Source organism: Prinia subflava, chromosome 9 (genome assembly GCF_021018805.1).
Source record: "Prinia subflava isolate CZ2003 ecotype Zambia chromosome 9, Cam_Psub_1.2, whole genome shotgun sequence".
Classification (NCBI taxonomy): Eukaryota; Metazoa; Chordata; class Aves; order Passeriformes; family Cisticolidae; genus Prinia; species Prinia subflava.
The window spans coordinates 9,793,379-9,916,511 of NC_086255.1; the positions used below are offsets into that span (position 1 = coordinate 9,793,379).

A 123,133-nucleotide genomic window follows, 5' to 3' on the forward strand; every position below is an offset into this window, starting at 1 on the left:
GTCCTCTTGAGAAGAACTCAGTGAGCAACAGCTTGTTACTGGGGTCCTGTCTCCTGGATTCTGCTGGAAAGAAATATTTTTTGCTTGATTCTTGAAAGAAATGGCACCAACACTGACCTTCAAGTATTGCTGAGCCCAGCAGGTCCCAAATGGGCCACAGGATGGGGTAAAATTTAAATTATTCTTCTCAGTTTCCTATTGACTTCCTTAAAAAGCTCCTTTATTCAATGTGAGCTTTTGGTAGATGCTCTTTAGAGGAGTGGAGATCTTCCTTTGCCCTTTGGGAAGGCAGATTTTGGAAAGAAGTAACAAACTTTCCTTAAGGCCATTGAATATAGCTGGGAAAAAGGCAGGGAATTTTGAGTAACTGAACCTTTTTTTAGATCTCTGTTTCACAAGAATTTTAGCATAAGACTACTGACCCTGTGGCTTTGCTGTGAACTGCCTCTCCTCTCACTAAAAATATGCAAAGGATGAGATGGCTGCATACTGGGAACCAGCCAGTTCCAGTGCAGCCCAGGCTCCCCGTTAGGGCTCCACCGTGACCAAGGGGAGTGGAGGGAAATGAGACAACCGTGAGACAATGCACAAGCCTTTGCTTCTAAAAAAGAAGGATCCTTTGCTTGACTTTTCTGGCTGCATTCGCCACAGGCTGTGCTATACACAGATGCCAGCACAGCCTGTCCCATACCACAGGAAGTGTCTACATGGTCAGATGCAGACAGTCATATGGTACCTCTGCCTTGCCAGAGGGCTGGGGCTGCTGGGCTCCTGCAGCCACTGAGATGCATCAGCAGGGACCATGTCAGCATCACTAAAGCCTGGGCAGGGGAATGTGACTGCAGATGTACCCTGGCCTGGTGCTGCTGGGCATTAATTCATGCCTACACTGCCCAGCTAAACTGACCTTCTGTCCATACTGGAACACAGACAATGATCTGTTAAATTATTGCTCTTTCCTTTCATAAGGTTTCCTGGCTGCTGGGTGCTGATGTTCGTAAGCACTTTAAGGAAAGCAACATTGATTTTTGCTCAGGTGGAGAATGTCAGGATGCCACGTGTCTCTTGTTTGCTTCACCAAACCTATTTCCAAGAGTCGTGGTTTTGCACACATTGCAGGCACAGCCTGCATCAATGTCCTGGGGGGAATTGTGATTCTAATTAATGACAGAGTCCTTCTAAAGGTGTCTCTATTAAGCTTGTACATAAGGGCACTCTGCTAGGAAATGTCCCTTCCCTCTCACATGGCATAAGCTGTTGCCATCTGCAAAATATATTGACAATAATGCTGAGCCTAAATTATTAAGTGTGCTACTGCTGGGCTTGTGGGGACAGCCACATGTCGTATATCCTGTCTGAAGGGCCTTGTGTGTAATGAAATTCTGCACTTGCTTTTCAGAACTGCCATGTTTTCAGATTGCTCTTGTGATTGTCAAAAATTTCAGCCTTTAAAAGAAAGCTGTGTATTTTAGATGTGAGACAAGGAAAAAAGAGGTTCTTGGGTCCTCAAATAATTAAAGATAACCCTGGAAGAGTCTGAAAATGTGATACAGTGAAAATAAGTTGCTAGCAATCAGAAGTTGTCTGTAATAATTCTTTTCACCCTACAAAATAATCGTAGTGTCTAAAAGCTGGTCTTCACCCAGAACTTACTAACATAATTATAGTGCTAAAAATACTGGTATAGCTCTGTTTGGACACGTTTGTTTCAAAGTAAGAAAATTCATATAGGGTGGAAATACATGTGTAACATGAAGTATAATTATTCTGGTAAAATTCCCTTCCCTCACCATAAAAACCTCACAACTTGTCTGGTTCATCATATGCACTGATTTTAGAAGCAATCTCTGACCTGCAGAAAAACAGAAAGAGCACATCCACCCAAAAAGGCAGGTCCCACATCCGGTGAGCTTCCCTCAGATGAGAACCAAAAAGCTGAGACTGACAGAAAAATCCACCTTTCCACAAAAGTCTGGAAGGAGGAGTTTGGTGGCCAAAGTGACTAAGTAGCAGCAATGCCTTTGGTCTAGCTCACTGTTTCCTCTCTGCTGCTACAACGTGGGAACAAAGCTGTGGGATAACTGGGGGTGGGAGAGCTACAATGGTTGGTCTGGGCAGTGCCTTTTCCTCAGAGACTGAGAATTTCATATACACAGCAGCCTGTGCCTCTCAGCCTTCTGGAGGAGTGCAGGCCAGCAGAGGTTAACAACTGACCCTAACCCTTCTGCCTGGGAGTGGGCTGAACTGAGGCAAAGGCAGCAGAAATCCCTGCTGACAACTCCAGAAGGATCACCTAGTGATAGACTTTAGCTGTAGCCTCTGAAGAACATCCCTCCCTGCTTGCCAGTCTTGCCAGCCCACTGAAAAGTGAGGATTTCATGGGGCTCCAGGATTTTCCATCCAGCCACTGGACCTGAGGGTCATCTGTGAGCAGTCCACGACCATTCCCTGCCTCAGTGCTTTGCTCAACTCAGCCTGCCATGACACAACTTTCATGGCTTTCAACCACTTCCTTTACAATGCTGCCTCATGGATAACCCCATGAGCAATGCCATTTCCTTTACTAAGCTTTTCATGCTATTTCTAGTCATGCCAAATTAGCTATTCTCCTGTCTGACTTAGCCCTTGAAGACAAACAGCTCCTAAAAGAGGCAGGTGCCAGAAAGCACTCTTATGAGTCCAGCATTAAGACACTTAATTGCTGCAGGACTTCAAATCCCAAGCAACTATTAATAGCCATGAAAGAAATGCTGTCTTTTGCCCTAGAGACTCTTCACTACTTGTTTGTAAGAGAGGGCTTTTGAAAAAAGGCAGAGCCATCATGGCCTGGATACAGACCAGAGTCAGTTCTGCTCATTGACTGCCTTCAGTTCCTCCCCCAGCCAAGTTTCTAACACAGAGAAGCAGCTGCCCAAGACTCAGAGCTCTTCAGATGTTGATTTAATCTGTGCTTAGACGTGTGTCTTCCCACAGGAACTTGGAGATGTTGGATAGATATAAAGAAGAGCTTCTGGTGGAGGTAGTTTGGATCAACCCTGCTATCTGCTCACAGCTGCTGGAAGAGAGCAGGACTGGACACAGCAAGTGAAAGAAACCTACAAAATAATGCTGGTCATAGGCCCTTTGAACAAAATGTTGTGAATTCCCAGTAGCAATCCACTGGTCACAGGTGGAGAGCCTCAAAGCAGGCTACAGACATCCACCAACTCTCAGGCAGGAAACAAATGCCCTTCATTGTGCAGCACCATGCAACCAACACATCTCCATCTGGGGATAAGCATCATGTCAGGAAAGGATGTCCGGAAGGGATGACTGGTGACAAGCAAAAAAACCTGAGATGCCTTGTAAGAACCTTCTTTAGAGGTCCTCTCCCATTTTGCATGGTTTTATAGGGCCATGAATGAATCATGTTGCTTTACGTGATGCTGTCTGATGAAGGAGCTCAAGCACTTAGAACCTGCACAGGGCCTCATTCAGTGGTTGAAACCATCACAGATAACCTGTGCAGGAGCTCAACCCAAATGCATTAAGACTTTTATCAGACAATGGAGGGCCACACAAAACATGTACAATTTTCTAACACCCTCAGAACAGAGGTGTTTTCACAGTTAGTGCAGCTTTGCATAGCTTCAGTTGACAAGAAAACCTTAGAAGTGCTCTTCTCATAAAAGCAACCACAGAAGAGGTATTTCCCATTTCAGTTCTCAGTCTGCAAGCAACATAGAGCTCAGACTTTGCTTATGAGACAGCCTGGATATCAAGAATGAGGTAAATGTACTAGTTCCCCTAACTCATGCCTCCCAGCTCTTCAAAGAAAGCAGCCGTCTGACTAAAGACATTTTGCTAACACTTCTCATGCAGAAGCAAAGCAGAGCCATTCCCCACCAGGTAAGCCTCTAATGGACTTGCTTTGCAGATTTACTGACAGACCCCCCACCTCCACAGACACCTTGAATGATCCTGCACTTCATCAGTGCCTTGTGCCAAATAGAAGGGCTTGGAGGATACAGCAAATAGCAGAGCTTGCCTTTCCGCCCTGCATGGGATACTCGTGAAGTCATGTCTGCACTGGAAAAGTCTCGGCTGTGTTTTTTTCACCCTCAAACCATCCTTTGACTTGATCCTAAGCAGCCCCATTCCTGCCAGGACACAAGTGTGTCCCAGCGCCACCTAGCCAATATGCCTTAAAAACCACACAGCAGCACCTGGACAGCAAATCCCAGTGCCGAAGTTATCGATGAAAACACAACCCCTCACCACGGAACCCAGCACCCACAGCTGCATCACCAGCTCTGGGCCCAACCTACACCTTGGCTAACAAAGTTTGCTAAAGGCCTCTTGAATTAAGTTGAACGTGATATTCAGCACCATTCAGAGACTGAGTTTCCGTGTCTTTGTTACCAAAAGCAAAAGATAGCAAGGGAACTGTTGTGGCTTCAACTAATTTTTGTTTCAGGTTTTGTATTTCCTTTGAAAGAAAAGCAAGAAGTGAAACCTTAGGGTGACAGTGCAGTGTAAATTTCCAGACAGATCAAATCAGATGAAAACCAGTCTCCGTTTTGCTCCATAACGTGGCCTGACCTACCTCAAAGCTGGACCTTACTGAGAGGGAAGAATTTGCAATTAACTCCAAGCAGGAAACCCAGAAAGAACCCAAAAGCAGGATGGCTGTAACAGAGGAGGAAGGAGAACCAGCACTAACACAAGCTAGCAGATTTCATTAGAGGTTTGTTTCCATCATCAGTTCAAGCCACTTTGAGTCTGCTTCCTCCCTGCCATAGACTGCCATCAGCCCTCTTGTGTGGGTACTGATCATCACAGGGTTAGGTGCAATGCCAAACTGGCCTGCTGATCCAGCTGAAAACCAAAATCCTGGAAAGGAAAAGTCTTGGGACAGGCAGAAATCTAATCTTTCTCCCCATTCTAAGTGTCAGCACCAAGAACAGAGGTGGTAGGAAGATGTAGCCAGATGCTCAGGGGAGGACAGGACTGCTGATTTGGCTACAGTGCAAACATAAAGCATAAATCCACACTCCAGAAATCTAGAGAATCCACTTTAATTTGGAACAGCTTGCTAGAGTACATGCTCAGCATCCCCACCGAGCATGCTCACCTCCGAGCTGAACTTTCGTGTGAAACTGAAGATGATGAAGAAGAAACCAGAAACTGAACTACAGTAGCAACCTAATAGCACCACCTGCAAGGTGACAGGTTTGAATGCTGACCTGTTTTACTGAAAGTTCATTCTGCATCTGTCAGACATAATAATAGAAACAGATATTTGCTTCATCAGCTGCAAACCAACCTGCTTTGCATGTATTGAGGGTCCTTAGCATTGATACGATACAATAAAAATAAATTCCAAGGTAGAGTAGTTTACTTATATTAACTGAGCCAATACTATTTCTGGATTAATTACATAGGTAGTTATACATTAAAAGATGAGAATCAGTACACTGCACAATTCCTTCTGGCCTAATGTAGGTACAGGCCATTAAATTTTAGTGGAGGAAGCTGTGTGACAGCAGATTTTCCTTTTTAGCAAATGCTATGCTGGATATCTGTGCATGCAATTCTGTAAAGCTGGGCTGATGTGAAGCATTGAACATCCCAGTAAAGAGTTTCTAAGATTATGATTTGTGAATGTTTAATTGTAGAGAATGTGGGAGTGGCAGCCCTATTCCACTCATCTGAGCAACATCAAATAATCTCAAGAGTGTTCTGCACTTCTGAAAAGAATATCAGCCTCAAGTTGGTCCACGTTGGTTCACTGGCCATGGAAGACTGTAGCTTAAATACGCACGTTGAAATGAGACATCCTTCCCAAATGAACACTTCCCTTTTTTAGCAGGGAAAGCTGCAAGGGAAACAACATAAACCAGAAAGAAATACTGCAAACATCAATTTAGAGACTTAAGCTTGATGCCCTCTACCTGTGGGTTTCCCTGTGCAGCAGCATAAGCACCAGTTGAACGTGGGATGTCCTTTCAGCAAATATCTCAGCCCTGAGGGGATGTATCTCCCAGTAGAGAGGAGCCTTTCAGACATCTTCCCCCAGTGCCCAAACACAGATGCCAGGCAGTGCAAAGGGCACAGGCGGTTCCTGGCAGTGTGGAAACAGCTCTCAAAGGCCAAGTCATGGGAGAGTGACTTGAAATGTCTGGATTTGCTTGTCCCTGGGGCCACAATTTCCTCACTGCGGCATGCAGACAAGGCTGATTTTTCCAAACCTCTCTCTGGAGAGACAAGGTAACAGTTCAACTTTCACCCGTTGTCTGAGTCATCCCATCTAGAAGATCCACTGGACTGGCAAAAAGCAAAGGCATGTTATTTACATGGGTTATAACCCATCATACATTTAAGAATCTGGCCTTTTGATTTGTAAATAAGCTTTATTTTACTTTGTCAGGTTTTTAGTCCAAACTGGAATCTGTGCTTTCACAAACACCAGAAAAGCAAAAGGCTAAAATCATCAGTCCAGGCCCATCTCCAAGTCAGAATTTGGTGAAGAAACCACTTACAGGACCCAGTATTTCCATCTTTTTTCAGATCTTAAAGCTGATAACAACCTTCCACAAAGTTACAACTTTGATACAACTGCTCAGTGGGCACAAAGAAGGTGACAGTGGGTTTGCAGATCTTTGTTTCACTCTTGCATCACCTGTGCCTGCATTAACCATGGCAGAGTTGGACTCTTCTGTGGATTTTCAAACAGAAAACAAAGATATATAGCTGAGGAATGTGCTTTAAAAGAAACCCAAAGAAACCCACAAAAAGGAACAAACCCAGAAGTTACTGAGTTCAGCACCAGGATGAACTTCTCTAGAAAAACATGTTTCAAGTCTAAACAGCAGCAGTTAATTTCTGTATTATAAACCAGAGGAATGGGAACACAAATGGGATTGATTCTGAGAGTGTTCCAAGTTTGTGCCACTGGAGGAGAAGGTGATGTGCTGTATCCCTGGTTCTGCCAGGAATATTGAGTCAATCTGGTCTGCAATACTGTGAGAGCCTGGAAATCTCTCCTGGTCACCCTTAGTTATCAGGCTGCCTAAATCAACAATTCAGGTAGCAAAATGACAAATGAAGGAGTGATTTGTCACACCATGAACCAGGCAGAAATTTATATAAGAAGCACTTATTTACATGTTGGTTATATCAGAGCAAGTCTGTTAGGGCCAGTTATTCACAAGTTATTGAGAAGATGACTGAGCTGATGCAGAGAGGGGCTGATATTTAGGTAGATTCTCTCTGTTTATCAAAAGACACACAGAAGAGCTGCCCTGGCAGCAGCCTCTTCTATATAATAACATCACAGTGACAGGAAATGCATGCTGTTTTCTGGCATTGAATTTCTAATTCTGGCATCTTGCTTCCCTCAAACAATTTTTGTCCTGTATGTCCTGCACTAAAGCATTATTATTTTTTGAAAGCCTGGTTTGTAGCTTTTTGTGCTATAGTCAGGAAGGTTTTTGGCTTTGTAAAGAGTAGCACATCATTGCTTCATCAATGGGAAATATCAAGAAATTTCTTTTGAAGCAGAGAGGAATTATGGAGGGAGACAGGGAAGAAATATGTCTGTAGCTTGTTATGGGTTTGCTGGACATACTCTGTTTTCGTCAGTAGCTGTACAGACCTTATATAATATTTTTGGACAATGGCCAGCTCAGCCCCACGGAACTGTTTTGATCAATGTTTTTGGAAAGCAGGAAATGAATTGAATATATCTGATATCTGTGGGTAATGGATCAAACCCCAAAGATTATGCAGTCAAAGCTGCAGGTCGCATCTATGGCTTCTAAACACTATCCTTGAGAAAGGGATTTTATCAGCAATACTTCCCTGGCTATGTGAGGCAAAAATGAAGACTAAGAATCCCAAAAGTACCCAGGGCACTCCTATACAGGGAGATTATTTTATGCAATAGCAGTCCCCCAGTGCTACTGGTGGAGTCCCATCTGTACCTAGCACAGAGGTGCAGTTTGCAGAGCAGGAAGGAAATAAGCTGTGTTATATAAAGAAATTCCTCTTAGAACAGCAGCATAGTCACAAGCAGTTTTGTAACTCTCCTGTGAAAAACAAAACAGAAGTAATCACACACTTGATCAACACAGTTACACCAGTACCACAACACCCTGACACCTAAAACAGGACACCAGGCTGGGTCAGATGAGCACCTGTGATTTGACATGCCAAATAAAGCATTTGGAAATTACTGGATAGCAGGAATCCTGAGCTGGCCACCAGGAACAAAAGTATCCCTGCATTACATAATACCTATGACATTATTATGGTGTACATATTTACCTGAGGGTAAAAGGGAATTAATTCTATTGTGAAATATTTTTCCTGCTTCAGAATTACCACGGTTTCAGTAAATGCTGGAAGGCCACTGGAGATGTCCCTGTTGATGCCCTACTCTATTAAAGCTGCTCTGGTGCAGTAATTGACTGTCACTGTGATTACGCCCTTTGCTTGTCCATTCAGGCAAACTAAGCACATGGCACTGTAATTTTGGGCTTGCTGAGCAGATGACTGGTTTGAATAGCCTGAAGTCAGTCTCACAACTACAGCATCAATATCAAATTATATTATTCCAACGATTCCAGGATACACCTAAAGCAACCAGCTGCTTTCTTGGATAGTCCCCTTCGACTGTACCTTCAGCTCACTCCAGTGCACTTGCCGTTGTTCCAGCTCCCATTTTGAAGCCACGGTGGGACATGTGTGCAGGGTGCAGCGTCATCAGAGACTTCTGAGTCCCCAAAAGTACCAGTTGACATCAGGAAGGTGAAAGGAAGTGGTGAGAAGTCATTACTCCTGGTGGCATTAAACTGTGAGATTGCATCATGTGAACAAGAACAGCCTCATAAACCCCTCTGTGCCTGCCTGGGGATTTTTGATTTCAATTTTTGATTATGAGCTGTGGCCAGATTTAGTTTCAACCTATGACATTCCTTTGTCATATTTGTTCCCATCTGTGTTCTTGGTTCATCCTAAATTAGCCCGTGGCCCAACCTAGACTGTAACAGTCAAGGACTCAATTACAACTTGTGTTGCAATCAGATCTGGGAACGAATTATTTCCGTTTTGTGGTGTTGATGGGAACTGTGCCCATGAAAACTTGAACCCAGAGAAAGCCAGATGGTCACATCAACTCCCTTAATGGGAGAGAGGAGCAGTGCTGGCAGAGCTGCTTTTGCACTGTTGTGGTGGACTATTATGAGAGCAAATTTCTTTCTCTGTCCTTTAACCCAATCTCACATACCCTTTTTTGGAGGGTGGCACATCTGGCTCTCAAACTTATTGTTTCTCGGACTGACAGTTGGCAGAGGTTGGTGGGTGATTTTCATGACAAAAGATCTTTTGTTTGCCACTCCTTTCCAGTGAGTAGATGAGAAGCAAAGACACACAGCAATATTCAATGAACACAGTACAGCTTTCCAGGGATATTTTCTTTTCGAGCCTTTCCTGTAATAAAAATAGCTCCTCCACTGAAGTCTACACATTTCTGGAGAATTTTTATGTCTATCTATATATATAGATACATATACACTATTGGTGTTACTCCTCCAGAATAAACATAGATATTTTAGCCTATCTGCTGGGAAGATTTTTCTGTTTTAGCAGCCTCCCCAAGAGAATCTCAAAAATGAACTGAACAGATTGAACTCAAGTCTCAACCTCAGATTCCCCTAACCAGTCTAAGGAAATTCAGCTCAGGTCTGAATCCTATAAATGTGAACCAGCTTCCTCATACTGCTCTGAAATAAGGAATGACTGGCTGCATTATATAAAAGATTATTTCAGCCTTGCACAGAGATCTACTTGCCCAAGGTCACAAGAATATTCTGGCAGAGGCAAGAATAAAACCTTGATTTCTTGTCTCCCAATCTGCCCCTTAGGCAACAAAAACCAAACAAGTACCCTTGGGAAGGAGATATGCAAGCACCATGCCAAATTGGGAAGAGGAGGGGAAAAGAATTTGACATTGTGACAGGACAAATATTCTCTTCCTCATGGGAACATGTATCACTAAGGCCCCTTCCAGCGGATGCTGGAGCTCAAAGAAAAGGCTGATCTTTGTTCTTGTACCTCAGAAGCACTGGGAACCCATAGACAAGCAGTATAACCAGAGCACCAACTTTTCCCATCCCTTTCCTGTCATCCCAGGAGAGTTCACATCCTACACCAATCATACCACTCACTCCAGATGGTTTTCAAATACATATCAGTAAATATTTAAGGTGTGTTTTTCCTTTTTAGCAAATGCTTTTCTTTATGGCTTAAAGAAATGCCCATGAATGAAAGGATGAGGGAGGAAGTGAAGAGTCAGGGAAGTGTGTGATTTTTCTCCTGTACCTCACTTCCCAAATCACTTAAAGACTTTAACTGTGAAACCATTCTTCGGCACATACAAACACATTAAATCAAAGCTCATTTCCATACGTTAGATGCCAAGCAGTGCTCCTCTGGATGTGTCAGTCCACTGACCCCAGCAGCTGGCCCCAGGTTCTCCCACCATCTCTGGCTGGTGCATTGCCCTAACTCTGCCTCCTTCCTTTCAGTGCTGTCCCCTGGCTGGAGCTAAAGAGCTGGCTGTCTTCCTGAGAAAGGCCAGACACACAGGAGAGGGGCGTCCCAGCTTTGACACCCTGGAACACGTGCTGTCCCTACAGCACACCCACCTCTGTGCCTCTGTCACAACCAGCCATCCACCAGTCCATGAATCCCACTACGCAGCGGGCTCTTGTGTGGCAGCACGCTGACTCCACTGCCATCACAGTCTGCAATATTTACATTTTTCTACCTCCCTCTGAGAAAACCTCCACAAAATGACCATGTAGCACCTGGCTGCTGAGAGGAAGAGCAGGTGGCAAACCTTCATAATGCTGTACTCACTCAGAAGCACAGTTTGACAGAGGGCTGGTGGGGTCTGGTTTTCTAAGTTTTCTAAGTCTTTTGAATTTGGAAGGGGCTAAGGGCAGGCAGTGGGAGGAAACAAATGTCGAAATGTGGAAAAGGCAAATGAACTCTAAGACACCACGCTGTCAGGAAGGTAAACAGAATTGGCTTGCCTGGATTACCACCGTTGCAGCAATGCCTCAGGACTGGTCCTGGGCCAGCCCAGGCTCCTCCACACGATGCAAACACAGAACAAAGTCCATTCTTATGCAAAGAACTTAGCACAGGATACACCAGCACCAGAGTACCACCAAAGCCACTCACCTCCAGCCACTCTCAGTCCAATGACTCCTTCAGGTTAGGGAAAAAAATCTGTAAAAGCCTGTTGGGATCATTGGAAAAGACCCAGAGCCCCTCCTACATGACATCTGTAAGAAAAAATAGGTTATATTGCATTGGCCCCTGAGGATAAGTCCTCATAATAAAGCCTGGGCCTGCTTAACTTAGCAGGCATTAATACTGACAAGAGTTCAGGGTTCATCAGTCAAGCTAATTTGTTCAACATTACCCTGCTGTTTCTTATCTGGGATAATCTTTCCTGCTGGAGGAGGGTAGCTGCAGGCTAATGTATTTGGTCCCCCTTTGCATGAACTAGTTTTTTCTTTCAGCCAGTGTTCCTGCTCTGTTATAGCATTTCTGTTTAAAAGTGACCACAAAGAGGAAAAAAATACATATAGGTGTCCTTTTTCTTTCTGTTTCACCATGTGCCAAATAGATAAAGAAGGATTATTCATTACAATCTTTACAGTTTCAGTGGCAGTGCTAGAGGACTGATAACATGAGGAGGTGAAAGAAAGGATTTAGGAACAAATCAGTTTTGAAAAGCCTCTGTGAAACTTGTTTTTGAGAACCTTGATTTTAATTTATTTTCCCAATACACACGTGGGAGAAACAGTTGTGTAGGAGATATGCCTGACTCTCATCAGGAGCTGAGAAAACTTTTACTCATAGGTTCACTTGTGAAATTGCCCAGCAAAAACAACTGCCTGAAACCTTGCAAAAACACAGAATGTGCAATCCTAGAAGGAATCTGAAAATAACTCTTCTCTTCACAAAGAGTTCAATGAAGGCAGGATAAATTGTGAGCACTTTAGCAGGGAACCATCAATGAAATGAAGCAGGGGAAGGGCTGAGAGAGCATGTGTTCACGGAAGCATATGGTTACCAATTTGCTGGACATATGTTGTATTCCCCACAGGGCACGGGAGGACTTTTGGATTAAAGGGTGTAAATCATTGGTTATCACCATAGAATTAAGTTCTATTCTAAATGTACAGAAGCTAAATATATACCTTTTTCTCCCCAGAGATTTCTTTCCCTAATCACAGCTCAAAAAAAGTCTACCAATCACACTGTACAGCGCTTTTAAGAAAGAAAATGAAAATAGCTGTTCACACAGAATTTCCTCCCTTCATTATAATACTTTTGGGGGGGCAGGAGGGGCAGAAAAGGGCAGAGAGAAAGTAGAAAGACAGAAAAATATCTTGGGAAATTTTATCTCATAATTTCCAGATGAAGCCATTGATCACAGATGTGCTTTTACACCACAGCAGCACCTAATTATTTTTCAGGACTGTTGCAATACATGTTGAGGAATCTCTGAATAACAGAACCATATGGTAACATTGTCAGAAGGAGAAAAAAGAACCCAGTAGGCTGGGGGGAGGGCGAAGGCATTAAATGTGCTGGCTGTAAATAGAAAACAATTTGTCAGACAAAGAATGAGGAAAAAGCAGGCATGTGAATTGTTGAAGATAAAAATTTTCTCCACATTCTCTGGAGAAGATTCCAAGAGCCTCATTCTTCATTGTTCCCAGAACATCTGTCCTGTGAGACTGAGTACAGAGCTGTCACAAAACTTTTGGAGGACTGTGGAGAGCTTGGACAGTAGATGAATATGAAGGCAGGAGACCTGGACGTGACATGTAGTTCTGGATGTGCCATCAGTTATGTGAGGTGTTCCTCTGAAAGCTTCTCCTGGTGTCCTGAAAGGTGTTGAAGTAGCTACAGAAATACAAGAGGCCTTGCCATGGAGCCTTTTGCTTGAGGCCATCTCCAGCTTCACAACCATACCAACACAGACTTGAGGCACCACACTCTTTGCTGAAGAAGCTAAGCCAGGAACCACTGAGGGTTTGGCTCTCACAGGCACACAGAAAGAGCTCCTTATAGGCCCAAGAATATCCACTTTTTCACAGGGCACCTCAGAGGGAAGTAGGTATCTATGTAAGGGATCACACGAGGAATGGGTAGTCTGATATGTCTATGATGGTGTCAACTCCATTTTACCCACTGTAGTTACAGCTCACCCAGAGCCCTGGACCTTCTTATGCTCTGCACTTGCAGATGGACTGTGAAATATCCTAAAATCCCAAACCAGTATGCAAAATCCTCAAAATCCTCCTGGTCAAAATGCTCACTTAGAAAGAAGAGAGCTGCCTGAGGTGTACCCATGCCCAGTAAGTAGTAGGAGCATGCTGGAACATGACAACAACTGATCTCCTTTCCCCTGACTTAATCTACAGCCTCCTGCAGTGTGGGCAGGTCAGAGCTCACCCTCAAACACAGCTTGGGCTCTAATCTGCCTCACCAGATGGACAAGAACACACAGGCCAACGGGGTATGTGCACTGGCACAAGGACTCCTGGCCTCAGCTTTCTAGCATCTGGAGCTAGGGTGAGTTTCCAGGATAAGGCAGCACATGGGCAGGAGGAGGCTTTTTCCACCACACAGCCTGAGTGGAGTGTCTCCAAACGCTGCTCATCCCAACGGGTGTCTCCAGTGCAGGAAACCCTTCCATCTGAATCAAGCCATCAGAAGGTGCCTGGGGCTGTGCACGGTGGTGAAAGGAACCTCTCCTGAAAAAAAGGATGCCACTGCAATGATCACAATGTCCCCAGCATGAGGCAGGGATAGCTGTAATGTGCAAAGTGCTTTTTATTCATTAACCTTCACTGAAGCTGTGTTCTGGAGTGAATCTCTCAAAAAAAACTTCAGGGCCACTTCTTTCTTGTCCTCAGCAAGATGCAATTTCCTTTCTCCTCCTGGAGAGTACATTTAATCATCCTGCAAGGGACTGACAAGTTTAATTGGCCCAATGAACTAATTTTAGAGCTTCATTCCTGACTTCAGATTCACTTCAAATACACTTTGAGAACAAGAAACAGAAATGTTATCAATTTTGGGATCAGATTTTTCCAAGGGCCCAGAAATCTTCACCACAGCTATATTCTTTTGCATATATAAATAACTAAAGTCACAAATTATAATTGTAAATTATCTGCCTAATGTGCAGAAAGCACCAGGTAGCCAGATCTCCTGAGAGCTTTCACTGCAACCACAGCTGACTGAAGGAACAAAATTGGAAATCCCATGCACAGGCCCATAATGTCACTGAAGGATTGCAAAGGGGAAGGAAGTATGGAGACCTGTGTTCCTCCCCTCAAAAAACACCGAGCCTAAAGAACCTGAAGGAAAGCCAAGAGAAGTAACTACCTAGCCTTTGATGAAACCAAAAACCAGTGTATTCAAAATAACTATAGATGATATTAAGATATGTTGCCATCATGCTTGCTTAAATAAGAGTTTCAAAGAAATAGGAATTAACTCTTAATGCAATTTTTTTTTTTTTATTTGTGCTAACTATTAAGGAGCTAGTGTGGGCACACATAATCTCCCTGCACACCAGGAAACTCTCTACAGGCTGGTTTATTCTGCTAAGACTCAGTTTACTGCTGACAATAAAAACAATGTAATGTTTTGTATTGATCTGTCACTAATTCTGGCTCGCATAAACCCTTCTGGGTTGTCTCAGGTGCTGACTGAGGAAGGGAGTGACCATGTGTTAGGTCTAGATTCAAGTGTTTTTTCTGATCAAGACCAAGACCTACCACTCTTCCAAACATTTTCCAATTTGACATTCTTGCTGCTTTTGCTTAATCTCCTTGTCCCATCTGGCTCTTTTTAGCACTTATAATTTTCAAGATTTCTCTTTTGCACAATATGAATTTTGCATTATTTTCTTCTCAGAATTAAAACCTCATAAAGCCTAAACTCAATATTAATTCTGCCCTCATTTTTAATCCTCTAAAATCAATTTGTACTGTATTTCTTCAATGGTGCTTGTCACAAAAAACTCTCATATGTTGCCATGACCAACTTTTAAGCATTTTGTTAACCTTTTTTTGCTCCTGGTAGAAGAGGAATATTTTAAACTTCCAAGCCTGGCACTAGACTAACCCTGGCACACTGCTCAGGGGCCAAGGCATTGCACAGGAAATATGTTCCCTATAGACATTCCTAGATGACAGAGTGGAAGTTGCATATGACAGACAAAACTGTTTTCTTAGTGATTCATACAAGATTTGCATGCACAACAGACACCCAACATAACAATAATTACATGTCTAAATCCTTAACAAACCACACTGCTCTGCTGGGAAAAACTTCACAGATGCACTTATCAGAAAAAGCTTCAAGTGATAGTTTCTTCTGCTGCTGTGCTTGTACATCTGAACACAAACACTGCTTTTAGGCTAAGAGTAGAGTTTTAGTTTTCATGGCTCATGTCACCACTACTTAACACTTATTCTTTTATTAGTGAATCACAGCAAGTGCCAAAGAAGAGGATATTTCTGTAGATGCCCATGGGAACAAGACTCAGAACATCCTATAAAAGAAATTAAATACATGAATAAAGACTTGTTGCTCTAGACACAATGGGGCAAAACCCCAACAGCGTAGGCTGTAGGTGAAAAAATTCCTTGGGTACTTTTTCTTATTTATGCTTGCAGAGATAGCCCTGTTCTCTGAATAGCCAATATACACAAAATTGCTTTCAGCATAGCACCTTAGATAAAATAGAAGGCTTTCTGGTTGGACAGCAGTTGGTCAGAGGAAGCTGCCTTAATGATGACATGAATTTGAAAGCACACATTTCTTGTCATCATGAAGGTGACAACTGATTTCAGTAATTCAGCCTGTGATTTATTAGCTGCCTTGGCCTATACCTGCTATCAAAACCTTCTGGGCAAGAATAGGCTCCATGGACCTAGGGCTGGAGACTTGTACACACTCTGAGGGTGCCAGGCTTGGACTGTAATCACACCTGAGCCCACTCTCGTCTAGTTCCTTTTGTGACCCAGGAGGAAAATTTGAGGCTTGACTGTTAAAAATGGCCACATAAAGGATGGATGTATTTTCAGACTCTGCCATAACACGAGGTGTAACACGGGTATGCAGCAACAGATCAAGTTTCCAGCTCGTCAGCATGGCTGAGCATACTTTCAGTGTCTTCTTTGTACCCTGACAGAGACTAACACAGCATGAAGCAAGGTAACATGATTGCAGAGCTTGAGAGGTATTAAACCAAACACATTGCAATGAAATTTGCATCACTCTAACTGCTTTCTTTTCCTTTTCCTGAGAAAAGCACAGATGGGGAGAAATGTGGTACTTAAAACCAGAAAAGGCCTTAAAAGCAATTAATGGGAATCCTTTGGTCCAGTAACTTGAAAGCTTGCCTTTACTTAAGAAAGTTGCCAGCAATGCCAGTAAGCAGGGAGGAGAACAGAGAGGACCTCGATGCTAACCAGGACATTCCCTGTGCTGACAATGTGGCACTGCCACGGTTCAGAGGAGAAACCCCCAGATGACTCAAGGAGACAAGCAACATGTATTCATTGTAACCTTAATTTTCTGCCCTTTATGCCAAATCTGAATCCACTCTGGTTTTATGATATATATTTCTGGTTTAAGTTACTTCAGTTTTCTCACTAGACCTTTTGCTGAGAAGTTCCCAATTCCTTCAACTTTAGTATCATAATGATACAGTCTTCCTGAAAGAAAGAAACCAACGAAAGACAGAAAGGACAGAAAGAAGAAATAGAATAAAAACATCTTGCATAGCAGTACTACCAAGATGTACTTCAAAACCACACAGTTTTAGGTTTGTTCCTAAACCCCTACACCTAAACAGAGCTATGATTAGCCAAAACAAAGCTTGTGTAGCATTATTAATGACAATAACAGGTAAAATTACAATCAAGTTTCCATTGATTTCACAGTACTGCAGCTCCATTACATGGGTGTCTTACTAAAAAAAAACAAAAAAACCAACCTTAGATATCTATTCATAATTATTTTTTCCATAGAATTACTTTCGTGGGATGCCCATAAAATTATAAATAAGTAACACAATGTGATATTACTACTGCCTTGCTTTCACCAAAAAGGGGCCTGCATTGTCTGTTGAGACATGGAAAATATCAGATTTTGAAAGAAGCAGATCTTCTCATTTTTGTCTCTTTACGAAGTGATTTTCTAACTTAAGCTAACTTAACATCTTTCTACTTCTTACTTTTTAGTGAATTAAATTTTTTAATTCTTGACTGGACATGTCTTTTTTTAAAGTTTCATTTCAACCTACTTTTATACCCCTGATACTTCTGACGCTTTTCACAGTGTAAAAAATATATCTTTTTTTTTGTCATTCAGAACATTTTCCGAATATTCATATTGTTCATCCACCTCTTTCAGCATTGACTCATCTCTGTGATGTCCACTGTTATCTCTCCTGTCATTTTTAATTCATGCTTTACAGTATTATGACGCATTTTTGCTTCTGCACTGATGGGCAGATACGGCTCAAAAGAGAGAAGTGATAGGAAAAAAAAGGACTTTCCTGACTATCTCATGTCAGCTGGTTATTCCACAATGACACATTTTTCATTAGAATCCTCACCAGCACAGAAGGAAACCTCTATTCCCTCAAAACAACAGCCTTTCTTGAACTACATGTCATTAATCACAATTTGTTAATTCCTATATTCCCACTCAGTGCTGTTCTATGCACGTATTTGCACTTGTGTAACTAGAGGTTAAAGATGAGCCATTTCTCTAGGAGATGACTATCAAATGTAAGCTTTAAAAAGATGCTTATACGTCAGGAATAAGTCCTACTGATGTAGGGACCTCTATTCTCATTTAACTGCTCCACTTAGCAGATGGCCCATGACATGCAGACATGCCCATATTTAGAGTCTCGTTGGCACAGACCAGGCACAAAGGTGTGACACACACCACCTCTGGCCCTGGAGCCCCCTGTGACAGTCACCAAGGGTGGCTGAACCCCCTCAGAGATGGAGGATTTAAAGGCAATTGACCTAATCAAAGAACACAACAAATAGGTACACTGACATGTTTAACAGAACCTATTACGCCTGTCATTGTCCTTGGTATTTTCATGGGGTTTGGCAGAAATCACATTAATGCCCATACTTGTGTGGCGTTATCACAAGCCAGACCAACCCAATAAGCTCTGCTTTAAGGAACAGGAATGCACTAACACAGAGGGTTTCTTCACATGAAAAAGATGAGTAGATAACAGGTGGTACTTAACAGCCCAAATGAGTAGTGAAAGAGTAGGATGTGATAAAAAGGCGTTATTTAGGGAGACAGAAAAGAGCCAAATCAAATCATTGGCAGCAGCAATCTGAGGACAGATAGCCCGCCCAGGAAATAACAATGGGAAAACAACATTTTATCTTGTCACCTCCTGTTGTCCTGCAATCACCTTATGGCCTCATCTCACTTCCATCAGCAGTGGCCCATGCAGCTATTACCACTGCTCCCAGCTCAGCACCCTGCGCCCTGATTTCCCACTTCAGTGCAACAAGTACTTCATGCTCTGATCACAACTCCTGTGTTGTTCCCACCAATGGAGAGGTCTTTCACAGTTCTCCTGGAAATCACATCTGTGAAAGATATCCTGAGTATTACACCCACAGGTGTAACATTAGAATAATTCCTGATAAAAACTAAGTGAATCATGGTGACCTAGAAAGAAGGCTGGAGGTCATCACCCTCACTTCTTACTGGCCTACAACACTGAGAAGATAAGTTATTGCATACTAACTTCGTATGTGGCTCTTCCTGTGAACCACAGCAGTAGCAGGCTCCCAAATCTAGGGACAACAACGGAGAGAAAAACCAGCACCATCTAGTCCACTCTCATGTAGGCTGCAGAGCCCTGTGAGGACAGGTCTGTGACGGGGGAAGCTTCTGACCTCCTGTCTCACACAGCTTGTGGTCAGTGAGCATCACCTCACAGCTGCGCTCTCCTCAGCTTGAGCTGAGGTTTCAGCCACATATTTGTGTTTTCGCCAGGACTGGGGAACTGTTTGCTGTTTTGGAAATTTGAGGACAAGGAAAGCAGCAGGCTCTGCAGACTGGTCAGCAATACTGATTCACACACCCAGACAACTGGACTGATCCAAGACAGACCATGTCTGGGAAGGGGAGAGCTGCAGGGAATCAGGTTTGCTCAGCAGCAGGTGATGTAATGTCTCTGGAAAGCAAGATGAGCAGAGAGCTCCAATGCATCCTCGCTCTGTCACAAGAACTGAGGATGGAGAATATTCACACAAACGTGAGAAAAAGCAGAACAGAGGGAGGAAGGAACAAGCAGACGGGGAGGAGGAGGTGCTGAAAACCGGCAGGGAACAGCTCTTTCTGGGAGAGAGTAGAAAGGATTTTGCAATGAGGAAAGCTGTCGCCAGTTATTTTTGTACAGATTTAAAAGTTCACCGAACCCAGCTCTGGAAGTTGCATGTTGTGTTTTTGGCTGGCAATATCAACATACCATATGGAGGACCCTCAGCGTGAGCTTTACAATATTGTTTGGATTCGATATTGACGTATTTTCATTACTGAACCTGCCTTGAACTGTATGTTCTTTTCTTTTGATGTACTACAGATGAAACAAACACATAAATCAAAGAAGAAAAACTAAACACAACAAAAGAAATGCACAGGGAAATACCTATATTTTGAATTAGACCTGAAATTCATTGACTTTAGTATCCTGTCTTTAACACATCTACCAGACATGGTAGATTCTAGACAAGAAGAGGCAAGACACACTATACTTCTGTGGGTACCATGGATGCTGTCTCTCCATCTCTTTGTCCCATTATATTGGACTACTTCCCTGTTTTAGGGATTTGCTAAACTAAAGATGTAAAGGAAGGGAACAGTCTAAATATACTCCTTACATTTACTAGTGTTATAAGAAATGTAGGGCAAATAGGCAAATGAGGACAAGCTCTCACACTATATGCTCCAAGAAGATTCCTAGTACAAAATAATCTGGAACAAAAAATTGCAATGGATGAAAGCATAGAGGCTGAAGGGACAATAACATACAGGATACTGAAGAACCAGAGATTCCAGAAACATGGGAGCTGCATTCTCTTTATAGTTTCCCTCCCTGTAAAGATATTCCACTGCTGAAATTGTGCTTTCTATACTTTGAAAATTCCAGGGCTTTTGTCACTCCTGAGTACTGATCACAGCTACCAAAGGCAAGATGGTCAGTTAATTAAATCCATGCAGCTGCCCCGGTCACAACATTTGCTACTGAAGCCTGGGGACCCCCTAAAGTGAGGAGAACCCCCATGGCCTTTAAGGCTGTCCAGCTAATACCTGAATGGAGCTGCTGAGAAAGAGCTGGAAAAGTCCGAGGGTGGGGTGCAAGTCTCCAGCCATGAGAATCACTGTAGAGAGGGGAGGATGGCTTACTATGCAGACCTGGCATCCTGTAATGATATCAATTAACTACATGGGCCTTGGGCGTGTGGAATAGGAGAACCACAAGCAGTACCCTCTGAGCTGCACAGAGGTGCTGCAAGAATGCAAGGAAAGTCTAAGGGAGGCTGTCTTCCTGAAGCCAAACCCAGCATGTGGGTGCCTAAAACCTGTTTGGGACCTTGTTTGATTGTGGTATATTTTGTTTTGTTTTTAAAGAAGTATTAAGATTGTAAACTTTTTAGAACATTGTTGACTACAATGTTGACTACATTGCTGCTGTCCTTAACACCGTGTGCTGGATAGGGTTGCTTATTGTTACTGTAATAAGAAATCCAATATCTGACAGTATCCAGCAAACACCCTGGGCTGGATTTGAACCCAAGAGCTGTGCAGTGCAAGATTTTGCATTTTCCGAGTCCCTCTTCAGTGAGTCACAAGCCGTGGCTAATACTTTTTGCTACAATACACACATGTTAATAAAACTGTATCTTCCTATTGCTAATTACCACCAACCATGAAAGGAAGCAGTAGTAAAAAACTTTCCTACACATCTGTTCCTCCTCCTTACAGCCCATACTGCACCAAACCATGTTTTTGCATTTTAGGAGACTGCTTGCCTGAAATGTAAATGAAGACATATAGATCATCTGTTGACAGTAACATATCACAGTAATTTCAGTGAGGCTTTAGTGACAATTTCACTGCCAACATGGCTATTTTTGATATGAAGTTAAAACAGAAGAAAGATGATGGTAAGATGGCCAGAAAACCTGCATGGGATAAAAAAGAAACACTGTAGTATTCTTTACGAGACAAAAGATACATAAATGTAAGAAAAACTGTGCTCTAGAGAATCTCTCTCTTTTCCTTTCCCGGAACTCCAGATGAGGAAGTTACAGCTACATGACTGCAGCACTGTGTGATACCAATCTGTAGCCAGTGTGGGTTGTACTAGGCAAGAGCCCTGCTAGACCTGATTCTGCTCCAAAACCTCTCTTGAGCATCTCTCTGACAGAGACGTCTCTACTCCCTTCCCTTGGCATCTCTGTCTGACTTTTAGCTGTTTTACAGGCTACAGAGTATACCCCTCTTCCAGGGAGCTGCAGGAGCCAGGCAACACAACTTCAAATTGCTGCTTGATTCAACTCATGAGTTTCTACTACTGGTTATGGCCTCGGGTTTGCATTTATTAAAATCTGGTGATGTGGGTTGCCCAACGCTCTGCTGCAGAACCAGGGACACAAGAATTTTCTTCACTGGCCTCCTGTCATCATAACTTGCAGAAAACATTGTGTTTGAAAAGATTTACAAAGAAGTGCAGATAGCAATGGGAGTTTTTCCATTAGGGTTAGAACCAAAGGCTCCCTGCAGAAACAGTTTGCTCATTACACCAAACACTGGCAAAGAAACTCAAGAAACCACTGGCCAGTGTAGAACCTGGTGTCTGGTCTCCCCGTAAATATTCAGTGGCTGAAAAAGCTGATTGGATTAGATATTTTCCTGTACAAGTGGGAAAAAACAAAGGGAAAAGGCATAGACTTATTTTTAATCCACACTGAAGGTCACAATTAAAAACTGAAGCTACACCTTGGTGGGAGGAACAAGAGAAAAACCTGCCCTTGATAATATCACTGATCTCATGTACTTAAATAAGTTGGTGGCACTGATATTGCATTAGCTTGCCTACTTGCTACCCTTGCAGTCCTTCACACTCCACTAATTTCAAGACATTTTTCCACCTCTGCTTGTGCTGAGGTGAAGTTGGAACAGTGGGAAAAGAGAATAAAAACCCTGCTGCTGAAAACTCAACACTACCACTGTGCCCTCATTTCTACTTGTAAGATCATTGGTGCAACACTAACCCAGCTCTGTCACCTCATAATCTTTATGGTATTTATTACCACAAGCACTGCTGAGGCAGGAAGCAGCCATATCATCCCCACTACAGGGCAGACTGAACATCCGAGGGATCAGATAATTTTCCCAAAGACCCAAAACAACTTAGGTCTGGCAAACCAAAGCACAGAGCTGTGCCTCCTTCCAACTGGTTCAGCTGAACTCTGTGTTTCTCTTTTCTCCAATGCTGTCAGAATAGTCATCAGTTAACTTCCAGTTTTAAAAGAAATTAAAAGAAACAATTATTTGAACAAAGAAAAATTTTATCTAGCTGGAATCACAGCTGAGAACATTATAAGTCATTCTATAATCAACTTTCTCCTTGAATTTCATTAAATAATTGGTTAAAGTTCTTAAAAATGGGCCATAGTCCAAGTCCTATTAACAGATTAGCGCTGTTAGCAAAATTCTTTAATGTCATCACATGAGGGAGATTATAAAGCACTGATGAAATGATGTAGATTAATAGGATATAGCAAATAATACTCATCTACTCTGACCCCATTGCAGTAGCTCCGTTGTTTTTTACAAAGCTCTCGCTCAAACAAAGACAGCTGGACAACATTGTTGACACTGAGCACATGTGCATAATTTTGTCAATTAACTTAAGACACTAAATGTAAAATAAAATAGTATGTTTGGGAAATAGCTATGATGAACCACAAAGAGTTTCAGTATAAAATAAACAGCAATCTGACAGGACAGAAAAGTCTGACCCATATCACAACTTCATGTACTTCCTTTACAAGGAACAAGGGAAGATGTGTAAATCAGACAAATAGAAAAATTCTACCAATAGCCTCATGTTGTCCCATTTATAAGGCAGATGAGTATCAAGAGAGTAAAATCAGCCTTGCAAAACTGACTTCATAATTTTTAGATTTGTGGATTTCAGTTATATTTTTGAATTCTTTTCCCCATCGCTGACCTTCTGGTGAGAAATGAAATACTGATCTTTAGGAGAAACAGCCAGGTCAATCCTCCTGCAATTTTCCAAACCCACTCACCACATGGAAGGATGGTTCCATGGTTAAGTCAACTCAGAGTCAGAGTCTGTTCCCAGCTTTCTCTGTGACCGTGGGTGGCTAAAAGCTATAAATCATGCCTCTGATAAAAGAGAGGCTGGAGAGGAATTTCACTCGTCAGCGCATGCAAATATGCTGGAAATGAGAGCATTAGCATATGACAAAGTCTCCATGTGCAAGCTGTCTGCATGCTTTGGAGGTGTAATTACCACCGCATTTGGGTTCAAGACATAACATTTATACCCAATCTCAGCCACTCCCCATACTCAGGTATGTTATTGCAAAGGCACTCAGTGTGTGCAATAGAATACAATCGAATTGTTCTGCCACAATCAGTCCTAAAGATTTTTTAAAGAAAAAAAAGTTACTCGTGTGAAAAGAGCAGCAAATGGAGGAACCAGCTTAGCAGACAAGTCACCACTGCCTATAGCCTGCAACATCCATTACAAACACAGGAGGCCAGAGGCTGTGGAGCATAGATTGCTTCAGCTGTACTTTTACCTGTATTGCCTACAGGCATTTCATTTTCCCATATCTCACCTATTTACCTATTTATATTGTGTCCCAAAAACAAAGCCCCAAAAGAATGTCTGAGCTGGTGGCAAGCTCAGCTATCTACCAAGCTGAAGTTTAAATAAAATCAGAGATTCTCCTATAACAAATAAATTCAGGTAGACTAAGCCTTAAGACCAGCCAGCAGCTGACAGGGACAGAAAACTCTCCTTTCACTGCCTCCGTTTCTGCAGCAGGTCTCTGGAGATACAGCTCTGCTCCAGTCCACCCAGAGTTCATTAGGCAGACAGTGCATGATGCAACACATGTAGGTGTGTGTGGGAAGCAAACTTCATCATTTCACAAAGCATTTTGCAAATGCTTTTCTAAGCACATGTGGTATAGTTTTCCTCAGCTGTTTAAACCTTTGCACTCAGGGCTCTGCTCACCAGAATACTTCAAGGTAGATGAAAAAATATTAATTATAGCTTCATAAATATCTCTGTGAAGAAAGTTAAGTGAATTCTGTGCAAGCAGAAGGATCCAAAACTGACTTACATCTCTATGAGCTCAATTCTTCGGTTTACTTACAAAGCAGTCCAAGGAAAACACAAGGCCAATTTTACTCCTACTCAATACACGTCAACCTGAGGAACTTTCCAGGAACTGCAGGAAAGAATGCACCCATTCACTCGATTCTGTCCTAAAACTACCAGCTACCAGGGATATAGCTAGGAATGGAGAAGAAAAATAAAACCTCTATATGAGGCAGCCCCATGCTTGTTACTGGAGTGATAAAGGCCACTGAGTTATTTTAGATGATCTTTATAGGAACCAACACACACACACACAAAATAATAATAATAATAATAATAATAACAACAACAACAACAACAACAACAATAATAATAATTATATATATATATATATATATCCCAAACCAGGAGGCATTCAAACGCAAGCTTTCTAATAGGGAAAGGATAAATCTGTCTACCCTGCCCTTAGATGATTCCTTCGAGAGGTGAAAAAGAGCACAAAGGAAATTTACAGTGGTGCTAGAACCATATGACCATTTACATTATAGGAGTGCTTCAGTTTCCAGATACATTAAAAGAGAAGTGACATTTATAATCCTTTTGAAAACAGAAATAAAGAAAAGCCATGAAGAGATCAGTTGTTTTCCCTGCCTTCCTTCCTCTCTTGCCTCTCCATAACTCATATACCCTCCAGGAAGAAAGATTTGACTCTTCTTTGACTTTTCAGAACAGCTGGTCTGTCTCTAACAAGTGAAGTACCCAGAAGAGGAGGTTTTGGAGTGATTGAGCTGCTGAAGAGACACGGCTGACCTCAGGGCATCACCTCCCCTCTACTGGAGAAACCCAACCCTTCCTAAATGCCAAAGTTGAGACATTTCCTCACAGCAATTCCGGGAAATCTCTGTTTGTGAGATATATATTGCTAATACTTATCATTTCTCAAATCCCACTCTGTCTTTCATTTAAGGAATGCAGGGACAATCCAGCCACTGCTTTTTCAACCATTACTTTCAACTGTTGTGAGCCTTATCCACAGGGAGCTATGATTTCAGGTAGAAATTTTAGAGTTGTTTCTAAACAAGCAGTGTCTTCTGACTTCTTTGGAAATCTTTCATTTCTTAGTTTTTTAAGCAGTGTTAGGTTTCCCCTTGGCAAAGAGAATCGATAATTTCAGATCAGAAAAAGAACTGCTGCATTTCAAAGCAGATTAATAAAAAAAGCTTTCACGTTAAGTGTTGCCATGTGTGGGGGGAGTCCCACCATTCTGCACAGCCTAGAAGAATTTCATAGTTAATAGAGAGAGTAATACTGATAGCAGGCTATCTGCATCATTGTTCTACATCACATACCTAGTTCTTACATCACCAGTAGTGCAAACGGAGAGCTACAGTCAGGGCGAGCAGAGGGACATCGTGTTCTTTAAGGGTCACTGATGGTATTTAAAATGTCAGCAAAATGCCGAAAACGTTTTTTAAGCACCTCAGTTCAAATTGCAAACACAAAGCACTACAGGAATTGCACATTCCTCAAGTCATTTCCAAAGCACTGGCCTCGACAAAGACCAGGGGAGCAAACGCTGCTAATGAATGAGCAGATGGTCTTTGAATGATGCCCCACACTCCGTGTCAAAGGTGGCACAGGGTCTGCAGCAATGCTTGTCAGAAACATTCAGCAGCCTGAATGACAAAGAGGAAAGTTTTAATTATTATTGACAGCAACCCATTTTTTAAGAGCTCCTAAGTTTCTTGAAATTGTACCCAAAAGCCTACAGATTGTCCAGAGAAGTCACCCTTTGAAATGCTTCATCTTGAAGCTCCCAACCATAAACCTGCCTCTACTGTCCTTGCATCCATGTGGACAACTTGGACAGCATTGCATCAAGTCATTGAACATTATATTCAGCTCCTATCAGAGACAGTTTGAAGTGGCAAATTCCTTCAAGTAGATCTTCATTCTGCTACAAACTGGCAGCAATTGAGATGCTGGATGTGATCCCTGTCTCCTATTTCCAGCAGATGTGTGAAAAATCTAGCTTGAGAGAGTCAAGCAGTGCCAGTCTTTAGTTCAAGCATGTATTGCCATAACATACCATGAAATTATCATCTAGCAACGACTTAATCTGTGACCTGAGAAGGAACCCCCTGCCCAAGAGGGGAGAGCAACACTGTCCAACCAAAGGCTGTCCCTCACAAACCAAGTGTAACTAGCCAGAGGTGTGTTGCTACTGTTAATAACTATAAGGAATCCCAGGCAGAGACACCTTCCCTGGCAGGCTGCTGTTTGGGCTTGAAAAACTGTTTCAGAATAAATAAAACAAAACCAGAAGCCATCATATTAGCTGATTTTTTCACCTCCTACTCAAGCACTCCACAGAGATCCACTCCAGACTCTCAAAAGTAAGCAGTTACTCTCAATCAGAGATATCTGGCATGGAGGGAGTGACTTAGTGCATTCCTATGGGTGGGTGTGTATTTTTATACTGATTCAGATAATGGAACAGGCTTGCTGAGTGGGAGAGAACTATTCATTTCCAAGACTACCTCCCATCCCCCCTTCGACTCCATTTCTTGGTTTTTAACATACTCCCACTGCTTTATGACTGGTGCATTACACATAATCAGCTCCTGAGGTGACTGCTCCTGGCTAATAGCAGAGAATTGTTCACATTCCAATGTTGGGAGAGCTAATTTCCTTTTCTTTCTTCCCTTCCCTTCCCTTCCCTTCCCTTCCCTTCCCTTCCCTTCCCTTCCCTTCCCTTCCCTTCCCTTCCCTTCCCTTCCCTTCCCTTCCCTTCCCTTCCCTTCCCTTCCCTTCCCTTCCCTTCCCTTCCCTTCCCTTCCCTTCCCTTCCCTTCCCTTCCCTTCCCTTCCCTTCCCTTCCCTTCCCTTCCCTTCCCTTCCCTTCCCTTCCCCTTTTATATTGTATATAACAACTTATAAAATGTATATTACACTGCACTGCACCAAACTCACGTTTTTTGTCCCACCTGCCCTCAAAGCACATGATTTAGAAAACTGAGAATGTCAAGAACAAAGAAACCACAGGATGCTGTGCTGCAGAGGGATCTGGCCACAGCTTGTGCCTAGTTGGGCACAGCTGGTCTCAGAAGGTGCCAGACTGGTGACCAGTCATCTCAGCCAAAACCAGGATGGCAAAAGAACTGATGTCTGACTTCAGGGTGACATTTCTCACCTCTCTGGCCAGAAGCTTCAAGCCAATATCCTGGGCTGATGACTGGTCTGGGCATGCACAAAATGCTCCCCATTCTGCCAAGCCAGCATTTGTACTTCTGGTCCCTTTCACTTGCTGTCAGAGGATAAATGAGTCAAGAAAAAGCCTGCACAGGCAAGGCAGGACAGTCCCAGGCACATTTCAGGCATACTGATAGTACAGGCAGCTAATTCCAAATGACAGCCAAGACCCCCCCTTTCCACTTCCAGTTACCTGAAACTCCTTACTCCTATCTTGAGTTCATTAAACTGTGTGTAAAATGAGGTTGTATCTCTACAGCCCTGCAAGAATCTGATGGTGTTTGTACGCTACTCTTTAGTCCTTTATAGCTTTTTACACAGCTATTTATTTATTGATACGTTATTTTTGTAATCTTGTCAGTACATTTCAGGAAAAGAAACACAAGGGAAATGTTAATGTCATTCCCTGGTAAGGCACTCCCCTGCTACGCAAAGTAGACCAATTAAGTCATGTTATCAGTTATGCCATGTTATCACTGTCAGCTTCACAGCACAGAGGTGCTTTCCTAGAAGACAATTTACTAGACCTTTTTTTAACTCAAAGGTTTGTCTTTTGAGCATGCATTTTCCCGAGAAGAACTAGAGAGGTATTTACCCCAGATTGTTGCTGACAGAATTAGTGAAACACTTTCTAGCTTTATCTGTGCTAGACAGGTGGCTCTGTGGCTGTCTGTGGCATCAAGGAGAGATGTTTTCAGGGGCTCTACTGGCAGCACCCTGCAGCAAGAGAGCCTGCAATGTAACAGGGCTGGGGGTTTTAGTACAGAATACCTTTCTTACCAAAGGGCACCTCCCTTGCCTGCACAATGTTGCCTCCTGTACCTGAACTGCATTAAGAGCAAATAAATTAGAGTGGCACATCCAGATCTCAGCATTCACTACAGGGAAACCTTGAGAGCAAATTTTTCATGATGGGATACATAATAACATCTTCAAATACATTATCACTAGTAGTAGACAGCTGGAAGTCAAACAGCAGCTACAAACCCCTTTGAGATCTGACAGAGGCACCTTACAAATGGGTATTGTTCAACACCTGTTATCATTTCTACCACTTTATTTTCTCCTCCATTATGAATCACGCTGGTTTCCCTGACATAATGCATACCCCAAGCAGGTAAGGTAGCTGGCCAAAGAAAGCAAATACCTCTGTATGATTCCACAGTGAGGGTAATTAGTCATATCCCTGTTCTTATCATTTAAAACAATTCAGAAGTAGGGGCCTACCTGCCTTGAATGTTTATTTAGATTAAGATAGATAAGATTTAAAGACAATAGTAATCTTTGAACAATTTGGTGTTATTAACTAGAATAGAGGCAGGACTGCTGTGATTTATCTTCTTCAAAGATTTGCCTCGTAAAATAAAAGAAGTTTAGATGAAGGAGGTACCATGTCTCTAGAATAACAAATTATTATTAAATATTAAACCACTAAATTATCATGGAATGTTATGCAGATAAATCCTCAGATATTTTGAAAAACCACAACTCTTTACAATGAAGAAAGAGAGGATCAGTTATTTCTGAGGTAGCATGTCAAAACAAATATGCAGGAGCAGAAGAGGAAGGAAATGCAATGGAGAAGGAAAAAAGCTTTTAAATTGGGCTATGTATAAGAAAACAAAAATTACTCACTTCTCACAACATAACTATGCTGAGATTTTCAGTTATATAAATTTAGGCTTCAAATCCAGAGTCAGACTTGCATTCGTATCACAACAGAGTCACTCAGCTAACTGAAGCAGACACACTGAACTCTACAACTGAAGAACTTACACCTTTGCCTATTAAAAACAGACACGGTCTTCCTTTTTTTTTTTTTTTTATTAACACTTTGCTCTTCTTAGAAATATTGCCAGTTTTAAAATGGCATAGTATAGGTGTTATAACACAAAAAACTAAATTGTCTTTTTGGACAATAACCAACCTGCAACCTGAAAACAAAAGTCACCTTCTGTGACAGCCTGGTTCATTTTAAGTTTAAAACTCATTTTATCACTTTGTGGAACTTCCCAAGAGTAAAGTTGAAGCCTATCTCATGAACTGTGGTCATGAGAAAAGCCACTGCTAAAGTACTATGATGTTTGAAAACTGAACACTGGTTTTAGTGTGAAAGATTGAGAAATAATCCCCATTGCACAAGTATTCCTGGAACTCTTGAAGCCTGAAAGTTACTTATTTGTGAAAGGCTTATGAACATTGAATGCACTAACCAAACTGGTATTTTGTAACTCACTTCAAGAAGTTCTGACCACAGTGGTTGCTACAATGATCTCATATTATTATGTATTTAAAACGAAGGGAATTTAAATGAAAATTGCAACCCAATTGTGTATCTCACCACTGATTAACCAGCACGTTGTCTCTTAAGCCACTATTAATAAGCAAAGAGTAGGTCTTTGTCATCCTAGCAGATGAGAGCACTTTTCCATTAAAGAGTCACTTGCCCATAAATCAGAGCTTATCAAAAGCAGCATTTGATGTGCGTAAGCAGAGGAGTAAGAGAGGAACTGGCGGAGCGAGCAGCCGGCAGAGTGAGCACGCACAGCGCGCTATACGTTGGACCAAATGTGCGCATCACAGACATTCAGCACAGCTAATGACATCTTTTCTTGCCAGGCTCAAGATCCCATTAACTGGTGAATCACTCTGCCATCTGCAAAAAGCCAGTCCTTCCTCCTCCATCCCCTCACTCAGGACAAGCACAGGGGAAGCTTGAAAACAACTTTCAGCTCTCTTTAATTGTCCTTGTGAGCAGTTTCAGAGTCTCCCTCGGTGATGTAACAGGTGATAGCTCCACCTCTCTCAATGGACTTTATTACAGAGCAATGTAACATGCAGAGACCAACAGGTTTCCAAGCTGCACATACAACAGCATTCAAAATGTCAACCAAAACTGACACCTTTGATGCAGCTGCACAGACAAGTAGATTGTTTTGTGTTTACTACCATAAAGCAAAGCACATTCATTACAGAGCCAGGATTGAAGGAATACAAAATACTACAAGTTGGGAGACTAAATGATAAAATAGAATCTAGCTCCCTGCTAAGCCTCTAGCCATCTTGCAGTTTCCAGAGATCCCAGGAGTCTCCTGGCAGGTCAGACAAAGGCTTTACGTGGTGCCTTGGTGCTCAGATGTCACACAAACACCCGGACAGAACTCAAAGAAGGAACTCACATCACCTGCCTATCTTGAGCTGCCAGTTGATAACCACATGCAAGGAACTGCTTCTCTTCCTTGTTCCAAGGAAGCCAATTAGTCACTCATTGGGATAGCCAGACCTGGGACTGTTACAGTAGAGAGTTACTGGTTCAAAAGTTACTGTGCATGTGGTTCCCCCAAAATTTCCTTTGTAGCAGTCCAGTTCCCACACAATTCCCACTGGAGCTGGCATGGCTGTTTGGACACCCACGCTGGCAACTAGACTGGATGCACTGGGTGGTTTTTGCTTCCAGATGTAAAAAAAAAGGCGTTTTTTGCTGTGCATCATTGGGAACCCGGCAGGAAAGCTGGTCAACGTGACTTCAGCAACACTGCTGTAAAAAGCAAAACCACAGACAAATGATCCACTGTGTCTAGGAAGTTGTTTGATGATTTTATTTTTTTAAAGGTAGTTTTCAAAATATTGAAAGCTGTAATTCAAACTGCATTACATAGTATCTCCTCCATCATATTTTTTTAAACACTCATCTGGCTTTCTAAAAAGATCTAAAAAAGAGTGCCAATAATGGTCTTGAAATCAGATTAGGGGAAAAAAAACCCACTGACAAACTAATTCAGTCAGTGTAACTGATTGTACAGGCATTCAGAGAGATTCTGCCAGACTTAAAAACAACAGCCCACAACACTGAAACCTGCTTCCTGCCCACACCTGGTCAAGAACAAGCGCAGAGGGAGCCACGCCAAACACCCTCCCACCCTAATCTACTATTCACATTCAGGCTCCAATTTCTATGATATAGGGGTCAGACTGGATGACTTTGAAAGATCTCTTTCAACCTGAGCTGTTCAATTCTAAGAGAAGAGCAACTTCGTGCTTAACACCTTTTTTTTCTAGCCATTTCCATGAAGTCCCATATTTAAATAAACTAGACTTGAAACAGAAGAAGGTGTAGTTCTCCCACTTCCAATGGCTTCATGCTGAACTAAACACAACACTCTTAAAATTGCTGTGAGCTGCCTTGTGAACCTGAAGGAGATCTATCTCAAGAATTACATTTGCAGATCTTGTGTTTTTGGGACTTTGTTTTTCTGTATACAGACAGCAACAAACTTAGAAGCTGCAGATACTGTTCAGCTAATGTGGAAATGCCCATGTTTCATTATGGCATGAAGCATCTAATTTTTTCACTTTGTATTGTAAAGAATGCATCCCTGGGGTTTTTGTTTTGGCTTTAAACAGAGCATCATTAAGTGATGTGCCAAGAAACCTGATTAAGACACTATTCTAACTTGTAAGTTTTTATAAAACAGGCTTCATTTGACAGCTTTAAGCAGATAACATATGAGCTTTTTTAAAAGAACATTTTAAAATCAAAGAGGTAAACCAATTCTATCCTGCAAGAAGAAAAATTATCCATTTGTTAGACTAGTTTGACACGTATTCCATCAACAAAAGAATGCAGATTGTCACAACTGTTTTAAGCGGTGATCAGGAGTGAGTTATTCAGATGTACTATCCCTTCCTCGATAAGAATTATGCAAGTTGTTTTACTACCACTAAGTATGATGGCATTGCACTGAAAGTCTCCTGATGGTTCCCCAACACCTGCAGCAGCTGGAAGCAGCAATTTTGCACCTTCCAAAAGAAAGATCCTGAGCATAGGCAGCACTGGGCTACTGTGGGCTATGCTCAGAGAAAAATGACATACTAAAACTTTACTGAACTCTCCAGGAACCTAGGGGTTCCTGGGGTTTTTTTGGGGGGGTTTCCTTCTTCTTTCTGTTTCCTTATTCTAAGATTCCACAAATAATCCATGAATAACTTTGTGGTTTAAGTTCCCTTTCTTGGCAATGCTTCCTGTGTTTCATGGAAAGTGCTGTCAGCAGCAGCTGCTCAGGCAGTTTAGATGATGCTGTTTGTGCTCTGTGATGGGATGAGCACCTCAGCACTGCATTGCATGGCAGTCACCTCTGAGGAAGCCTCTGTGCCTCTGGTGTGCCATGGACATCACCACCTCACAGGATTTCCCTTTTCTTCCCCTGCCACATCCTCTGGTACCTTCAGCTTGGATGCTGGCTCTTTTCATTTCCAGACAGTCCTCACTGTGGCCATAGTGGCAGATGGACAAATCTGGGAGAGGGAACAGACATCTCACTGGTCTCTCTGAATGTCAGTGCCTCTCTCAAATCACTATTTTATTTCCTGCACAGCAGCTCAGGTAATGCCTCAGTATTAGACTCACAGGATGCCAGAACTACAGAGGCGGAAAAGGATATGGGTAGCTGGAGGAAGTGTTAATATGACATGTTTAAAGCAGGTCTTTCTGTCATCTTGCATCAGGCAGCTGTCAGTAACCCAACAAGATTTATAATTTAAAAAGAAAAAAAAATGAAAACATGCTTTTTTGGTAAAAAAATCTGTTAGAGTCACCACACAGAGCAAACAACTTTCTGTGCAAGTGTATGTGGTGACTCTCCCTCTGGGCAAAGTTTTATTTTTCTCTTCACGATTTATCCACCACTCAAACCTCCACATCCACCCCAGCTTTCAGCTGCTGCCAGTTCACAAAGTGTTCTGTGACATGATTTTCCCAAAGTATTTTGTGACATGACTGTCACCGAGGCATCTCATGAGGCTTTATAATGCCAACTGAACTTTCCACTCTGACCAACCCTCTCCCCAGTAAACTTCATACAGGGAAAGAAATTTAAAGAAACAAAAGAGGAGTCAGTCACCTAACCTCACATTTGCAATGCGTGGCTGCAGCCTGAGCTGAATCAGAGTCGTTTGAAATTGAGTCATTTTGTCTAGTTTGCTCTAATGTGATAAGCTTGATGGGGTAGAAATTCTATATATTATTACACAGAATTATTTCAAACATGGAGCTAAGATAAAAGCAGAGTCCAGGGAGGGCTAATCTGTGCCTGTCAGCCCACACTTTAATCACATGCCGATTACTTTGTTAGTCATCTCTTCATCTATGCTCTCAACCCACTCCTGCTCCTCCTGCAGTAAACTTTAATTAACCAAAGAAACACTGGAGTTACTCACTGAGAATAGAGAAAGAGAAAAATTGAGAAGCTGAATGCTAAACGCCTCTCATCACAAGTGAGAGTGAATGAGTTTGGAGGTAGTGGAAAAGACAGCTCTTTAAACCCAAGCAGCAGGAATTCCTGTCTGTAAGCAAACATTTTGAAACAATCCAAAAGGAAGACTTCTGTACCATTGCACTATTATGTTTCTTTCCCTGGCATATGTTTAGGGTTAGCAGCTGGTCTTTTACAATGCATTAAACTGAGTAAAAGGCAAATAGAACAACACATGGATCACCTGTGTAGAGAGTTCACTAAAACCACTGCTCTTCATCTGCTATGGATTATCCTCACTCTGATGGGACAACTTAGCTGGAAGTCAAAAACAAGCAAGTCACACAATCACAATGTTTGTACTTTGGGCTGAGCCATCAGTTCTTTCTAATTTTAGAGAGCGAGCACCACCCTTACGTGGTAGGTAATCGTGCTGATTACCACAACAGTAACAGCATCTGTCATGCCACCAACAAGCAACATCTGAGGTGTTGGGTTTTTGTTGTGCTCTTATGGATAATAATTAACCATGGATGGAAAGGAAACCACCACAATAAAGGATGATCCCACTGTAGAACAACTTGAACAAGTTCTCATGCCTTGCTGAAGAGAATCCATGATAGAACTAAGGTGTTCTCCTCCTGGATCAGCATCCTTGCACCAGCACTGCACTTTCCCCACCACATCAAAGCAGGCAGCATGAGATCTGGAAGGTGATTAGTTATTCACTTGCAAACATTTCCATATCAGCTCCAGAGTGCCAAGAACCTATTACATGACCTTAGCTACCAGGTGGCATATTGCAGACACAAAACAGGCTGCTGGCTTTCCAACAGCAGCCGGTCCTGTGAGTCACAGGGAAGAGCTGTGCTTTGGACAAAAGCTGCCTATTAGCCTTGCATGCTCATGAGGGATTCTGAGCAGCATCCTGCACCCAGCATGCACCTGGCGCATTTGCATAATTTGCAGTATTAGAGTAGAAAGAGGATTATGAAAACAATGACTGAGGCAATATTCAGTTCCAAATGGATGTGCTGCTACTACCCTACCGTAGCAGTCTGCTGACAGAATGGGCTTTAGATAGATTTGTCACATCTTTTGCCTTTGGTGTCCCTTCATTCTTCTCTTAACCTCTCTATTACTCCTTTAATGACTCTCCCAGCTTCTCTTTCCTCCCACTTTTCACCATGATCTAATCAGACACTGCACCACTCTCTCCCTCTCTCCCACTCATGATGACACCTCTCTTCATGCCAGTGTCTCTGCTTCAGCCACAACAAACCATGGTCAACTACACCAGGATCCTCCTTCTGACAGCAAGTACTGACTGGCACATACATGAAAAGACAGTAAGAATCAGCCTCTTCTTCCTCCATTTGTGGAGCCATCCCACTTCTGCCCCTCACCTTGTTGTCAGTCAGCCACTGCTCTCATGCCTGATCATGTGAGGATATAAAAGATCCTAATAATTACGTTTGAGAGGAAAAGGAGCAAAGCTTTACAAGAGCTCACCATCTGGGCAGTACTTGGTATAGAGCTGTCACTTAGTGCCAAATTCACATGCCAAGTCAGATCTATCATTACAGAGATGCCTGTGCACATGGACTACATTCTCAGCTGAAGCAGTACAAATCTCAAAGAATGAATCTCTGTTTTCACACATTTTCATCTCAGGCAATGCTGTAGAAGCATTTCTAGTATAGTAGAAATGTTCTTGATCTAGCATTTCAAGATGCTATAGCTACATCCCAAACAGCAAAACAAGCTGTAGTTTACTCTTGTAAACCAAGAGTAATGAGGTACTGCTTGTCCCAGGCAGGCTGCAAAGGACATAAAGAATCTTTCTCTGTTGCCTTAAACAATCTCAATTTTGCTGCAGCAAACTGCCATCTCCCTTCCCTAATCAACCCCTCAAAGTGGCCAGTGCACTTGGCCACCTCTGTGTTTCACAGTCTAGGAAACAGAATGCCTGTTGTGCTGGCACAGGAAGCAGGCGCAGGCAGCCACGCACAAACTTGCTGACCTGGCACAGCACTCAGCTGTAACACACAACTGCCTTCCCAGGCAACTCATTGTTAGCATTTAATTGTGAACGCTGTAGGAAAGGCCAAGGGATTAGGATGGAGGTTATGGGAAGCAAAGCATGATCTGGAATGCTGTTCTGCAGTCTAGAGAGCAGTGGGGTTAAGGCAGCAGAGGCTGCCTGGCTAAATGGGGATGGCTGGAAGTAGCACCATGCAACAGCCTGTCTCCAAGCACAAGTAAGACAGGATCGCCACAGAAATCAGTTTTCACACCTACTTTCACAGCCACTATAAAAAGTATATAAATCACATCAGTAATATATCATGTAAGGATTGCATGATTGGATTCAGGGGCGGAGGTAGCAAAGGGAAAATTCATCTTGCTCATCACAGTCCTGTTCCTTCCATCTCTGAAGGATCCTTAAGTCTCTTACAAAACCCAGTTTCTACCAGGAGCTGTAACTTACCACATCACCCAGCTGAAACCCTGCTTAGGATATTAAAAAGCAAAAATACATGCTTCTCAACAGAACTCTCCAGATTATCTAGTTGATTTTTAGAAATTAACAATAATAATGCTAAAACATCCAGCAGCCTAATTATCAGTCACTTCTCATTTATATTCCCATTAAATTCACAGCTGCTTTGCAAAGAGACAGGCTGCTGTATGAAGACTGCCTTGTATGCTCTCACCCAAGCTGCTTCCATTTATTCCATTGAGAATGACGACACAAATAACTCAAATGCCTGCCTGGTATTTGGCAGGTGCCATTGGTGTATGACACACTATTCAAAAAGCAAACAGCAAGAATGACATGATGTTCTAAAGTGAAAAACCAGGGTATTTTATTCCTCTCATGGTTATAAAACTGTTAATTTTCAGGTATCCGCTGACCTTTTCACCATCCAAAGGAATTTTACTGTGAGATAAATCTGCCAGCTTACCTGTCCTGTGATGAACCATTGCTGAAGTGGGGAGCTGTGAACACTCCAGCTACTGTTGAGGGGTGGAAGGGGAAGAACTGACAAGCAAGGTGTCTGTGGGACTGGCACACTGCAGACAGGACCCCGAGGTGTCACCCTGCCATCTTCCAAAACTCACCCAGCTGGGTTCCTTGGCAGAAACACCACAAAAAGAAGAAAGGACCTGCAATTGCGTTTTCTTGGCTTTGAAACATGCTAAGTTGATTGAACACGAGTCAGCTTTGTGCAGTGAGATATTTCAGCATCTCTAAAATATATTTGCAGGTGTATTTCTAATTTGCAAGGACATTCTTATGCCAAGTACCATGTGGGTGCTTACCTGATGACACAAATCTACAGCACAAACAAGTCTGTACCATCTCAGCTAAGAAATGAAGTAATTTTGCCAGACAGAACTGGGCTGGTATCAGGCAAGATGCTATAAGGAAAAACAGAGAGGTGTTTTATACCTATGGATTACACAGAGCCTTGGTATAACTCAGTACTTTAGCTTTGGAATGATTTGTTGCCTGTAAGGTGGTCTGTCAAAACTGATACAGTTTTTACATACAAATTCCTGCTTACTGAGATGCAGGCTGGGATTCTCTCATCTGTTTCACATTTAGCAAAAGGCTCCCACTGTAAAATTTTACCTACTGCATATTCCAGATGGAATAATCCAGATGACCTAAGGACAAATAGTCCAAGTAATGAACAGACACCCTGAGATGTTTTGTTTTCCAGAATCAACTAATCATACCCTACCCAATAGCTTGATTCAGTGTTTCCAACAAAAGTGAGAAGCACAACTGAGAAGCACGAGTGAGATATTTTCAAGTAATTACATTTTCACAGCAAGCAATTTTATCACCATATAAAATGAAGTTGTTTCTATCCACTCACACTACCCATAACTAAAAAAACAGGAAAAATACAGAACATGTGAAATACTGTTTTTATAGCAGCACTCAAAGGTCAAACACAGCCTTGGTACTCAGTTGATATTTGCCATTCCTGATTTCAAGCAGCAAGAAAATGGGTTATTTGGGACATATTTGGTTTAAAGGTTCTCTTAAAAAGACTCTTCAAAGCCAGCCATATGATAGCAAACAAAACATATATCTAAAACATTGAAAATGCTCCATTTCTGAAGACATTGATTGTATTCAAGAATAAAAGTTTGTCATGAAAGAATGAGTATGGAAAAATGATGCTGGACTCCAGCAGAATACAAATACAGAAAACCTGTTTGGCAGTATCAGTTGACACGAGAGGTGACAATGCCACACTTCAAGGTTTTAAGAGTTCTAAAAAAAGCATCCTTAATACAATCAAGGCTGCTGCACTGGCAGCAATACTCCCAGTATGTTTATCTGGAGCAGAGGTTGCTACATTTTGTGCACAAAGGTCTTGGGGCAGGTGCAGTTTATAAACACCAAAACAAACCCCAAGTGCAAGATGCAGGCTTAAACAATAATTTGCAGTAAATGCTACAACTGAGCTAAAATGAGAAAGAAAATTTGTACTTTTGATATGAGGGGTTGACTTAGCCAAAAAGTCAACAAAACCACAATGAAATATAGGAAAGTATAATAAGCCTAACAGCTTTGCAGGTATTTGTGATAGGGCCTGCATGCCTTGGTTCCTGTTCTAGAGTAAATCAGATGTCAAGTTTGGATTCAGCCTAGAGTTTTGCAAGGGTTTTTTTGTGGGGTATCCAAACTATGAATAATATACTTATTTTAAGCTCTGTTTCCAAGTCCAACAAAAACCCCTGTGAGTTTAACAGTCCCTTCTAACTACCTTCAGCCAACATACACAGGTTACCAATAATATAAACATGATGAATTACATCTGGTTTCATCACCATGCAGTTCATAAACCACAAAGCAGACCAAAAACACGTTTTCACAAAACAGTTTGGAGTCAATCAGGTTCCAGAGTTTTAAGATTTTGGACTTGGAAATCAGGAGCCAAACACATGTGAATTTAAGGCAGTGTGTTTACTATCAATGATGTTTCCTCTCTTGCACGGCTATAAACATTTGGGCGGCTTATTTTTGAAGGGGTAAGGAATGGGCGATGAAATTAGGTTTAATGATTCTGTTTGCTACAAGAAAACAAGATATTTTTATTTACAGGCTTATAGCTGAGTGCTCTGGGAGCTCTCCTGATAAATGCTTCACCAGCTGAGTCACAGTGCGCACAGGATTAGTCACGGCTGAGGAAGTGTCCCAAGGTTTCATTTACAGCCGCACATTTACCTGATGTATATTAATTTCTCCTGTGAGCAGCAGCTCTCTGAAGATGTGTGCTTCAGAAGCCTTGGCTCCGTCATCGCCCCCACGTCACCACACCTCAGAGCCGAGGGCCGGAGCGCCAGCACGCACAGGGGAAGGGATGTCTGCTGGTTGTACAGGGAAGGGAGCGGAGGGCTCCCAGCCCTACCTCAGCATATGTTCTGTGGGCCTCAGCCGGCAGAGCGTGCGTCACGCACACTCCACGCTATTTTGGGCGACAATGGGTAAACAAAATGACTTAGCTGAGCGGCCCAGCGCACTCCTTTCGTTACGTGCTCCAGCAGAGAAGCCTGAGCAACCAGCAGTGCTTCTGTGCCTGTGAGCTTCTGCCCATGGTGTTCTCACTCTGCACATGGGGAGCAAGGACAAGAGGTAAATAACTTTGCCCAGGGTTTAATTGCAAATCTCCGGCAGAATAAAACCCCTACCAGTACCTCAGGCATCCAGGTTTCAAGTCACCCTTTCCACGTAATCGCTAAAAATCCTCTGCCTGAAAAATCTGACTTAGCAGAGCCTGGCTCTTCCATGAGAGCTGTAAAGAACTGTCTTCATTGGATCACCAAACAGATACGAGGCATCTCTGCTACCTCTCCTCACAAGCTTGAGCAGAGTCTAAACATGGGTTCATGCATGAGTTGGTTGCACATCCTCTGGTTTGAGAGGCTCACATGAAGCAAAAGGAAGATCAGACCTGCCCACTTGAGCAACTGTATGAAACCAGAAATGCAAGATTCCTAAATGGCTAAAGAGTATAACAGCCTATGAACCCTGAGACAGTTGTGTTTCCGCACCTTACCTCCAGTTTTTACACAGATTTTGAATTCAGACATGCAGAGCCCTTGCACTGGTGCCCAGATCCTCATGCTACCTGTGTGAATGATGCTGCTTTCCAAACAGGCTGTTCACATTCTGCCCAGGGGATGTCTACACCTTGCTGCATCTCAGAGACCTGTCCCCAGCCAGGTGAACACTACAGACACCCTTGAAGTTTCTTCAAGTGGGTCTATCTTAATGAAAAAACATTGAAAAATTTTGTAAAGTAAAAATTATTAAAACTGCACCGAAAGGCTATGTTATTACAGAATTAGCATCTAAATAAACTTATAATCACTGTTTAATACATTTTTACACAAAAGCAAAGCACAATGAAGCTGCTCCATGCTGGCTTGCATTGTTTATAGTTTTGAAGACAAATATAGAGGTCAATTTGTCTAATGAAAATAAACAGCTCCACCAGACAGTTCTGTTTCTTTCGAGGTGAATATACATTTTATCTAGTTTAGCATGTCCATTGGGTATGTGCTAAACATTGGCTCAATTTTGCATTGCTTCCTGCAGCAGAACACAAATTGTTAACTCTCACCTGTAGGTTAAACCATGCCTAGTTTCCTTCCTTCTATTATTCTGTATTCTCCTTCCTTTCTTCCTGTTTCTGTCCTAAGGATACTGACATCTACTTAGGACAAAATTTTTCTCCTTGCATTTAACAATTTCTCCAATAAACAAATTAGAACTTTTCAAAAACTTCTCAAATTAACACATTTTTGTAGAAGTTTCTTTGGGCCTTGACAGAGAGTTCTTTAATACCATGTAAATGTAAATGTATTGTCTGAAAGCTTGATGAGCTCTGAAAAAGAAGTCAATCAATATCTACCAAACACTCTGTACTAAAATTACTTGTACTGTTAATATAACTGACAACAGGACTAGTCCACAGTGATTTAAAGTTTCAAAACCAATAATGTTTCCTTGCTCGGATCTATAGAGATGCCCCAAAGAGGAGGAAGATTATTTCCCAAGTGGTTTCACTGAAAAAAAAAGAGGTATTAACATAGCTGATGTAATACTTCAGCCACTTCACGCCAAAGCTCCTGACAAGATCTCCCTCAAGGTTGGCCTTAAAATGATATCAAAGCCTAATTCTGCCTAGATTTTGTTGAACTTTGATTCTTTGTTGTTTGTTTTACATATTATCCAGATTAAACTTTTAATTTGGTTTCATGGTTTGAAAAGCATTATCATCTACCAGTAGGGAGTTTCCAGTGCAGTGGGAAATGGAATTAGGAGGGATCCACTGACTTAATTGAAGATGCCACTAAAAGCTTTGCCAGCTGCAAATATCCTCCCTTCTAACTTCAGCAGTGATCCTGGGAGGAGAGTGTGGAGTAAACTGTGCCATGTGCACTCTGCTGTAGAGGAGTGTCTGACACAGAACAGACCTGCTGAGGAACATCACACCTAGGAGTGTATTTACTGCCTTTAGACCACTAACGTTATCAGTATCATTTTAGGCTATGCAAAAATTTGATATAGTAATTGTGCTGTGCCTGCCAAAGGAAACTCCTCTGCCTTCCCCACTGCTGCAATGTATATTCAAATCACCAAAGTAACTAAAAAATGGAGAAATGTACTATGAAAACTCATCCAGATATATGCCAATATTATTTTATAAGGTGACCATTCTGATTTACCAGGCAGTTACCGTCTTCATTCTATTACAATAAAATGGAGGTGGAGACCCCAAATAAATGTCCTAAATCTAGGAATACTGACACCAGGAGTTCTAGTGAAATAAGTCTGCTTGAAAATATCTCAAAAAATGAAAAAGGCAGGAGAAAAAAAGCCCTGTTTGACTTTTGCACCATGTTTTCTCTCTGAATCTTAAGATACCAGTGTCATGACTCACTCTGGAGATTTGAAATGCTCTCTGGGCAACATGACCTTCTCATACCAGCTTTGTTCCTCATGCTAGCAAAAATTGGTCATCCATGAATACTGAATGAAAAAACTTCCTTATTAGTCATCTCTGGATCTATAAAACTAATACCGGAAAATGGTGTTTAAACAAGCCCACTGCTGCTTCAGGTACGTGGCCTTCCAACATTTCAAATCTAAATAGTTTCATCAGGTGTGGGAGGAAGGATAGAAAAGAGAAAAAAAAATTAGATACATAAGTCATCTGTCTCTAGATAAAATCTATGGGTCAGCACTCCTTTCAGCAGTTTGGATCTATATTTAGGTTTTCATGTTTATATGCCTGACTGGCAAATCCCTTGGCAATTTTGAAACTAATGCTTTAAAAAAACCCCCCAAACCCACCAAGCCTTCAAACTCAGAAGGCTGAGTTCTCAGTTTCACTTTAGCTGGTTAGCTATCCATCCTTATGTATGCTGTAAAGCACTGTGACTTCTCATACTCAAGTAAAACTACAGACCAAATTCTCCTTCTGAACACAGGAAGAACAGGTATTTATCCACACATGGTCTTGCCTGCACCTCTCCTGAAATAGTTCAGGACGTTCCTGACTGTGCATGAAACTGAAAACTCAGAGCAAAGCACATGCATCTCAATAATTCAAGTTACAGGCACATTGCCTCATTCAAAAGATAGTGCAATAGTATCAAGTCATACCCATTATAGTGGTCAGTGACAAAAAATGTCACCTTGTTCCCACGGACATTAGTTGCTTTTTTGTTTAAACTCTCTCTGCTGGTAACAGGCTCAAATTCCATTGAGCAGCATGTTGCACCCTCTCACCAAATTATGTGAGTAGGATTAACCAAGATGAGGACAAACATCCCCATAACTGCAGGGGACCTAATCAGAATCCATCATCTATCTCTGAGTCAACAAAGTACTGAGCTAAGTGCTCCTGCAGACCTAAAACTTTGGAAAGACTTCAGAGCTATAACTACACCGAAGAACTGAAACCTTCTTACATAGGAAGCATAGCACAAGCAATTAAAATCCTCATGGAAATCCTCATTCCAGCATATGAAACAGTACAACGTATTAACTACACCTTTTCCTCTTTGTAACTAAAAGATGTAGCTAGCACTGCACTTAGGCAGTGCAAGATGAAACGTGAAAGAAAAATTAAAAAAAAAGATCCAATCAAACACCTCCCACAGATTTTTAGCCAATACACAGTGAGTAAAACTTATCCCAGAGCCCAAACATGGTGTTGACATCTCTGTGTGAACAAGAATCCTGTTATATCTCGAAATTGCCTATATGTTACTATACCCTTGGCAACCTGTTATCCTGGTTTCCCATTAAGACGGATACCACAAAATGTTTCTATTAAGTTTAGCATTTACAGAAATATCCACCAGTAGCTCCGCTATTTTTTCTTTCAAATTACATATAAGTAGGAACATTGATAAAAATAGTTCTAAATGCCCATCTGATATGCTCTTATTTTATTAGGAGTCTCTGCAAAGTGCCATTTGCTGGCCAAGGATCCAGTCTGACTTCATCTGTAGACAGCTGCAATGACATGCAAGACAATTTCTCTAAGAGACATTTCAGTTTCATTTTCAGAGGAAACATCTTTAGAAGGATTTCCAATTTCTCTAAGTGTTGGATCAGCTGTAGGATGTAAGACAACACTCTCTGATTACCAAACACTCTGATTACCAGGAACAGGATGCTAAACCACATGAAAGCAGTCTCGCTGCTCAAGTAGTGACTAACATGATGTAGAAGGAATGTTTAGCAAGTTCATTCATGCAACAGGATGGGTGAATGCCATCTCTCACCGCTACGTGCACACTTCAGAAATTCTCTCACTTCAGGAAAATGTGTCTGAAAGTCTGCCAGTAGAATGAAGGATGGAAAAGTTTGGAACAGTGATGCACATATTTTATATTTTATGTAAATTGTACATGTTGTTTATATTCGTAAAAGAAATACATTGATGCATGTGAATTCTACAGCTACTATGGCATAGTTAACCTTTTTAAAGGGTCATGTACACTACAGTTAGCAAAAATAAACTTATCACAGTTTAGAAACAAAAATGTTAACTGCTGGAAACTTCTAGGTTCACAGGATGGAAGTACAATGTGGCATGATCAAGTCAGACTACAACAGTCCTTGAAACTGCTCTGATGCCAATTAATCACAATCTCTTCCCGTAGTGTTTCTGCATCAGTAGAACTCACTATTTGCCATGGACTCCTTGAATTCTATTTTAAAAAGAGAATTCATTTTCTCACTGGATATGATTTGATATTCATCAGTACTATGTGGCAGCATTTTTGAAGTGTTCATTTTTACAACATAAGGTATCTGTACTGCTCCTTGCTCTAAAGGAGGGCAAAGAAACAAGAGGCACTGAGGTCCAAAGGTGTCCACGTGACTACTTAAAATGTTGATGTTGTTAACTTCAGAAGAGGCAGAAAATAATCAAAACCCTCTTTAAAAATAAGTAATACTGTTTTGAATCTCTTCCTATTTTTGACTGCCCCCAAAACTACTCATCTTGCCTCAGTAACACTGATCAGGAGTGGTAACTCTTCCAAGCCAAAATGCTATGAACTTTCAAAACCTAGGAATGTATGACAGTTCCTAAAAGCAATCTAATCATGCTGTGGTAGCAAAGTTACCCCCAGATGAATCAGAGCTTTTGTGGTCAGTTCTCAACTACAAGTCCCATGGGGCAATTAGCTCTAAGTTTACACTCTGAGCTTTTATTCCATACACAGATTTACATCACTCACAATATGTAGATATTCCTACACAGGAGAATAAACCCAGTTCTTTACAGGGCTATTCAGTAGCCCTCTTGCAAGGCTCTCTTCCTCTTCTTTCAGCAAACGTTCCTTTAAAATTCAGCAAACAGCAATGCAGGACCCACAAACATCTGCCTATTTTTAACTGCACATTCTTGGTTACTGTAAATCCTGTGTTCTGAGCAGTGCTCACACCAGGCCTGTGCAGCTCCTGTGGGGGTGGACCACCAAAGACTGACTGCTGGCGTGGAGCTGCAGCTGTGGGACACAGCAAAGCAGCTCACCAGCACCCAGAGGCCACACAGCTCGTGGTGGGTGGCTGCTGACCAGCTGCCACGAACCCCAGCTAGTGCATGGCACACAGCTGGCAGCAACCCAGTCCTGGGGAAAACACACACAGTCATCAGTGCTCTCAGCTGCACCTCACATCCCCTTCCCTCTCTTTTCACGTGCTCATTACAAGCTGCCCTCTCCCTGTGCACACAATACTCTCCTGTATGTCTACTCTCACTGTGCAGGATTTGGGTCTCCTCCCCTCCACAGCAGCCCCACAACCCATCACAGCAGTCCATCTTGTTCCTTACTTCCCAGGGCCCTCCCCGCACACAAACCAAAATACCCCCACGCTATTCCCATATTAACCTCAAGTTCCTGCTTCCCAAACCTCCCACACTGCTGCCTTGCTGCTTCAGCTCCTCTCCTAATCCTCCCAGGCTCCCCTACCCTCTGCAATGGTCCTTGCTCCCTACTTTCCAAACTAAAACTTCCCTTATCTTCTCAACATTCCTGCCACTCAGACACCTTCTGGACGTAAGGAGTCACAATTCCTGGCACCCCAAGAAGAAGAACCAGCACATCCAGCTGCCTTCTCCTGCAGTGGCCAGGCCTGCAGGGCTGACGCTCCCTGACGCAGATGGCAGAGCCCTCAGAGAGAGACACGGAATATTGCTCCCAACAGAAGGCTCTCACGAAGCTGCAGATCCCATCTGACAGTCTGTGCTGTGTGGGCCTGACCAAAGCCCAGCAAACGGACCTGCTGCTTGTGCCAGTACAGTAAATGATCACGCTGGCAGGCTGTCATTTCCCACAGAAGCAGGCATTCTCACAAGCTGTCAGTTGTGATGGAATGGAAATCCAAGAGCTTCAAATCCCTCTGAAGTGCAGGGCATCATAAAGGATGCAAGTTTTCAGTCCATTCTTCCTAATTTTCTCCTTATCTCCACACTGCCCCACTCTGATCTTATTCTTTATTGAGTTCTGATTCACGTTTTCTCCTCAGCTTTAGTCACTGTGCCTTTTTCACCAACGGCACATCATTTCTACAGTAATTCAGAGGACAGAACATGTTTGAACTCCTGATTTCTTTGCTTAGCACCACAATTTGTACTGATTCCTGGGCTGCAAAGAGTCAAATTAACTTCAGGAATGCACACACTACCCAACTTCCCTTCCACACAAACTTCTGTGTAAGCAGGCATTGAAAAATCTGACAATTAGGCCAAAATCAGGAGAGTAAAACGGCAAAAAATGGAGACTTAAAAACACACAGAACTTCCCTGAGAAATGTTGAGCCCATGCTTTAAAATAAAGAGGCTCCTGAACTTCTCAACAGTGTGTGTATTTTAATCAAGCGCCTGGGCAAGCAGCATTTCTTTCTGTAACTTGGTTTTACAAGAGCTAAGTTCAGCCAGATTCAAATGGCCAGTGCAGAAAAAAACCCCAAAATCAAGCTGTACAAATAAATTTTGCAGAAGCAACAAAAACAAAATGCCTCAAAATGGGAAATAATTGCACAATTGCATAATTGCATCTATGGACACAGTTCTGCTGTGGTAATGACAAGTGGTAACCCTCTCCCCCGAAATAAAGCAAATTTTGCTTAGAGGCACAAGACAACTGAACAAAAAACCCTACACCTTCGGGAAAACAACCCTAAAAATGAAATATTGATACAATATTTTCTTAATCCAAATTAATATACCAATAATTTTCAAGATTGATATACTGCCCCACCAACAGGGCGATGCACCATGCAGGCAGCCTGCCAGAAAACCCTAAAAAATTCCAGTGTCTCCATTCTGGTGTCTCCATTCTGGCCTAGACTTGGGTTGCAAATTCTGTCATGAGGACAGACAGGTTTGTTTGCAAAAGCCATTTTTTTTTGCTTTGCTAGTGGCTAGGTCTCTGTGCTCAGCACAATATACCCATACAAAGTTGAAAAACAGGACATTAAATCGTTTTGACATAATAACATCTTCACAGCATTGGTTGCTGTTCAGCACTGAGATTTCTGATCCTTAAGTGCTTCAGGATTTAACTTTTAGGAATGCAGAATGTTGTGGATTTAAGTGTACTTATTCACTAAAGCACATCCATGTTTCAAAAGGCTGTATAGTCGCAGTTACCTTCAAAAACGACTTCCTACGTGTGTTCCCATTATCTAGCCATAAAAATCACGCAGCAGACTGTAAAAAAGAGGCAGAATTGTGGACCTGCAGCAGAGTTGCTTCCCGAGCAGCCAGTTGAACACGGCTGGCGATGCAGACGTCTGGCGCAGCACCACTGCCACCTCCTGGACAAGCCGAGCGTGGCTGCGGGACCCGCCCGCGCCTCTTCCAGCCGCGCATGGGTTTGCCTCAAAGGCAGGCAGCCCCTTCCTTCCCAGGCATGCCCTGCTACCCCCGGGGCTGCAAACCTCGCCCTCCCACCGGCTGAGCCACTGCCGGCTGCCCCGGGAGCTCCGCTCACCAAAGGCTCCGGTAACATCGATTTTACCCCGCTGTTCCGCAGGTACACTCAGGCCAGTCCCACAGCTTCCCACTGGGGATCACAGCTGAAAGCCCCCATGCTAATGGCTACAGAGTTTGGTAAAAACCAATTAAGTTGCCTTCTTTATTTTTTTTTTCCTGTTGCTAAGTTATATATATATATCGCTATAAGTAATGCTAATGTGCTAATATGTACGAATCCATCCAAGCAGCAAGCATTTAATGAGCCATAAAACATATATTTTTTAAAAGTGTCATCTGTAAGGCAGCAGGAAGATGTCTTCCTTACACTGTTTTTCCTCAATGGGGTTTAAAAGAGTTTCTCTAGTCAAACACAGAAAAAAGGTCTCTATTTTTGGGTGAAGGTAAATTCAGTTTTAAGGATGCGATTAATGAGAATTTTCAATTTGTAGGAATTAAAGATCAGTCACTTCAAGATCTGGCTTGTCTTCCTATAACATATATACCTTATAATGTTGGTACCTCTTTTTACATGTCTGCAGACCCTATAAATCTCCATACTTAACTATAAACTATGTGCTCTACTATATAACCATAAAACTACTTCAATCTTAACTCGCAACAAACCTTTTCTGGAAATAAAATGCCTCCTTATGCTTGCTCCTGCTGATGCAACCACAGAAGTGTTCTTCTTTTTGCTGCTGCTGCCCTTGGAGATATCTGGACAGTGCATGCCTCCTCAGTCCCTCTCTGTCACTTCAATCCTACAGATACAAAATAGATTTCTTGTTCTGAAATGTGAAGTTGAAACTGACTGTACTAATACCGATTGTAACTGACAGGTATGCTCACAAAGTCATTAGGATTGCTCTGTACTGAAAAATTTGTATGTGTTTCAACAGTTGCAGATCTGTCCACAGTGTCTTATCAGAAAAAGTCTGTTTCCTTAACTATTTCTAGTTTATTATTGCAAAAGTTGCTGTTGCTATTTTCATTGTTACACTTGGTCTCACCAATCATTCCTAAACAGTGTCCGGTAATTTCTGGATTACAATTGTGAAATCATACACCAGGATACAGAAATATGTTTCATTGCGGGTCAGGATATCCTCTGAGGACATACACCAAGTGTCACAGAACACAGCAGATGTATTTTCCTCATAATTCATAAACAAATCCAATGAGTGAAGTCAGCTTCCTGTGCAGCTCCATGTGCCTGTGACCATGAGGGACAGGATATTTGCAGGAGACACTGATCCTCCTGCTAATATGAAGAAAATTTGGGGGCACCTGCTTCATTTGCCTGGCTCACAGGCTCACACGCAAATTAATCACTGGCTTTCCACCAGAAATATGTATTTCTTCCTGTGATAGGCTTGAAGAAGTCACTGAGCTTTTCCCCTCGGTTTCATCTCCTGTTGCAGGACGAATATTGAAACTTACTCTCTTCTATAATTGTTTGGTAGTAAGTTTTGCGTGGTTCTCATGATCATGTAAGTAGCCGGAGGGTGTTGCTGCATTTGATATCGTCAGGAATAAAGATGTGAGTGAGCAAACCCCCTGGGTCCAGGCAGGATCAGGAACCCTGCAGAATTCCAGGCAGAATTGCGTGTGCTCTGACAGCACAAATTTATCATCTTTCCTTGAACTGAGAGTCACCGAAGGGTTCGGATGGGAAGGATCTTTAAAATTCCGCTCCCGGCCCACCCCGGCCCCTCAGCCGAGGCCCCGCCCCCTCGCGGGCTGTGGGCGGGGCGGCCCCGCCACGTGACCCGCGGGCCGCGTGACGCGCGGCGGGCCGGTAGCACACGTGACCGCTCTCGCGAGCGCCGGCGCGCGCCGCCAAGGCCCCGCCCCCTGGCGCCCCCCCACCCCGGCTGCGGCGGCGGAAGGAGCCGGAGCGCAGCGGCCGCGGCCTGACGGGACCCGGAGCGGAGCCCCCGGCCCGGGCACGGCCCGCCCTCCGCACCGCCGAGGTGAGACCGCCGGATGGGCCCTGCCGGCCCCGCGGGCTGGGCGCCTGCCCGCTCTCAGCGACCCGGGGCCCGGCCTGGGCCTGCCCGCGGCCTCCCCGCGGCCTCCCCGCGGCCTCCCCGCTGGCGCGGGCCCTTCCCAGGCCCGTCTCTTCTCCCGCGCTGCTCCGCCCGCCCCGAGCCGCGGGGAGCCCCGGGCGGGGCCGGTTCCGGGGCTCGGAGGGTTTCGGTGCTGAGGCTGGCGGTGTGCGGAGCGGAGGGCTCGCACCGCAGTGCGCGGGGCTTGCTGGGGACGTGCATGCGTTTTCCAGAGAGCCGCTTGCTCCAGGCCTCGCTGCTCACCCTGTGAGCTGTGCGGGCACCCCGCACACAGGCACGTGCTTGAGCCCTGTGTGCTTCAGACGTCTCTAGAGAGCAGCCGGAACTGCCCAAAAATGAAATGAGCGGGTATCTATAGTCAAATTACTGAACAAATACTCATCATTGAAACTTAATGACTGTGTTTGTAACATGTTAGTAACAGCTTTTTTTGTTGTCATTTCACCCCGCTTGGACCACAAGGCGTGATTAAAAAGCAGCAAGGCTTTTGTTTTGATGTGGGGTTTGTGTGTGTGTGTTCCTTGTAGATGTCAGAAGACCTTGCTAAGCAGTTGGCCAGCTACAAAGCTCAGCTCCAGCAAGTCGAGGCTGCCTTATCTGGCAATGCAGACAATGAAGATTTACTGAAACTGAAGAAAGACTTACAGGTGAGAACATGAGGGTAGGTGAAACGTCAGGGTCTTTTATAAGTGTCTTACCTTTCTTAAATATTTGTCCTACAACAAAAATAGACACTTGGTGGGTTAGTTACTGTCATTCCACATAGCTTGATATAGTCATGGTAGGCTTAGTTTGGAAACCCCAAAGTATGGCCTGTTTTAAAACTATTTTTTTTTGGATGAGTAAAAAAGATGTACTAATTTATACAGCAAACTCTTTTACTATAAACTTTGGCTGGAGAAGTGAAAGATATGCCAGTGCTGTCTTTACTGTGTGCTGGGTTTTATTTTTTTTTTCCCTGAAACATTTCTCAAAATCATTATTTTTTATTGCTTTTGCTAATGCTGAAGCCTGATGGTTTGGCTTACCATGATGTTCTTACTGAGTTCTCAAACAACTTGATCCAGAACCTGCTTACTCATTAAATGCATTTGCAGTGTTAAAAGCTTCGGAGTGTAGTTCTGTATTCCTTGTGCATCTGAGTCTTGATTTTGTTTCTATATAAGAAAGGAAAAGAGTTGTGTTTTTCATTTGTTACAAGATCACAGTGTATTCCTAACAGCTAAAACCCATTTCTGCTCCTTGGGATGTGGTTTAGGAACAGGAAGGCCACCAGCCTAATTTTAAATGTATTTGTGGTCCTTTAGATTCTTGTGCATATAAAGACACATTGGCATATAGCAAATCCCAGCAGTGCTGTTAAAATCTGTCATGAGAGTGCAAGATGTTGCTTCATTTCTGTTGTGGATTGCTTTAGCCATCAGGTGGAAAAATATGTAAAACTACCCAGTTCAAGGTTCAGTGACCACTGCTCTGTATGGAAATAACAGTAATAAACTGGGGCTTCAAAACCAAAACACATCTAGTGCCTCCAAACAGTGATCTTTAGAATTCCTTTTAAACTGCAAAGGCTTTGTGCCCACAAGGCACTTTATAGATCATCTGAATGTGCTCTGTTGTACACTGTTAAAAGCATGTGTATATTTTTATATTTTTAAAATGCACAGCAAAACCCATATGGGATGATATTTCCGATACCAACACGACCTCGGCTTTGATATGCAGAGATCATTGATGTGAAAGGACAACTTGCAAACTTTTTAATAAAAGCTTTCTGCACAGAATGGGGAAGATCTTTACACTTTCGTCCCCAAAAGGTTTGCTATCCGTATGTTCCACCTTGAAAATGACATAATGTTTTGCAGACTTGATATATGCCAACTAAGCAAACAGCTGTAAAAGTGGGTTTGATGCATCAGTGTCCCAACTAAACAGCTTTTTATCTCTTCAAAAAGATGGTTACAATGTAATTGAAACATCTTCTTCCTATTATAAATACTGATGCATCTTGTATGCTTGTATTATTCATGAGTAACAAGATTAAATATTAGAAGAAGTTGTTAGAAGTACTTAGCTTTTCACGTTTCGGTTCACCAAAGCGTTTCTAGGACAGTGTCTGTGCACCCAAGAACCAAATTTACCTTTTCCAGATTGATGGCAGCTGTCATCTTCTGTAACTGGAGATGAGATCTGTGGGTGTTGTGCTCTTTGTGAAGACCAGTTGGTCAGGAAAAATCTTGGCAGAGTGAGTAGTGTTCCCTGTGGGTCACACCCCCCTATCACGGGGATGTGGCACCAAGCCATGCTGTTGGACCTGTTTGGCTGTACTGAGCTGCTGTGGTAGTCCAAATCCTGCTCAGAAATTTTCTTGAAATGATCTCTTCTCTTAAAGACTTGAGAACTGTCTCATGACTTGCAATAAAATTAATGTCTCTGTCTTGTGAGCTGAACATTATGGTATGTGGATATCAGATGAAGGTTTTTACCAAAAGTTTGGTTATTTTAATAGCCTGGTGTGTAAGGGGCTTTATAAAATTTGGAGGATTCTTGCTAGACTTGTCTAAAACTATTCACATCGAAGTTCTAGCATAAGCTGTCTCTGAGGCAAGAATTAATCAGCAGTTTGGTGTTCCTGGTAGTTGCAATACCTGAAACACTTGTTTTCAGGAGTGGCTTGTGCCTGATGTGGTGTATTTGACCTACTGAGAGAGATGCTTAAGCCATGGTGCCTCCTGGATTTACAGAACACAGCTCCCTGTATGGTGAGGAATAGTTTGGGATTTTGCACCTGGGAGGGAAAATTAGGCTAATGCTGTATGTTCTCGAATTAGGTAACTTGATAATCAAAATCTGCTATACTTCAGTTGTGGTTTTAGGAAAATGGTGAGCTAAGTACGAGAAGTAATTGTGTGTTCCTGTGCTCACAGTTGCTACTGCTTGTGCGCACTGGAGTACTCATTAACCAGCAGCTGCTCCAAAGCAAAGAGCAAAACTTTTATTAACTGTTGGAAATTCAGACATTAACATGGTGCAGCAGAAACAAACAGTTAGGCCATTGATGCTGGCTGTTTGGTTTATCAGATAAAAGTGCATCTAAGTTTATGTTGTATTAACGTACTGGGGAAGTGCTTACAATCCTTTAGGTTCTTAAGGGATGATGAACAGTTCCTTAACCTCGTTTTCCTGAGTCTTTGTATGCCCACAGCTGAAGTGAGATATGAAAGAGGAAGGAGAATTGAGGCTCCACCAAGCCTCAGTTGAACATTGTCTGTGACCCTCCCTGACTTAAATGTTTACTGTTTGTTAGGAGAGTGGCAATGGTTCATGCTGAGGTGCTCAAAGAACTGAGGAATTTTTCTTCTTTAGGGGGCAAAGTTTCTTTGCATTATACTGTAAGTTTACATGGACCTTTAGGTGCTGTCGCCTTTGACTTTTAACTCTAGTGGAAAAGAGAGGTCTTGATTGCTTAGTCTTTATTGTGACATTTACAGGAAATTGGGAGAGGTTTTTGCAAGGTCCTGCCTGCAAATGAATGATGCAAAGGAACTGGGAAATTTTGTTGTTTTGTCATCTTGGATTAGCAAGGGAAGGCCTGACCTGAAATCTCAAAGTGAGAGAACTTAGAAAAAAACAAATACTTCTATCAAAATGACTTAAGGAAACCAGTTCTTTAGTGTGCACTTGGATGCTTTCTAAGGAAATGAGAGGGTTTCACAGCTTGGGGGGTGCCAGCCACCCTGACTCTGGATGCTACAGTTCAGCCAATGAGAGAAATGCTAGAATAGGCTACTTCTTAAAAATTTGAAGAGGGCATGGGTAGCTTTACATCAGTGCAGTGAGGACCATACATATTTTTATCTACAGTTGCAATTAATGAGTTTATTAAATTATTAAAAAACCAGAAGTGAGTGTAATTCATACATCAGCAACAAATATAATACAGTAACTTAAAAAAAAAAAAAAAACCAAAACCAGTAAGCTTGGGGTAAAAAATATGCTTTGTAAGAGGAATTTGAAAAATTGTTTTGTGTGGGTTTTTTGTCTTTTATAGGAAGTCATAGAGTTAACCAAAGATCTCCTCTCAACACAACCTTCGGAAACTCTTGCAAGCTCTGACAGTTCTGCATCTGCCCTGCCCAGTCACTCCTGGAAGGTTGGGGACAGGTGTATGGCCATATGGAGTGAGGATGGACAGTAAGTGTAGAAAACTTCTCTAACAGTTACATGAAATAGTTCAATGGTAAGACACTTTCATTCAGTTTGAATTGACCAGGGTGACTAAAAGCAAAAAGAAATGAGGGAATAAATGTGGTATTAAGTGTTCTCTGTGTATTAAAGGTCAGTATTTCAGGTAGCAAAGAGGTGGGGGATTATTTTATAAAAATGCCCTTTTTGTCACCTTGTAAAAGTAGGGTAGCTTTTGTAAATTACCATCTGCTGAGTAATACATGGCAGATTGAAAGAATTGGTCAGTTAGGACAGTCTTTTGTAAAGCTTTTGGGACATGTAGTTCATAATTTGTCATTGCATTCATATACATCTGTCACTGATTACTATGAAGAAAAATTCTTGCTGTATCTCAATTTGGGCCTCTAATTGGAAATTAACTTTAAATTTTTAATTGAAAATGCTGGGTTTGGCTATAAAACAACTAACTATGTAATGTAACTGTAGAATTAATCAACATTTGGATTTGGTCTGCTATATATTAGCCTGTGTAGTTCTGGTAACCCAAGCAGATCATTCTAACTCCATAAACGTTGAAATAAACATCTAGAAGTTACTTTTCATACTGCAAATGTGTTGCAGCTTTAAAAAAATAACTATTTATGCAGGACTAATATCCCAATTGTTACCACTTAGAGAGAGGCTCTATTATTTGATGAACATGCTTAACAATGTAGTAACCATGTAAAGATTTTGGTATAGCTATTGATGTCTTAAATAGAAATCTAATCTAAAAGTGAACAGTTCTTCTGTTTATTAATGAGTAAAATGTTTTTGTGTTAGAACTTAAAAATGGAATCTCTTAATCTTAGGTCACTACTGGGTCATTTTTTTGGTCTGATCCCTTGGTTACAGGATCAGAGCTTGGGGAAGAGTGTGTCAGAGTGTTCACTGAAGTGCATCTTATTGGACTTCATTGTTCTGCTTTTTTAAGAAAACCCTTCTTCTGCTGCAGCATTTCTAAAGTGAGCAGTGTTTCATAAAGAGCTAGCTAGAATTCTGGGTTTTCATGTGTTTTCACCTAACTTAGCTCAAGGTGTTGGCCCACTGAAAACGCACAAGAAATTGAGTAAATGTTAACTGGAATACTGTCTGTGAAACATTTCAGTTTTTTTCCGCTGTTTGCTCTAGATACATCCTTTTGCCCTGAAGTTAGACACAGTTATTTTAAATATTTTTGGAAATGTCACTTGTCTTTTTTTATTTTTCCCATTTTGATGTCAGTTCAACCAAAGTGTTTCATACACATAAATATGAAATGGACAGATTTCTGTGAAAATTTCCAAATTGCTGTTTTAAATCAATAAGAAAACTTCTAAGTATTAAAATGTTGAGGAGGGAATGTTTTGGAAGCTTCAGTTTTTCTTAATGCTTTGTCCTAGGGAGAAAAATGGAACCAAAGCTTTGCACTTCTGAGCTGACATTTTCTAGAACTCCTCAATGAATCCTGTGGATGCAGTAGTTTTTTTTCTATCCCATGACCTGCCAGAACTAAAACCAAAGCAGGATAGCTTGTAAGATTGGCCCCAGCATTAATCATTAGTGTGATAGCTGTGAGGTCATTGCCTGTTGAAGCTGAAGGTCAAATACAGCAGATTCCTGTCACTGTACCTGTGTCCCTTTGACCTTCAGACAACAATCTCTTGGTTTGATTTGTGTATTGCCCCTGAAAATGAAGACTGGTATCTGCAGTTTATTCACTTAGTGGCCTTAGCTGGTTGATGTAGGTGTTGAAGGGCTGAGTATTAAAGCTTTACTCACATGCTTACAGCCATGATATCTTTACAGGTGTTATGAAGCTGAGATTGAAGAAATAGATGAGGAGAATGGAACAGCTGCGGTTACCTTTGCTGGCTATGGCAATGCTGAAGTCACACCTCTGTTCAACCTGAAACCTGTGGAGGAGGGAAGGAAAGCAAAAGAGGACAGTGGCAACAAACCCATGTCCAAGTAAGGAATACAGAGAAGTCTGAATGCTGCTTTGTGGGTTGGTTGTTTTTTCTTTTTCTCACTCAGCTATAAAAATTGGTTAATGAAATAGGTGGGGGTTTGGTTTGTTCTTGTTTTAAATTTACATTTACTTAGTATCCTGCTGTGTCTAACACAGGAAGGTATTTGTAAGGGCTGAAAACTTTGTTTTTACTTTGGAAAAAGAAATGGAACCAGTCTTCAGAGTTTGTTTTAGGCAGTGATCCTTTCCCTAAAAGGTTGTTCTGAGGATGCTGCGTTGTGGCACAGATTGGCTCCTTCAGCTTCCTTTTCTTCACTGAAGTCATCTTTGTCCTTTTCCTTCCATCCCTGTCCAACAATTGGTAGCATCAGAAAAGTCTGGGCTTTTCACTCCAATGGGTTGTTTACATTTTCCAAACACAAGATGCTTCTGAAATGTAGAAGTGCTGATAGGTCCCTTTTCACCCAAAAATGAACTGCACTCAATCCCATGGGTTGTTGTGTTTGGCTTGGGCTCCCCAGGTGTGCTGGTGGTTGTTGTTATGCCAAATACATAAATAACTAAAATAATGCTTACTTTAATGGAAAGATTCAGTTTGGATTTTTAGGTTTTGGGGATTTTTTTTTTAGCTCCTGGAAATGGTAAATATTTACAAGCTTTATTTCTGTGTTTTACTTCTGGAAAACTGATTTTAGTTTGTTACAGGAAGAGACACAAACATAAAGTGTGAAGTTTGTTTTTTGTGTCCTTCTTTACAGAAAAGAGATGATAGCCCAGCAACGAGAGTATAAAAAGAAGAAAGCTTTGAAAAAAGCTCAGAGAATTAAAGAACTTGAACAGGAACGAGAGGACCAGAAAGTCAAGTGGCAACAGTTTAACAACAGAGCCTACTCTAAAAACAAAAAAGGCCAGGTTTGTTTACTTTTGTCAATATATGAGTAGCAACAGGGCATAGATTTCTGTGCAATACCTTGGGAGAAAGAAGGAGGTTGGTTTTAAAGGGATGCAACATGGGGATTTCGGTGTCTTTGGGATTCTGATGTGTGCATTTTTTTATTTTGTGCACTTCAAATGCCTGTTTTTTTTATTGGATTGTTTTGGAGGAGTGCTGCTCCTAAGATGGTGAACTTGCACTTGGGAGCTGGGAGAGCTGGGCTTGCATCAGTTGCCAGCTGGTGTTTGTTGGAGCCAAGAATCTGAGAGCCCCTCTAAACCTCCAAGTCTGGCTTCTTGCTATGTTGATGACCAGGCAGACAGTGCTTGAGGATGTGCCCTGCAGCAGCAAGTGCAGGGCAGAAAAGATAGTGAGGACATCAAGTCTCAGTCCATTTCTGTCATGGCTTGACCAAGAGCTGCCAGACATAGTGGTAGAACTTCATTCTTCCTTTTGAGCAGTTATTGGAGGTGCCCTTGTGAGAGGTGAATTTTATTCATTACTGACCTGACCTGAGATCCTCAGTACCACAATCACATCCAGTACTGAGGAGCCAGAAGTTCCCAGCCCATTGCTTCACTCAGTGACAACACATCACAGCTGAGCTGGCTGTTGGAAAGTGTGCCCATCTGTGGGACAAGAGTTGAGAATGTTGAAACACTTCAGATGGTAATGATTGCTTTTTTTTTTTTTTTTGTACAATCCAGCTAGCAGTTATTCAGAAATGGTGTTTTCTGTTTTATTTCCAGGTGAAAAGGAGTATTTTTGCTTCCCCTGAGAGTGTAACTGGCAAGGTTGGCGTTGGAACTTGTGGAATTGCAGACAAACCTATGACACAGTATCAAGATACCTCTAAATATAATGTCAGGCATCTGATGCCTCAGTAACAGGTGAAAAAGGTGGAACTTCATCTCTGCAGGGCTTTACACTTACCTTTTTATCATTATATTTTTCTAAAAGTAAATTATTTGTTGGCACATAGTGAGTAGTCCATTTTGTCACCATCACTTTGGCTTAAGCTGATTTGAGCCTTAAATCTCCAGCTATTGATTTGAACCCCCCCAGACATTAAACTTTTTGTAGCAGGTAAATGTTCATGAACTGCTGTTGCCTACTACTTTCAAAGCAGTATTTGTCTGCAGCTTTGAATTTTTCATTCATACCAGTAGTGAAGGTTTGTTTTCTTCCTTTAAAAAAAGTGGTGGTAAAAAATGGCACCTTGAGAGCCTCCCTGGTTTCTGCAGTCACGGTGCTGTCTGTGACAGGCTCGGCACTACAGAGCTGCTGCAGCTCTGGGAGAGCTTCATGTCACATGGAATTGCTGAGGAAGTTGAAATAACTCCCTTACAAATCCACTGCAGATCGATTTGTACAGCTGTAAATGAGGGCAGAACAGGGCTGATAGGATCTTTATTACTAATGATTACATATGTTCTAGAAATAATAAATTAGACTTAATTCCAGTCCAAATTTCTTGTGCTTGAAGTTAAGCAGAGGAGATGCTGTTTCTTGTTGGTTGTTTTTCTTTGTTTTATAAATACTCATCAAATTATAATAGGAAGTTAATGAAATGTAACCAGAAAACCATAGGACAAGGAACTGTACTTAAGAGTCCCCAGCCACGGCCAGGGCTCAGAGGTGGGCTGTAACTGGTTGTGCTGTGGACAGGAGCTGTCCTGTCCTATTTGTAGGTGTGTTGGTCCAGTCCCAGCAGTGGCAGCCTGTGCCTGGCCCCATCCAGGAAGGAGAACCATGGCACAGCAGATCTGAATGCCTAGATCCCCCTTAGTTAGCTGTGAGTGAAGGTTACTTGGGAGTTTCTGTCCCTACAGAACTGACTGGCCCTAGTGTCCATTGTACCTTCAGCTGTATTACAGTGCTGCTGAGCCCTTCAGTTTTCTTCAGGAATCCACGTGTAAGAGCTCCTGCTTTTTTGTACTCTCTGTGATTTGCTTTCCTCTGCTCCTTGTCTCGCACTTACGGTAGTGATGCCACCTCTGAACCCGTAATGTGTTTAAAGAAGTTAATGGGTAGCCCTGTATACAATGTAGATATTATTTTTGTAAAATCTAGGGCTGAGTTAATGGACAAGAGTACATCAGCTACTTCCCCCATTAAATAAAATGTGTGTCTTGTCCATTAACCCTGACCATTATTTCCCTGTATATTATGTTAATGTAGCTCATTTTGTAATTTGTTAACTAGATCAGGTCACGTCAGCAATTGTTGATGCACTGATTGGTGGAAATGTCCATCAGTTACCTGAGTCACAACTCAAGCTAAACTCTACAAGCAGTAGTTTAGAATCCATACATAGAAAAAGGTTCTCCCTATAATGGGAGAAGGTGATTTTTATGAATACAAAGTGTGTTAATTTCAGTTTTGTATGTTTAACTTTTATTAAATAAAGTGTTTAAAATCTGCTGGATATATTTGGTGAAGTGGAATTATTCATGGAGGGAAGATAATAGTAAACCATCAGGCCAGGGGTGAGTCCAGCAGAATCTGCTGGACAGAATGTCATATTCAAAAGTAGCTCTGAAGTACAACACACTCACTGCAAGATGAAGTAGATGTTGCTTAATTCCTCGTATTTATTGGTAGCAGGGAGGTTAAATTTTGTTTAGCATAGAAAATCTGCTTTTTAGAAAGGGAGTTTGTACTGCAGCCTGCAGCTACAAAGACATGTCCCAGCAGTGACATTAACTAGGTGACAGTTGTGCCACACTGACATGCTGAGGAAGGTCACCTGTCATCTTTCACAGGTGCCTGTGATAGAGTGTCCCTTTCACTTATCCAAAAGGAGCAGCTTGAAGTCAGAACTGACACATGCTAGAGCAGGCAGACCTGGAGTTTTCAATAAGCCTGTTCTGAACTCCACCTGTTCTTTTAATAGAGAATAGTCTGTGGAAAAGCAGCCTGAATCCATACCTGACATGCACCACATCTCTTATCTTTAATGTAATAAATACTATCAGTAGACCATCCCAGGGCTATTTATTTATTTGTTCACCAGCCTTGGAGAGCAATAGAATGAGTCATCAGAACACAATGGGTGTGTGAGCCTCACCTGCAAGGGATAATCCAGCCCAAGTTGTTTTAGATTAACCTTTCAAAAAATTTAGCAAAACTTGTACATTTCCACTGAGTAATTTACTGTCACCCCTTGTAATGGGGGTTTCTCACGAACTTTGCTGTAACTCTTCTGTTGGACAATGCAAAGAAGTGCCCAAAGAAAGTTTCAATTGGCTTTTTCCTGAAACACCTTACCTAGAATAAATGAAACAATGAGACCACTGTGTGGTGGTCTGATCGATGAAAACAGCTGAGAACAACTTATATGAACAAAAATACCACCCCCAAAAAACTGCTGTGTTGGCCACACAGCCATTCCTTATAGCACATCAGGTTCTTTTATGCTCTTGCCTCATCTGCAGGATGGGCTGGTTCATTGTAATCTGGCTTCGGAACACAGCCTTAGAAAAGTGGCTCGAGAAATTCATGTAATAAAAATAAATCTTGAGTGAACCAATGCTGGTAATTGCCAAAACACAAAAGTTCCTTATATTACAATTCTGAGTTGACCCGAAACGTGGCTGATGGTGTTTTAGTTGGTTGGGGTTTTTTTTACAATTTATTTTCCCATTTTGTTAACTGGTCTACAGAGCAAGAAGCCTGAGAACTCATGCTCTGCATTGGGCCTTTGCACACAAATTGCCTACCCCAGTGCCAGCAAATCCTGCTATAGGCAGAAGTACTTAGAAACACTGAAATGACAGGGAAAGTTACTGTAAAAGAGTTCAAATCCCCCAAGCTATAGAGATGGAAAAGATATTTTCTCAGAGAACAGATTTGTGTCTGTCAGATAAGACTACTGTGCAAAATGACCAGTATGGGCAGCATGTTTCCTCTTCCTATAGGGCCTTACTTTTATCTAGTACAGCCTCAGTCCTGTGCAAATTAAACCAGAAATTAAACCTGACTCAGATCTAGGATTGCCCCAGTCAGTTTAAGTATTTAGAAGTCTCAGCAGTAGCAAATTGAAATTCTCATGGTCATGGCAATCCATTTCTCTTTTACCTTCCCTAAAGCCAGTGAGTGCTGTGTCACTTATTTATGTAGCTGCTTGGTCTCACAGGTTTGTAAATACAAAAAAGGACTTAACCTGAGAGGACTACAATTCAATAGTGTGTTTAGAAGGCAAAACCCACAGCAAAATTCTGTGCTTCCCCTTGAGTTTCCATTCACCTGCAGCATCTGCGGCAGGGTCTTGGGAAACAACCACTCTCTTTCAACAGTTATGTGAAGAGTAAAGTTACGGAAAACATTCCTGGGCCAGGCCCAAGGAAAAGATAACTGCCTGGCAGCTGCTGCTGCTCTTTGCAGTTTGTCCAGTCTTTATCTGGGCTCTAAAAACCTTCACTTAGATGGTAAAGTAAGGAGGCACATTTGCATTGGGATGATGGTGCCACCAACCCAAGCCAGTTCTGGTCTTGAGCTGAAGGCTCTGCTACACAAAAGCACCTGCATTGTTTTGTTCTGTAAAGCAATTGCCTTTCTACACTGAACTCACCTGGCAACAGCTCCTTGGTCTGTACAGAAGTGCAAAGCCTTCCCACAGCAGGTGCTGACTGAAGAAGTCTTGCTCTCACCTAGACTGAAAGCTGCTGTTACTTCCCAAAGAGAGTTATCCATGAGGAATATGAGTGATGCTGCATTTTACACCTTACCTGTCTGAGTGACCTGCTAAAACTGCTATTTCCTAGGGCGATGGATACTAGTTTGTATAGTTATCCATCACTCTGGGATAGGAAAGAGCTTTTGTATTTCTCCATCAAGACTTCCAGGAGGAGATCCAAAACAATAAATTGTTTTGAGACATATTTATGAAAGGGGATTAAATAGAAAGAATTTCCTAACCTTAGCTGAATGGAACATTAGCAAGAGCACTGGTAGCCCAAGTTATGGCCTAGGCCTGTGTACATTTTAACTAGCAACCACAATAATAAAACCACCATAAAATGCTTTAAATTCCTTCATGGCTTATTCTGCTTTGCCGCAACATCCCTCAAGATCAAAATTAATCCTTGCTGAAGCTGTATCCTTGCTGTATTAAAATAAAGCTTCATCACATGCCTGCAGCACAGCAAGCAGTCTGCAAGCCAAGACATTGGATGGCTTGCTAAAGACCAAACTACCCAGCTCATCCCATCCCATGGCCAGGCTCACAGGGGTACTACAAACGAAGGGGCTGATTCTTTCCAGTGCGATAAAAATAAATTGGTCCCCACAGCTTTTACAGCATGGTTACTGTTGAAGATCTTTCCCAAAAGAAATGACATTTCACACCTTTGACCTGCACCAGCCAGGCCAGCAGCACTGTGTGACTCAACTGTTCAGCTCTGTATGAGCCCAAACCTCGAAGAACACATCGGCCCTTCTCAGAGGCTGCTCAGAGATCCCTGATCCTTGACATTTCTGAAGGGATCTCAGCACATGCATGTTGTGAGACAACTTTAGTTTTAGCAGCACCCCAAACAGAACCCCTCCATAAAGGAATTGAGTACCACAGCCACAATACCAATACCCACAGGCACCCTGCTCCTGCCTCTGCCTAACTAAACGGATCAGTCCTGGTGTGTTATTCCCAGGTAAAGAACCTGCCTTTCAGTGAAAGGAAAACCTTACCTGTGCAGACACCACTCTCCTGTATTCATCCTCCCAAATGTCACTCAGCTCTGTTGTTGTTTCAAGAAAATGTGACAGCACATCAGTGTTTTCTAGGTATTTTGTGCAGACTGGGGAGCAGAGGGACAGAAGGACACACTCCTCTTCCCCGAGGGTCCCACACGACAATTCAGAGATTGCATTGCTGATGCAGAGGAGTTTCAGTCACTATCAAGTCACAGAATTTCTCACTTACTGGACAATCTGTCCACAGGACAAAGCTCCAGGAAAAAAAAAATAGGACTTTATTCTGCTTTTAAATAGTTTTTCATTATTACCACCTCGCTAACCTCAGAATGAAGTCCTGTTTTTTACCATTCTCTTCAGGAAGTGAGCCTGATTTCCCTCTCAAATGATGCATGTTTGGTGTGAGAAAAAATGCAATAAGAAAAGCTTACGATCCTGGGTGGGGAGGAAACAGAATGACTATCTCCAGAGTTAGAGCACCCAATGGATCTGACTTCCACTGAAGCCAAATGTTGTATCCATTCCAACAGGGCAACACAACAAACAGGGAACAGTGAGTACAAGAGAACAAAGCAGAAAAGCAGGAGGCTGGGGCTCACAAACAGACGGTAGCAAACAAGCAAACAAACAGACAAAAGGAAAACACAACCACAAACCCCAGAAAATGATAAATCTGTCTAGTTAACCCCCTTTCTATTGACCTACAGATTTCTTGAGACAGACAGATGTGAGACCACCTTCGTCACTAACATGCTGCTAATGGAACGGACATTAAAATGACCTTCAAGTGACAACTCGCCACAGGATAACCGTGACAAATGCAGCCAGATAGTCATCTCCACCTTGTCTGCAGACACGAGATGACATTCCGTAATACACTTGTGTCAAGAGAAGGAAAATGCTGGATGCTCTTTTTAATGGGTTTGTCTGTAGCAGAGAGACCCACCGGGGATCTAATTTACAGAGGGGGGACTTGACAGAACGAGCTTATGAGGGAGCTGTGTGTGCGTGTGTGCCTAATGCATGGGAAGGCTGCCTCAGGAAAGTGCATCCAATTCTGCTTTTACAGGAAAAGTCACCATATTCTTGTAAAATTACAGCAACTTCTCTAAAAATTGGTTATCTTGAACGCTGCAACGTGAGAGACCAGACCAGCAGAGGGAGACTTGAGGAGGATGGCAGCTGTGTGAGGTGAGAAAAAGAAGAGTTCACAAAGCAGAAATAAAGCAGGGCATGACAACTTTGAAAGGCCAGAGAAATATTTCCATCACATAATAAATTATCAAAACTCTAGCTGAAATCTGCTAGGAACTGCTACAAAGAGCCCATCAGTATCAGAACAACCAACCCCAGGTCTCTGGAGTTGTTAGAAAGGCTCTTAGTTTTGTTTTCTTCCTGGACTCCCCCTGGCTGGACCCTGCTGCTGGCTGAGTGGTCAGGCAGGTGGCTGGTGATGGAAGTTCATCTCCTAGGACATTTTCCCCATTTACTTGCACTTGAGATCAGGACCTCTGTGAGACCACAACACTAGAAAAGGTAGGAGATACCAAATTGCCCCAGAGCATTACAAACACGCATTTCAAATGCATTTATTCCAGCCACAGACATGTCACTGTTTTATAGCAACTAGGAGAACACGGCCATTCCCCACCCCTTGAACTTCAGTGCTTCTCAGCTGTGGCACTGCTTTCCCAAGTGGGCATTTAACACAAACAGGAATAACAGGAAAGAGGTGGTGCTGGGACAGCTACGGAAAAGGGCTCATAAATAAATAAATCCCACTGGTATCCAACTGCTCAGCACCAGCACTGCCAGTGGTCAACACTTCCAAGGAGAATAATAATGAATAAATAAATAAGGTCTTGCTAGAGCTGAGGTTTCCTACTTTTCACCACTCTACGACTGTTCCAAGCCTTGTGTCATCCAGAGATCATCCAGAGACCCCAAACATCAATTCAAGCAGACTTCTTCTTTCAAGGCCCTTGGGCTCCATTTGTAGCCTCGAGCTTAATTCACTCTGTGGCAGACTCTGCTCCTGCCAGGTAACCTCCCAGAAAGAACAGATGGACTGAGACACTGGATTACATGCACGCAAGTGAAAACACGTTTAACAACTGCAACCAGATGCAAACCTAGTAAGCAAATTAATTTAAAAACACCCAGACTGAAGAGAAATCATTCATTACCACAGAAAAATTATTTCTCTACTCAAGCACGCGTTGTGCCTCTTACAGGGACACATTTTGGAGAGAGGGGGAAACATCAGAGTATTTAAACACAGGCAAGTTACCACAGTGAGAAGTCTACGTGAGACTCACTCAGGATGTCACCGCAGGACCCAAGGGCACAAGAAGAACAGCAGTCGGCTGAAGTGACAGGAATGACCAAGATGGAAGAACACAACTCATTTCAGATACAGAAATGTTTAATGGCGTTAAAGTGCTACTTTAATGGGGACCATATGCTAACATTTAAACACAATTCCACTGCACTGCTAAATATGGTTGTCTTTATTTTTTTACTTTATTTTACCTCTTTTTACCCAACCCTATCTAAAACAATAAAATAAAATCTAAAGGACTGAAATTAACAACCCATTCAAATCAGCAATAAGTTATGGATTTTATAAAGCATTTTTTCCTCTTTTTTTTCCTTAGTAATGAGGGGTAATTAAATTACTTAACGATATACAAAGTTTCAAACAATGCCATAGGTGAAGACTCTATTAAGGTTTTTAAAACTTGGAAAACAAAATAATCCTGGCCATTAAAAAGACAAAAATAAAAAAGCAAAGCCCTCAAAGTGCAGGTTAGAATGCTTGTCTTGGAGAAAATTAGAAAACATTCGCTATAACAGCTCTTAACAGCACCTGCACAGATAAGATGGCAAGGCCCTTGGGAACAGGACGTGCAGTCAAAACGTTACATTAACATGAGAGACGTGCTCAGCTTAACTAGGTTAACTACTGGACTGGAACTTCAAAAGTCAGCAAAGGGAATGATTCTAAAAAGAAAACTGAAGAAACCCCCACCAAACCTGGCCTCTTCCAGCTTAGCACAGCCTTCATCCATTGTGTGCATGGCAAAAAAAAAGGATCTTTGCATTTCATTGGGTCAAGTGCTTCATCAAAACAGAGATCTTTTCATGGCATAAATTCATATAAAAGACATCTAAGGTTTCATATGGACAAGCTCTAAAAAGATGCATCAGACTTGGGGTGTTTTCCCTCCCAACACATTTACAAATGTTTATCAAAAAATCGCTTCAAATAAAAAGGTCATAGTGGCTCAGTATCTGGGCATGACTGTCTGGTGTGTCACCTCTCGAGTGCTGGTTTGCCCTGCCCCCAGCTGGCCGTGTGCCCGCGGGGGTCACACATCCACCGGGACCTGCTGGCGCGGGCACAGCCCCGGCGCGACAGCCCACCCTGTGCTGGTAGGTTACAGGCGTGCACCTCTCGCTTTAGAGGTACTCACTGCTTCAATGATGTCCAACAGAAAGCTGAGTTGAATGGTGTTCTCCCCTGAACATCGCTGCCCCTCTCCCTCTGGGCACAGAATGAGACCTTAATCATTATCGTCACTGCTATTCCTAGGCTACGTAAGCCGCCGTGGACTTCCTAGTACGTTATGACAGCATTAGATTGTGATAAACTGGAGGATACAGTCCTTTTAGGACCACAAAAGCTCTTCAGAAGGGCCTATATTAGGTTGTTCAACCTGAATGCAGTGTAAGAAATTTTGACATTTCTCAGATCTCATGACAGAAATAGAGGGATGAGTCTCTAGTATCCTCTTTCAAACAATTTCAAATAAATTCAAAACAAAGTGTTTCATCACTAAGGTCTAGATCCAGGTCCCACAGAAACAAACAGATTTCATTGACTGCAAAGGGACTAGTGTTCGGCCTAACTTTTGGCCAGCAGAAACTGGGATTGGTAACATAACCAAATGAACAAATATGGGTTTCTGGGGAGGCTTCCTTTACCCAAAAAGCTTTATATACAGGTCTCTCCAGGCCTAGCTGTCAATATGTCAATTCTGAAAGAGGATACTGGCATCTAGGACCCAGTTTGATCACCCCATTGAAATCATTCACCCTGCACTGTTGTCTCACTTGGTTCTAGGAAGCAAACGAGAGCTTGACACTGGCGCTGGAGTAACCCTCATCACTCCCAATACTCTGCAAGCTGCTGTGATCATCAATGTCACTGATGCTGGTTGTGCTGATATTGTCCACTTCTCCATGGGAGAACTCTGTGCTTTCAACGTCCACTTCAATCTCTTCTAGAAAGGGAAATGAGAGAAATGCACACAGGTTAGGACCACACACCCAACTGTCCCCTTCATGCCAGCGAGCTCCTGGGACTCCCCCAATGCAGGGAATGAAGTGTCATGTGGCAGGAAGATTTTCAGTGTTCCCCCTGGAATGGGATGGGCTGTGGTCATGATTTATAAAAAGATTAAGACCAGCTTGGAGTTTTTGTAGGGATTTGGCAAAGGGGTTTTACTCCTCCACATACCAGCCACACCGTCAGCATAGCTGAGCCACCCCACACACTGAGCTTGTCCCACTACCTCTTTCTTTAGATGTCTAATACCCCAGTGTTAGAAAAAAAGAAAAAAAAGATAAAATTGAGTGCAAGAGAGAAAATGGAGCATGAAGTTAACCCTAAACATGTTAGTTGCTTGACACTATATTGCCAAAGCCAGGACCACACACAATTACAATGCATTACCATGTGAATCTGAGTTACTCTCACACATGCTCGGTGGGTTTTGGAACAGACATCTTGTTTTTAAGAAAGAGTTAAAAAGCAAAGATCTCATTAACCAGGTATCTTGGTTCCCATATTGTTCAGGAATTTTCCAAAGGATTTTTGTTTTAAACTACAGACTCACACCCAAACTATGCAGCAGCTTTTGGTCTGTCAGTAAATATCAAGCCATCTATTGTGCCTAATGTTCTCTCCACTGCAGGGATATTTTTAAAAAGGGAGTTATCTTAATTCAGTTAGCCATTCAGATATCTGTAGCCAGTTTTGACTGAGGAGATGAACTCTGTGAGAAGTTTGGGGGGGTGGGCAGGGGGGTAGCTTTGTGAAACATCAGTTCCAGTCTCATTAATATATTCTTACATTTTCCTCTTTGTGTTGCCAATAGATTCAGCAAACCAAAAATCACAAAGAGTATCTCAACTTTACCATCCCTTCCAATGCCACAGAAATCAGATCAAGTTGACAGCAACAACAATTCTTCCAGACTCAGAACTGATGCAAAATACTGAACTCTCCATATGCATGTGTGTGTATGTGCCTGTGTGTGAGCAGAATCAGCAACCTAAACATCCAAGGCCATGAGAGGAGGAGGCTGAGAGATAAGAAATGGATGGAAATGGAATCTCATTCTCTCACTTCAGAGTCCTGGCAATTCCCTGCTGGTCCAGCAACACCCACCTCGCTCCGAGTCCGAGTGATCCGAGGAAATGGTAGATCCAATGCTGTCCATTCGTATTCGCTCTATCTCCTGAGGACCCTGTAGTTGTTCCAGTCTTCTCTTTAGGAATCTTTGTTCTCGTTCCAGGTTCTCGAGCTGGTGTTGGCTTCTCCTCTCAACCTCTTCAAGTTTCTGACATGATCAAATATAACTCAATAATTAGTTTTATCCTTCTCTCCTTCCCTCCCACCTCCACTGCCCTGCCATCTGCTTTGCTTAGACCTCCCCAGTCCCAGAAGGATTCAAGCTGCAAGTGCCTCGAACCAAGATGCCTTGCAGTCTCCAAGCACAATGCCTTCTCCCCACATCTTTCCACCTCTCAGGTCCTGATAAATCCTACCCATTAGTACAAAGAGTCTCTGAGGACGGAGCCTCTCCAGGGGAAACGCTGTGAATTGCAGCAGTTTGTGGGTCATTCCACCCGGGATCCGCCAGCTGCATTACCGCCTCTGCCCACGCAGGGGCCTCAAACCCTCGAACCAATCCACTCCAGGGTTTGCTACCAGCTGCTCCAACATAAAAACGTGTCCTGGGAGTTCTGTGTTCCTTGCTGCACGGTGTAGAAGGATTTCTCAGAAACAGTTTTCTATTCAGTGAGTGATTTACATAACCTACTACAGATTTCTTTGATCACAGCTGGGAAATCTACCAGGGCACTGTTCTTTGTTTCCTACAACAAGCACATTGCATAAGGAGGAGTCATTTCAGGCTAATTCTGTCCCTTTGGCAGCACTTTTCCTCCCTCATCACCCATCTTCCCTCTCTATATCCTGACCTGCAGTGAAGTATTTCAGCCTTTCCCAGATACTGACAATGCTGCATTTTCTTTTCACATCTCACTTTGCCAAAAGTGGAGCTAGAAGAGCACTGGGCTAGCTGGAAGGTTCACACATGGAACTCCAGCAAGCCCAACCTGTCTCACACTCTTGTGGTTTGTGCTAATGCTTCAGCAGTGGAAACTCATTAGCACACCAGAAAAAGAAGCTGCATTTCCCGTCAAAATGCAGTCATTCAACAGTAGGTATGTTTTTCTTTAAAGAGATGCAGCTGTCAACAAATGACCACAATACAGAACAAGATCCTTGCTCTTCAAATCCATCATTTTTGTAGTTAAGGAGTTTATTATGGGCTCTTCCAACAATGTGGCTTGTGGCAATGATAAATGGCTAACCAAGGGGGCAAGGCTTGCTTGCTCTTTTTACTTATTTATTTATTTTTAAGCAGCGTCACATTTCCCTCAACAAAGTTAGCTCTGGGCAGCAAGGATGAGCACTTGCATCAGGGAAGGCAGCTCTTACCTTGATATGTGCTTTGGCTTTGTTGAGCAGCCCAAGCGTGGTGTGCCGGGTGCAGTCTGGTCCGAGCGGTATCAGAACTTTCAAGCGTTCTAGACACAGGCGCAGGTGAGCTCGGCTGCAAGGGGAGAACAGGAGCATGAGAGCCACGCCTTCTGCAAGGCAATGTCATTTCTTTCACTTCTGCCTCCCCACGAGGCAGTTTTCAGGCTTCCCTGTCTCCACACATCACAAGATTCCCCTCAGGTACCAGCACAGACTGCCGCTAAACTATTTACACTTCAAACATCAGCTGCTCACCAATACTTGCATTATTGCTAACCTCTGACAGACACTGTTTATTTTCTTGCTGTCTGAACTGATAATCTGACTCACCTGGATGAATGTTGTGCAGGGGCAAAGGCACATAGGAAAATGGCACAAGTATCTCATAGATTTCCACTCTCTCTGAGCTATTTGCTGTCTCCTTTGCTGAGAAGAACTTTTGTGAAAGTAGTTTTGAATGACTGCTACCCCCTGCATGCTTGTTCATTGCTAGCTCAGGGACATTTGCCATGAACTGACCTGAACACGTTCTTTTTGCACAAAATTAAGATCATCAATGAAAAAGATGGTCAACCAAAACACTGAAACAATCCCTGGTGACAATTAAAGGAGTGAGAGGGATAGTAGTTTGCAAGAACTGCATTCTTACTCCTTCCTGGGCCCAGGTCTGAAATGCTGCTAGGGGTGCAAGGTCTGTGGGAATGAGCGACCCCAAGAATTTCCCCTGGGCAGACTTCTGACCTTGGCTCACATCTACAGAGACAGGCTCCAGCACAACAGCACTGCTGGTGATATGATCCATTTTCTGCAGAATACGGCAACGTTCTGGGGTAAATGGTTCAGGCAGCAGTGGCCACACACATTGTCCTCAGGCTGCAGGGGAAAACTGTTCCCACTGTCTCCTCCTCTGGATCACGTATGCAGGGATGAACAGCAGATTTATGGAAAACTATCGAGTGTGGGTCGCTTTTTTCCCCTCCCTCTCTCTTTCCCAGACATTAATGATTTATGTCCAAAGTTGTCATCCCAATCAATAACACAATGACATCAGCTTTACCATTCACATGCAAGAAACACCAGTGCAAAAGACTCTTGAAAGCCTATCCCAGCCCCTGCTCATGCACAAAGAAACTGAATCTTAGCCTGATCCATCTCAATGCAGGGGAAGAAAAAAAAAGAAAGAAAAAAAAAGAGCATGGACAGTTCATTTCCATTTGTTTTTCAAATGCACTATTGCACCCACTTTGAAAGGGGTGGGGGAGAGGAGTCTGTAATCAGGCAATTATGTCAGTGACAAGCAAGGATGATTAAGGGTGGAAGGGTCAGGGGTTTTGCTGATGAACTGTCAGCACAGGGGAGTGTTCACTGGCCGTGCTGTAGCTGTAAGCTCCTCACAGTTTCTACCATAAATCTCTTTACGAAGGGTTCATCATTCTGTCTCAATAACAGTCACAGGGCTGCATATGACCAGCAAGAGCCTTGAAGAAAACGTGTTTTCCATTAAACATTAACAAATACAGGGGTGTGGAAAGGGAAATCATAATCCAAAAATCAAACTGAAAGAACAGTAATCATATCAATCTCATCTTTTACTTCTCAGCTTGCTCTAGGGCAAACTTCACTGCTATTAAACCCATATGGTTGACATGGGGAGATTTTTTCTACCTAAAAGCCAGTTTTCAACACAGAGCTTGGTCAGGAGTGTGCATCCACTACAGGTGTTTCCCCTGGGTCCCACAATGACCAAAAGGGCAAGCAGTGAAAAAGTATTGCTGGTTCACACTGGCACTACAGTTTGTGTCATCCCTCAGCAGACTGGACACTGACTTCCTGCACAGAAAAGAAGAGGAGCAGGATCTTGTGGTCAAAGACATTCTGGGGTTTGAAACCTGTTTTTGGATATACCACAGACTTCCTGAATGGTCACACAGGAAAGTCACTGAGTCAGAGCTGTCAGAACACAGCCATCAAGCTGCAGCACAGAGCAGCATGTGTCACTTCACAGCACAAGAACCAGCTCCAGCCACACACTTCACCTACGGATCAGTCCAAGTTAAAAACAGAGCTTGAGCAGAGCTCAGATCTGGGGGCTCCACCTAACAGCAGACTGCTACATAGCACCTGCTACAGGCAGGTACCACAGACCTAGAGGCAGCTCCCAGCCTATGGTGAAAATCGAATGATTTGTGTAACAGGAAAAAAGACAGGAAAAAATGGGGACCGACATCTAACCAGCGGCAAAGATACCATAGTCCACTCCTGAATGTGGAGAGAAATGGACAACCCATCTACAGCCTGAGACTTGGGCTGATTCTCAGCCCTGTGTTTTACCAGGAACAGGGAAGGTGCTGCACCAGGAACTGCAATTCCTGGAACCAGTGATCAGCTTTGGACAGGAGCAAGCACTGGCTGGATCGCTGAGACAGGGATCCAAAGGGTGGCACTGATCTGCCACGTCAAAGGCTGGGTTATGTGCAGACTGAACAAGATCAACCCTGTTAAGCACCTGAAAGCTACAGGCAAAGGTCCAGCCACGTAATAAAACCCCAGACTTGAAAACCTTCCCATTGTGCCCCAGGACCACGGTGGAGTGAAGAAGGTTACTGCTTGTTCCAGCTCACACAGACCATTTCCACAGAGGCCACCCCCACCCGTGGCTCTGCTGGCTGCTGGCCAAAGGCTGTGGCCTGCAGCAGGGGTGATGGCCTGTGCCAGCACACCAGGCATCAGAGGGGCCACCTGCCTGGACACGAGTGTGCTCTGAGCTGATAAGTTCACAGTGGCACACAGCAAGGCTCGGGCTGCAAGCACACTGCAGGGGCAGGCGGTGCTGGCTGAACTAAGGCAGGTTTGGAAGAGGTTTCATCAAAGCCATTACTTCTGTGCTGCTGCTGGATTTTCCCTGCTTTGCACTCCCAAGCTGAGCCACACTGGGATAGGAAAGAGCAACCAAGACTGCAAACTGTCCTGGTACATGAGCATGTTGCTTTCCTTCAGAGAGATCAAACTGAACAACTTTTACAGCTGTTACCCCTCTGCAGCATTCAACACCTTCGTTACCTTTTTATTTTTAAAATCTAACCCAATCACAGTCCCTGAGCTCTCTTAACTTCCAACAGCCCCAGTGGACCATGATGGGTTCTTAAACGGCAGAGCACACACTGCAGGTCTGACACACTGATGGGTGCATCAGAAATAAAACTCCAGAGGCCTGGGAGGAGTCACTGCTCACTGGACTGGACGTGGCACACAGGGATATGGTCTAGCTGACAAAGTGGGCATCGGTCAAAGGTTGAACTCCATGGCCTTGAAAGTTTTTTCCAACCTAAAAGATTTTGTGACTCTTTGAAAACCGTCACAGAAGACTTAGCTAAAAGACCATTTCAGAGAGAAAGCAATCACAAAGCCATTAATCTTTCTTATCAAGTCCTGGAGCTGCCCCATGGCAGCTGTGATTCTGCAGGTCAGGCCATGATGGGAGAGTCTTTTCCCCTTGTTTACCTGGACTCTGCTGCAACGTGGCTTTGACAATGCTGCAGGCTCTTGTTTTCAATGAAAATACCAGCATTGTGCAGCCTCCAGACAGAGCCAGACGGCTTTCCATGTAAACCACTGGATTATGCCAATATTTGACGCATCTGCCAATATCTAGAAAAACAACTCTAAAAGCCCATATTGTTATATAACAGAGAAACAAGGCAGGCTTGGTGCAAAGGGCTGCTGCTTCTTGCTCTCTTGATTCTGAGGAAGACAGAAAATGACAGAAGGAGAATTCCAGTTTCAGCAGAGGCCGAAGCTTTTGCATGCTAGCTGCAGGGGAGATGGGAGAAGCTGGAGCTCTTCCTCCTGCCAAAGTGGGAAAAAAACAGGTTCTCACAGCAGCATCCTGAGCACATTGTAGCTGCTTGATGTGTTGAAAAAGAAACCTGTGAAGGATTCAAAAGAAGGGGGCTCTCCACTTCTGCAAGGGATCAGCCTGGTCCCCTCTTTCCCCCTTCTGCTTGATCAGAGGGAAAACTCCTGTTTGAGATTCCCATATTGGGGGGGCATTGGGATGGCCAAAAAAGGAGAAAAACACCTGAGCGGTTTCAGAAACCCAGAGCCAAACACAAGCCCTGTCCCAAAGAGCTGAGGATCACCCTTCACCTTGTTTCACCTGGCCACTCTGGCTAGGACAGAGCCCCTCTGTTGCTTGTGCTTCCTCCCCTGTGTGGGGCCAGGAGGAGACTAGAAGCAAGTTTCTCTGGGATGTGGAGGGCAAGCAGGGCAAGGATGCCCTCTTTTCTCTGCTGGGAGCTGCAATGGGCCAGGAGACTGGAGCAGAGAAGAAGGATGAGAAAATCCAGCAGCCCCATAGCCCTGCCAGCAGATCCACAAGCTGTAGACAGCTGCAAGTGGAGGAAGGGGGTGCTGGCCCTTGAAATGGCAGCCCCAGTGCTGCTCACTGGGCACCTGCTGTTCTCCCTGCCTTCCCTTTGTGCCTGTACAAGAGCTTCTGACTGTATTTGGATTATCTGACTGTATCTGGATAATCTACTTCTACCCCCCAGCTCCCCTCCAAGGTCCTCTGTCCTGAACCTGTATCAGAGGGGAGCCTGGTTCCTGCCCTGTGCAGCCCCCCCTTGCACTTGGCTCTGCCTGGCTGCAGAGGGCTGTAATTTCACAGCCTGCTCTCCTCTCCAGCTCCCAATGACATCACCCACTCTGATTATATAAAGCACAGGGAGGAAGCCTTTATTTATGCGTGCTTTTTGCTCATAGCTTCAGCTGTCTCAGTGTACAACACACATGCAAATCCCACTGCAGGAACTGGGCTCTTTTGCCTGAATCAAAACTGCACTGCAGAAAAAGGTGTGGGTGCAAAAAAAAAAAAAAAAAAGTCTCTGTTTCCTTCCCCCACACCTCTGAATGTATTTTTGAGGAGTTTGGGTAGGAATCAACTAAGCACAACACTCTGCACCACAGCAAGCTGGGCACAAAGCCACCAGCTTCCTCCCTGCCTGGGAAGTCCCTGGAGAGCTGAGGGACCTGTGCTGGCAGCTCCAAGCCACAAAGTGGCTACACAGAGGCTGGAAATCTACCCCCTAACAATGCCAGACAGGGTCCCTGCAAGGGCCAGCCCAGGGCTGTAAGGCCACTGTTCATTTCCCTCCCTGGGCCCCGGTGGGCTCAGCCAAGCCCCTGTGCACCCCCTGGCAGGCTGGGGACCCCCACTGCTGCTCCATCCTCCTCTGCTCAGTGCTGCAGACACAAGCCATCCCTGCATGTTAACACTGCCAGAGAGACAGCAGCCTCTTTGCCAGAAGTGGTTTGGGATTTGTGCAGGGCTCTTGCCAGCTTCCACCATGGGCAGAAGTGATGGAAACTGAGAGAAGAAACTTTCTCTGCTGAGGAGCCAGGAAACGCGCGCACACAGGGCTCTGGAGCAGCAGGTTTACCAGACTCAGCACTACCCCCCTGTCAGACACTGCTGAGAGACTTTGCTGAATCAAGGCCTGAACATCTGCAAAACACAGACACACACAGATACACACACACACAAACTCTCTTCCCATCTTTAAAAGATCAAGCCTCCCTCCCAGCAGGAAATGACCAACTCGCCTCCAGTTACAGTTCAAGATGCTGAATTCTTAATTTTGTATGTTGAAAGAAGGGAGCATCTGAGGGAAAAGAAAAGCGTTTCCCAGATATTTTTGTACTTATGCCTCCAGGTCTATAGGGCTTGAATTCAACAGTGGATTTAGGCATGTGCTCAACATTAGGAATATGCTCAAGTTCCACTGAGGTTAAATCGGGCACTTGATCTCTGTGAGATGTTAAAAAAATAGAACCAAACCAAAGGAAGCACCAAAAGAGCCAGAAGAAGGGGGATCCTAACATGCAGAAGGATATTATCATATGTCTCCTCTTCCCTCAAAGCCTTTTCAAAGTCGAATCTAATTTAACCCTGAAATTAGAAACCACCAACTTTGTTTGGATTTGAGAGCCTAACAGATTGCCTAAAAAATTCAGGAGGGATCACTGGTTAAAGAAAGCAATTCCTGGAGAAACACATGTGACCCCACATCAATAATTCACTGTACGAGAATGATTTTCAGATAAAAGTAATGAGAAACACATGCAAAAACCACAGGGCAGGGAAAATACTGCTTCCTTCTAAAAGCAGTTTGCAGGTCAGAGGCTGCTTAACTCCAAGAGCCATCACAGATTTGAAGTTTTTCCTTGCTCTTGTCCCTGACCCCCAGCCCTCTCAGCGAGGTATCTGCTCCCTGCTTTACCCAGCACTTGTCTCAGGTTTTTCCAAGCCCCTGGCTGCGGGCTGGAGGAGGCAGGAGCAGGGCTGAGCCCCGCTGTCAGTGCTGCAGCACAGTTATGCAACTGCTGCGAGCCCTCCGGCCACGCAGGAACGCCGCGGTGGCGCCCGGCCAGCCTGCAATAAACACACTCACACCCGCTCACCCTGATTCCACAGGGCACCACGGACACGTGTTTCAGCAGGAAATCTGGCTCACAAATACACAGCTAAAAGTTATTGCTCTCCACCTGAGCTGTGAAATCGCCCACAACAAGCTTTGCTTTTGGATTTTAAATCAGGTCTCTCCTCATGATTATTTTCGTGCATTTGCTCCCAGCTGGAAGAGGATACTTGCTCATCTGACCCTGTTTCCAGTCAATTTCTAACGATGGTTCCCTGGTATGCAGGAGTATTTATATTCCAAATGCTAATAAAATGTGCCATGGAAATTAAATGAAAAAAAATCCTTCACCTATTTAAATTTTTAGATGTAAAGATCTACCATTTAAAATAAACAAAGAAATGAAAATTTAAGATGAACAATAAAAAGACCTGACAACATACTGTAAATAGGAATTTAAAGGAACAACAAAGTTCTACAAGCAATATTTTCAGCCTCATCTTAACCATGTCAGGTCTGTCTGCAAAAGTCAGAGATGAACATTCACCCAACTGTATTCTCAAATCAAGGGCAAAGGAAAAACAAACCGCAAATGATGAGATCTATGACCTAACAACGCTAAGAACAATAACAGAAATCATAAAAAAACCCAACCCCAAGGCAATGCAGTTTTTCAAAGTCACACAAATCAATGCACCTCTGCCTGACCAGACAGGTAAGGGTGGCACAGTGCATAAGAAAGCAGAGTCATGATTCAAGCCCATAAGTGGAAACAAAATACAAACAGCAATGTACTGATGTACCCCACAACTGCAGTGCTTTGTCCAAAGGCCACCTCAGTGACAAAACCAAAACCAGGTACCCTGGGAAAGGGAGCATCTTACCAAGCAACTGAAATACTCAGGAAAAAATGGTCGGTTTTGGGGCACACAAACCCTTCTCCCATCTGCAACAAAAGTCGCAAGCTTTAAGGTAAGCATAAAGCAAGAGTTTTACTTGAAAATGTACTGCCCACTATGTCAAGAAAATGTACTCTCCACTGTACACTTTGAAAGCGTCCATGCTACAAACCCTGACTGTCCCTGAGCCCTGTGTGGCCTTGCACTGCAGCGTGAGCATATGGCCAAGTGCACCTTACACAGAAATTACTTCTACCCCCAAACCTAGATGGGGACACTCATCACTGATGTCAACTTTGGAAGAGCTTCAGGTTCTTAGCAAACAGAGGCTGCAAGACCAACAAGCTTTGTGCCAAGTGATGTGTTGCCACCACTGGTCCATTCCAACACAGATCTTTCCAGCCTACTGCAGCAGTCTGGAGAAGACATGCTTTCTCCACCTCTCTCTGCATCACACAGCTGTCAAAATCTCTGCCTTTCCTGGGATCCTTCTGGGTGTAAAACTGAATATTGTGGAGAGGGCTCTCCTAATTATGTTATGATTTTGAAGGCAAATTAATTACTTCACAGTTTTCAAAGAAGGATGGAGGGACGTGAAATCAGGTAGCCTCCAATGCTTTGATGAAATCTGGGGGAGCTGGCTGAAAGATTTGGATTTCCTGCAGGACGGGGTCTCCTGGGCTGCACTATGGAGTGGTAACTGATGGTTTTAGCTGTATCTCCCAGTGGCTGATCAGCCTGTTCACACTGTGCAGATGTTAAGTGCAAATCACGTTGTTCAGCAGGAGCTGGCCTACGATGAGTTACTTTGGCATGTGACTTTGACACTTTGAGTTACAGGGACACGTGAGAGAGCATCCACTTCCAAAGTTCAAAGCCACAGCATTGCAGATACAGCTGTGAACAGGACACTCCTGAAAACCTGGGATTCCCGCCCTCAGAGAGAGGGGAGAGGAGTAGTAGCGGACGAGAGCAATTCTACTCCTACCTCAGGGAGTAGGCTTGCTCTCATCTGACACTGAGTCTCTATGACCTTCCTTTTCACTCTCTTCTCTGACAGCACTGTTTGCTCTGCTATCACTAGCTGCCATCCTTCAGCCTGTCTAGGCTTTGTTTCTGTCCTCTTCTCTGACCATCTCCTGGACTGGAAACCCTTTGGTAAAAGTATGCAGTTGCCAAATGCACAGACATGGAAACAGGTTCCTGTGACTGCACCCAGAATTCCTAAATCAAGTAGATCCCAAATAATTATACTAAAGCAACACTATAATTCTGAAGTGACATATCCAGGACTAACTTTATTCACAGCATAACTTCTGGGCCTTTGGGTCCTATTTGTTGCACATCTTGAGGTTTTCTTCTTTGATCTATAGGGCTAGAAGACAGACGTTTCATTTAAATGAATAAAACAGTTTCTAAAAAAAGGAGATTATCTGTAATCTCGTAACTTCCAAAACCAGAAAAGGCAATGTCAAAAACTTTAGAATACTGATGCTCAAAGTAATAGAAATTATGTCATTTTGGAAGGTGCCTCCTCCAGAATGAACTCACAGTTGCTCGGTAACATGACTGCTCATCCTTTCATAACCCCTTTGATCTTCAGAGGCACTGATGACACAGCGCTGCTCCAACTCAGTAGAAAAAGATCAAATGCAATAACCTGGGCTTCACAATGAGAAGATGACGAGAGCAGCATAGGTGGCCACCTGCCCAGCAGAGGAATGGAATCAATCAATGCCTGGCATCTTCTCTCACCCCTTCATTTTCATACAGATCTGACCTCAGTGCCCGTCCGCCACTTTCTCTTGCCTTCTCCCAGCTCCTCTATGCCATTCCGTGCATGAAATTTGGATAGTTATTAAGAGATGTCAAATACCAACAGAAGCTCTGGAGCAGATTTCTCCTTGAATTTATATATTGAGGATCTCCTCCTATCTATCTTAGACATTAGTCAGAAAGTATTTTAATCCCTGGTGAATATAATTAACTATATTTTACTGTAGCACAAAAGACAACGTTACCAGCTAAACCCCATTTAGGCTGAGCTGTGCTCATAACAACATGCTAAACCAAACAGCCACTACAGGCCACAAATGCTCTACATCACCTTCTTCTGACTTAAAAACACAGCCCAGGTGCTGCCAGTATGGTCACATGTCACATGTCATGGTCACCTCCTGCACAAGATCATTTGTCACCAACTTCTCAATGTGCTGCCAAGCGTGCAGGTATTGCAATTTCCTGCCCTGGCCATAAGATATGGTTACAATCCTGCATTTCACTATCAGGGAACATGCAAAGTGAGCTGTAAACATCAACATGTAACCCAGGCTGGTTAATTATAAAGCCCAGTCTAATAAAAACTCTATCTTTGTTAAAAGGTGGTTAAAAATAGACCTGCTCTTTAAATAGCCAGCGGTGTCCTGTGCCCTGGTTCTCACTAATACCATTGTAATTATCCTTCTAGGGATACACAGTGTGCTCACGGCCAAGCCAGTGCAGAGTCCTCCTGCATGCTGCCAACATGCCTGCAAAGCAGCTGTGCCATTCATCAGAAACCTGCCTCCTTGCAGAGGAGGCACTAACCTGCTTTGCTGCAACCTACGGATTTTCAGCTTTACTGCTAGAATTAGGTCACCAGCAAAGATAGCCAAGATTTTCCAAACTCTCCAGCTATTCTTGATTATTCTGTTCAGATTATTCTGTTTCCTGGCTAAGCACCATGCCTCTGAAATGAAAAGGTATTTTGGGCTCCTGCAAGGCTTCTGCAGTCAGACACTGAGAAGCAGGGATGCTCTCACTCCATAATCCTTAATGGCTTCTAAAACTGCCAGGCAATGGGAAAGTTCTCCAGCTCAGATCTACCAGGTCCTTCCAGCCTCTCTGGAAGAAATCAAAGATGGTGCACACCAGAAAACAGATGAATTAGCAAGGATCTGCAGAGACCCTTGAAGACCCATGCCTGCACTTGAGCCTGGCAGAACTCGAGGCGGCAGACAGATTCCCAGCAGGCAGCTGGAGAGTGGCCAGGGACTGCTCTCCTGCCTACAGTGGAAAAGCTACCCCTGGTCCACAGAGTGTCACAGCAGCAAAAGCACACACAGTACCTCAAAGCCTCTGTTTCTTTGTAATACTACTGAAAGAGACCTTGGGCTTTGGTGCATGCCAAATACAGTCAGGTTTCAAACTTGTACTTTCATTAACCAGCTGAAAGAAGCAAGCATTTGCTTTAAAGACAGACATTTGTATATCACAGAAAGAGTAAAGGATGCTATCAACTTGTTATTTGGGAAAACGTATTTCCTGTTTTTAAAATCATGAGTGGGAAATTTGTCAATATCAAGAATAGATTCTGATCTGGTACTAGAAGTTTGTCATTAACATGATTTTTAAAATTACACAGGTAAGTTATAGCTAAGAATTTTTCCATCACATACATCTATTTTCTGAAGCTTACCTCACGGAAGAAAATTCCTAATGAAAATATATTCTAAGAATGTGACCATTTGACATACTTGTTTACACAGAATCTTTTATGCCAGAAGGAAAGCATGTGCTCTTCATCTAATATCTCTTCACACTGTCAGAAAGATTTAAGGAGTCATCAAATAACTACTGTACCTTTCAGGTATAGAGGGCATACATCTGGAACAAGGGAAGCAGTGCATGTAATTTCACCTTGTAAAATTATTTTAAATTTAACCTCAAAGTTCCCAGGGAAAATGAATTACCAGCCAAGGTCATTCTTAGATGTATGTTTGGAAAAAAAAGCAGTAGGAAGGAGAACTTAAGAGATCCTAGCAGTATTTTTCCCACTGGATATAGATTTTTGCACAGAAAAACCAGCAATACTATATTTTAAGAGGCTGGGAGTTAGCTAACATTAGGTGACAAATGGTTTTAATTCAGGTTACCTATACATATTACTCAGGAGTAAAGCCTGAACAGAGCATAGCTCCCAGCACACAGCCAGCAGGTGAACCATGTCCTGATCTCACACATACAGAGGTACCAGGAAAAAACCAAGTTTTTGAAAGGAGGCACCAGAGAGTATGAAAACACACCTTGCCTCTGTTTAGCTGGTGTGATGTGCTAATATAAACTTTTTCTCAATAAAGTTCTTCCAAAGAGGAGCCAAGTTAATTGCCTAGAGAATTAAAACAATATAAACTTCAGGAGGAAAGAACAACACAAACCCTCTGCCTTGTCCTTTCCCTTTAACTGGGCACCTTCCTTTTATTTTCTTTCTCTCCTGTAGGGGTATGTGAAGGCCAAGGATGTAAGACGGCTCAAACCTCAAACAAGGAAAAAGCATGGAGCTGGCTACTTGGAAACAGCTTCCCTGAGCTGGAAGCAAGAAGAAATGCATCTGTAACACATGCAAACTGCTCCATTTGCTTCAGCTCAACTACAAAACTTCCAGTGATTTCAGCAGGGCTCAAAAAATCATTATGTTTAGCACAGGACACTTTACCTAGTGAACTTTTGATCAGCTGGAGAAGGCCATTATGACCCCTGTCTGGGTCTTCAATGCCACAAATGGATACAAATTTGATTCCCTCAAACCAAGAACAGCTGTAGTTGAGTAAACTAACATTTGTAGGAGGATTAGCTGCCTTACACTTGTTGACCCTGTATTTTTCCCAGCAGGAAAAGGGTTAGGACCCCACTTGGAACAAACCAGACACTGAAAGATTCATGTCTTGTTTTGGAAAGAAAAATTATTTCAAAAGACAAAGAAAAAGAGAGAAGAGCTGAAACACCTACTTCTCTGGTTTGATGGAAACTGGTTTCCATTTGCACTGCTATCACAGCTGTATTAAGAAAATAACCACATGAGCTTACAGAAATACCTGCAGCAGCATCACTTTACAATCACAGTCACACCCTCCTTCCTTGCTCTTTTGTAGTGCTTATGTCACTCTCAGGGCCTCATGAACTTAGGCAAGATCCACTACTGCTTCACCATCAGATTTTTTTTTTTCTATGTTGCATCCCATCCTGGGACGACTCCTTGTTGGTTTCAAAAAACACTACTGTTAAAAATCATAGCTAAAAAAACAACAAAAAAGGTTATTTTCTCCAAACACAATTCACCTAGAGAGAGCCTGTGGCGGGTTTTCTCAGCATGAGAGCCAAACTGCAAACCAGAAGGATGAACTTTTTGACTTTCCTAGTGCTGTGCTAGCCAGGAGCTGGCAGAGCTTGCAGGCACTTCCAGGAAGGGTAAAAAGCAAACTGGAGACGAGATTTCCAAAAGCAGGAAAGGGTTACATAGCAGACAAGACCTTTAGGTGAGAATCAGACCTGTCCACAAACAGCCTGCATGACCCCAGGTAAATCCTGCAGGAACTGAAGTACACAGCACTCATCCACAAAATGGAGCTAATCCTAATTCCTTCCTGGAGTACTGCACGGCTGTAGCTACTCTTGGTTTTCAGGTGCTCATGTAGCTCAGCAATGACAATGGTGTGGGAAGAGCCAAGAAACCAGGATTCTCTGGGAAGCCTATTCAGCCAGTTTTCTCTGGTAGCTAATAAGGCTCAGAGTACAACATGGCCACATTTCCCAAAATGGATCAGTAACTCCTCACTACTTCACATAGGCAGCAAAAATCTATCTGAGGTCCTCTTTAATATTCCCAAGAAATTCTCAGGATGGAATTTCAAAGGAGTTTAGTCATAATCAGGAAGACAAGATAAAGGCTGTATTGTTGACACTGCAATCAAGCAGTCATAAAACTTTTTACTTTAAAACCTTTAATTTCTGATGTCCTACTGTTAATCGCATTATGGTTTAGGCCCCATAAAAAATATACACCACAGTAGCTCAGACATCATGCTACTTTAAAAAACAAACACCTACATAAGAGACTTCCTCTTCTTTCTGTTTTTTAAATATAAAGGTTACACTGGCTCATTGGTTTTATGTGGGGGATAGGAAACACTTAACTCTGGATGCTGGGATACCCCAAGTACTACCAGAATTGCAGAGAAGATTACAAGAGCTGACAAGATTAATCGTACTTTTCACTTTAAAGAACAGGACAAAAAAACAAGAAAACCTCCTTTGAAATGAAAAAATAAAAAATCCTTTAACAACCTCATGGAATTTGCTTTCCCCGGATGGCTGAGGGAAAGCACAAACCAGTGCTGTCTGCACAGACCCAGGAGCCAGCGTGGAGGGCTGAGCTCCTCCAGGGTGCCCAATACACATACAAACCCCTTCCCATGCTGCTCCTTCCTCACCACATGTTCTCTTCGTAGAGATCATAACAACCATACAGCTCAAAGAAACTCATGACTCCAGAGAGCCTTCACATGTTTTCCTGAGGCACTAGATACAAAATTCTGCTTCTCCTCTCCTCTTGCAATCCCTTCACTGAAATGTATCCCCGTATGTGCTTTTTCCAGTGAACATCAAGCCTGTAAGCCGCTTTTCCAAGCCCAGAAAAGTTTAAAAGAGGTCACACCACAAAGAACAGGCTCTGCACATTTCCTAAAAGGGTCATGTTACATAGAATATCCATAGGAAATGAAGTGTTCCCATCCAGTTTCCCACTTTTTTTGACATTAAAGTTGCTCTTTGGGTTAGGTGAAGTGGGAAACACATGCACTGGAAAAAGTAAAGATCAATGTTTCTAGTTCCCCACATTTGGCTATCTCAGACAGAACTGCTCAGCATACTTCGAGGGTCTAACAGAGTGATTTCTGCTATGAAAGTTCACTGCTACATTCAGCCTTTGGGACTCCTCACACTCACAGAGGCACTCAGCTTTGGATGACTTTTTTTATTCCCTTGAACAATGCTGAAATAATTTTCTTCTTAGTTGGATGTTAGACAAAACTTTCTAGCAGTAACCACAGTTAATCAGGGCAATAGGCTGCACTGTTTCCCTAAGCAAACCTGCTGTCAAATGCTTTTAAGGCCATGCTAGATTGGCACCTACCAGAAAAGCTTCAGATGGAGCTTATCCTTGGGTTGAGGGCACCAAATGAGCGCTGCAGGCCCCTCTCAGCTCCCACCCCTGACAGCTTCAGCAAACTTCAGAAACCACAGAAATCTGAAGAACACAGCTTCTTGCTCTCCTTTAGGTACAGGGCCTGAGCCAGCTGCATGGGCAGCATGCTGAATCTCTGAAAACCTCTCTGAGGTTTTACCTGGGTGACAGAGTACAAGATCTGCTCCAGAGTGGCAGCTGCAGCTGGCAAAGGGCATTAGTGCCGTGTGTGTGGGAGCAGGCGGGCAAATTAAAAGAGTGGATCCTGAGGCATCTGCAAGGCACTGTTTCCATTAGCAGAATGAGACAGCTCCCTGCTGTGCACATTGGCAAGGAAAGACCAGGAGCAAAGCAAACAACAGGAGGGATTGCAGGGAAGAGGAACCCCCCACCCAAACTGCTAAAACCGGCTGCACCCCAGCAAGCTCTGCAGTCACACAGCTGCAAACTTGGAAAAGGGCAGACAGCTCTGAGGAGCGCCAGGATCCACTCTGTGAGAAACACTGGAAACAAACACAGATCAAAGGGAAACACCAAGCTGTATACACAGCTGGGGCTGTCTTCCCCTCTTAAAAAGAGAAGGGCACGTAGGTTTTAACTGCAAGCTCTTTGTGTGTGCTTGCACGTATCCGTGCATCTGGGCAAACGCGCGTAGCCGCCCCACACTTGGCCTCCTGACACTGCCAGAGTGTAGCTAATGAATGGCATTTTCCAGGCTGGATGGAAGATTCCCACACAGCTGGGCAAAACCTGACCGGGCAACCCACAACTCAACCCACCCCAGGGAACAAGGCCAAATAGGTGGAAATAAAAGACATGGGAGATACAAAGCAACCTCTGTTTTAGCCTCTGATTTCTACAATAAACCTGCTGCACTGCTCCTCCTCTCAGAATGACTCATTTGAACAATTTCGTTGAGTTTCCAGAAGGAGCAGAACAATTCCCATCTAAGCGCTGGGCTTTGACCATGTGGAATTAGAATGAATAACCCAAGTGTTCAGCAGGTTGTGTCTTTAAGTAGTACTATAAATTCTTTCCTAAAAGGGAAATGAGGAGGACACATTGCTCTGAACCTCCTGGGAGAGCCAAAGCAATCCCTCCTGCACAGTCCAGCTCTGAGAGAAAGAGGACAGGAACACATTGCAGTAGCACATGGGACTGCTGGCGGTTTCCTGTTGTCAGGTCGTGGAATACTCTCGGCTGACCAGGCTCTTCTTCAAGGCTAGTGACAGCCACAGTAGGCTCCTCAGGGTTGATCTCTCCTCTGAATCTTCTTGTTCTGCTCCTTTTCGTTCCTGGGATGCTCACAGGAGGATCTTCCCATACACAAATAAGCAGCAAAATCAAGTCTGCCATCAACTGCCCTTCCACATAGTCCTCCTGACAGCTGTATGGCTTTGCCAGCCTTCACCCACGTAGAAGGGTCCTCGCCCTTTTACTACAAACACATCCACTTAAATCACAAGAAGAGCAGTGTCTATCAAATGCCCTCCTTCTGTTTTTGCATTATTCACTGTCCTGGACAGTAAGGAACCCTTGGCACTGCTCCCCAAATGACTCGGCATAACTACAGCAGTAGAGACAACTAGAGAGGAGCAACAACTGCCCAAGTGAAGGAGCAAGCATTCATCTGAGAGCCACTAAGAGCTGTGCTTCTAAATGATTCAGATGCTTTTAGATATTCCACCCTGGCTCAGCAACCAGACAACTCAGAGATAGCAGCCTGCACTTGACTCTGTAAGCATGACTAAATTTTGTGCAGCTGTTTACTACCTACCATGATAAAAACCACACCCTTACCATAGGAACTGCTATCAGTCTGGCCCATGTGTGAACCCACTGATCCCATGCACAGAGTTTGCTTCTATAAAAGTAATGCTGCATTTCAAACTCATGTCCTGTTTCCACTGGTGGCTTCATGAATAAGCTTTTCTGTACCAATCCTCCTTCTTTGCCTCAGCCCCTCCTGTGCAGAAACCCTTGTAACAGAGAGTCACAAGATCACTCTGTAACTGCTACATCCCCTTTACTGCCTCACCTTTTGTGAGCTGAACATGCTCATTTACAAAATCTCCCATTCATGGCAATCTGTTCTTCATCGTGAGTCTTATAAGTATTCAACTCCCAGGAAAAAAAAAATAAAAAGGAGAGAGAAAAAAGCATCCATGCTTTGCAAAAGCTTTTCATTTTTCCCTAAATAAGTCATGTTGCTTTATGAATGTACTCTCAAAGGTAAATAATTAACAGGCAAGAGGAGAAAATCTTATTACACAGCTAATGGGAAGTGATGCTCAGGCAGCAGTGTACCCATAAAGTACAGCTTCAAAAGACAGCCCCTAGGCTTTCTTAATGGAACATTGGGCTGAAAACCTGACTCATGCAGGGATTCCTCTGCACTCCTCCAGACTCAGACAAATCCAAAATCTACATCTGAGATTCAGCCTGCATCTAACAGACTCCAGTCTGTTTCACCTCTGAAAAACAGGATACTCCAATTTTGCACAGGCACTGTAAGGAACAGCCACAAAGAGCACTAGGCAGAGATCATCTCTATTTCCACACAAATTCAAACTCCCAGGGACAGCAGGAACACTGGCAGATTACACCACCTACTGCTATGTTCTGCCATGGCCCTGATGTGGCCCTGTCCATGTTATCCACTTGTTTCATGTGAGGAGAACTCCTGACCCTTAGTTGCCCTTAGCCTATTTAATTGTTTTATGGTTTTCTCATGCACTCTTTGGGAGGAAACCTGTGAGGTCTGTTTGCCCACAGTTATGCAAAATACTCAGGGTGACCAGCACCATTCTCAGCCAGACAAGAACCATTGCAAGATGTAGCCCTTCTCTGCTTTCCCAGACAAGGCTGTGAACACCTGCCACACTTGCATTTACCATCACAGCACCCAAAACTAGGAGTTAGACCATACTGCTGCCTCCCAAAGCAGTAACTGTGCCTCCACTTTGTGTCCATCTTCTCTTTCCTTATGGGAGAAGGTGTCATGCAGCACCTCCTGGCCCTGGCCAGCCCTGAGGGGACAGAAGGGCACTGAGAGGAACACAAGGGGTGAGCATGAAGTTTTGAAGGAAGGTGGGATAGGGGAAACTTGTGTGAAGAAGAGAAAAGGTAAACAACTGGCCAGAGATGTGGATTAATGAAGCAAAGGAATGGGTCAATGCAAACTTGTCCCTGCTCCTTTTCTTCATCCAGGCACCAGCTCCATGCATGTTCCTGCTTCCCATCTGGCAGAGGTCACACCAGGAAGACACCTGGGGGCATCTCACTCTTCCCATCTTCCCTTGGAATATAAGGTTAGAGGTGATCAGAGCTGTCATACTTTAGTAAAAATGGGCCACATAGAGAAAAGAGAACGAGAGCACGTTTCCTTCATCCCCTATCCCACTTCCTTTGGTTATTACAAGTCTGCACAGGCTACATTATTACATGTACCAGATGTAGATCAACACATACAACTTCAATTCCAAGAGTACAAGGTCCTGAAACTTGTCAGGTCATTAACAAGTGATCTGTCTCAAAATTATATTCCTATTACCTCATCTTCCCTACAGCAGAAATTTCCAACTGCCTTCTAGCTAGCAATGCTTTCAGGCCCTTGAGCAATGTTAGTCACTTGAACAAGAGAAGTTGTTGCATCAGGACTGGCTCTCAGCACCTCGATGAGCACCCTGGAAGAAAAAAAAAAGCAAGCCTGCAAAGTCTCCAGAGATCCACTCAGGAGAGATTTGGTAAGAACAGACCCATGACATGACTAAAAATGCAGCCAGGAAAGCTGAGTGCCTGACTTCCTACCTGGGGCCAGAGGTCCAAGCTCACTGATTACAGAGAGCATTTGGCCAATCTTTATGATTTGTTGAGGACAACCATAAATATACAGAACTGGAGAGAGTTCAGACTGAAAGAAAACTATGGCAATGCACCCAAGCAGAAACTTGAGGATGAACGTTTGGGAAGAGATTCAGGAACTACAGCTGGCAGTGATGGTGACCTCTGATTTGGTGCAGAGACCCGACTGCAGAGAATGCTTCTTTGGAAGATGGGGGTTTCCTCTCAGGTCTCCCTTCTGGGAGGCAGGATGATGAAAGGATTCTCAGCATCAGACCATTATGACAAGGCCAAGCAGATTGTGCTGACAGTTCTTTCTACAATGTGGGAGAAAAACACATCAGAAAGTGCCCCAAACACATCCTATTTAAGAAGGGCTTTGTGACAAATATCTGTTTCTGAAAAATGGCTTATAACAGCCATTTTATTGTGCAATGTTGTTGAAACAAAAACATTTTTCTTTGTGACAGTTTATCCAAAATAGTAGTATTGTTCTTTTCCCTCTTCTTTCTTCAATAGCTATTGGATTCCTAAGGGAGGTGCAGAGATCTAGGAGCAGAAAGTATGATAGGCATGCATACATTCTTCACTGCATCACTTTGAATAAAAAAATAAATCATATTGAAACTAGAAACTCCTATATGAGCAGTACTAAGGGACTTGCAATAAAATGTGGATCATTTTGTTTCCTTCAAATCTTGGCATGGAGACTAACTGTCCCTTTGCAGCAGCTGTAGTCAGAGTTCAGAATGTTCAGCAACCCAGCCAATGTGAAACAAAGCCTTTGCAGACTTTCAGTTGTAAGTGAATCAAAATGCTGCTTCTGCCCAAGGAGGCACTTTGCATGAGCAAGTGTAGTGGTCAGCCTTCCCCAGTGTTACACCAGTGACTGGTGACCCTCAGAGCAATGCAAAGAAATAGCAAAAGGCAGACTGACACCACATAACACTAGCTGAGCCTGAAGGTATCCAGAAAGAACAGCTCTCTGACAGCCTTACTCCAAAAACCACCAGCTTCACCCTCTCCAGGTTAAGCAAAAACAGGAACAGCACTGTAATAAGTTATCCAGATCTCCTAAAACAGAGAAACAGGCTGCAGCTCTGTTGAAAATTGTTAGTCCCAGCTGAAAACAGAGGCATCTGTCATCCAAACAACAGAGGTGTAGACAGCTAACCACCTCCAGCTCTTGTTCCACACTGGCCTTGGAGACAGGAGAGTTTAGTTGCAGTTCCCACAAGGAGCAAGTTGGATCAGTGCATGCTCTGACCTTTGGATGTGTCAAAGAAAGATGTATGCTCAGCTGTGCTGGATGCTGCAAGGAACACCACAGGTTCCAAGCTGTATTAATGAGGAAAACAATATGTACTGTCAATGTTTGCTACATGAAGTTAGCATGAAAACAAAGCCCACTCCAGAGAACAAATGAAATTTACTGGATTAGTTTCTTGTTCTAGCTCTCCTGATAAATAGCACTGAACTCAACACCACATTGATTAGTTGGATCAAGACAAACACTGATCAGATTGCCTTGGCAAGTATATATAGCATTACAAAAGCACAATTATCCTTGTCTATTCAGAGTAGCAAGGATTCACCATACTTCCATTTCCCTTCCCTCTATCTTTCCCAGCCTAGACAGCTTGTCTGCACCATTTAAAAGCCCCACATTAAATGCTTTTCCTAAGACACACTCAAAGCCCTTGTTCTAAAGAAACAGAACCAAACAGTTCAAATGCTGCAGAGCCTCAGAAGGCCCCTGTGTTTCAGTGCAAGCTGACCCAGGTCATGGTTCTCTCCTCAACATTCATCAGGGTTTTTTTCTTATCTTATTCACTACCTCAGATAGGCACCTGAGCACAACAGTCAGCTCTGGGTGAGAAACCGCCTTGGAGAACCACTCTGCAATAAACAGTTTCTCATGTCAAAGAAAGAATGAGTGAGGAACCACTGAAGATGGGAGATTCTGGTAAGAGTCAGGCTAAAAACCACAGTACTTGATCCTTGCTATGTCTTCTGTCCTGATCATCTCAAAAGATACCAGAGAGAAAGGATGTTACACTGCTTCACTCTGTGCTTTTACACGAAACAAACTTCTAGCAACTTGGTTTAGAAGTTTGTCTCCTTTAGATTTTTTCCTTTTTCTTTCTAAGTGATGTACTTTTGAAGAGCCACAAATTCTTCAAGATCTTCAGAAAATTCTATTTCCAGTGATCCCAAGGTCTCTTTACTTCTATGGATTTATCTTTTGTTTGAACTGAATTATTGTTACCATAAGAAAAATATGCTCTCATAATTCATTCTTTATCCAATTACTCAGCTTTGTTTTCCTTCCTTCTGTTGTATTACAAAGCAATCATCATCAAAATCTAGTAGAACAATGTATGATATACAGAAAAATGCTGGTGGGTGTTTTTTCTGCTTTTTATTTTTTATTTTTTAAATCTGATCAATAGCATTGCAAAACTCTTTCTGTCAGGAGACGTAACTTTTCTGACAGACACCACCACTGTGTTGGTCTACCAGAACTGCCACTTCAGAGAGCAGCAGGAAGTCACCTCAGAGCTGCGTGTCTTCCCTTCATACCACACTGACCACATCCTCCTAACACTGGCATGTGTCTAAAATGTTCACAGACAACAGCCAACACTATTATCTGTATAACACAGAACATTTATCTTTAGCCTGGATTTTATTTGTTATCCTTTTTGAGAAAATAGTACACTTGCAAAGTTCATCTTTCAGTCACACGCTTGATCTTGTTTTCTTTCAGAAAACGATAAAGTGTTGCTTACACATCAGGTCTTTTTGGTAGGCGTGTTAAAGGACTAAAAAGTATCATTTTAGTTACATATTGCAGATGAGAAGAATACTGGTTTCTTGTTTAAATGCAAGCTATGACTCATCCTGAGCAGAGATAAACTGAAACACATACCCATTAAATAAAATTCTTCAGTGTGAGGATTAATGACAGATAATAAGTATAAATTAACTTTAATCTTTTACAACAAACAAAGTCCCTTATATAAATGTCACTGCAATTTTTTAAAATAAAAAAACCCAAAAACCTAAATCAAAGCCAGAAGAGGACTCATTTAAATACTACAGCTGATGTTAGGCACCAAATCAAACAGCTCAGAACAGTAGAGTGTTCCAGAGTGAAATATTTTCAAGTAGTCGACATTAAAAAACTGTTTTAATATTTTAAAATACATTTTAAGGGATTTTCTACGTTAAAGGGGTAGCCATTAAAACATCATTGGCTCTTCAGTACTGAGTCCAAGTTAAATCACATATTCAAAAAGGAGAAGAACATTTTGTTTTACTAATATTGTCTCGCTACTGCTTGAAACAAACTCTGTGTAACTGTTGAATGGGTTAAACCAAAATTTAACTGAACATAAGAAGACTGCTGTTCACAGAAAAGAAGGGAAAAAAACAAAGTCAGAGACCTAATAGTGGACAATTTTGAAAATTATAGCGTGTGTCAATAATAGAGATAACAGTGAGATTCAGAAGGAATAATCTCAAATAATTGGGAAAATGAGCACCTGTCAGCCACTAAGCCATTAGTATCAGGGCTTTTATATTTGCAACATTAAGTCTGGAGACACTGACAAACTTAACAACACAGCAAATCAAACATGGAGCTGGGGAACACAGGAAGCAATCCCCCTCACTCAGAAAACACTGCTGTGGAGTTTGAAAATAATTGCTTCCAGTATGAAACTCGCTGCCCAAATCATTGGTAATGAACACTGCAAACACAGCAAAGGCACTGCAGTGTCTAGCTGGGTCTGCAGATGTGAGTAGCTGATCAAGCCATAGCATCTGCACTGAGGGACAGAGAATCCCAAACCAGGAACATCAGACTCCTGACCAAAGTTCCTAGATACAGGAGTTTGCCTGCACAGAGCACCCAATGTGATCAAAAGTGTGCCCTTCCCAGAAGGATGAAAACCAAAGGCTTGTAAAACCACGTCTGAGACAGACCTGGAATACAGTGCCCTGGAATGGGAAACCCTGGAGAAAAGCTAATGGTTAGGAATCTTCAGCCTGGAGCAGGTGGGGACTAAAGAGAACAACACACAAAAGGAAAGGAAGAGAGAGATATTACACCAACTGAAAATGGAAGGACAAATTCTGCAGCCACGAAAACACCTTCTCAATATTCAGAAAAATATGGCGTAAGGAGAAACTCAAGTAATAACACTCCTCTCACGAGTATCATTTGACATGCTAGTCAATAGTGAATCCTTATGGTACCCCCACCTCAGATAATATTACTGTCCTCAACAGAGACAGGGAATCAAGGCAGAAACTTCCTCAACTCACAACTGGTACCCAGCACATCCCAACCCCATCCCTCCATACAGGTCCTTAGCAGGACAGTAGGTATCTGACACTGGCTGCTAAGATCTCACCCACACAGAATTTGAAGTTTTGCTGCCTGCCCTCAGGCTAGAAGAAGATGATCACATATCCATGCAAACTTGGCCAATGTGACAGGACCAGGCTGGTACAGGGAAAGATGGAGACAGCCATGTTCTAAAGCTGTACTGAGGGCAAGCACCATTTGCAGTAACAATTAGATATGCAAATAAGCACATTGAAGATTAGTGACGGTTTCGTGTTGTCATGGAGAAAAAAGCACCTTCAGTTCTGGGTCAGACCCAAGTACTGCATTTTCCTTCCCTCACTGGTAAACAGAATTGGAGAGAGCACTGGAAAACCCAGGAGTTAACCACTCCCCAACACAGCTCAACCTGAGACTGGAGAGGCTGAAGCTCAGGGAGAAACATAACCCAAATAAAAAACCCTCCCTGCATCAACCCAGAGAGACAAGACCATGGCAACTCTGCAGATACCCAAAAATACCAGGAAGTAGAAGCACAGGCTGGAAGAAAACATCCACACCATCCAAAGGCCAAGCTGCTTCCCAAAATTGCTGCTGCTAGGGGGAGGCAGATGTGGGGGAAACCGAGGGCAACACAATTCATGAGGTACTCAGCCCCAGTTCCCTTGAAGCCACGTGGGGTTCTTGTCTGAATGCAAATACACACTTGGCTCAAAGCCTCTGTGTGTCTTTGGCCATCCTCACAGTCCTCCCACCCCTTGTTAAATGATGGCTGCTAAGAGAGAAGAGGAGGCAATCAACCTATTTAGACTCAGCTTTCCTTCCCACCCTGGGGGTTTCTTCATAGGAGCAGCTGGCCAGAGCACCGCCTTTGTTACAGCAGCCACAAAAAACACAGACACCCACCCTCAGCCCCCCTAAAATGCCACAGAAGAGCCAAGATAAGTTTATAATGGAAACCCTGCCACAACCTTAACTATAGCATCCTGAATGGAAGGCGATAATCTGATCTGTGTGTGAACTAGCTCCCCTTGTCTCAATGGTATTTATCTTACTTTAACTCCTGTTACAAAAGGGTTGAGTCATATAGGAGAGGCAGCCAACTACCAAAACTGCAGGGCTTGCTAAAACGTCAGATTCAAGGATAAACAGGCACAACCCTCGAACAGGTTGGAAGAGCACTCTGCAGGAGCGCTGGTAGCCAGACCTCTGGACAATGGCATTTTCTTCTGTGCTACAGAGACCATCACAGCCCGGGGCAGGGGTGGGGGGAGAGGGTGCAGAGCACAGGGCTCTGCCCTTCTCTTCATGGTAACACAGAGTACCCAGCGCCCAAGAAACCTGATCCCGTAGCAACCTCATGTATGGAAAGCGCCCCAATCAGATTTCACTGTGTCAGGAGAAGAACAGTATTTACTCTGCATACAGATTAGTCACAAAACTGGGTCACTTCTTGCCTTTTCAGAGAGAGAGAAGAAAACAACCAAAAACAAAGCTTCTTTTTCAGATCTTTTTGTGTCTTCCCCCCAACTTTTAAAACTGCATGATGCAGCGTGGTCACTCACAGCTGTCTAAGCAGATCAAACAGCACCTGCATGGGTAAGGTCAAAGCACATTACACTTACCAGGCCTACATTTTTTAGAATTCAGCTCATTAGCTACTCACCGGTTCTTTTCTAGTTCGTTGTGCGTAGACCTGGAAGATAAAAAAAAAATTTGGATTAGTCACCTTTGACCTCTGAGCACCGAAGTTCAACTGCTGTGAGCTGTACACATCCCCACTGGCACATCACAGTGCAGAGCCAACCAACTATACACATTAAAATCTATAATCTCAGCCTCCTTGCTGTCAAGATGTTCCTTCCCTCCAGAGCAAAAGCTGGTGCCCTTACTGCTAAAGAAAATGTTCCCCAGAGACTTAAATGCACACAAAATCCCAAAGAGAGGCAATGATTAGAACAAGGGACCAGACTCCTGGCACTGCCGCCAACTCAGTACAGGGCTGAAGTTTTTTCTTTGTGCTTTAGTTTCTTCATTCACCCTATAAAAATATCGTTATCATCTGCTAACACAGGAGCTCATGGAGCATTAATTTGTGCATCAAAGGCATGGGAACCTTCCTTCCAGTAGAACTGGCTCTGTAGGGACAGCCCCTGGAGCCCCTCAGCCATCACATGCCAGACTTAGCCAATTTAGCAGAAGCAGACACGGCCAACATTTGGGCACAGAGTGGGATGGCCAGTACTGCCACGTTTGCAAACATCACTGGCACTGTACACACATTTAGGATGTCTGGAAACCCCTCGGGGATGGGAACAGCACTGCCACAACACCAGCATGCAGCGACAACCCACAGAGTGACACTGTGACACTCAACAAAGGAGGGGGCTTTGTCTTTATTCCTGCCCACCATGCCAAGCACAGTGCCAGTATTCCTTAATTTAGAGCTTTGCAGCTTGAAAATGAAACCAACCAGAAACAAAAGGGAAACAGGCACGTTCATTCTCCCTGTCTCTGTGATGACAGAATGAATGGCAAAAAAAGTTTAAATCCATTCAGGATTTCTAATCTAACCCAGGTAAGGTTGTTCAGGATTATTTAAAAGGATAGCCATTTGTCCAACACATCTCTTTAACAGAAGGTCACCTTAAAATAAGAGTAAAAAGAACCCAAGAGCTTAATAAAAAGGATCTATTTTCTCTAATTTGGCATCACATTTCTTCCGGAGCTCTGAGAAGATTATCCTCTATCCCCCATCTGGAGAATCCCACAGAGAATTCTACAATTAGGGAACTGAATGAAGGATGTGCTCCAAGGGAAACCCTGTCATAATTAAATGCTTCTCCAAAAAAAGGAAGGAGGAGCGCCTAACAGGTGTTAGAACCTCATTGAAAATCATGAATAAACTGTGGATGTCTGCAAAAAACAAGGTAAATGAGTCTTAGCTGACCATGCCTGAGAGCAGAGGAAAACCAGAATGTTACTATATACCTGTGCAAGCCACCTTGCTCAGCAGGACATGGGACACCCTAAAGGCAAGGCACACTATAGTCAAACACTTCATGCTCAGAAAACCCCTGAATTCCCTCCCAAAAGCAGTGGATGCCTTCATTCTGCTTCATTCTACTTCCCAGGAATCAGAAACATGAACATAATATCTAGTCCAGAAAATCTCACATATCAAACCCACACTCCCTTCCTCCCCCCTGCCCCCCGAGTCTAAACCAGCAAAATCCATTTGTCCAGGCAACTTGAACCCAAATGAACTCATCAAGACTGAGCTGAGGCCCTTTAGAATCACTGCCCATGTGTAGTTTGAAACATGCTTATTGTTCTTTTTTACTCTGTGTTCCTGCAGGAGACTGTGCACTCTTCTTGGCTATGACATTAGCAGTTATAAGGCCAAAGATATGCAATGGCTTGAATTCCGATATTATATCGAGCCAATTACCAAGGCCAGCACTGAGAGAACAAAGTTTGGCCCACTGCTGTGAACAAAATTAAAACAGCGGGTTCTCCTTACTCCTCTCACACAGGAGACTCTTTATTACCTATCTGCCTTCTGATGAACAAGACAACTGAGAGGTCACAGGCTTTTCACCAAGTCAGGAAATATTTGCTGTGACTTTTAACCACGTCTGTGCAAGCAAAAAAAAGCAACCCCTCCAACACCTTCCCACTGAAGCTGAATGCAAACAAAAGAATCTCAGCAGCACTGAATGAATCCTACAGGAAAGCTTCTTCTTTTACCTGCCTATGTCTTCCTTAGTCACTAGGGACATCTGGAGAAGTTTTAATTTTTTTATTTCACCCAAATTTAGGAAAAAAGTCCAGCACTGTTCCCCACTATCACCATTCACTAACTCATATTTTCTGTGACAGTTTCCTTTCACTTAGACCACACATAAAGGGAAAAAACCCTCTATCTTCTGTTCATTATTAATTTCATTTTCTATGAAAATTTTTCATCTCCTCATCTGAAGATTAGTTTTTACCTCTCGTCTTTGGGCTGCATGTGTTACTAAGATTTATTTGGAGTTAAACAAGGGCAATGCTGTCAGTGAAGTTGAAAGAAGTGGAGGAACCTCTACCGATACAACTCAGAAAAAGAAGTGTCTTAAATAGGTACAAAAACAAATGTAACTGGATCTCTTTAAGTGAGCTGGTCTTATCATCAACTGAGAACTCAGGGACTATCAGCAGACTGAAATCAAGGCCTCTCCCTTGTGCACCATCACCAGCTTTTTGATGGGTACAGGATGAGCACCACAGCTGAACACTCCCACCAGAACTTGGGGGACACTCTGGTTGTACAACAGCAGGTGACCAGAGCTCTCGGTATGACACTGCTGTGCTGCTGCTGACAGCCACAGCCTGTGTCACCCGGCGGAACAAGGGCACTGCTGCTGAGCACGGACCACAAACCAGGGGAATTCACATCCCTGCTCTCAGGTGGGCAGGGGAAGAAGAACCTGCAAAGCTGAAACCACAGCCAGGTGGGTATGGACACATTCAGAGGGGAAAACAAGAGACCAAGCACACGTACTGGCACTGCTCAAAACGTCATCTGAAATTTAAAAGTAGCTCAAGCACAAACTGTCTGCAGGGTCCTTGATTAAAAGTCAGGTTTCTATAGCAGTCGGTTCTTTAATAGTCAATTTAAAACACCCAAACTGATAACCACTCCTAAAAACTGAAGAAATGTTACGAAGGAGGAGGATCCTGCTCTCTACATTTTGAAAACAGCTTGGAAAAAGATCAAGAATGAGTTTCAGAAGCTTAAGATAAAGAAACCAAGCAAACAACAACAAAAATAGCAGAGCAGCCTGACAAGATTTTGGCAACAAAAAGTTGAAAGAGGACAAACTCAAGTTATCCCAATTTACCCCAGACACCTGAAACTGCATACAGAATAGGAAAAAAGAGGAAGCAGTTATTGTCAGTCATTCCAATTTAAGGTCAAATGCAACAACCTTTTTGTGCCAGTGATACTGCCTGCAACCTTGCTATCCAATGTAGTAACAAGGTGTTGCTGAAACATTAAGCACTGAAGTCTCCTAGTAAATGAAAACCTGCAAGTAATTTGCCACTTTACTCCATTTTCTTTGTTTAAATAAAATCTCTTCTACCATGGCAGAGGCAGCCACACTTTGCCCAAGCACAGGTAAGGCAACATGACTAACTGCATCAGAAAGGAACAAGCTCTAAAGAGCACTGAATACATTTGTCATTGGGGTTTTTACTGTAATTAAAATCACAAAGCTGCCATATGACATTAAACACAGCTGACCTTTCTGGTTTACACATTTATTATAGATAAATGGGCAAATACATGCATTTGCAGAACATCTGCATTTGGTTTGGGTTCTCAGTGAGGTAACTATTTTGTACTGAGGAAAACACAGCCCTCAAGAGCCCTTGTCCTATGCAATACACAGATGGCCCAACGATCCTGTCATCTCTCTTGAACCTGATCATTTTCCTGCTTGTATTTGGCATCAGCTCCTAGCTTCAGAGGAGTCCAGGACTCCATCTGCATCACAACAGATATACTGTTGTCTCAGGAGGTGCTGCTGGCCATAAGGGGCCTCTTCCAGTACATCCTGAATGCCTACACAGACCCAGTGCTTCTCCAAATTCACTCACCCCACTCAGCTTTATCAAGAGTTTAACAACGAAATAAATATCCCACCAGCATGTGAAAATTAGGGTACAGTTACCTGAATCATGTTTAGCAAAACAAGAACATTCATCTGCAGACCAGGCCAATTGCTTTCTGTCCTACTTCACTGAGGTTCAGCTACTTCTCCTGCTTATGCATCATCACAACATATACAAGCTCATTCTTCTTCATTTTACAGACCCTTCCCACCTTCTGGCTCTGCTGACACCCATTCACTGGGCCACTAAACTCCCCTGCAGGAAATGCCTTCTTCCATTCCCCAAGCCAAGAATAACCAACCCTTCTGAAGCCAGTGAACTACAGTACTGGTCTCTTTTATGCAACTTCCTCCTCAGAAACGACAAAATCATGGAAAAGAAGGGTGATCAAGCTTTTTCACATTTTAAATTCACCTGTGTCCACAAAACAGAACTTACTGGCTGAAGACCCCCCAGTGTTTTGCCAGGGTTCCAAGTGGATCAACACCAAAGCAGCCTAGGCAGCCAGTGCAGGAGCCAGCCTGGGAAGCCCACAGAGAACCTTCCCAGCAGTAGCACGTGAGGCTTCCAGCCCAAGGGCAAGTCAACTGAGGGCTACACAAGAATTAACTCCTCCTGCCCAGATAGAGATGCTCAACAGCTCTTTCTAAGGGAGTTGTGAACCCACCTCACCTCTGGGAGGCCCAGAAGTCTGGCCCTCAGAGAGCTGCAGGGGCACCTTGGGAACACAGCAACTTATGGTACTCAACACTGCCATGAGCTCCTACAGAGAGGAGGAGCAAGATGCAGCTGAACAGAAGATGGCACAGCCGGAGCAGGAATCCTTCTGCTGCTGTCCTTATGCCCTTTGCAAGTAGCAGCCTCAAGTCTAACAAGAGCATCACCTCAGCCTTGCATATCAGCAAATCTAACAAAACGTTTCCTTCCAAGCAATACCAGAGACAAAAATTATCTTAAACCATTTCTACCTCATGAGCCCCTACACCGTCTGGCCTCGAGGTCCAGAGTGAATTTTTCTCCACGAGGAGCTGAGATGAGGGGATGGAACAGACTGTTTCACCTTCTCACTGACGTCAATAGAGATGCACCAGATTAACCTGGCCCCAAACTCTGGCTAGTTTTTCTGTCGCTCTTAGACAGACACGGTATCAGATTCCTCCTAAGACTCTGATCAAAGTTGTTTTCCCAGGATCAAGCCAGACCCTTTCCAAAGTTCACATTCTCCGTCTCCAACAGAGAAGGGAACGCAGCCGTACTGGCATCTGTTCATGTTTGTTCATCTTTGGAAAAGGAGAAATGGCCCCACAGTCTGTTTTCAGCTCAAAGAGCGGAAGAGAGCTCTTCCACGTGGTTCACAACTGTAGAAAGTCACCTACCCCTGGGTTTCTACATAGTATTGGGAAAGTTTCCTGCAAGATTCAGTCAAAACAACTTTTAAAAGTATACTGCATACTTCCTTTCAAGAAGTAAATATATTTAAAGTCACCTACCGTATTTACACACCCTCTCTCAATTTGCTACCTGCTCCCCCATAACCATTATTTTCTGTTTGCAACATTTCCAAATTAATAATACTTTTTATGCAGGGGGGCAACACCAACACACTGAAATTATAAATAATTTTCCCACGGTCACATAAGAAACCTGTGGCAGAGTAGGGTATTTAATTTGGGTTCCCTGAACCCCAGGATAAGGTAGCTGCTCTCAAGCATCCCAGACACAGCTAACATGAACACTCATGCCATCTGACTCTTGGGTCAAATAACCCCCCAAAAACCAGGTAACCATTGTGAAGTGTAAGTGAGAAAGTGAGAAAAAAGCCCACGACCAACAACAACCCAAACCTAAACCAGCCTTGATGTCTTGCCCACTCTCTACCAAGTGGGCTAATCTGACTCTCAAACACCACTGTACAAAGTGCCAGAGAACAATCTAAAATGGGAGACAACAACAAAAGCAGGGTTAATTTACTGATAAAACTCAACCAACAGACATATCAGACACAACCCTCAGCCGGGGAACCAACATTGTTCTGTTGGTGCATGTTCTGCTTTTTCAGCACATGGGAGAAAAAAGCAGGAAGACAGCTCCTCCTTGCTGAGCACGAGTTTATCCCAGTTCCAGAGCTGAGCTCCCCCAAACCAGACTAACATCTTAATAAGCAGCACAAGGTGGCACTCTGCAGGCAAAGGTTTTCCAAGCCAGAGCAGGAATGTTGTTTGCATTCAGTGCTGCAGTCTGGGGCCAGCAAAGAAGCCCCCAGCTGGATTTCCTCCCTGCTGTGCAGTCTAAGAACAAGTGTGCTGGTGTGGGCTTTTTCCTGCACCACCTGAGACCCTACATGTTCACCCTAGCCCCAAATGCTAGGGGAAAACTGTCCTCATGCAGGGCCCTGCACAGCCAAGAGGAACTAGGTTTGCTGAACAAGCAGCTATTCAATATTTTGTTTTCTCTTCATTGTTCAACGCGTGGCCTCAAGCCAAGCCCTGCTCTGAATACAGAACTGGTGCTTTCCTTACAGGCTTTTCGACAGGCTCACCGAGAGCAGTGGCTGGGCAGCTCACAAGCACATTTATTGTCATGCATCCTCACTTTCCAAACTGAAAGCTAGGAAACAGATCAACCAGAATTGCATCTTCATGTCTCTCCGAGCACTTCCATGAAGACCCCCAAAGGACCTGGTTTTCTGGGCCACTCTGCATGTTCTGAGCACAGGTCCTGCTGGTGTCCCTCTGGCTGTGCACCACTGCCACTTCCACAGCCCAGATCCCAGCGTATTTTGGAAAAGATCAGTGTGAGGAACAGTGTGGGGACTCCCATAATAAGCTTGAAAGGGGCTTGCTGACTGGACACCGGGCAGCTGACAGCAGCCAAGAGTGGAGCAAGTTCTCCAAAGTGGTATTCATAGTTCCATCTGTCTGCCTTCTAACTTCTGCCACAAATGAGCAAAAGTCCTACAGAAACCACTTCCTTCTCTTCCCAGCCCACAATGAACCACGTCAAAAGGGGCTGGTACACAAACATCAGAGACAAAGGCTGATATATGTTCACTTGGGGAAGTACCTTAGCCATTTCAGTAGAGAAACCGTAGTCCATCCCCCTTGTTCTTGCAGCAGACATCTTCTATAGCAATTTAGAACTTGGACAATTCAGGTAGATTCTCACATGTCAGGAAAAAGAATATTTTTGCCTTCACCAAGGCAAGATTCCTGTCTGTGATCCATGATGCAAGGGAGTTTGAGCTTCTTGTAAACAGATTATTGCCTTCTTTTTAACACATTGACAAAACTGTGTATCTCATGATCTGCTCAAGAAAAATGTCACCATGGCACTTCCAAGCTCTCCCATGAACAAGGAAGAGCATGACAAAGAATGAGGACAGCAAAATACAAACACTCCTCTATGTGGTCCCTTGTCCTGCTGACTTCCAGCAGGATATGTGAGTCCCACTACATGGTCAGGGACTTGGCCCCTTCCAAGGCCACATCAGAACCAGAACCCAGTTGCTGGTACCTGCATTGCAGTGGTTCACAGAAAAGGAATAAAGACACAGGAGGCAATTTTCAAATCTTCCTAGAAAACTTAGGAGCTGAAGTGTCACTTTCTTTCAAACAGTTACAAGCTCCAAAACATCTATACTGCTCCCAGAAAACAGGATTAGAAAAGTGTGTGCATTACCCCAACGTACAGATGGTGGGAACCATACAATGTGCAGATGGTAGGACCCATGTAGGTCATCTGACGTGCCCAGATCGTGCAGCCTTTCGGCAGCAGACTCAGGAAATGATCCAAGGGCCCAGCATGCCAGGCCCCTGCCCTATACCATGCTTCTTCCCACACATAACATTACCCTTTTGAGGAAGATGGTCAGTTCCAGAAATAGCCTGGGCAGTGTCCTCTGCAGTGCAGCAGGCTGTTTGGGGAACACGTACTTCTCTGCAAACACGCATCTTCTGCCCTCAAGAAACTGCCTTCAGATGCACTGAGGAAAATGAGGCTTTTTGAGTAAACACCACCTGACTGAACTGCACTTTGTTTGAAAAGAAACTGATGGCATTTGTATGGCTGTGGGCCAGGCCAGACTTCCTTCACTTCTATTTAAGCTTGTTAGTTATCTCTCATGTTACAACTACACTGCTGCAATACTGTGCCTGGACATGAAGGCAGGGGAAATATAGTTTAAAATGGGAAAATACATTAACACTGTTAGCTACATGTTGTACTAGGGAAACTGAGGCACAAAGACTCCACAGGCTATAAGAAAACCGGGACGAAAACCCAGATGTCCTTATGTCTGGGACTGGATTCTGTCAACAGGGACACACTCATCCAGCATTTTGGAAATCCATGGAAAAGAAAGGCTGAGAAAAAGAGAAGAGTTTCGATTTCTTCTGTTCTTACAGCTCTAGCTCACAAGCAGCACTAACTAACATGAAGGCTGCAAGGTGGCTACCTCCCACAGCTCCCAGATGGCCAGGCTGCTTGTGAAGCAGTTCATGAACTGCTGCACTTTGCAGCCTCACTGTTAAAGGCAAACCAAACTATGTTACCTTACCATGCCTGTATGCTGCTTTAGTGCTGCCCAGGCACCTGGGCAATGACCACTGGAGCAGCAGTCCCAGCAATCCCAATGTCATCTGTCCTTTCCCACAACTTCTCCCTTCTTCATGGTGTAACAGATGGTAGGAGATAAATGAGAAGCTTTCAGAAAATAATCGACTACTTTATGGAGAGGAACTTTAATCAAAACCGAGGCAAAAGAATTGCTCTCAGTCCACACGCCTGCTTGTCACAGACCAAGCAGCAAAGCATAAACAAGTAATTAGGATAATATTGGAAATCATTTAAAGCTACTTCAAACTGGATTCATAAAGCAACAGAACTGAAGTGAAATCACTTTCATATCAGAGAATGAAAGGACTGAAAGTACAGTAGGGAACACAGAAAAGAGAGATGGGAATATATCCAGCAAGATGGAAAAAGCAGGCCTGTTCTCTCGGAGCTGATCAACAAGGCAGTGTCTCATAGAGAAGAGATCCAGGCAAAGGCCAGCCAAGTGCACAGCCCCAGAGACCCACAGCCTCTGATCAAGAGAGCCCAAAATAAGTCAACAAAAACAAATCCTATCTTTGTTGGTTCAAAGAAGGTAGGGAGTAAGAGCCAACACTCTCAGGAGGAGAACAGACAGCAGCCAGTCTTTGAATCTGGGCAGAAGTTTGTCAAGAGGGATCAGGAGATGATGAACAGCAGGAACTCCAACAAGCAAGACAATTAACTCAGCAGCAGGACATTGACCAGTCTGTTTGGGTCAGAAATAGAAATGGTTTTGTAAGCTCAATCAGGAGCAAGAAAGGAAAAAGTCAGTCTTACCTACAAACAGGGGAGCAGATGGAAACAACACCACAGGTGACAACCAATTCACTGCCGAGCACAGCACCAGGTCAGGTTAAACAAAAGCATGAAGGATAAATCCCTGCATGTGTCGTGGATGAAGCATTACACAGAGAAGATATAAAAAGGGTACAAATGTGCTGAGATGGGGAAAAAAACCAAAACAACTGACAGAGAAGGAATATGACTTAAACCAGAGAATTCCTTGTACACTGAATACAATGGAAAGAGAAAACAAGAGAATTGCAGGAACAGTTGACCAGGTTTGGCCCAAATGTGCTCCCCACCATCCCAGGACACCAAATTTCTCTGGGGGCTGGGTCTAACAAGCTTCAGATTTCAAAAGACTCTGAGGACATAAGAACCAAACCGTGGAGTGTCCTGCCATCACACGAGCACTGTGATCAGTGACGCAAACCAGCTCACGGCAGCTGCAGCACCGCTCTGACACCAACAGCACCAGCCCTGACTGACTCCCCCTGCTGCAGAACAGCACACTCCTGTACAGGATTCCCCAAATCTGGGAGGACAAAGGCATCATGAGCCTTCAGCCACACACAGTGACACTTCACAGCAGACAGATGCTGCAGCAGAGAATTACAGCTCGGTTGCAGATAACATCAACAACTGGGCCTACTTCTAGTTTACACAAAGGCCTCTTTGCACAACTTAGATAGTCTAAAGAGAACACAAATTACATTTTACAGCTACTGAAAGTACAAAGTATAAATTGAGCCTAGAATTGTGGGTTTCTGCATAGACTCTCTGCCGCCCAGATATCCCTATACACGGTTATATTGTTAATACACAAAGGAAAACAGGAACTGCAGCTCTGCAGGATCTTCTTCCTTGGAGGGTTATAAAATAAACAAGGTGATAAAGAGGAAAAGCAGTGGGTTCCCTTATGGAAATGGCTACATCAGGTCTTGCACTTTTGGAGGCCTCATTCCTCGCCAGGAAGTGGAGTTTATGCCTTTCATGCCATTTGCTGGGTTCACCCCACTTTCTGTGTTTTCCCTGGTAACCTGCCAGTTGTATGCAAAGCCATGCACCACTGAGAAGACACTATATACAAACCCTCACCTACATGGGGTACCTTTTCATTTTCCAAATCGTGGCAGGATCTCACAATCTAGCGCTGGCAGGTTCAGAAACTCTGGCATCACTGGGAGTTGCTTATCTACACTTGCAGATTGCACTGGGGCAAATTACACCGAATGGGCAGAGGGGATGTGCCGAGGCTGAACAGAGTTCTGTGAGTACAGTCCTACCTGCCAGCCTCCTCTGAGCACCTGTATGCCAGTACAAACCCACAAAGACAGCAGGATTCCAATATGGGCTGATTTGCCTCTTGTGCATGGATCACCAATCCAGTTTCCCAGCCCAACACTTAACACTATCACTATGCTTTCTCAAGCAGAAGTCATGCACATACCTCATAATATTCAATACTGCTGGCCAGTCTCCCTCAACATCTCTAAGAGAAAAGCAATCCTTAACACCTCAGCTTTGTTCAGCTTCCCTTTCTTGAAAAATTGACCAGCATATTCAGGTATATTCTCTACTGGGAGGCAACATCTCCCCGTACTTCCAGATGAAGTTTCAACAGGAAGATGAAGATTCCAGATACTATCACACTGCTTGTACTTTATCAAAATGAAGCATAACTCAAACCATGGCACAGCAGATCTCACACATACTTTGTTTTACACGTGTGGATTTGTACTCTATGAAGCAAAACCAGGTCCTGAGCCATGAATAGAGCTTCACTACAAGGCACTACCAGGCTTGAGGCAGAAAGCAGCCTCCATCTCCCCCATATTACACAAGGGCCAGATTCTAACCCACCTACACACAGCGAGTCAAAACTCAACTCCCACTAGCTGTGGAGTGAGGTGTGATCCAGTGCAAGAGGATTAAAAAAACCCCGAAACACTCACAAGCAAATAAACAAAGTATTATCCAGAAACAAGTAACAACCCATAGAGCCTAGGAAGCAGGAAAGATGTGCACAGAAAGTCTCAGAGATCAGGTCTCTGGGACAGGAAGACAGGGCTAGGGGCTTTGTGCAGAAAAAGAGATCAACAAGAGCTGACACAGCAATTTGCTCTTTCAGAAATTCCTTACACAAGACAGGCAAACCACTCAGCCACCTGCACATCCTCCCTCCCAATAAAAGCGTAATTACAGCACTGTCCTAACTCCAGAGTCCCTAGGAAGGACTGAAAATTGCCAGGTACTCAGTCAGCAGCACGATGTGGAGGGCGGAGGGTGAAAATCTCTTTTGACAGAAAAGATCTAATATATTAAAACTGTGCAATGTTCACCAACCCCCTACTCCTCCCCTGCACAGTGAGGTACACAGCACTGCTGCTGTGGTAAATCAGCTTTCTTGTGCACCAGACACCCAAGGCTGACTTGCAGATTCACCTGCAGCCACATCCTCTGAGGTTCTGTGTTTGTGAACTTGGGCCACATGAAGCCATCACCTAAGGCACAAGGAGTACCTAATGCACACCTACACACCCACCCCTCAGTCCCTGCTCTGCGACACTGTCAGCAAACCAAGCTTACAGCCAAGAATACCTGAGGGTCTCAGCAGCACAGTCCCCATACTGACCCTCCAGAGAGAGTTTGAAAGGATATGAGAGTGAAGGCCTACAGAGAAGATTCAGCACAGAACCAAGTGATGGGATTTTCATACGGGTAGACGAGAGTGCAGTGACAGAGAAAATGAGGAGCTGAAGCAGTAGAACAGCCAGAAAGGCAAAGAAGCCCAGACACCCAGATTTCCAAGATAACATGTCCAAAATCCTTTACCATGCCCACCAGAGCTGCTGACTCCAAGCTCTGCAAGCAACCTGCTACCAGAATGCAGGTGTCTGAAAGGCCCTTGGGAAGCAGCCCCAGACACAAGGGGGGATAATGGGAAGAGATGAAAATGAAAGGAAAAAGAAACTGGACAGAGATCAAATCCTTCCCCATGGAACTGAGCAATAGATTCTTTGAGAGCCCTTAACAACATGGGTCTCTTGGGAGAGCTGAGGGCTCCCAGTGCTGCTGCTATTTCCTCAGGATTAGCCCAAAAAACAACAGGCTTTCTGCATGTCTGAGAGCCTAAATAAAAACAAAACATGAATGACAATCTAATATTGCAATGCAATTTCAGATTTCATTATAAATCTTAACTTCATTAAATTGACAGTATTATTGGGGGAAAAATAATTTAGCAACCCTACTGTTTATTTTATTTCCTGCTGACACAATGATTTAAATTGATTAAAAAGTCTTCTTAATTATTTTCCAAAATGTATAAATACCAAGCCAGGCTAATCCTAACTAACTAAATGAACCTTTCAAATAATTGGGTCTATTAGAACTGCACATGTAGGGTCCATGAGAGCAGTTTCCAGTGACATTGAGTGCAAGTTAATGTACCCACAGAACTGGACTCCCAACAAAGACTACTTCACCTCTCTAGCAACTTTTCAGAACTCAGGTTCTGCCTGAGAAACATCTTCTGAAGAAAGCAACATTAAATAAGTGATACTACATGCTGTAACAAACCTCTGTTCATTTTTCATCGCATTCCAAAATCCAGAAGATAGTTTTCTTAAGAGCAAATTCGAGGAGGCAATATTCAATTCAAATGTAACACGTTGGCTAAATTGGGTTTTTAATTTATTTGGGTTTTTGCTTTTATCTATGTGTTAAGTAGGAATTGTAAAAAAAAAAAAAAAAAAGCTTCCCTTGCCTATTATAAATACCAGGTAAAAATGACTGTGATTCTCCACATATTTTCTGCAGGTGGATAATCTTCCATACTGAAATATCCCCAACTAAAGCAAAACTGTATTTTTAAACACATCCATGTTTTAACTCACATTCACTAGGTCCCCCAAATACCTACACAAAACACTGCACGTTCATGTAGATACTGATTGCAGAGGGAAGCCCTCTGCAGCAATCTCCATGTTGTTGGTTGCACAACAGAGACAAGCAAAGGAAAAGAGGACCTGAGCACAACATCCTTCTTTAAAATTGCATCACATGAATTAGAGATCATGAAGCAATGTTTTCCCCTCTTATCCGCACACCCCTATTTGGGGTAGAAAAGAATTATTTTGCTGAGACTGTGAGACCACCATAGCTCTGTAAGAATAAGATTTGCTCCACCATTGCCATCCAGAACTGAGCTGTCTGCTCCTCAGAACTTTCCGGGTGTTTGTGCAATGACAGCACAGAGCTAGTTGGGAGGAAATAGCTGTCATGTCTGGGCTGCAAATGCTGCAGGGAAATACTTGGTTTTAAACCATGAATCAAACAAGCAACTAGGCTTCATAAATACCCTGCACCACAAAACCATGGATTACTTGGTTCAATAACGACCGTCAACAATGTACACCTGCCAATTTGTAAAAGTGTGTAAATTGAAAAAAAAAAAAAAAGGAGGAAAACATCATTGTTTTCCCAAGGTTGCTTGAGAGACATTTTTACAGGATGCTGTTAAATTACAAGATCTGCATGAGATATAAAAGCATAATTTCTCTACACTAATGAAACATTTTGAGACAAAAGCAAACGATGAAAATCTCTCGTCCACACATGAAATATAAGTTTTGTTCCTCATCAAGGACTTGATATTTAATTCAAAGTCCATTCCAGCTTCACCAGACAGAACTTACTGAATTGCCCCTTTGATTTTAACAGGAAGAGATGATACAGAGCCTTCCTTAAACAAGGCTGATGCTATACTCAGCATCACACAAAAGACACTGCAGTGAATTTGGAGGCACCCTAAACTTCACAGTTGTCACTTCCCGGCACTTCAGCCATCTGGAAGGCCTGCCATCTCCTACAGCAAGTGCAAGCTGCTACGACTTGTGCTAAAAGAAACTTCCATTTCCAACTGTGCACGTAAGGTCTGAGTTCCCCAAAAAACCCACTCTGGTCTGTGTCTGGAGCAGACCTGACACTGGTCACTCCCTGAGGCTGAAACAACCACGGGAGGCAATGCTCTGTGTAACAATGCTCTCACTCTCAAGATTCAATTTGGCCTCAGTATTCATTGTATAAAGAAGGTTTAAGTAAGACTAGAAAGTACCTTTTCTGCTTCTCTGTTGCCTTTCCCCCCACATGAACATATTCAGCCTGTCAGGCTCAAGGGCCCAGCGGGCTGGTGTCAGCACCAGAGCTGCCCCAGGAGAGCTGTGCCTGGGGCTCCGTGCTGGCAGGGCCTGTGAGCACCCTGGCCCCAGGGACTGGGAGTGCTCTGCATCCCTCTCCAGCCTGCAGGCTGCTGGATTCAGTGCTAAGGAGTTCCTGAGGGGGATGTGCTTCCAGCCCTCCTCTGGAGAAGGGCAGGTTGCCATGACAAAGGCCTTTGAGACAAAGAGGTGTGGGATGGAAAAATAGTATGTGGGAAACCTAGAGGGAAAAATACCAACCTCAATTCAGCATTTGCCATCATTTTCCAACACAAAGTCACAGGACTGGAGACTTTGGTTCACGATAAACAGTAAAGAGCTACAACTGCCCTCATATTAGGAGAGGCTGGATGAAGTAGGGAAGTAAATACAAACATTCAGCATACAAAGAGCTCAAGATATGCTGATCCTGATGAAGAAAACTTCCCCACAGCAAGGTGTCCTAACATAGCTTCAAACAACCTTTATTATCAAATGCTGCCGAAGCAGAATCACTGCAAGCAAAGGCACCTTTCCCTTAGGCCTTTACAGGTCCTTCCCAATGGCCTTAAGAAAGCCTTAATCACCTGAGCCACCTGCCACCATTTTATGGATTGCACAGGCCTTGCTGCAGCAAAAGCAAGCTTGCAAATGCCTTTTCAAAGGCATACTTTATGCTTCTAAAGTTTGAATGTCTCAACAAGGTCTGAACAAATCTACAGAAGGTAGCAAACAAAAATAAAAAGAAAATGAATGAGAGGGAAGAGGCAGATGCAAGCACAGCACCTGGCAATAGGTTTAATCCTGTTGTCTCCTCTAGATCTAAGACGCCAAGAAACATGGCATTGTATAATAAGAAAAGTGTCAAAAAATGGAGTTCTACAATTACCAAGCTATCAAAAGCTGGGAAATCCCACTGCCCTGAAAGGCAGACTGAAAGACAGCTTTGTTTTCCTGAACTGAATTTTTAACATGTTGTACATTACAGTCAGTCAGTCATCTCCCTCTCTCCCATTTGTTGTAGGGGATCCATTTCAAAACATTTCCTTGCTTCGAATCATGCCTGTCATTACAATCCCAAAGCACCCAGGCTGCACATGCACTATCCCTTAAAAGCAGTGATTTCTGGGTTGGAAAGACATCAGCTGTATATAATGGGAATAGCTATTCCTACCTCCTCCCTTAACCTTATGAACAGCTCTCCCTATTCCCCTTCCCTCTGCAGCATCTGAGGCTTGGCATGGTGTCAGCTGGCAGTGCCACTTCAGATCCAGCTCCCTCGTGTCCCCTCCTCTCCCAGTGCCACGGATCCAGAATGGACGTGCACCCCAGCTCTGAATCCCTCTAGCTGTTCAGACTCTTCCCATTTTCCCAAGAGAGCAAGCTCCTCTCCACTGCCTCCAGCTTTTTTCTGCAGCTGTGACCCCCCGGCAGCCCTGTCCCCGTACCTGGTGGCAATGCTGGCGATGCTGCCGCTGCCGCTGTACTTCCGCGCCCGGCTCAGCCTCCGCGTGGGCTTCGGCTCTTGCAGTCCAGGGCTTGGAACTGAGGGGAACGTTGAGGCATAGCCGTGTTCACATTCTGCAAGGGAATCAACAGGCAAGGCATTAGAAACAAAACAAACCAACAAAACAACAACAATAACAACAAAGAAAAAAAGGAGGAAAAAAAAAAAAAGAAAAAAGTCAGCAGGCAGGCCTCACCACTAACCCACTGGCCTAGCTGGGGAGGCTCTTAACCACAACAGCTCAGGGAAATGACTGAGGATATATTCACAGGGAAGTGGACTGGGAGTTGGAGAAAAGGGAGAAAGGGAAATATAAAGTCTTTGCCAACCCTGGAGGAAAGACACCACCACTCAAACACTGAAAATATTAAAAAAAAATACCACGACAGTCCAGAGAGTGCCTCATGTCTCTCCTCTGCTCAACCTATCTGAACCAGGCAAACGAGATGTATTTCACTGTGCCACTGACGTCTCTGCTGAGCCAGAGCCACCCACCACCATCCCTCCTGCCCAGTGGAAAACTTTCACATCAATCCCCCCTTTTCCTCCCAGAAACCACATCCACGTCAATCTCCCCCACTCTGCAAAAACCCACCGCCTCCGGGAGGGCTCATCAGCCCTATCCTTCACTCAACCCCTCACCGTCGGGGATTTACCACCATTCCGCCCGCAAACACCCGCTCTGATCCCTCTCCGGGGTCACTCTCGCCCTCGGTGGGCTCTGACCCCAGACCCGCTCCCCTCACGGAGGGCACCCATCCTCCCCCCATTACCTCTCTCCCTTCGCTCCAGATACTCGGCCGCCTCCAGCAGCCGCTGGATGTTGATCATCTGGACCTGCTCCATGGCCGGGGGACTCCGCAGCCCCGGGCCGCCCTCCGCCCCCACGCTCCCGGCTTCCCCGCTGGACACGGGGCCGGCTGCGGTGGGGAGGCGCCGGGGATCGCCGTCTCTGCCCAGTGCCCGAGCCTCGTCACACCGTCCCGGGGGCGGCTCTCCTGGGAGGGCGAGGGGCGGCGAGGGAACACGCGAGGAAATGCCCGAGCACGGAGCCGCTCCGGGATGCTCCCGCCGGGAAGCGGCGAGCGCTTATTCCTGCCCCGGCCCCGTCCCCAGCGCTGCCCCCGCGGCCGGCCCGGATCGAGCCCCGCGCCGGGCCCTGCCAGGATCGCAGCCCCGCGGCGGGACCGGCCCCTCCGGCCGCCGCCCCGCCCGCCGCCTCGCAGCACTTTGTTTACCTCTGCCCGGCGCTCCCGGGCGGGCGGGGCGGGCCGCAGCGGGGCGGGCTGGGAAATGCAGTTCCCGGGAGCGCCCAGCGCCGCCGGAGCGTGCCGGAGCTGCGGCACACGCACCGCCCTGCCGGCTGTGTGTCCCCACGCCTGAGGCCGTGCCTCCGTGCCCAGCCACACCCCGAGGCGGTGGCGGTGGTCAGCAAACAGAAACACAGAGTGGGTCACGCTGGGAGGGACCACGGTGGGTCAACCTCCCTGCTCAAGCAGGGTCACTCCTGAGCACAGTGTACAGGATTGCATCCAGATGGCTCTGGAATATCTCCAGTGAGAGAGACTCCACACCGCTCTGGGCAATCTGCGCCAGTGCTCAGCTACTTGCACAATTCCTCATATTCAGCTGGGACTTCTGTGTATCAGTTTGTGCCCGTTGCCACTAGTCCCATTGCTGGGCACCACCGAAAAGAACCCGGCCCAACCTCTGACACCTCCCTTCAAACAGACAGACATTGACAAATCCCCTCTCAGTCATCTCTTCTTGAGGCTGAACAGGCCCAGCTCCCTCAGCCTTTCCCCGGATCAACTCTGTCCCCCTCCACAGCACCTACTCCAGGAGCTCCGTGTCTCTCTGGAACCGAGAGGCCCAGCCCGGGCACAGCACTGCAGGTGACGGCTCCATGCCCACCCACACGGGACTGACAGGGCTGGGCAAGGACAAAGCCACCGTGTGGAAACTCCACATCTCACCTGTGGAGATGTAACTAAAAAAAGGGTGCCAGGAATTCCCACCTGGAGTGACTGATACATTGTTTTTCACGGGAGGCTGAGGAGCAAGACCCATTTTTCAATGTGCACAGATGATTTAAGAGCATAGACAAGAGATACCGTAGACAGCAAACTCACTGTATTTGAAGTGGCACATTAACAAGGCAGAACAGTGACCATCTCAACATTTTAATAAATGCTGTCACACACCTTTCAGTACGATCACTCTTTTCAGAATTTTAATAATGTATTTACATCCTGATTTTCATGCAAGTACAAACCCTTGGATCACTTTTACCACCCTGAATTTTACCAACTTCAGCATTAGCTGGGATGGAGCTTAACAACCTGATAACATAGAATTGTATGATACCAGTCTCCAAAATATTTGACTTACTCAAAAAGGATGCACTCAGAGAACATTCAAGATCAGAATCTGAACATTCACAGTAAATATCTGAATCTTCAACTGATTCTGACTTAGAAACCCTCCAAAGACTGTTTTGTAGTTCTGACTGGGGTTATTTTCTGAACCTTTAGGCCGTGACTGGTTACATTTGCAAACATTCCTCCATCACAATGGGAGACAGAAAAGTACCTTGAAAAAACTCCAAAAAAAAAATCAGAGATTCTCAATCAATGGCTTATGTCTGGTAGCAAGGGCTTTAGGCAGAGCACAAAGTATCAGGAGACTCGGGATGGAGTTGCAAGAGTTGGCAGCACTCAACTAGAGAAGGCCTGAAAAAAGTGGGTTCAGGGTAGCTAACTTTTCTCTACACACCATTTGCTGATTCACTATTTCTGAGGTTTCCTCAGAAAACTGCAGGCTTGCAACTGATGGAGGTAAAAATAATACCACGATTCAGTTCTTACACAGACCTTTTCATCTCCGAATCTCTGGGGGTTGATTTGTTTTGTTTCTCTTAAGGTGGGGCAGCTGAAAAACAAAGGAAGCTGGGACACCTCCAGGGACACCCCTCCCTCATTCTGGGAAAGCCAGTCCCAGCCCTTGCTCAGACAGGACAGTCTCCACTCATACACCTACACCCAGCCAGATCATAACACGTGTAAAGACTGGCTTTTGTCTGGGGGAGAGCTCAGGGAATGAAGTATTCTCTCTCCCCACCTCATATTTCTACACTGCAAACTGCCCATAGAGGAGACTGTTAAATGCACATGGAAAATTCCAAATTTGAACAGTCTCAAGGACTACTCTTAAGATCTTGGATTAGGGAGAAGGACACAGGTGCACAGACATCTCCACAACAGTGAGGTTAACTCAGGAGCATTTCTGGGCTCTAACTGTGCTTCCTTTAACCTACTTCCAAAACCAGTGAGCCATTTGCCTCTCAGGATTAGCAATACCAAACATTGAAAAACTCAAATCCCACAACTTCAACCCCCCAAATTCATGATGAAGCCCCAAAATCACCACAGAACAGGCTCTTGTGAGCATCCACTGTCACTAGCTGTTCTGATGGCACATTGGGAGATAATGTGGTGCCATTGTAGAGATTAAATAGGGAAAGCCATGGCTGGAAAATGAGGGAGTAGGTGAGGAGCATATCAGTGTCAGCCTCATGAAGGTAAAGTTCAAGATACAAAACAAAAGAGGATCAAGGAGAGGGACCTTGATGCACATGGTGAATTAAATCAGCCCTGGAATGAAGTAACAGCACGATCAGTTCTGTGTGAAATGATGTAGGATAAACTCCTGCATTTCCACTTCAGCTCAGCTTCCAAGTCTTTGTTTCTGAAGTAAACAATGTACAATTAGAAAAAAAAAATCAGTGCAAAACAAAGACAAATTTGGAAATAAACTGTGGGACATTTCCCCAAAGAAGGAGCCCTAGGGAAGAAGAAAGTCAACTAAGGAGCCACAGCAGATCTGTAAAATCTTGCAGTTGCCATCCCAAGTGCTCGTGTGGGCAGGTCAGCCTGCAAAATGCCAGCGTGACAGAAACAAAGTGGGTGAAAAGTAAATAGCACGAAGAGGCACAATGCCATTCAACTGCTGGCCAAAAAGCCCCCAAAGTCAGACTTTAAATGTGGCTGAGCAACCCACAGGCAACACTGGGGAGGGGCTAAGGGAAGAGTATTTTAGGGGAGAATGAGATCATTTAATTTAGTGGCTCCGAATGATCTGTAAGTACAGTTTTCTGATTATAAGTGCTTGCTGCTTGGCATCCCTTCTGGCAGCTGTGATTCACTTTCATTGTGTGTTCTGCTGCTTCGCCCTTTAGAAAGGGGCTTTTTACATTTTATTAAATGGCACTTCGGCAACCCTCCATTTCCAGCCTTAATAATGGATTTGTTAATCTCCCTGATAGCCTTTCCCTCCTCCTTAGCAATAATTTAAATATCCAAGAAGAAATCTGCAGTGCAGAAATCAATTAATATTTACATTTGAAATGCTGCTGTACTATTTTCATCAAGTACAACAGATGTGATCTGTTTTTTATCAACATCACCATCACTTGCACTAAACTAGCAACTTCCATCAGGGCATTTTTCTAAGAGCTTTCCAAAAGTAATGTTTTAAGCTTCTCAAACCCGAAATTACTTTAGCTATTTTCTTTCCACTCTACAGGAAGGGAAACTGAGGTATAAGCAGCATAATTGCTCTCATGAAGACACACCCTAAGTCAGAGGTGGAACAGGAACACGTCTCACAAATCAAAACGCCCAGCTCTCTGCTTTGAACACAAACCTTAGAAAGAACACAATGCTTTGCAACGTGGAAATTATTTTCAATAAGGGCAATCCCTTTGGCTAAGCTGCCTTGTTTTTCATTCTGTATTTGGCCTTTGCTAAAATCCTCCCATCCCCAGCCATTTGCATTTTCTGGGAGGAACATCAAGATGGCAACAATCATAAGCCATCCTGATGTTCCTCCCAGAAAATGAAGAGGTCATAAGCACTTCCTTTGCCCATCTTCACACAAACCCTCCAAACTCTTAATATTGTTTTCGAATCCTTGAAATCTAACACTTGTGCAATCAAAGCATGAACAGAGATCCCTGGTAGGACCCATTCTCTGGCACTCTCAAAACAGTGCAAAGATTCAGTGATTCCCCAAATTTCTGGGAACAGCAGATCCATACTATTTCTGTTTCTCTAGCGAGGGGAACAACATCTGAACAACAATCAGCACACTCTGTAACAAACAGGTCTCTGTACTTGTAGTCATGACTGTGACAGCTCAGTATTGCTGGACTTGCAGCACCAGCCTGGAGAACAACCCAAGTCCCACCTACTCAACTCCCTTCCAAGGCTTGCAATACCTTCACTAAGGGACCTACAAGTGCCTGCAGGACATGGCCTCATTTCTCATCCAGGAGCTTCATTCTTTCGCAAGGCATCAGATTATCCATTTCAGCACTCCCACTGGTATCTGCTGGACAGCCATTCACTGGGGACAGATGTTTCTCAGAACCAAACCTCTGGGATACCCAAGAGTTTGAACAGGAATAAAGTGCACACTGGTTCAGAGACCAAGCTCTGCCAAACACGAAGGTAAAAGCCACAGATCTACTGGCTCTTTGGGCCACTTGTTCCTTCTCTCCAGGAGATGTGCTCTGTTTTCAGACCTGTGCTGTGCCCAAATTTATACTGAGTCAGTGACTTACTCTGTGACGTGATTAAGTCACTTAACTGATCCAGCTGCAAAATTTAGAGGAATTCCCATAAGAAAAAATATACAGAGTCCTTCAGCTGAATAACAAGAAGGTAGGGTTCTTCAGGCAGTGGCAGAAGATGCTTCTCTGCCAGCCCTCAGGATGCTCTGCTGACAAGGGATGCGATCAGTTCTCAGTGGTGCTTCTGGCACACTTCCATGGTTCTCTGCCCTATCATTTCTACTGCTGTGGCTTCCTTCTGAATTCTATGCTGAGGTCCAAACAGCATGAGTCAAAATACCCCAACCTGGAAGTGGCTAATGCATGAATCACTGTGGCCAGGTCATGAACCAGGAGGAATGAAAGGGGTTTACTGTGAGTTGGATTAAAAATATATAAATAAAGGAGTCCCACGCTGCGTTATATATCACATCACCATAACATGATCACATCACCATTGACACTGACCTTGAGCCACATGTTCAGCTGTCATTCATACAATGAGGGCTCTGCACACAGAACTAAGGCAGTCTCAGCTTCTTCTGCCCTCTGCTAATTACAGGTTTTTTCTTTGGTTTGTCAGAAAAAGACCCTAAACAGCACATAAACAATGGAAGGAGCCACATGATGAAGATACTGTTAACTCACCCCCAAGGCTCAGTTGTCCTCTCCCTCAGAGAGAATTATTCAGGAGCAAAGGACAAATCTAAGATCACCTATTTGTTATTCCTGGTCAGAAAGTCAATAAACATAGCCAGCACTTGAAGAAGATCTAGCTGTCTCCTGTGAGGGGCCAAGATCCACTGTGCCATTCATGCACACCTCTATTAGACTTGTGAACTTGTCACCCCTGTTACAGAGACTTGATTGCCTTCATGCTTTTGGAAGAGGATATGGCAACACGGGTCTGTATCTGTAGTGAGATCAGAATGTATTACACACCATGCCTATTACAGATAAGTCATCGTATCCGAAGGATTCATCACGTGTTTGTGCAACTCCTACTGACAAAAACATGAGTCCACACACACAAAGGGGATGCCTGACACATTCTAATCCTCAGCCGAGTTTACTCCAGGCCCCTTTAAAAACATCTTCCAAATTCCAGCATTTCAGCTGCTACAGATTTTCAGCCGTGCTTATTCATGAAGTGGCATTTGCAGAGGTTACAAATATATCAACAGAGCTGCCCTCAGCACAACTTTCGTGTCTGAAAACAGCCACTGTAACATTCTTCATGTGATGTTTCTATTCCTTGGATACTAAGCTTGAATTTCTAGAAACAGGTCATTTAGAAACCCGTACATGTCAGTTAGCAAGGTGTGTTGGAATGGGGTTTTGTGGTCTCACCATGAGAACTGCAGCAAGAAGGCAGGCAGCACTGTTATTCACTCCCAGAGGCTCAACTGGAAAAATAATTCAGTTATATTTCAGTAGCTAAAATACTCCAGCCTACCCAAGGAGTCTGGTAAGAGGATTCTAACCTTTCCTGTCACTGTACAGTAACACAGGTAATTTTTATTCTAATATTTTAAAACATAATTGAATACTATAAGGATGGTGCTGAGAGGCACTCCTGAACAGTGTCCTGCCACAGCCCTGACAGTACATCCCACCCTGCTCCACGGCTCTGCCCTGTGGCTCTGTTTCCACACCACCCAGCCAACCCATGGCCCCTCTGCTATTGTTCACAACCACAACGATAGGATATTGGGTGTATAGATGTAAATCATAATCATCTCCATACTTCTCCCTGAGCTTCAGGCAGGTAGGAAACTCCTGCCTTATCTGAAACTCCTGCCCTTGAAATGGAAGACTCTGCTGTCTGCCTTGCACCACTGACCTGCAGACAAGGGTAGGTGTGTTTTGGAGGCTAAAAACACCCTTGTAACTGCTCCTCTATCACCAGAAGGTGTGACAAGCATATCTGGGATACCCAAGCATTTGGATCCACAGGAGAAGAGGTTGTGTCCACCTCTCAGGGGGCCTCTCTACCAAACAGCATCTGCTCCTGCTGAGGAGGGTGTTTTGAGAAGGTGAATAACCTGGCACCAAAGGCTCAGAAGAATGAATTAGGACACTGAGTGTGGTTTATCAGAAGCTGTAAAACCACAAGGAAAACCACTTGAGCTCTCAGAGCCTTAACAGCCCTTCCTTAAATTCCTTCCTTTGGCTACTGAAGCCCTTCAGCTTCCATACCCCCGTGATGCTGATCCCAACCAGCATCCTGGTGCTTTACCCAGCTCTGTCCCTGTCACCCATCATGGCCAGGAAGAGACAAACATCTACCTGTCACCTCTATTTTTTTAAGACTGTTTCCTTGGGGCAGGGCACTGTCACTCCCCTGCATGTACAGCACCTGGCACAACAGGGCTGTGACTCAGCCACCTTCCTGATGGGAGTAACACCAAAATAACTCATTACAGCCCTGCGTAACACCGTGGTCAAATGACCCAGGCATGCTGCAGGAAGCAGGCAAGCACCAAGTCTGACAGCAATTCAGTCTAGCAGTCTCCATCACCAAACTTTTTTTGGGCTGGCCTCCCCTGTTTTTGCTAATTGTGAGTTCAGAGACTGTAATGAGGAGTGACCAGCCATTAGCAATGTCTCTGCCAGGCTGCCAGCACTGAGTACTGAGGAATCACCCCTGCCCTGGGAGACGAAAGGGCACAGCACTCTCTTGCTGCAAGAACCTGAGCTCTGCATGCAAATCCCTCCCCAGAAAGGAGATGTATATACATTAGGATATAACCCTCCCGCTTCTGCAGCTGTTCCTTAGTTTAGATAGGGCTAGTAATGCTCAGAGATTGTTTTCCAATCCCAGCAGCATTTTTCTTTGTTTGGGAGCAACACGTACAAGCTGCCTGGTTTATGACAGTCACGTTCTGAACAGCACGTTCACCAGCTGAACCTTTGGTTAAATGGGACTTTTCACCCTAAAATGTCCTGATTGCTCATTAAAATATTGTAAGGTTTTGCAGAATTGCCTAATAAAAGTGATGATTTTCAACATTATGACCTCAACAATTACTAGTGAAACCTTCAGTGAAAACAAGTGCTCGGAAATGGAGTTGTTTAGATGCAAACACCTCTTTTAAAAATCTAGCAATAAAAATCCTGTATCCTGCTGTCCTACTCATTTTCCAGTTCCAAACAAGGAACTGTATAAAATGATGCATTTTTAAATGGAGCGTATAAAAGATCAGATACCATCCATCTCAACGGCAAGGAAAATTCTATCTCCCTCCACCCCGAAAAAAAGCCACGATTTTGACAGTTCCCCTTCACAACAAGAGCGCTCGTTGAGAAAAAAACAAACCTAAGCCAGCGGTCTCACACTCAATTTCCAAACCAGAGGTGCTGCTGTTTTCACATGCAAACCCAATTCTTGCCGGTGTCTCCTGTCATTTTCCTGCTCGCAGCTGCTGCTCGCGGTGCAGCTCAGCTCCTCAGACGCTTGGCTTTGCAGATTCATTACGAAACAACAATTAGCACACGAGAAAAAAAAAAATCCCACCCCAATATTATCTCAACTTTCAAAAACAGAAAAGCAGCCTGGATGTGCTCTGGGCGAGCAAAGAACAAGGGCTGCAGCTTTGGCGGCAGAGCGGCTCCTCCGCAGTGGGATCCCTTTCCCTGCCCGCCTGCGTGCTCGCAGCTTTTCCCGCAGAACAAGGGCGCCCTATAGGGTCACCTGCACGGGACCTACAGCTGCCATAGGGGACAGCGGCGAGCAGAGGGCCGTGGGGCGAGGGAGACGCGTGCTGAGGGACTCGCTCATTCCTTTGTAAAGTTAAACGGAAAACAAAACGCAGCACATGCTCCGCGGAGGAAAAAAAAGCGGGGGGAAAAAAACCCCAAACATGAAACCGAGGAGGGCAGAGAAATTTTTAAAAAAATAAAAATAAAAAAATAAAAGTAGAAAATAAAAATAATAAAAAATAAAGGCTAAAACAAAGAGTAACAGAGAAACCCGAGGGCAAAGCGCCGGTGGCGGAGCGGAGCCCGGGGCTCCCGGCGAGGTTTGCAGTGACACCCCCGGGCCCGCAGGTCCCCGGAGCCCCCGGGCCGAGCCCCCCCGGCCGAGCCCCCCCCGGCCCGCTCGGCAACGCGTGACGTCACACGGGGGACCCCGGCGCCGCGCATTGGCGGAGCGGGCGGCGCGGCCCCGCCCCCGGCAGGCGGCGGCCAATGAGCGCGGCGCGCTGGCTCCATGTGCGAACCATGTGTCCGCCCGCGAGGGCGGGGCGCCCGGGCGCTGCGCCGCTGGAGCGCGCTCCGCCGCTGCGCGGGGTCCGCGGCCGCGCTCCGCCGCGGGCCACGGCCACCCCTTTGTTCCCAGAGCGCTTCTTCCTCGCCGTGCCGCCGTCCCTCGCAGCTCGCGTGCCCGCTCGGGAGACCGCTCCGCGGGGGAAAGCCGCGGGCTGCGCGCACCCTCCGCGCCCGCGGAGCAGGAGGCTAGCGGCGCGGCTGGCCACCGCCCCGCACCGGACGCTCGCCCTGCCCTGCACTGCTCTGCTCTGCCCTGCCCTCTCCTCCCCGCCGGCTACCTGGCGAGCGCTGCCACTTGCCTACGTGACTCTGCCCATGCCCCGGCGGGGGGAGCGGGGACGTGTCATCGCCTCCTCCCCCGCCGCTCCGGCTCCGCCACCGGCTCTGGCTCCGCGCGGGGCCCGCCGCCCCCCCCGGCCCCTCTCGGTGCCCCTCCGAGCCCGCTCTCCCCGAGAACCGGCGATGCGCCCCCATCCCCGGCGCCGTCCCGCTCCATCCCAAACTTTCCCCCTGGGCCCGGTCTCCCCAGCGGCGGCGGGGGTCGCACGCACGCCTCTGCCGCGGGGGCTGCAGGCCGGCCCCGGCGCCCTTTGTCACTGCGGCGCCCGCCCCTGCAGCCAGCCGAAAGTTTGGGTTATTTTTCTTACTCCCCTTGACCGCGCCGCGGTCACGCACACGCGCGTCCACGGCCGCCAGCCCGCACTTACTTTTATTCTCCTTCTCGATCCGCTCCAGATAGCTGGCGGCCTCCAGGAGCACCTGCACGTTGTAGAGGAAGGTGTCCATGCCCGCCGCGGGGCTCGTGTTGCAGATGTCCCCGAGGGGGCACCGGGCCCCGCCGGCCACCCCTGCGCTCCGCGGCTCCCTCCGCGGCCGGCCGCGCTTCCCCATGCCCCGCCGCCTCCCCGTGCGGCGCTGCGTCCGTCCGTCCGTCCGTCCGTGCGTGTGCCGGCGAGCCCCGCGGCCGCCGCGGTCCCAGCGCTGCCGCCGCCCGCCCCGCCGCTGTGTCGCCCCACGGGCCGCCGCCGTCCCGCCCCCCCCGCGCCCCGGCGGGGCGGCCCGGCCCGGCCGCGCCTGCGGAGTGCGAGCGCCGGCGGCTGCGCTGCGCCCGGCGCGGGGGGGCGGCCGGCGGGGCAGGGCCGGGCTTGTCCCGGGGCGGGCGGACCGGCGGGTCGCCGCTCGGCAGCCCCGGGAGGTGTTACAGCTCCGCAGCGGGGAACGACTCCTTGGAAAGGGGCGCCGGCTGCTGCGCCGGCCGTGGTGGCACCGCGCCCCCGGGGATGGTGGCACGGGCGGTGCCAGTGAAGTGGCGGGGGCCGGCTGCACCCGCTCCCAGGACACAGAGGCACAGCCAGGCCTGCCCTGTCCCTTGTCACCCCGTGTCACCTCCCGCCAGTGCCCGAGGGTCTGTCCCGGATCTGGGACAGGCAGGCTGGGGAGCCCATGCTGCCGCCCAGCCCTGGGGGCCAAGGGGCCAGCACTGCAGGCACAGCCCCCAACTCCAAAGGGGCTCCTCGGCATGAAGCACCAGCAGTTTAATGTCAAATTACTCCTCCTCTATTAAGCAGTGTCCCTCAGAAAGCTCTCTCTGGGTTTAGACTCTAAAAGCAATTAATAAATTAATTTTTTCCAAAGTAAATCGCAGGCAGAGAACAGGCAAGAGGCACCGGCGCTCCCTCTCCCCCTTCATATCCATCCCTGCAGACCTGGGGTCAGGGCCGGGCACACCACAGCTTGGTTTTCCCTTGTTTTGCAGTCAGGGAGGTGAGGAAGAGCAGCTGCGCCCGGAGGAGAGAGCGCAGGACGTGACCCAGACTGAGGAGAAGGGCAAGGATTTGCATTTCTAGGAGTCATTTGGAATCTCGGGTCCTTGAATTTTGAGGGGCTAGGCGGGGTGCACTCCACTAGCACCAGCCTGGCAGCAAGTGACCTCCAACACCCTCCTGGCTCCCGTTCCATCTGTGACAGCAACACCTGAAACTCGGTGCTGCGTTTGCAGCCCGAGCCCCGCTCCTGCCCGGCCGGTCGGGTTGGTCCGGTTCCGCTGAGGAGCCCTGTGGGAGCGGCTGGGGAGAAGCATCGCCCCTGAGATGTGCTGGGGCGTGGGGACCTGCTCACCCCGGCTGCCATGGGGCTCCGTGGGTCTCGCCGGCCTCCCAGGGACAGGAACGGGCTGGGGAGCAGAGGAGAGAGGTCGTGGTGGCGTTTAGAAGTGCTGCATTAGTAAGTGTTAATTGGTACCTGGAGCCCGCGGCATCACGGGGACCTGAATCAGCTGCGAGGGGACGGTGCCCCGGACTGCAGCGCATGCAATGAAAAAACCCCTGCGGCTCCCAACTGCGGGGGGCCGGCAGGCTATTTTTGGGAAGCATGGCTGCAGGATTTAATCGGTCACATGCCCTTCCCACGGCACATGCCGGGGCTGGGCCAGCTCCCTGTGCAGGGCGGCTCAGCACAGCCTCTCCCGTGGCCCTGCGGCACCTCCTCCGTGCCGGCAGCACCACAGAGCTGCTGCCACATGGACAGTGCCACGGCTCGTCCCGTCACTGCCTCTGGCGCACCAGAACGGGCTGGTGTAGCGGGGAGGGCACAAAGCATCGTTTACATTTAGTTGCGGCCTGAAGAGGAGTGGAGAAGAAGGCAGAGCCTGGTGTGCTGCGAGCAGAGCTGGACAGAACGCCGCTGGCAGGCTCAGGTGTGCTCAGAACCCGCAGGGGACTGGCCAGCCCTAAGAGCAGGATTTCAAGGGCTGAGGTGGAGGTGGGAGGCAGGCTGAGCCATAGGGTACATCCAGGTGAGTGAAGGACTCAGAATGTGCTTGGCTTTTATTAACGCCACTGACTAGCTGAGTTAAGACACGATTCCTGCTTTAGAAGCATGCATGGGCAAACACTCCCATTAAAACATCACTCAGAAAGTCTCTGGCTTTCTGATTGTGCTGGGTTTGAGCTGCTGGTGTGACTGCTCTAATAAACCCCAGTAGCAGCCACTGGAGACCTGGACACAAGCAGCTGTCCAACCTGGCTGGGCACTGAGGGCACCTCTCTGCTGTCTCACCACTGGGCAGAAGGCTTTCCATGACCTCACCTTAAAGCACAGAAGGTCATTGCTGAAAGCCCACCAAAGGCAGCAGAGGCAAGCCAGCATCAGGTGATTTAAAAATCTCAGCCCCTCTCACAGAAGATGAGGATGTCTACGGCTATCCAGAGTCCATACTGCAGATCTTGTGCCTAATGGCAGCATCCTCTGTCACCTACTGCATTTCTTGGTCCTCCTTGTGCACCTGCACAACACTTCTCTGGCAATTTTTGGATTGCTTTGATTGGTGCTGATTCAGCCATCAATAGCAGGTACTGCTTTTCCCAGTGTGACATCCCAGGTTTGAAGCCAGAATAATCATAATTTGGATCCCTTTCCCTTCTAGCTTAGTTCCAGGATAATTTCTCTTTAAAGGCACTTCCACAGAGAAAAGTATTCCTGAGGGAATGGTCCAATGGCAGGCACTCCAAAGGAACTGGCTCAAGAGGAATGGAGGCTTTAGGGCACGTGGGCTATGGGGTACAAAAAAAAGGGTGGGCAGTGGAAAGCATGCAGAATCAGAGGCAACACAGAAGGAGTGATAAGGGAAGAAGTTTAGCAGTATTGCCAGCTCTGCACATCCAGCAGCCATGGTCCAGCACCCTCATCCACTGCAGCATTCTGAATACAGCCAGTTAAGGGCATACTCTCTTTATTTCCCTTCCC

The 123,133-nt window shown here is 44.4% G+C and overlaps 2 protein-coding genes across 3 annotated transcripts; one reads left to right on the plus strand and one right to left on the minus strand.

Annotated features, from left to right (window-relative positions):
- The first annotated feature begins 49,358 nt into the window (after positions 1-49,358).
- On the plus strand, positions 49,359-59,148 carry SMNDC1 (survival motor neuron domain containing 1). The gene is made up of 6 exons (XM_063405338.1): positions 49,359-49,512; positions 50,136-50,255; positions 53,660-53,802; positions 55,624-55,785; positions 56,545-56,698; positions 57,470-59,148. Exons 2-6 carry the CDS (start codon positions 50,136-50,138, stop codon positions 57,605-57,607), a joined length of 717 nt encoding a protein of 238 aa, XP_063261408.1. The 5' UTR covers positions 49,359-49,512; the 3' UTR covers positions 57,608-59,148.
- A 5,753-nt stretch (positions 59,149-64,901) lies between these two features.
- On the minus strand, positions 64,902-120,925 carry MXI1 (MAX interactor 1, dimerization protein). Of its 2 annotated transcripts, none has more exons than XM_063405335.1 (6): positions 120,097-120,925; positions 109,448-109,580; positions 93,428-93,457; positions 69,208-69,322; positions 67,870-68,041; positions 64,902-66,700 (listed from the first exon to the last, which is right to left on the minus strand). In XM_063405335.1, exons 1-6 carry the CDS (start codon positions 120,908-120,910, stop codon positions 66,537-66,539), a joined length of 1,428 nt encoding a protein of 475 aa, XP_063261405.1. In that variant the 5' UTR covers positions 120,911-120,925; the 3' UTR covers positions 64,902-66,536. The 2 variants fall into 2 exon arrangements, with proteins under 2 accessions (XP_063261405.1, XP_063261406.1); XM_063405336.1 differs by lacking the exon at positions 120,097-120,925 and adding an exon at positions 110,280-110,736.
- Between the last annotated feature and the right edge of the window lie 2,208 nt (positions 120,926-123,133).

Excerpts from the sequence above, each read along its gene's own strand:
- SMNDC1 (XM_063405338.1), top strand. The coding sequence starts at position 50,136 with ATGTCAGAAGACCTTGCTAAGCAGTTGGCCAGCTACAAAGCTCAGCTC. Across the intron at positions 50,256-53,659 it reads AACTGAAGAAAGACTTACAG|GAAGTCATAGAGTTAACCAA; the intron begins GTGAGAACATGA and ends TGTCTTTTATAG. Across the intron at positions 56,699-57,469 it reads CTAAAAACAAAAAAGGCCAG|GTGAAAAGGAGTATTTTTGC; the intron begins GTTTGTTTACTT and ends TTTTATTTCCAG.
- MXI1 (XM_063405335.1), bottom strand. The coding sequence starts at position 120,910 with ATGCCGAGGAGCCCCTTTGGAGTTGGGGGCTGTGCCTGCAGTGCTGGC. Across the intron at positions 68,042-69,207 it reads AAGCCAAAGCACATATCAAG|AAACTTGAAGAGGTTGAGAG; the intron begins GTAAGAGCTGCC and ends TGATCATGTCAG. Across the intron at positions 66,701-67,869 it reads TCACTCGGACTCGGAGCGAG|AAGAGATTGAAGTGGACGTT; the intron begins GTGGGTGTTGCT and ends TTCCCTTTCTAG.